The sequence below is a fragment of the Hemibagrus wyckioides genome, linkage group LG24 (genome assembly GCF_019097595.1).
Source record: "Hemibagrus wyckioides isolate EC202008001 linkage group LG24, SWU_Hwy_1.0, whole genome shotgun sequence".
NCBI classification, from domain to species: Eukaryota; Metazoa; Chordata; class Actinopteri; order Siluriformes; family Bagridae; genus Hemibagrus; species Hemibagrus wyckioides.
In genome coordinates, this window is record NC_080733.1 from 5,569,641 (window position 1) to 5,703,549 (window position 133,909).

The 133,909-nt window shown below is 40.7% G+C and overlaps 13 protein-coding genes across 24 annotated transcripts in view; 9 read left to right on the top strand and 4 right to left on the bottom strand.

Annotated features, from left to right (window-relative positions):
* Nucleotides 1–5,582, top strand: part of grapa (GRB2 related adaptor protein a) — a 10,000-nt gene extending 4,418 nt beyond the window's left edge. Inside the window, exons 4-5 of the mRNA XM_058378417.1 lie at nucleotides 4,371–4,539; nucleotides 4,840–5,582. Coding sequence (XP_058234400.1) covers nucleotides 4,371–4,539; nucleotides 4,840–5,019 — 349 coding nt within the window. The 3' untranslated portion in view covers nucleotides 5,020–5,582. The remainder of the gene's footprint in view (nucleotides 1–4,370; nucleotides 4,540–4,839) is intronic.
* An 875-nt stretch (nucleotides 5,583–6,457) lies between these two features.
* fam83ga (family with sequence similarity 83 member Ga) lies at nucleotides 6,458–17,742 on the top strand. The gene is made up of 5 exons (XM_058377758.1): nucleotides 6,458–7,199; nucleotides 8,129–8,296; nucleotides 10,389–10,513; nucleotides 12,160–14,338; nucleotides 14,504–17,742. Exons 1-5 carry the CDS (start codon nucleotides 6,741–6,743, stop codon nucleotides 15,014–15,016), a joined length of 3,444 nt encoding a protein of 1,147 aa, XP_058233741.1. The 5' UTR covers nucleotides 6,458–6,740; the 3' UTR covers nucleotides 15,017–17,742.
* A 448-nt stretch (nucleotides 17,743–18,190) lies between these two features.
* prpsap2 (phosphoribosyl pyrophosphate synthetase-associated protein 2) lies at nucleotides 18,191–28,714 on the bottom strand. Of its 3 annotated transcripts, none has more exons than XM_058377761.1 (11): nucleotides 28,518–28,714; nucleotides 26,366–26,526; nucleotides 23,078–23,130; nucleotides 22,621–22,687; nucleotides 22,235–22,407; nucleotides 21,479–21,594; nucleotides 20,665–20,720; nucleotides 20,416–20,564; nucleotides 20,250–20,320; nucleotides 19,996–20,142; nucleotides 18,191–19,291 (listed from the first exon to the last, which is right to left on the bottom strand). In XM_058377761.1, the coding sequence occupies exons 2-11, from the start codon at nucleotides 26,446–26,448 to the stop codon at nucleotides 19,133–19,135; spliced, it is 1,074 nt and encodes a 357-aa protein (XP_058233744.1). In that variant the 5' UTR covers nucleotides 26,449–26,526; nucleotides 28,518–28,714; the 3' UTR covers nucleotides 18,191–19,132. The 3 variants fall into 3 exon arrangements, with proteins under 3 accessions (XP_058233744.1, XP_058233742.1, XP_058233743.1); XM_058377759.1 differs by having other exon boundaries at nucleotides 26,366–26,595; nucleotides 28,518–28,636; XM_058377760.1 differs by lacking the exon at nucleotides 23,078–23,130 and having other exon boundaries at nucleotides 26,366–26,595; nucleotides 28,518–28,636.
* A 463-nt stretch (nucleotides 28,715–29,177) lies between these two features.
* On the top strand, nucleotides 29,178–41,313 carry atad5a (ATPase family AAA domain containing 5a). Of its 3 annotated transcripts, none has more exons than XM_058378120.1 (23): nucleotides 29,178–29,579; nucleotides 29,765–29,844; nucleotides 29,945–31,683; nucleotides 31,798–31,876; nucleotides 31,977–32,135; nucleotides 32,251–32,374; nucleotides 32,494–32,572; nucleotides 32,679–32,860; nucleotides 32,949–33,097; nucleotides 33,785–33,935; nucleotides 34,099–34,428; nucleotides 34,574–34,670; nucleotides 34,786–34,868; nucleotides 34,957–35,096; nucleotides 35,590–35,761; nucleotides 35,905–36,102; nucleotides 36,229–36,435; nucleotides 36,528–36,592; nucleotides 36,681–36,861; nucleotides 36,940–37,100; nucleotides 37,176–38,020; nucleotides 39,017–39,175; nucleotides 40,112–41,313. In XM_058378120.1, the coding sequence occupies exons 2-23, from the start codon at nucleotides 29,791–29,793 to the stop codon at nucleotides 40,188–40,190; spliced, it is 5,433 nt and encodes a 1,810-aa protein (XP_058234103.1). In that variant the 5' UTR covers nucleotides 29,178–29,579; nucleotides 29,765–29,790; the 3' UTR covers nucleotides 40,191–41,313. The 3 variants fall into 3 exon arrangements, with proteins under 3 accessions (XP_058234103.1, XP_058234101.1, XP_058234102.1); XM_058378118.1 differs by having other exon boundaries at nucleotides 32,251–32,398; nucleotides 40,112–41,312; XM_058378119.1 differs by having other exon boundaries at nucleotides 32,251–32,398; nucleotides 35,926–36,102; nucleotides 40,112–41,309.
* Nucleotides 41,314–42,012: 699 nt separating this feature from the next.
* On the top strand, nucleotides 42,013–49,810 carry adap2 (ArfGAP with dual PH domains 2). The gene is made up of 11 exons (XM_058378439.1): nucleotides 42,013–42,267; nucleotides 42,951–43,081; nucleotides 43,288–43,379; nucleotides 43,833–43,915; nucleotides 44,068–44,177; nucleotides 44,466–44,615; nucleotides 46,200–46,283; nucleotides 46,407–46,469; nucleotides 46,611–46,688; nucleotides 46,773–47,001; nucleotides 47,436–49,810. The coding sequence occupies exons 1-11, from the start codon at nucleotides 42,180–42,182 to the stop codon at nucleotides 47,462–47,464; spliced, it is 1,137 nt and encodes a 378-aa protein (XP_058234422.1). The 5' UTR covers nucleotides 42,013–42,179; the 3' UTR covers nucleotides 47,465–49,810.
* Nucleotides 49,811–52,397: 2,587 nt separating this feature from the next.
* rhot1a (ras homolog family member T1a) lies at nucleotides 52,398–68,726 on the top strand. 3 transcript variants are annotated; one of them, XR_009203442.1, is made up of 21 exons: nucleotides 52,398–52,583; nucleotides 53,337–53,395; nucleotides 53,981–54,062; nucleotides 54,208–54,251; nucleotides 55,154–55,207; nucleotides 55,325–55,377; nucleotides 56,450–56,558; nucleotides 58,069–58,170; nucleotides 58,322–58,420; nucleotides 58,549–58,657; nucleotides 58,792–58,912; nucleotides 59,619–59,703; nucleotides 59,848–59,993; nucleotides 60,097–60,197; nucleotides 60,277–60,407; nucleotides 60,807–60,890; nucleotides 60,983–61,105; nucleotides 61,276–61,478; nucleotides 63,554–63,676; nucleotides 65,765–66,562; nucleotides 67,367–68,726. XR_009203442.1 is itself a non-coding variant. In XM_058377773.1 (20 exons), the coding sequence occupies exons 1-20, from the start codon at nucleotides 52,547–52,549 to the stop codon at nucleotides 67,482–67,484; spliced, it is 1,983 nt and encodes a 660-aa protein (XP_058233756.1). In that variant the 5' UTR covers nucleotides 52,398–52,546; the 3' UTR covers nucleotides 67,485–68,714. The 3 variants fall into 3 exon arrangements, 2 of the variants coding, with proteins under 2 accessions (XP_058233756.1, XP_058233757.1); XM_058377773.1 differs by lacking the exon at nucleotides 65,765–66,562 and having other exon boundaries at nucleotides 67,367–68,714; XM_058377774.1 differs by lacking the exons at nucleotides 63,554–63,676; nucleotides 65,765–66,562 and having other exon boundaries at nucleotides 52,401–52,583; nucleotides 67,367–68,709.
* A 1,913-nt stretch (nucleotides 68,727–70,639) lies between these two features.
* LOC131345089 (uncharacterized) lies at nucleotides 70,640–74,783 on the top strand. Its single transcript, XM_058377776.1, has 6 exons — nucleotides 70,640–70,689; nucleotides 71,431–71,809; nucleotides 71,934–72,038; nucleotides 72,930–73,001; nucleotides 73,990–74,049; nucleotides 74,139–74,783. The coding sequence occupies exons 2-6, from the start codon at nucleotides 71,593–71,595 to the stop codon at nucleotides 74,261–74,263; spliced, it is 579 nt and encodes a 192-aa protein (XP_058233759.1). The 5' UTR covers nucleotides 70,640–70,689; nucleotides 71,431–71,592; the 3' UTR covers nucleotides 74,264–74,783.
* cdca8 (cell division cycle associated 8) lies at nucleotides 74,524–81,168 on the bottom strand. Its single transcript, XM_058377775.1, has 11 exons — nucleotides 81,042–81,168; nucleotides 80,777–80,877; nucleotides 79,679–79,807; nucleotides 79,548–79,585; nucleotides 78,185–78,260; nucleotides 78,012–78,070; nucleotides 77,803–77,885; nucleotides 77,049–77,144; nucleotides 75,404–75,533; nucleotides 75,125–75,211; nucleotides 74,524–75,034 (listed from the first exon to the last, which is right to left on the bottom strand). Exons 2-11 carry the CDS (start codon nucleotides 80,868–80,870, stop codon nucleotides 74,999–75,001), a joined length of 828 nt encoding a protein of 275 aa, XP_058233758.1. The 5' UTR covers nucleotides 80,871–80,877; nucleotides 81,042–81,168; the 3' UTR covers nucleotides 74,524–74,998.
* Nucleotides 81,169–81,578: 410 nt separating this feature from the next.
* Nucleotides 81,579–85,134, top strand: airim (AFG2 interacting ribosome maturation factor). The gene is made up of 4 exons (XM_058377242.1): nucleotides 81,579–82,065; nucleotides 82,907–83,086; nucleotides 84,333–84,451; nucleotides 84,566–85,134. The coding sequence occupies exons 1-4, from the start codon at nucleotides 81,797–81,799 to the stop codon at nucleotides 84,604–84,606; spliced, it is 609 nt and encodes a 202-aa protein (XP_058233225.1). The 5' UTR covers nucleotides 81,579–81,796; the 3' UTR covers nucleotides 84,607–85,134.
* A 58-nt stretch (nucleotides 85,135–85,192) lies between these two features.
* Nucleotides 85,193–86,299, bottom strand: cldn35 (claudin 35). The gene has a single exon (XM_058377243.1). It carries the CDS (start codon nucleotides 86,208–86,210, stop codon nucleotides 85,524–85,526), a length of 687 nt encoding a protein of 228 aa, XP_058233226.1. The 5' UTR covers nucleotides 86,211–86,299; the 3' UTR covers nucleotides 85,193–85,523.
* A 2,057-nt stretch (nucleotides 86,300–88,356) lies between these two features.
* ago4 (argonaute RISC component 4) lies at nucleotides 88,357–104,817 on the bottom strand. 2 transcript variants are annotated; one of them, XM_058377523.1, is made up of 18 exons: nucleotides 104,614–104,817; nucleotides 100,924–101,095; nucleotides 100,697–100,817; nucleotides 99,569–99,750; nucleotides 99,082–99,218; nucleotides 98,813–98,947; nucleotides 98,570–98,657; nucleotides 98,162–98,309; nucleotides 97,732–97,851; nucleotides 96,129–96,257; nucleotides 94,958–95,091; nucleotides 94,188–94,372; nucleotides 93,860–94,019; nucleotides 93,244–93,559; nucleotides 92,438–92,572; nucleotides 92,201–92,302; nucleotides 91,915–92,114; nucleotides 88,357–91,577 (listed from the first exon to the last, which is right to left on the bottom strand). In XM_058377523.1, the coding sequence occupies exons 1-18, from the start codon at nucleotides 104,630–104,632 to the stop codon at nucleotides 91,469–91,471; spliced, it is 2,592 nt and encodes an 863-aa protein (XP_058233506.1). In that variant the 5' UTR covers nucleotides 104,633–104,817; the 3' UTR covers nucleotides 88,357–91,468. The 2 variants fall into 2 exon arrangements, with proteins under 2 accessions (XP_058233506.1, XP_058233505.1); XM_058377522.1 differs by having other exon boundaries at nucleotides 96,096–96,257.
* Nucleotides 104,818–104,880: 63 nt separating this feature from the next.
* LOC131344939 (claspin) lies at nucleotides 104,881–117,585 on the top strand. Of its 4 annotated transcripts, none has more exons than XM_058377520.1 (24): nucleotides 104,881–105,017; nucleotides 106,325–106,430; nucleotides 107,616–107,974; nucleotides 108,089–108,256; nucleotides 108,938–108,994; nucleotides 109,077–109,149; nucleotides 109,244–109,346; nucleotides 109,513–110,021; nucleotides 110,154–110,342; nucleotides 110,772–110,926; nucleotides 111,318–111,517; nucleotides 111,631–111,683; nucleotides 111,823–112,007; nucleotides 112,465–112,957; nucleotides 113,082–113,136; nucleotides 113,243–113,330; nucleotides 113,551–113,651; nucleotides 113,989–114,147; nucleotides 114,415–114,536; nucleotides 115,316–115,440; nucleotides 115,627–115,744; nucleotides 115,828–115,901; nucleotides 116,153–116,314; nucleotides 117,313–117,585. In XM_058377520.1, exons 2-24 carry the CDS (start codon nucleotides 106,379–106,381, stop codon nucleotides 117,427–117,429), a joined length of 3,717 nt encoding a protein of 1,238 aa, XP_058233503.1. In that variant the 5' UTR covers nucleotides 104,881–105,017; nucleotides 106,325–106,378; the 3' UTR covers nucleotides 117,430–117,585. The 4 variants fall into 4 exon arrangements, with proteins under 4 accessions (XP_058233503.1, XP_058233504.1, XP_058233501.1 ...); XM_058377521.1 differs by having other exon boundaries at nucleotides 104,939–104,976; XM_058377518.1 differs by lacking the exon at nucleotides 104,881–105,017 and adding an exon at nucleotides 105,039–105,631.
* Nucleotides 117,586–121,997: 4,412 nt separating this feature from the next.
* On the top strand, nucleotides 121,998–124,567 carry LOC131344800 (UPF0500 protein C1orf216 homolog). Of its 2 annotated transcripts, none has more exons than XM_058377280.1 (2): nucleotides 121,998–122,134; nucleotides 122,928–124,567. In XM_058377280.1, the coding sequence occupies exon 2, from the start codon at nucleotides 122,950–122,952 to the stop codon at nucleotides 123,943–123,945; it is 996 nt and encodes a 331-aa protein (XP_058233263.1). In that variant the 5' UTR covers nucleotides 121,998–122,134; nucleotides 122,928–122,949; the 3' UTR covers nucleotides 123,946–124,567. The 2 variants fall into 2 exon arrangements, with proteins under 2 accessions (XP_058233263.1, XP_058233262.1); XM_058377279.1 differs by lacking the exon at nucleotides 121,998–122,134 and adding an exon at nucleotides 122,145–122,282.
* The last annotated feature ends 9,342 nt before the right edge of the window (nucleotides 124,568–133,909 follow it).

Consider the following 133,909-nt stretch of genomic DNA (forward strand, 5'->3'; position numbering starts at 1 on the left):
GCCAAAGCCCTCTTCAATTCACATGAGTCCAACATGAGTACAACTATCGGAGAAAGTAATCACACATGTCTCTTCACTGGTAGGAGTTTAAAAGAAATTCAAATAGAATTTTGAAAAATATAAGCATTTTTGGCTGCAACAATCGAAAAGAGAATTGAGAGACTGAGAAATGCTAATGCCTTTTATATATTTTCAGCGCAGTATTTTAATGAATAAAATGTATAGCTGTGGCTTTTGTTATTCGGTATTTGCCGACAGTTTTGTTTTTAGATTAAGGGAAGCACTGGTGTTTGCTATCGAAGAATTTATCGGTGTGTTTTATTTATATTTATTTATAAACAGATGTTTCATCTGTTTATCTGGTCCTCCAGTTTAATTCTCAGTCTCTTCTCATAACTAAAAGCCTCAGAAGACTTTCAGGTCAAAAACATAAGCAGTGTCTGTCATATGTATACGTAAGATGCTCTGTTTCACAAGAGAAGGTAGCGACAACTTGCTAGACTGCTACCTAAAGAAAAAATACTGAAGTGAAATCAAATTATTAAACATAGCCTTATTTTTAGTATTTATTGTACAAGATGGCATGGAAGATATTTGAGATTTTCATTCACTAAAATATTAAATTCCCCAAGGGTGATGAATAATACAGACAACTTTCACTGCAACACTTTTTTAATTGCATTTTAGGGAAGGCCGGGTCTCTTATGTAGTCTCTGCTACACTTGCCAATGTTGTCTGCAGTGCATGAGCATAAGTAACACAAAAATAAAAAGAGTGACAACAGAGGTTATAACAGCTATACACTAGTAACAGCTATACAACGAAGCAGGGCAGGGCGTGAAGAAGGAAAAGAGGAAGGCTTTCGAGACAAAAAAAAGTTTCTAATTATACTCTACCCTTGTTTACCATCTCAGTAAAAGCCATTGCAAGTATTTTCCATCTGTTCCTAAAGTGTTCTGTCTAGGTAAATAACTATATTTACCTAGACAGAACACTGTAGGAACAGATGTAAGATTAGATAGAGATCAGTTCTGAGTTCATCACAGTTGTTTACTTGTTAGTGTACCCTGGCACATGTTTCTCAATGTCTGAGGTCATACTCCATTCATTTATATGTTGTCTTTCATCCTATATAAATGATCATTCATTCATACCATAGATCCTTTACTTCTTTACACCACTTCATTTTTACCACTTTTTTAGTACAAGTACATGCATTGCATCCTTGCTCTCAGTTAATCAGCATGGTGTCAAAAAATCAGAAGTGTTTTATTTGTTTGGAAAGTGTAACTAAGATGTCATCAACCAACAAATGACCAAATGGCATACGGGTCAACCACACTTAGATACTACTGCATGTGAGATTTTTCTACTGTGCTGCAGCTAAAACCACAGCAGGTTTAAAGTCAAATAAACTGCATGTGAATATTTTAACACTTAAAAGGTGTTATAGTCACTCCGGTATATAACAACTAGATGAGGAACGTACGTTAGTTGGAAAACGACAAAAACAGGAAACTATATCATAGTTCCACACAATGTTGTGCAATCTGGGAAATCCCAATATTGTATGTGAGTCAGACGTCTAAGAGATCTTCACAAAAACTTTACCATAGCACTTTACACAGTGTTGGATTGTAGGTTTTCTTAGGCTTGTGTGTTAACTCGGTTGAATATTATCATATTTTATATTCATTTCGGTTTTAGGGAATAGTTTATCTTATTGCTTGGTCACCAGGAATCAGAAAAATATATATTTTATAGAAAATTATACAATGGATATAAATAAAAGTTTACAAAAAAAAAAATTAAACCAAATAAATCACGTCACCTCTTTGCACATCTAATGTCAAATACCAACCAGCAGAGTTCAAGTGAAGAACAAACAGAAATGTTTCAAGGAAGTTAAAAACTTACCATAGCCTGCTTGCACGTAATGAATACTTTGTAAAAAGGACCTTTTGCTTGTAATGCAGTTCTTAGTCTTATTGGGTAAGATTCTATCAACCTACCACATCCTGAGCTGGCAATTTTATTACATGCTTTTTTCCAAAGATGCCCCAGATCTATACGATTATGAGAGGATCTCCTGCGAACAGCCTTCTTCCAGTCATCTCATACCTCTTCAGTCATTCAGAAGGTCTTCTGGTCATTATATTGCTAGACGGTGACTGATCTTCATCTTCAGCTATCTGTCAGAGGCCTGTGAGATTTGTGGCACAATAGATTGGTATATAGAGCTAATCATGATCTTGACTGGAGCCCCAGTCCCTGCTGAATAAAAACAGCCCTACTGCATGATGCTGCCACCACCATGCTTCACTGTGATTATTGTGTCCTTTAAGTGACAAGCTGTCTTGTTCTTGCACCTAAGCTATTTTAGAATTATGCCAGATGTAAACACATTTTGGTTAATGAAAACAGGCTTCTGCCTAGACGTCCTGCCCCATAGCATAGACATAGATGTGAGGAAAATAAGATTGATGTCACATGCAGGGATTGGTCAGTTCTTGCCAGATTTTCCTGCAGCTCCTTTAATGTTGCTGTACAGTAGGTCTCTTGGCAGCCTCCCTGATTAGTTTTTTTTTTTATCTTGTCCTTTCATCTATTTTGGAAGGACGTCCTGTTCTCCGTGATGTCACTGTGGTGCCCCATTTTCTCCACTTTTTGATGATGGCCTTCACAGTGATCCACGGTAGTGATCTAATGTTTTGGAAAACCTTTTGTGCTCCTCTCCTGATCAATATATTTTGACAGTGAGATCGCGTACATGCTTTGTAAGCCAGTGCTTCATGGCTTTAGCAGTTGAATGAAAATCCTAAATAAAAAGCTGATCTATATTTGGGGTTAATAATTATTTCTTTAATGACAGGTTTATGATCAATACTTTTGCACACGAGTTTGAATGTAATTGGTTCATTCTGAGCACACTCACATGCCCCGTTATAAGTACACTTATCAGGCATAACATTATGACTGCCTGCCTAATATTGTCGTTCCCCTTTTCGCTGCCAAAACAGCCTTGAGTCATTGAGGCATGGACTCCATTAGATCCCTGAAGATGTGCTGTGGAATCTGGCACCAAGATGTTAGCAGCAAGATCCTTTAAGGGTGGGGCCCACAGGACTTAAAGGAAACTTACAGGACTTAAACGATACTTTTGACAGATACTGACCACTGCAGACCGGGAACACCCCACAAGAGCTGCAGGTTTGGAGATGCTCTGATCCAGTCGTCTAGCCATCACAATTTGGCCCTTTGTCAAACTCGCTCAAATCCTTACGCTTGTCCATTTTTCCTGCTTCTAACACATCAACTTTGAGGACAAAATGTTCACTTGCTGCCTGATATATCCCACCCACTAACAGGTGCCATGATGAGGAGATCATCAGTCTTATTCACGTCACCTGTCACCTGTCACCTGGTCATAATGTTATGCCTGATCGGTGTAGAGTGTGTACACTTATGCTGCGTTGTTATTGTACATTTTCTTTTTCTTTATATTCCCTAAAACATTTTGAATTGCTTTTTAATTGAATTTTGTTGGTTGCTATATCACATTAAATGTGGTAAAATATCCAACATAATTGATCTTGTTTTCGTTCTTTCTTTCTTTCTTTCTTTCTTTCTTTCTTTCTTTTTGCATCACAGAAGCTTGCAGTTTGAACAGGGTTCAATGCCACCATTATAGATAGACAGTTGGTTTAGGGGGAAAACACTGATGGCTTGTGGTCATTGATAAACATCGTGCCCATGTGTAAGCAATCATAATAAAAAAAAAAAAAAACAGGACTGGGTATATTCAAGGCAGGTTTCCAAGCTATACAAAGTAATCTTGTTGAATAAAAATAATAATAATAAGTATCGAACTAATGAACTACAATATAATATTAGGTGAACTGGTATGAATGTGACTAAAGAGCCTCTTATTTATTCAGAAAGAAAGGAAAACATATTTGACCGTCACTACTGCGCAAAGGGGAAGTGACTCATGGTCATACTTTGCCATAAATTATTCTAACTGATTGATTCCTAGTTCTTCATTTGGCCTATTATGTGCCTGAAAAAACACCAAGTAGATATGCTTAGGCTATTTCTTTTATCGTCTGTCTATTTTTCCTGTTTTTCATCTATACACCTCATCATTATTTTCATCATTTGTGTTTGTAGCATTCCTGAGTAGTAGTACTTGCTCAAAACTGTCTTTATCTCTGTGTGTGTGTGTGTGTGTGTGTGTGTGTATTGTTTATTAGAAAAGACTTGATTGTTAATACTCAGATGTAGCACCAAAGTACATTCTGTGACTTTTTATTTAAAGAATGCAAGAAAATCTTCACACTCAACAGCACTTTATTCTTTCCACCTCACAGCTATGGTGATCATGTGCAACACTTCAAGGTTCTGAAGGACAGAGAAGGACAGTACTTTATCTGGGACGAGGTCTTTTCGTCTCTTAACCAGTTGGTGGACTTCTACAAAAGCAACAGCATTGCTAGAGAGAGGGCAGTCTTTCTCCAAGAGGTAGAACGCTCACAAAGGGTAAGCTGAGGGCTTGAGGTTTGAGGTTTTATGATTATTTATATCAAATTCTACATGAACTACACTTATTTCGGATAATCTTATCTAGCCTGAATAGGGTTGATCTCATTTAGTCAAAAATACATTTACCCAGAAAGCTAACAACTGTTTTAGGAAAGATTACACCAATTAGGATGAATTAAAATCAACTCTTATTGGTTACAGATCTCATCTGCTCACATAGTCAAGGGTTAATTATCTTATCAAATCAGGATGACACTCATCAGGTGTATTCACACATATCTTTTTTCTCTTCACCAGCGGCCACATCATGCTCATGCCTTGGTAGACTTTATCCCCAAGCACAACTCACAGCTGCAGTTCCTGCGCGGTGATGTCATCGACCTGCTCGACTGCTCAGACTCGCAGTGCTGGAAGGGACGCTGTAATGGGCGTGTTGGCCTCTTCCCTAAAGAGTACGTCAAGCTCATTTACCACTGACCTCAGCAGAGCCTCATGCAGGACGTCACGTCTGGTCCTTTACGTCCATCGCAGTATGATGTGATACACCTACTTCAACTTATCAGTTATTAAATAGACTTTGAGCCAGGATAGGATTGAAATTCACATGGACTGCTACAGACAGGTGTAATGTTGCGTCTGTGGAAAAAAATACATGTCTTCCCTGATGAGCAGTGAACAGGAAAACAGAAAGAACTGTATTATCCTTTTCATTTAGCCTACAGCTATATACATGTAATGATTATAGACACTAAGAGTCTCTCTTTGGGCTTCTCTAAGAGCATCACTAAACAATGAACAAAAGCAATAGGTTCAAACCTAAACGTATTTAGGGGCAATGCAACATTATTGCTGCACTTTTTGTTCTGTAAACATTTATTTTGCCACAGCTCTTTAATTGCAGATTGTGTGTTTGTGGTATTTTTATATACATATGTGTATATTTGTCTTGTTGTTGTTGTTATTGACATATATCTCATACATGAACTGGATGTGATTATTGCAGTAGCGAATGGGAAAATAAATATGTATTAATGATGATACAGTTGGGTCACTCGTTTGTAGGGTTTACTTTATACAAAATTGTTTATACAAGCCAGGGGGTACAGGCGAACATTGGGCGTCAGTTCTCAATACTATGTAAAAGTGTGTGAGCACATTTTTTTGACAATATAACCTCATGTTTCCGCATACCAGGCCACAGTGATGCTTCTGCAGATTCCTCTGCACAGTGTGAATGTTTACTTGCAAACAGTATTGAGTCACGTGACCGCGCATGCTAGTGGTTACCTGTCCATGTTGCCAGATTAAGCAGAAAATCCTCCCTCCTCACCTTACAACAGCTGTGGATTATACAGAAAATGTTGCTAAATGGGCTCATTTAGTCAGATATATTATTGTGAAATCTATTAAAACGCTCGCCTTAGAGTCTGCATAGAATTACTTCCATTTTCTTCACAATACACATCCAGTCATTTTAAGCCAAGTATTAAAAAGTCATTTCTGTTGAAATTCCAATTGTGGTTGTAAATATTGCATTACATAATATTGTGGATTCAGAAATATAGAATAAATAATAAATATTCTAGATATTAAAGTTTAAATATTCAATACTTATTGCATAAATGACCAAATGTTTGTGGATCATTACACCCACACACACATATTACCACAAAGCTGGAAGCACAGAATTGTATAAAAGAGGCTTAAACCAGTCGTGACAGAGCTCCTGTGCAGTAAGCAAATGATTTGAGAAAGTTGAAATGAAGAACGTGCTCATCCATGGACCTTGGTGTGCGGTCATGTTGGAACAGGAAGGGGTCATCCCCAAACTGTTCCCTCAAAGTTAGGAGCATGAAATTGTCCAAAATGTCTTGGTATGCTGAAGCATTAAGAGTTCCTTTCACTGGAACTAAGGGGCCAGTTCCAACCCCTGAAAAACAACACCTGAATTCAATGATTTGGAGTAGTGTCCCAAAACTTTTGGAAATATAGTGTATGTAAAAACCGTCAGGTCTAACCAATCTGGCAACACTCCGATAACAGTTGGGAATATTCATGTATGGAGTTATGCGTAAGAACGCGTTATACCACTGCTCCAGCAGCAGGTTATTACCACACAACTAGTGTGAGCCGATACACTTAAAAATAATGACTTAAAGCTATTGGAAAACCTTTATAAAATTTTATCATCTTTAATAATGGCTCTGTCTCAGATTGAGTGTCTAAACGAGTACCATGTTAATTTACGCACGAACGAGTCCAAGCCGGAGTTCCTGTACAGCGAGGAGCAGAGGCTGGCACTGGAGAGGCTGCTGGACGAAGGTCCGGACAGCTTCCAGGAGTTCATCAAGACCAACCGGATTCGGCCATTTTTGTCGGACCTGGAGCTCGCTCAGCTGTCCACCTCCGTGGAACCATATTGTCCGGATTTACCTGTTTACTCAGCCGGGTTTGATGGGGACCGTGCAGAGACGCGGTTGTCCCTCCAGTACTGGCCAGAGCGCTCGGATGACTCTCTCCCGCAACTGGAGCTCGGCTGGCCTCAGCGCGCGAGCTACCGTGGAGTGACCCGCGTCACCGTGCACGCGCAGCCGCCCCTAGACGGCGGCGCGCACATTAAAGAGGTCATCAGGAGAACCATAGCACGAGCACAGAAGGTGAGATATTATTCTTATTAGCAATAGCAACAATATGAATAAAATTTACTAAATAAAATACAATAATTGTATTAAATTTTATTAAAAAAAAAATATATATATATATATACATATATAAATATAAATATAAAAAAATAATGAAAAGCTTTATTGTAAAGTAGTTATAATTATAGCATTCATTTATATTAAGTTTTATCTTAAAATATATCATTACTTTCAGTTTGATTATATGTATTTTAGTATTTGCCAGAAATATTTACTGATTAATATTAGGCTTATATATTATGTCATGGGCAATTTAACTTTTCAGCGCATGCGCATTAATTTCCTCCTTCATATAGGAGCCCTAGGGAGTCCAATTATTTACTATTCCTCCTGTACTGACTCAGCTGTTAGTAGTAGCAGAAGTAGAAATAGAAGGAGTAGAATTATTTCATTTTATTTATTTAAATATGAAAAAACAGTCCTAATGTCAATATTCACACAGCATGATTTATATATCATTTATTTGATAGTATTTAGTATTTATTTGAATCAGATATCAGATGTTCATAGTCTTATTTATCATAAGTAAAACTGTATAAAGAGTATAGTAAGAAAACCCAATCTGGAGCTCATTCCCATGTCGGAATGAACCCGAGTTCAGGGAAAATAAAACTAAATTACGTACATGAAAAATTGACAGCATACAAGACAAAGTCCAGTGATCATAGTCAATCACATGCAGTTAGTAAGCCTGAGTTTAGATAAAGGTTACAGTAGATACAGAGTCCAATATTTATCAGTATGACAAAGTGTTACTAACTGCTTCGAAATATGTCTTGTAATCGGAAGTGAGATTTGAAGTGGTTTTGCAGAATAATCTTTTTCTGGTTAAAATGTTGCAATCACCGAATCTTGGCGAATAATAAAATGTAATTCATTTACAGGTTATTGCCGTGGTCATGGATTTGTTTACAGATGTGGACATCTTTAAAGATCTCTTGTATGCCAGTTTCAAGCGTAATGTAGCTGTATACATCATATTGGACGTTACTGGGGTTCCACACTTTCTGAAAATGTGTGAGAGTGCCTCAATGCACACAGGACACCTTAAGGTATGTCCTGTCTTTTTGAGTTTAGAGACGAATGCTGTAATAATCTGTGAATTAAATCACTTTAACAGTATCAGAATCCTGTGCTCTCAGCAGCATGGCTCGGGTTTGATTCTCAGGCAACCCAGTCACTGAGTGTTGTACGAAACGTGCCAGTGCACTCTCAGTGCTGGTCCTACGCCCAGATAGAAATGTAAGGGGTTATGCCAGGAAAGGGAATCTGGTGTAAAAACCTGTGCCAAATCAAATATGTGGATCAGATGGTCCTCTGGGGTGATCCCTAATGGGAGCAGCTGAAAGAAGAAGAGCAACAACTGTAACAGTGTCAGAAAAGTGTGACACAAAAGCTCCTTAGTTGAATCTGGTCTGAGGCAGAGTAGATCTGAGTGTCACTTCATGCTTTCTGTTTGACCTGGGGTTTCAGACAGATTCAAAACACAGATGATCATCAAGGACATTGCAGAAAATCAGATATGAGTTGCTGAGAATGAGATTGGAGGAATTTGCGCGCGTGTTGTACATGCACTAACGAAAATCGTGACCTCAGTAAGATTCTATCTGGTGTTTTGGTGGAAAAATGAGTTAACAACATGCATGTCATCAGTGGAGGATTTTTTTATTTTTCCGCAAAAGCTACAGACTTTAGAAAAGTGAAAAGCTCATATTGTGGCTAGCCTCCAGTAACCTTAGCAATACATTACACTGCATACACTGTGAACTGGGAACTGAAATTTGGCTTGAACCTGTAGACATGCTTGTGGTTGAGGTTGCACAGAAATATGTACTACATGTTTATTTAAATATTGTGAAATATTTCAAGGAAATACGTATTTGATCATAATGTGGTTTTAAAGGGGCTAAGTTGCATCGATACGATCATGTACATTTAAAGTAACCTTAAGAGGTAAGGTTTGTTGAGCTGTAAAGCACTTCTGAGTTATTGCTAGAAATGTTGAACCCTTCATGTACCATATCTCAAAACAGCACTTTATCCAGATAGATCCCTATAATATCTACTGTAAAAAAAAATAAATAAATCTTGCACTAAGACTAAATGCAGCTTCGTATTTTCTGAAGTAGGAAAATAAGGATGCGGGGTGTAATGTGTCTAAAGTATGACCTTAAAATCCCTAAAAATTATACAAGCCGCGGTTGTGTCTGACCACAGTACTTATGTAATACACCTTAATTTGTCATTTTCTCAGAAGTTACAAACGTCACACTGTTAAACGAATGTCATCGTTCAGTAGAACCGTGATAAAATCTGAGCTGTTTAACACTTACACAGTAAGAAAACGCAAGAAAAACGACTGATGAACAAGTGGTTTTATGTTGAAAGCCTTTATAAATAAAAAAGATATTGTATGGACATATGTATTTAAGGCTGTTTAATAAAGCAATTAAAGAAGGGTAACATTATTTAGACACCCTTTTACTGTTGTTGTTGTTTTTTTTCAGAGACACGAAGGACAAAATGCGGAGAGTTATTAAGCTCTGTGTTTGCTACTGTATCCAGAGATCACAAAAGCGAGTCCACATGCCTGCCCCCTGGGGGTACTTGTGCTCAGAATCTCTCATGTGTCTGTCTTGTGCTTGTCAGAAAAATTTCCATTCGTTATTTACATTATTTAGTTACGTTTTCATTATAACATTTTCACCTGTAAGTCGCATAACACATAGGCCTAAACACTATGCAGAAGAGCACTCAGGGTGCGTCTCACACAGCTCCCTAGCTCCCTAGACTGTGAATTAGTATATTGTGTATTTTGTATATTGAGCACTGGTACTGATCAGGACCCAGGCTCACTCCACACTGGGATACCGATGTCTCGATTTCATACAGTAACAAAAACAAGCTGTTAATATTTGTAGACAAAGTTGGCTGAGAGATCATCGACCCTTTTTACAAGCTGAGAGGCTTCAGAAAATATGACATCACTCCCAGTAAAGGAAGAGTTCCAGTGCACTGGAGGATATTGTGATTTAAAGAGAGAGATATTAAAATGGCCGACTCTGTGATCAGCACCCTGGCTTCTGAACTAGGGAGATGATTGAGATGCAACCTAATGTTTTTTTTTTTTCTGGTACTGTTTAGAACTTGAGAGTGCGGAGCATCAGAGGAACCGGCTTTTTCACTCGCTCGTCCAAGAAAGTATGTGGGAGCCAGTGTCAAAGATTCATGTTTGTTGATGGAGACAAAGCCGTTTCAGGATCCTACAGGTCAGACAGTTCACAAACTAGTATTCCTGGTTTATTTTGTTTTGCTTTTTTAATACTGTTTGGACATTTGTTTGGCCTTACAGTGGCTTGCAAAAGTATTGAACCTCCTTCGAATTGATCATATATGTATGAATAACAATAATTACACATATTCACCCTGTTAATAGCTTCGTTGCAAACTCGTGATCTTTTGAAGTCAATGTTCAATCAAGATTAAGTATTGGTCAGCAAGAATTTCAAGGAAAAGCGAAAACTGCTTGCATAAGTATTTAACCCCGATGGATGTGGAAGCTCCAGATGAAAGATATTGTCTTAACGTGGACACAGTTGGCCTGAAACTGTGACTCTGAAGAAAGAAGTAAAAAATGAAGACTACAGAGGATTCAAAGAAGTTATAGTTAACCAGTATAAACAAATGAATTATTTTATGGCTACACACCTGATATAAAATTAGGATGGTTGGAAATACACCTTTAAATTTTAGATGCTTATGAACAAGCACTTGGAGAAGCTCAGAGAGCAGAAATGGGTTTGATATCAACATGTACTTCTTCTTTTTTTTTTTAAAGAAACGGAAATACAGAAATACTACAAGTACAAACTCGTACATGTCTGACTTTTATATAAGGCAGTGACCACCACTGTGGAGGTGGAGTGGGACATGACAAAGGAATTCAAAGCTGAACATGGACATGAAAGGTGGAAATTCCATTTTTGGCCTCTGGGGAAAAAGATTTATGGCAAAAGACTTTTAGAACTTAGAAATAGGCTGGAAATATGAAAGAGGATGGACATCCTAGTAAACACGTTAGATCAAGATTGAGGAAGTGCATGCTGCTTCCTAAGCGATAGCAAGGTCAGGGTCAAGGTCAGGACCTCTCTCAGAACGGGTGACTGGAGGGTGGAGTGAAGACAACTAGTTCTGCATAACAGAGGACTATATGGGAGGGTAAAAGCATGGGCCTGATTCCGTGAAGATGTGGGGTTTTATTTGGTGTGATGAGACCAAGATTCTCAATCAGGAATGGGTGGAGTAAAATACAAAGGGATATTACAAGTATATAGAATCTGTTTCAGTCTGCTAAAGCTTGAGTGAAACTTCACATTTTTGCCGGAAAAGGTCAAAGCCATGCAGTGGTCAAGTCAAAATCCAAACCTGAATCTGTGTCTGTATCTGTGAAACTGTTTGTAAATACAGTCATCCAACCAACCTGAAGGGCCTGGAGGAAATTTGAAGTAATTTGACCAAAAATCATTCCCAAACAGTGTAAGAAGCATACCTTAACAGATGCAAAGCTATTATTGGAGCAAACGCTGGGTCTATCAGGAAGTGGTTGAATACTGGAGTGGTTGAATAATTTTGCTTCTTTTTTTTTTAAGATCTGCTGCCATTTAATGAATTGAATGCAAATGAAATGAAAGCAAATATTTGTTACTACCTTGAACACTTTGTTTAAGGGTCATTCGTAATTCAGACATTTAAGGGGGTTGAGTAATTTTTCAACACACTGAATTTTCTGATCAGTTTAATTTTATTGACTAGTTTGAGCCAATCATAGTATTTATAAATATATGAGTCACTTTATGCTGTGTTTTCATTAAGGGACCACATGTAATCCAGGTGTTGTTGTTTTTATTTATTTCAGTTTCACATGGACTGCCTCGAGATTAGACCGGAGCATCATTACTGTTCTCACAGGCCAGGCTGTGGACTTGTTTGACCAGATGTTCCAAGACTTGTATATAATGTCTAATGCTGTTGACATGAATAAAATAAATCTGGAGAAAGAGCAAAAGCTAGAACCCATCTTTAAAGCAGCACCTCCTCTGCAGCCTTCAACCACCATGGCCCTAAAACTCATCAACCCCAAATATGCTCTAGTCTCTGATGCTGCTAGCAACAATCATATGGTTTCTGAGACGTGTACAGCCAAGAGTAACAGCATTAAACAAATGAAGGAAGTGTCAGTAGGTCCTTACATTCATCCTGGATTGCTCCACTTAGAAAAAGCTAACATGATTGACTACCTGCCAGTTTGGCCTGAGCCAGATCCACCAAGTGATGTCATTGGCTTCATAAATATAAGGGACTGTAATAAACCGCTACTAGCTCACCTTACACGTTCAGAGCTCTTTGAGGTCACGCAAGCTATCCGATTTAAAGACCCGATCCACATACCCCAAGAGTCTCTGTCTGAGAAGCTTTGTCCAAGCCCTACCTCTCAAAATTTTTCTTTAGCCAATGAGCAGCTGACCATGCAACCCCAAAATATACTGGAGGAAAAGAACGAACACTGCAATTATCCACAGCAGATATTTCCACCTCACAGTCTGAAAGATCAGGTTGTGTGTCTGGCCCCTATTCCGGATCCGAATCCAGCTCACAGCAGCAAGAAGGATGAGGTAAACTCACCTGTGGATGATGGTGTGGAAAACCAAACCGATGTCCTATCCAAGCAGAGAGAAAAAGTGGATGCTGAGAATATCTGCACTAGTTTTGAACCATGTAAAGATTCTCGAATATCAGAGAATCCGCTAATTGAGAATATAACACCATCTGACAGTGATGAGTGTAATACAGAAACAACTCATACTCCAGCTGTGCAACCGGAAACTACATCAGACAAACAAAGCTGTGAGAATATCACAGAAACCATCGGTAATAAAGATTTCCAAGACAACCAGTGGAACATACAGAATCTTATAGAACCAGATACACACGAAACAGATCATGTAGACTCTACAGGACAGAATGGAAATAGTATCTATTCTGACTCCAGGTCGTCGTTTTCATCAGAAGAGTATTTTGAGTGCAGAGGGAGTGTGATTGTTGATTCTGAGAGCGTAGGGATGGTTAACGTGACCTCAGCTGTATCCAGGTACCCGGATGAGCCAAACAATGCCACAGAATCCTTGTCTGGCTCATGTAAAAGTGCATCAAGCCATGAGGCTATAAAAGAAACTGAAGAGTCTAAACTCCAATGTGCATCACCAGAAGAGTGTCATGTCCAACACTTAACTGGGGTGACAGCTGATTTGGAGTTGACGTCAGTGATCGGAGTAAAGGGTTTGTCTGAAACTGTTTCTATTGCCAATCTAATACAGGAAACAGATTCTACCTCACAGCAAGGAACAGAGAGTGAACTACTGCACCTAGCGAAGACTGATACACACACAGCAGCTGATGAAAATACAGAATGTGAATCGTATTCAGTAGTAAATCATATGTTTGACGCAAAACCTGTAGAAAGGAACGACAGTCCTGAATCACCGCTATTAGTAAACAAGTCATTACTGCAGGATCACGTGGCTGTCCCTTATGTTGCAGTGCAAAAAACTGCAGAAGCACAGTGCATCGTGTTTTCTGATATGGTCAACAAAGTGCCGCTGTTGAGGTTAAACCCAGAGATGTACTCAGGGTTTAGTTATGCATCTAACCTCAAATCTGTGCCTGTTGACACAGACTTGCCACCCCTGTCAAAATCAGCATCTTTCAACACTTGTTTACAAAAAGAAAATAACCCAAATACTGAAAGTGGTCATAAAGAATTGTCTTATCAAAACAAACCGTTGATTGCAGAGGAGTCAACCAACCAGCAGGCCACAGAGGTCAAAGACATGGACAACTTTAATTCGGAACCAAAGGCAGCAGCCCAAACTGTGGACAAGCGGCTAAACCCAAAGATACTGACCGGCTTTAAGGTTGTAAAGCTCAGTGTTGATATCTATCCTCTGAAAAGGAAGACACTGGAGCATCTGTGTGTGCAGCAAGAGAGCAAGAACCAGCCTGAGGTCAAATCCAAGTTAGAGAGAAATATCCGGAAGGTAAGAATTTACTTCTACACCTGTGTATCTAACAAACCAAATATTACTTTATTATAAATAACAGGGTTGATTTTTTACTAACTAACAAACAGGTAAGTGCACAGTTAACTCTAGTGATGTTCTGTGAAATAACTTGGTGAAATTGAATTATGTTACTGTTTGCAGCTACATCGGGTCTCACCTCAGCCTAAACCTATTCCAACACGTGAAACCAAGCTCATTTCAACCAAAGCATCTGTCACCAAACTCCACAGCAGTAATCATCTTACTACACCTGCTGTATCCACTCCTGGAGTTCAAAATGATCTACCTGCAAGACAGTTGGCCCAAAACAGCGCTTCTAATGATCTTTATGCAACTCCTGCCAAGCTTCCCAGGAGACACACGGTTCCCATTAGATCAAACCAAACTCGGCTCAGAGCCTTGCAGACAGAACTGTCAGCGGACCATCACCATTCTTCTCAGAAACAGCCTCAGGCTCAGCAGGATAGAATGCAGTTCAACCAATTACACCGGTCAAGCTTCAGGCAGCGTTCTGCGTCAACCACAGAAGGAAGGTTTTCTTTTAGAGGAACGTCGTTTCCAAAAACTTCCAAAAGTACCTTGAAAGAGAGAAGTGCTGACTCCACTTCTCAAACGAATCCAAAAAAGAGTATTATGGAGAAAGATAAAAAGTGATAACGTTGCAGGTGCTTTTTAAATGTGTTAGCTTTCAATCTGTCATCTGGAATCTATATGCTGAATGTAGATGTACTGTATAAATACAGAGTACATGTATACACCAGGTGAAGTGGATCTTTAAAATGACACGTGTCAAGGGGATATCTTAGGCAGCAAGTGAACAGTCAGTTCATGAAGTTGATGGTTTTTAAGCAGGAAAAACGGGAAAGCGTAAGAATCAGATGGCTGGACAACTGGGTCAGAACATCTCCATAACAGCAGGTCATGTGGAGTGTTCTGGTATATAATGGTCCAAGGAAGAACAACCACTGAACCGGCAACAGGTTCATGACAGCCCAGTGGCTCACTGGTATACATAGGGTGCGAAGGCTAGTCTGTCTGGTCCCACAGATAAGCTACTGTATTAAAGATTGCTGAAAAATGTTAATGCTAGCTCTGATAGAAAGGTATCAGACACACACACACAGAACCCTTGAGTCCTGACTTTCATATAGAGGTTACTTTGACATGTTCCACCTACCTAAACATTATTACAAAGAAAGTACACCTCTTCATGGATATTCCCTAATGGCAGTGGCTTATTTAGCTGCAGTAGGATAATGCAGAAACTGTTCAGGAACATGACATATATCTCTGACTTGGCCTCCAAATTCCACAGATCTCAGTCTGACCAATCATCTATGGGATGTGCTGGACAAACATGTATGTTCATGGAGGCCTCACCTCGCAGCTTAAAGGATTTGAAGATTTTGCAGCTAACATTTCAGTGCCAGATACCACAAGTCTTGCCGAGTCAGCTCAGATCTGTTTTAGTAACACCTGAATAACATTAGGCAGATGGTTTTAATGTTATGGCTGATCAGTGTATATGTTATTTTAAGGATGTAACATGAGAAAACTAATTATGAAGTTCAGTGCCTCATGCTTGCCTCAGTGAAATAATCGTGGAATCTTTCCCTCCAGCTGTGAAACAGGTTTTCACAGCACATCCAATTATTATGAACACCCTTTGTGCAACACACACACACACACACACACACAAAAGAATGCAAAAGAACAAAAAGAGGCAAAAGAACAAATATTGTAGTACCCTCAAAATACACAGATCAGGCATAACATTATGATCACTGACAGGTGAAATAAATAACATTGATGATCTCCTCATCATGGCACCTGTTAGTGGGTGGGATATATTAGACAGCAAGTGAACATTTTGTCCTCAAAGTTGATGTGTTAGAAGCAGGAAAAATGGGCAGGGGTAAGGATTTGAGCGAGTTTGACCAAGGTCCAAATTGTGATGGCTAGACCACTGGATCAGAGCATCTCCAAAACTGCAGCTCTTGTGGGGTGTTCCCGGTCTGCAGTGGTCAGTATCTATCAAAAGGGGTCCAAGGAAGGAACAGTGGTGAACCGGCGACAGGGTCATGGGCGGTCAAGGCTCATTGATGCATGTGGGGAGAGAAGGCTGGACCGTGTGAATGTGATGAAGATCAGAAGCAACAGGGAAAGATGCTGTTTTTTTTGTTTTTGTTGTTGTTTTTTTTGTTGTTATTGTTGTTGACTACATAAGGAAAGGAGCAGGCAAGTTTAATGGTAAAATATCCCATAGGGTTAAAATGATGCAGTGTAAAATATACAGGAAAAGCATTAACAGTATTTGTTAATAATAGTCTTTTATTTATATTATTTATTTACAAACTTAATATAACACATTTAAGGTTTTTAATGGTCTAGATTTTAAATGAGAAAGCAAAGTAAGAGGTGATGAGCTCAGGAACTCCTAATGAATACCTGTTTATCGCCTGAAAAGCATCTCTTAAAATATAATCAAGTAATCCGCGTATCATATGTTAATGCCTTGAAAAGCCTGTTAATAAACGCAGTATAAGGTACAATAGTTCAAAAATATAACTCAGGCGGTCTTTGTGCTGACCACACACTTCTCCCTGCAGTGGAAAAGTGTAAGAAGGCAGAATTCATGTTTTTATTGAGACATGCCCTTTGTATAGCCTTCACTAGCTGTACGCTTACACAGCAAGCGCATGTCATATCGGTGTCAGGATGCAAACTGTAGCTGTACACCAATTACAGTGGAGTAATGGAGAAAGACAGAAAGTGCATCAAGGGTGAAGGTGTGTGTGTTTCTGAGCACTTACCATTCTGACTGGCCTAACAGGAACTGTACACCAAACAATACACACTGTTAACTGATCAATCTGTCCTAATGATAAGACCGTACCCGTTTTACAACAAAACAACTTTTCTTTTTTTCTCTTCCATCACCTACAGTACATGATTACATACTAGCCAAAGCTGCCAAATAATAAAATGTAAAAAAATATATATATATAATGGGAAGGTTCTCAACGAATAGGAAGACACAGATGTGTCCTTTGTTATCGGGATGTGACCGAGAAGTGTTTTTAAATCTTGCTTATAAAGTGTTTTTAATATATTTTTAGTGAGACAGCCAAAATGTGTTCTTCCCTTTGTTTCTTTCTTTGTGTGGGGAAGAGGAATAAATACCAGAAAGCGTTAGTACTTCCTCATGAAACTGGGTACGAGTGCAGGCCAGGCTGCATGTTCTGTAAGTAGCCTTAACACATATAGGGCTTCAGTGAAAGGGGATTTTTGCCTAACAGCTTAAAAAGAGAAGCTATGATGTTTGTTAATTACAAAAAACCATCAGATGTTTTGTTTTATAAAATATATATTCCTTACACCCTTGCCTAGTTTCTATTGCTGTTGGAAATGTGTGTAAAAAAAAAAAAAAAAAAAAAAAAAAACCCGGTTACACCTTCACCAAAACAACATGGCACAATATGTGGATATGGCACCAGTCCCACAATTCTATCAGCTTCTCTACAGCGCCTGGAAGGATTGAACTACAGAAGAATGAAGGACTCACACCCTTTTCCTGAAAGGGTCTGGTACGCCAACGGTAGCACAAAAAATTCCAGCGAATTCACACAAACAGTACTACAGAGCTGTCGAATGATTTAAAACAGATCTAGTATTCCCTAAACCATTCTAGCAATAATCATAAAAACACACTGTGGGTTCATTTCTATCATGCTCCAGAGCTTACACCATACTGTGAATTGACTGCCCTCTCCTGACTTTTACACAAATATAACACACACACGGAATTAAAGCAAAACAGCGATAGCATTTATATTAATTTATTTATTTATTGTATCTTCATCATCATCGAGTGCTGTGAGGAAATGTGACAGCATGATGGATTAGTACAATAACAAAAGGCCCTGCAAACAGACTGACTGGAAAAGTCAAAAAGTTAAGCAAAAAGATCGCCGTAACTAGTAAAGCAGATGCGCTTTCGTGTGCTGAATTTAAACATCTTAGCATGAAATATATTTCTACTTAATAATCTACTGCTAGGTCAAGCGGATTTTTTGCTCGTTAATTAAAAGGTCTGTTAAGAAATAATTCAATCGGGTGTTAAGAGATTCAAAGAACTTGCCGAATAAATGACACATTTAATTATCCAGTAGCACAGTGATTACACAAGTCATGAGGCGAAGACTGGTACGCTTATATGGCAGAGTGCTAAGAGATGATCGCTGTGTTAATATTTGTCGATACTGTTGGCCATGTGAAAGAATCCGTCCTCCCCGAGAGTGTAAATAAATACAATGGCTGTCGATATTTATCAAAGCACTTGAACCCTGATTAGCCATTTTAATTAGTATCAATTCGATGGTAGCAAACAAAGTACAAATTGGTATTCAATTTAAACATCAACAAACAAACAAAAACAGCCAGTGTTTTTCTCTTTAAATTATTACAAATTAACCAATAACATCAGTGAAGGGTATTTCCCAGAACTCACCCTTTCCCAAACTTCTCTGAAAACCACACTGCAGTGATTAGTAAGTGAACAGAATATGCGCAAAGCAATAAAATTAAATAAAAAAAAAAAGTTTTATAAAGAAAAAAAAAGTGTAATGGCCTTTAAGCACAATTTAACAAATAGAGGGGAAAAAAATGGTTTTGGCCACAAAGTTTGTGTAATGTGAGGGGGGGTGGGGACAACAGACTTTTGTGCACATTACGCAACTGGCAGTGATGAAACAGGAGGTGACAAAGCTGTCAATCATCCATGCCTATGTTGCGAAACAGGTAAGACATCGACTCTCCGTTGTGAATGCGACGGATTGCCTCGGACAGGATCATGCTAATGTCGACCGTCTTGATCTTGGGACACTGCAGCTTCTGGATCTCGTGTGGAATGGTGTTTGTGACGACCACCTACGGAGGGTTCGAGCAGATTATTGAGAAGTAATTACACTTCACCACACGGCACTGTTCACAAACTTGCTCGAGTATCTTATCTACATGAGCAGCATCCACTAGGTGGCATCCTGGAGCCCCTAACATCTCTAATGCGGTTCTCATGAACTGTAACGTTTATGCGATTTTATGCACAGCGATGTTAAACACACCGACAAGCTGTTTTTCTGTTTCTGCAGTCGATGTGCCTCCTCATTATCTGTGTGCCTTCTCATTATCTAATCAACCCTCACTGCACGTTCAGAAACATTGCCTAATCCACCAAACAGCTTCTCAAAACAGAGCTCTCAGTAGGTCAAAGAGGTTAGAATAGTGCACAGGTATGCGATTTGAGACACAGTGTTAGGTTGTTTATTCTGATTGGGATGCTGTCACATGGTGCTACACAATCTCTACACTATTTACACTTGTTTAATGTAACACCAGGGTCCTGGAGAAACATTTCACTGTGTACTGCATCAGCTACATATTGCTGAAATGACAATAAAAGCTTCTTGACTTGACTTGCATTGCCTCATTGCGTTAGTTTCAAAGCGATACGACAAATGATCGCAGAATACGCGTGGCGGTTAATATTAAAGTTAATATCAAGTATAAATTAGTGTTTAGAGGATAGAAAAAAAAAATGTAATTCTTGCGGATAATTATATCTGACTACAGACCTCATCGATGGCAGACTCCTCTATTAGACGTGGTGCGTCAGAGGACAGGATTCCGTGAGTGGCCATGACAAAGATTTTATAAGCTCCTCGCTCCTTCAGCGTGTCAGCAGCTGCCAGGAAACTGTCCACATCATCGATAATGTCATCCTATAAACGACAAGAAACATCAGACCAAACGTTTCAGTCATTAATGGGTCTTAAACGTGGCACCAAAAAAACAAAATCTAATACTTTAGACGATCTTAAAATCTCACCACGATGATGGCGATCCGACCTCCTACGTCTCCCACTACGGTTATAGGAGGCTTTTCTTTTGGAATGAGTACTGTGCGATAAAATAAAAGACCCACATTAATAATCATGAGGTAAATGATGATTAGTACAGATTAGAAATAATAAGTGCTGCACAAAAGTGCTTACAAGGTATCTCCAGGCTGGGATGGATGGCGCCGATGTTTTTGACCGTAGGCGGAGAGTGTCGTCCATCCACAAGATCGGACTCGGCGTCCTGCGCTTCGCCGTGGATCACGGCAATGCCAAGCCGCAGCCTTTCAGCAAACGACTGCGCCCTGCAAAGCACAGGGTGTACACCATTATACAATTATGACATGACTAATTTCTGCACTGGCTTCAAGTCACTTATTCATAGATTTAAAGTTGCTAAACTACCTTTTTGCTGATGCTGGAGATTTGGCCACAATTACTGCGTTTCTATAGTCAGGGATCTGCGTGTTAGACAGAAAGAATCAGAGGGACGAGCAATCTAGCAGTCTAAATAATCAGTGAAGGGGCCATCTGGCATTGAATTTTAGACACAACAAAGAAATAAATAAAAAAAAAAAAAGAAGTGTGTATGTGTCACTATACACTGACCAGGCATAATATTATGACCAGCTGCCTAATATTATGTTGATCCCCCTTTTGCTGCCAAAACAGCCCTGACCCGTCCTGCACTGTGTATTCTGACACCTTTTTATCAGAATCATCAGTAACAACTTCAGCAATTTGAGCAACAGTAGCTCGTCTGTTGGATCGGATCACACGGGTCAGCCTTCACTCCCCACGTGCATCAATGAGCCTTGGCCGTCCATGTCCCTGTCTCCGGTTCACCACTGTTCCTTCCCTGGACCACTTTTGATACATACTGACCACTGCAGACCGGGAACACGCCACAAGAGCTGCAGTTTTGGAGATGCTCTGATTCAGTCGTCTAGCCATCACAATTTGGCCCTTGTCAAACTCGCTCAAATCCTTACACTTTCCCATTTTTCCTGCTTCTAACACATCAACTTTGAGGACAAAATGTTGACTTGCTGCCTAATATATCCCACCCACTAACAGGTTCCATGATGAGATGATCATCAATGTTATTTATTTCACCTGTCACTGCTCATAATGTTATGCCTGATCGGTGCATCTAGTCATCACAGGAGCGAACATCAGCCGCAAGAACAGTGTGTGCTGCTGACGCTCTACTACACACCTCTTCCTGAATGTACTGCAGCAGGAATGGAGATGCTCGCAGGTTGTCTACTGGAATGTTAAAGAAGCCTTGGATTTCCTTCTGGTGCAAATCCATAGTGATGAGATGAGTCAAACCTGGTCCAAAAAAAAAACCCCACAACAACAAGGCTAAATAAATACTACAAAATTACTAACACTGCATTGCGATATGTATAAGCTAAGATACTGGGGATACTGCTTGGTTTGCTCCTGTTTTTATTTTACAAGCTGAGGAATATTGTTAAACTCAGGCAAGGAGTGTCTAGAGCCAAGGTGGAGATGATTACACATGTGTTTATCTCCTCCTGTCTTAAGTCCCTCCTAAGTCAGATGTCTTAGCAGTACAACAACATTTGAATGCATCCAAGTCATCTAGGTCTCATATTACACCAATACTGATGTTTTTATTGGCTAATTAAATTCTGAATCCTGTTTTAGATTCTTATGAATATGTTTGGAGCACTGCATACAATAATATAAAGTAGTCTAAGCTGCTCTGATTATGGATTGCTGCTTGTTTTCCACTCAATAGGAGACTGTGTTTTTGAGATTGTAGCTCCTAAACTTCTCTTCATGGACATAACCTATAAAATGCACCTAAAGACCCACTTTGTCTTTTATGTATCGTATTCTTGTACTACACATCAGTTCCTGAACGCTTTCCTCTGCCATCTGTTCCTGAAAGGTGTTATGTAATTAAATTTTTATTTACTTACGGTAAACCCAGCAGCTTTACCTGCTTTACACATCATGGAGGCCAGCAGTTTGGAGACGATGGAGCCTCTTTTCCTCATTTTGCACTGTTTACTGTAAGGGAAGTAGGGAATGACTCCGATAATGTTCCGCGCACACGAGGTCCTGCAGGCGTACACCATAATGAGCAGCTCCATGATGGTCGTATTAACATCCCTGTCAGGAAAAAGGAGAAAACAATAAGCGCCATAAAAACGGCTGCTGGTTTTCACCCTTTATTATACAATAATAATAATAATCTCATTATTCTGCAGTACAGAAAACCTGCAATTCCACCTCCCTTTAACCGTGCAGCTGAGAATAGGTTTTAATAATCGTGTAAATGAAGCTGAGGCTTTTTGTTCACGTTAAAAGGATAGAATTTCTTACTTGGATACAGTCTGGATGATGAAGACATCTTTACCACGAACAGACTCTTGGATTTGAACCCGTGTCTCTGTGAGGAAACAAAATGAGTTAGTTTTTAAGTTCTGCTGTTTGGTGCTAGACTGTTATACAAGCATTGTTCCCTGAACAGACAAAGAACTTTCCATCCTTGTAATGCGTGTAAAAGTGTATTCACTCCTCGCTTTGTGTCAAAATATAGTGTGCCAGTGTTACAGTATCCTGGCAACCCGTTTTGCTTTCTCTGCACTTCCTAGAAAGGAATGCAAGAAAGGAGCACTTTGTGCAATCAAGCAGACTCTAGAATACTACCAGGTCAAAAAGAAAAAATCCAGGAGTTTACAGGAACAATTTGCTGGCATAAAAGCACATTTCGCTCCTCTGATATGCAGCACGGCTTAATTTAACCTGGTTGTCGTATGGAAACATCCTGTCGTCTCACCTCTGTTTGCCTCCTGATAGACTTGCACCTTGCCAAGCTCCACACCCAACCGTCTGTACAGAAGCAGAGGCGAAAAAGGAAGAATGGAGGGAAAGAGAAGGAAAAAAGAGACACAGAAAGCCAACATCAGTGAAATTGACGGAGGCGCAAAAATATCTTCCATCCGAGTTTCTTTCCATCCATTGTTTGTGAACCCAAATGTAATGCTAGTTACAGTTACACGTGTACCTGAACCCTAGAGAAGCCCGAAGCATAGTGAGAACCACCAGACGCCTCGTTATGTGTACAGAATGCAGGGAAGTCATGAAATGATGCAATATTTGCAATAGTCACCACCATCTTTCCCTGGAACCTTTCTCACAGGATTGAATGATGTTTTTATGACTCCCTCAACTCTCCCATCACCCTCAACCCCACACATATGTACAGTAGCTACCTGGTTGAATATGTTTGGCAAGTGCAATAATGTGTGAGAGACATCAGGGTGTGGTGTCAAGGCTCTGAGTAGATGGTGGTGAAAGAAACCCTGGCATGGCAGGGTGGGTAGAGTGAGAGGTGAATGCAGCTTGTGAGGCAAAAACACAGAGCTAGGATGTAGCATAGTGGTTTGGAAAATGATAGGGAATGAGGTTAGCAAAGCTGGAGAGACCTGTTATGAGAAAAAGAACTACATACATCAGAGGTGACAATATGACAGGAGGCAATCAAGAAGAAACTGAAAAAATGACTGAATGTCAGCTGGAGATCTTGGGAGGTCTCAGAATTCAGGCGATTCTTGACGATCATGGACATAAGGAAGAGTGAAACAGAACCTAATTTCCAATTCACTGACTTTGATTCTCTGATGGAGAAGTGTGTCCGTATATCCCTGCCACACTAAAATACAAACATTATACACATCAATATACACTACATCACCTTACTTTTCTATAGGGATATCACATACATATACACAGTATAAAATGCTGTATACTGTACTGTTTTCATCAAAAGCATTATCTGGATAGATAGATATATATATATATATATATATATATATATATATATATACAGGTTTCTTCAGACAGTTTCATGCAACACATTTAGAAGTATAGCAATCAGTTATTCTGCAGAGATGTGGGAAATAAAAGATTAGTTAATGTTACTGAACACACAGATCAGGCATAACATGATGATCACTGACAGATGAAGTGTATAACACTGATTATCTCCTCATCATGGCACCTGTTAGTGGGTGGGATATATCAGGCAGCAAGTCAACATTTTGTCCTCAAAGTTGATGTGTTAGAAGCAGGAAAAATGGACAAGTGTAAGGATTTGAGCGAGTTTGACAAGGGACAAATTGTGATGGCTAGTCGACTGAATCAGAGCATCTCCAAAACTGCAGCTCTTGTGGGGTGTTCCCGGTCTGCAGTGGGCAGTATCTATCAAAAGTGGTCCAGGGAAGGAACAGTGGTGAACCGGCGACAGGGTCATGGGCGGCCAAGGCTTATTGATGCACGTGGGGAGAGAAGGCTGGCCCGTGTGATCCGATCCAACAGACGAGCTACTGTTGCTCAAGTTGCTGAAGAGGTTAATGCTGGTTCTGATAAAAAGGTGTCAGAATACACAGTGCAGGACGGGTCAGGGCTGTTTTAGCAGCAAAAAAGGGACCAACACAATATTAGGCAGGTGGTCATAATGTTATACCTGATCAGTGTATATATCCACATGCACTGCATTTAAATTAGCATTCAGACCATAAAAAGAAAAAAAGAGTCAACGTTGAATTGTGTGTGTTGTCAGTCAGGCTGTATTCGAGACCAGGACTGACCAAGATCGAGTCCAGACTGAGTCTTAAGCGGTTATACGACATGTGAAGACTGAGCCCGAATAAAAGTGAGTTAAGATAGAGTCTGAGTGAAAATGAGACAAACTCAAGGTTGAGAATTTAAAATCACTTCAATCCTTTTAACCCTTTACTTAAACTTGCTGGATTCATCTTTTAATTTGCGACAGTAATTCGGCCTTTTTTCCCCCTAAACGTAGAGTTACTTCATGTTAAACTTGCAAAAAGAAAAGGCAACACATTTATACACTGAGACCAATGCCAAGGTCAGTGCAAGTCAAAGTGCTGATTAGATTCAGAAAACATCTGGAGACCAGACCCAAGATCTACAGCTCTCACTATCAGTGAATTTAACCATCTGTAATTAATCACTCTCCACACTGCTCTGAGCAGGATTCTGAACTCGCACTAACAGACATGAAATAACATTGTATAAAAATAAATAAAATCGAAGCCCTAGCTGACCGTTAGATTATCAGGATAGCATGATTTAAAGAATCCGTCCAGAACGGTCAAACACTGTGTCCATCATGAAAGGCATATCATCAAAACCAAGCAATGAAAAGAAAGAGAATGTGGTATGAACCTTGCAGCAAGTCTTACGAAACACTTCTAAATCTAAGTAACTAACGTTTTTAAAAAAAAAGTAGAAGGCTCCAAGTTTCTGTGAAGCACAGCGACAGCTTCATCAGCGTTGAGATGCTTTAAAAAAAAAAATCCATTAGAATACTTGAATGCCAGGAAATGAATCACACTGCATCATCTTGAGGGGGGAAAAAATTTTTCAGCATGACAATGATGCAGACACTCAGAGTAGAAGATTATGCTCACACAACAGACTAGATGAGTATGGAAACACACCCAAATTGACACACACCCTCCCTTCTTCTACAGTCAAACAAACTTCAAGTGGATTTGCATACTGCGCACACTGCATACATGCAAGAAACATTTCGAACTCAGACTCCCCATTTGAGTAAAAACAGTTTCACGCTCTGACTATTTGGTTCACTTGAAGTATACACTAATTATTTATACGCCAAGTAACAGATTAAACCAAAGTAAAATAAAAATAGGTAGCGTCTGCACACTCTTTCAGTTCAAAAACTTACAAATTCTTTTCTTCTTTACTTTCTATATTAATACTATTTCACCCCAAGTGTACACACAGCATGACATATAACATTAAAAATCTATTTTTTTTTTTAAATCATTTTGCTTTCACTTTGACATGTAAATGTGGCATGGATTCTCTTCCAAAATCCTAGAGGGTAAAAACAAACATCTGTTATAAATCATTGTGGAGCAGCTGAGGTTTAAACCCCCCAACAGAGATATACAGATTACCCTTTTCAACTATTCAAGCCTGAGAGCTATTACACAATACACAAGCCCAAAGTTAAACCAACAGACATCGCTGCAAAGTCACACGTAACAGAAGACTGCAACAGCAAACCTACTCTGCAATCCTTTTACCCAGCTCTCTGCTGGATGGGTTGGAGTTGGCCGTGAAAATGACCAGGCCTCCCTTTGTGGCGTTCATAGTCACTGGATTCTTGGCGTTGACCCCAAGGGACTCAGACAGTGGCTCCCTGGGCTCCCAGGCACTGCTGAGCCCTTCCTAATAACAGGATCACAGGCAGACCTGTTAGTTTAATATCACACTTATGCAAGTATCTCTGGAAAAGTCCTGTAGGAAGAATAAGAGAAAGACCATACAGTCAGTTGCTGTTTAAATGAAATAATAAAAGATAATAACAAAAATGAACACGAAAATGAATACAACATTCTATTAGGAAAGAATAAGATTATCTAGATTAATTTCCCCCTTCATGGCTTAACAAATATTTAATCCATGTCCAAGAAATCTCATCTATAACGATGACCGCCATGTCAGGTTTTTTAAAATGCACTTTGATGAAATGGAGGCATCTGGATCAGCGCTTCCAGTGAGGAGGGCTTTATTATTTTAGCTTGTGCTGGTGAAAATGCTCCATTCCTCCCAAAATAAAAAAAAATAAAAATAATGGGAGAAATATACAAAAAGCAAAATCTTAATCATGTTAAATAAACAGCAGGTACACGCAAAGTCCTTGACTATGAATACAGCCTGCTTCAGACATTAAAATTTGGACTGGAGAAACTTATAGTAAATCTCAGACTATTATAAATAATTCTACATGAGATGAAGACGTGTAACTTTTTACAGCGTTGATGAGTATGATTATTATACAGTTAATAAACCTGAGCATCATCACATCGTCAGTGGGTGAATGTATTCAAGTCACTTTAAAGTGACGCTTCACTGAGCAATGAGACAAATAGGTTTGTGTTTGAGTCCTCGTGACCTTGTTTCATTTCCTCAATTCTGAATAAAGGAATAAAGTAAAGAAAATAAGGGGACGTAATGAAAGAAATACACTATATTGCCAAAAAGTTATGGGACACCCCACCAAATCACAGAATTCAGGTGCTGGGCTCCAGTGAAAGGAACTCTTAATGTTTCAGCATACCAAGACATTTTGGACAATTTCATTCTCCCAACTTTGTGGGAACAGTTTGGGGATGACCCCTTCCCCTTCCTGTTCCAACATGACTGTACACCAGTGCACAAAGCAAGGTCCAGGTTGGTGTGGAGGAACTTGACTGGCCTGCACAGAGTCCTGACCTCAACACGATACAACATCTTTGGGATGAATTAGAGCAGAGACTGTGAGCCAGGCCAACACTGGGACGTCTGCCTTTACATGCACATGAATGAAATATGGAGTTGTCCCGCCCTTTACAGCTATAACAGCTTCAACTCTTCTGGGAAGGCTTTCCACAAGGTTTAAAAGTGTGCTTATGGGAATTTTTGACCATTCCTCAAGAAGCACATTTGTGAGGTCAGGCACTGATGATGGACGAGAAGGTCTGACTCAGTTTCCGCTCTAATTCATCCCAAAGGTGTTCTATCAGGTTGAGGTCAGGACTCTGTGAAGTTCCTCCACATCAAACTCACTCATCCATGTCTTTATGGACCTTGCTTTGTGCACTGGTGTGCAGTCATGTTGGAACAGGAAGGGGTCATCCCCAAACTGTTCACACAAAGTTGGGAGAATAAAATTGTCCAAAATGTCTTGGTATGCTGAAACATTAAGAGTTCCTTTCACTGGAAATAAGGGACCGAGTCCAACCCCTGAACTGAATGCTTGGGAGGTGTGTCCCAAAACTTTTGACAATGTAAGAAGCAACCACAGTGTAAGAAGCAACCACAGATTTCCTAAAGACATAAAGCGTCAGAAACTTGGACATCTTAAGCTAGTCGCCATTAAACAATTGCCATCAACACTACAAAAATATTTGTAAAATAATATTTATCTGCTACAAAAGGATGTATTTATTGCTAGTATAGGCAGCTAGTACTTTTTTTTAACCAGCTAGTTAACAAGCTAACGACCACTCTATGCAAATACACATGGGCAGACAGATAAGCTATGCTAGCTGACATTAACATCACCTTCTGCCAATGTAAAAAGAACAAACTAAAGAAAAATTTAACGTCACCTTAAACATGGCGCTGGTTGTAAGGTCTACGTATAGATTTCTGATAATTACACCTGCTTCTCTTACCAGTTTTGGCCTTTGTTCCGTCTCGCGCTTGCTGTACTGGATAAATGCAGAGTGGAACCACAAAGTGAAAACAATCAGCAGTAGCGTACAGTAGTAATGGCCGCCAAAAGTGTAGTTTTTCAAAATAAAAGCCTCGATACGTGACACCAGAAGAAAACGTGAAATCGTATATTTTAGTACGATGGCTATAGAGTGTCTGAGTTTCCTGATTTATTGTTATACATGTAAGTTGGATATAATATAATATAATATAATATAATATAATATAATATAATATAATATAATATAATATAATATATTATATTATATTATATTATATTATATTATATTATATTATATTATATTATATTATATTATTTAATATAATAATAATTGAATTGAATGGGGAATTGTAAATTTCCCTTTGGGATGAATAAAGTATCTATCTATATATCTATCTAATAATAATAATTATTATTAGTAGTAGTAGTAGTAGTAGTAGTAGTGGTGGTGGTGGTGGTGGTAGTAGTTGTAGCAGTAGTAGTATTTATTTGTTTGTTTGTTTGTTTGTTTGTTTATGTTGTCATTTTTGTGTTTGTTTTATATACGTGAATGTTTTGTAACGGCTAAAAATATACGCAACTTCCGCTTTGAGGAATATGACGAAACGCGCTGTGATTGGTGGATTTGGCGCGGTGAACGCGGTCCGTGTTGTTTGGCGCCATTTGCGGCGAAAGGAACAAGTTTAGTTTGATATTTTTACAGTAAATGGTTCGGGTCCGATTTAAATCTCTGAATATTTTCCTCACCCATGTTTACACTTCAGTGAGCGTTTGCTTGCGGTTATTTACACGCGTGTCATGTGTGTTTCGCTAACTCTGTAGCATGTAAGTCATTGTTATTGAGGGGTAGTTCGCTAGTCAGTGAGATAACCAGGTTGACTAGTCGCTTGTGTTTAGTTTGGGTCTAGTTATTAGTTATTAGATACCGTTTTGCTGGTTATGGGTCTGTGTTGATTTCATCGGCACTTTCTTGGACGTGGACAATGCATTTTCCTGGCTTTAGAGTGAAGGAAAACCTCTGGTGAGTGTGTTTATCTTTATCTCTAGAGCACTGTACTTTACTGTGAACCAGGTTAGGGTTAACTTTAACTAGCAGCAGTGTTGGGTTCACAAATATATACCTGAACTAGCTAGATTAAGCTATTGTGGTGAATAATGACATCTTATGTGTTTTTCCCCCCTCCCTTTTCATTGTAACCTATTTAGATCTCTAATTTTGAGATACTTCAGAAATGGCTGGACTTGTTGCCATGGCAGCTGGTCTTGAGGATTTTGAGGCTACCCAGGTTCGTCCTCATGATTTCTGAATTATAGTTCTCAAGATGTTCATTTGTATGAGTATGAGGCTTATTTATTTCGCAAACAACCTTTTTTTTTTTACTTTAGCCATGCAAGAAGTCGAGGAAGGATGACGAGCCGCCACCAGCAGCAACGCCAAAGACCATCACAAACTACTTCATGCCTTTACCCAAGCCTGTGGACAAGCCTTTCTCCCCGCCCCGATCAAACAACATCATGGACTACTTTCGGAAACCAGCAGCCTCTCAGGAAAAGACTACCTCTTCCCAAAAGAGCAGTCCGCTTCAGTCCAAAGAGAGTCACTGTGAAGAAGTCTCTCCTAAGGTGAGTAGGGCACCGAGACAAAAACGGACCAGGAAAACCAAGGAAAAACAGAACAAGTTAAAAGAGGAGCATGAGGAGGAGGAAAAGGACGTGCTCGCTGATAACTGTATATTAGAAAGCCCAGATGAATCATTAATAAAAGAAGGAGGCAGCCCGTCTGTGCAGACAAACAATGAAAACGGCGCAGATGAAGAACCTTTAAAAAGCAAGAATGCCACAGATACCAGCACAGATGAGAGAAAAGCAAAGGTGCAAAATCCTAAACGTAAGAATTTAGCTTCCCAGAGTCAGACTGATGATAATTTTGTTAATGATGATGATGATGATGATGATGCGTCGGCTCAAGAAGACAAGTGTAGAGTTAAAAGGTCTGCGGTGAGGAGAAACAGAAAAGCCAACGTCGGACAGAGTGACACGTGCGACACTGAGCAGGATCAGTCTCTGCATGACGCCAGTATGGAGGTCAATGTAGATGAAACGTCCATGTTGAGCTGCAGCACTGTTACCGTGTCCTTTGAAGAATTTGTTCAGAGCCAGATGCAAAACCAGGATGAGGTTGCCGCTGATGCCAAGTCGGAGACTTGTGCCGTGGAAAGCTCCGAAACGAAGCCTTGCACGGATGCAAGTGATCCGGTCATTGTTGCGGTGTCACCAAGAACCCTTACGGTCCAAGCTGAAGTGCATCCGATCTCCCCCAATCATGAGACGGTCAAGGGCCCTCAGTTAAAAGTGGCTTCAATTTTCACTAGGAATAAAAAGGACAGCCAGTTAAAGGATAGCAAACAGCCATCCTCTGATAACCCACAGGTGAGCACAGACATTCTGCCGGGCCTTAAGAGAAAATCTAACGTCGTACTACATGAAGAAGATTTGGAGCTTGCTGTGGTTGAATCCAGCTCCACTCCTAAATGCACCCAAGAAGAACGGAAACAGTTTATGAACGCTTTCAAGCAGCCTGGTCTGGACGGATCTAAAGCTAAACCCAGCAAAGGCCTGAGCAAATCCAAGCCAGCTAAAGAAAACGCCTCTGAGACGCCAGAACCTGAAAAGAAAGCCGATGAGACTGATCCCGACCCGACCGTGTTGGAACAGGATACAGAGCAACAAAAGGCTAAGGCTTTTGGGAAGAAAAGAGGTAGAAAGTCTGTGAAGAAAGACCAGACAGACCAGTCTGAAGAAGTACCGGTTACTCCAATGCAAGAGGAACCTCCTGCATCTGTAGAGGTAGAAAACAAGACCGGTTTGGGTGATGACGGTGACAAGCAGTGTGTCAAAGAGCTTAGGAGGTCTACCAGAGAGCAGACACGCAGACAAGCAGCTCCTGCACCTGAAAGAAATCCGTCTCCTCGCAAGACAAGAAGCCGTGAGAAGGCAGAAACACCTGCAGCTTCCCACCAGGATGACGTAACTCCCGCTTCCACCCCAAAGTCTCACAGGGTCAGAAAGAATGTTTACAAAGCTGAGATGCTTTATCCACTCAACAAACGAGAAAGCCCCATCAGGTACGCTCCACCCGGCTGTGTTAGATGTTTAACATGTTGGACCACTGAATGATTTAATTCCTCATAGTATGAAAGATAACTTACTGTCTGTTTATGTTGTGTTTTATCGATCAGAATGAGGTTCACCAGAGTGTTTCCTTCTTCTGCCACCAAAAATGGAGATTTTGAAATATTGAGTCCTCTTTCAGCACTGGTAACTTTTTTTCTTTTATTTCTTTGAAAATGTGTTGTGATGATTCCATGTTAACATGCTATCAATTACTATCTATCTATCTATTTATTTATTTATTTAGAATCAGGAATCAAACTCGATGAGGAAACAGGCTAAAAAGTTGGTGCAGAAAGCTAAAGCACTGCAGAAAAGTAAACAGTCTGCTGCAGGGGAGAAGCCCGCTGTGCGACGCTCCACGAGGAGCAAAGAGTCGAGCCAGATAAACTACTGTGAGGATGAGGTATGGCATTTCAGCTTACCTTTCTGCTGCTTTGGGTTGTAGAAATTTTAAACCCATTTCATTCTGGTGTCTAAATTTGTTTTAAGTGTCTTCTTTAATGGCGTCTGGTTTTCAGGACTCTGTTGTGTTCCTGGAGGACGTAATAACAAGCAGCCCAGCACCTGCGACTCAAGACGGTGGCAACAGTCAGAAAAAACTTCGCAGTCTAAATGACGTTTTAGGCAAAAACATGCTTCCAAGTAAGGCTTTAAAGAATACTCCAGGTAATGCATTGCTACACTGCAGCCTGTACTGTTTTGCATTCTTTTCATATAAAGTAAATCTTGTTTTTAATTCTGATTTGTTTTTTGCTCTTTAGCTTCTAAACATGGCTCAGTGCTTGTGGAAAGGAAATCTCAGAGACCTTCAGCTATCATCTCGCTACTTGATGACAGCAGGTATTACTGTAGAAATACATCCTTTATCTTTAAATACATTATAGAAATGTTTCCTAGACAACTGTGGTGTTTGGGTTTTTTATCTTTAAACGTTTTATTTGGACAGCCGCGAGGGTTCAGAGAACTCTCAAGATGACGAGCAGTTCCGGGCGAAGAGGGAGTTTCTGAAAAGTGGCCTTCCCGAGTCTTTTAAGAAGCAGATTGCTAAGATGGCCGCTAACAGAGAGGCGTACGCACAAGCCTGTACTTCATTCCAGTCTGTGGTTCACGTGCAGCAGAGACCCATGGGTAAGCTGACGCTCCTGAACACTGTGTCTGTTTATCATCACTGTTCTGCATTAGTTATGTACGTTTGGTTTGTCGTTGTCGTGGACAGATTGCTCTATGTGGACTCTTCCCTGGCCTGAAAATCCGTTCTTGAGTTGTCTGAAGGAGTGTTCTAATACCCCGTCCACTCCGTTTGTGTTATTGGAGGACTGTGCAAGCAACTACACTGTTCCTGCTCAGAGAACCTGCAGAGTAGAGGTTGGCTCTGTGTGTGTGTTTGTGTGTGTGTGTGTGTGTGTGTGTGTGTCCGTGTCCCTGTGCTTATGTGGGTGTCCATGTCTGTGTCTCTGTGGGTGTGTGTCCGTGTCCCTGCTTGTGTGTGTCTCTGTGTCCATGTCTCTGTGTGTGTATGTGTGTGTCCATGTCTGTGTATGTGTGTCTGCTTGTGTGTCCGTGTTTCTGCATGTGAGTGTGGGTGTCTGTGTCCCTGCATGTGTGTTCATGTATGTCCGTGTCCCTGTTTGTGTATGTGGGTGTACGTGTCCCTGCTTGTGTGTGTGTGTGGGGGGGGGTCCTTAAGTGAGTGTGGGTGTCTGTGTCCCTGTTGTGTGTGGGTGTCTGTGTCCCTGTTGTGTGTGTGTGTGTCCCCGTGTCCCTGTTGTGTGTGTGTCCGTCCATCCGTCCATGTCCCTGCTTTGTGTGTCTGTGTGTGTGTCCATGTCCCTGCTTGTGTGTGTGTCTGTGTCTGTGTGCCTGCTTGTGTGTGTCCCTGTGTCCCTGCTTTGTGTGTGTGAGTGTCTGTTTTTGTGCATGGAAATAAAATCAAGAAATATAATTAAATCTGTCGTCTGATGTATGTAGTGTAGATGATGATGGATTTTTAGCTTTGAAATAGTCAGTATAAATCTGCTTGTGGAATAACTTCTCCTGCTGTAATCTCCTCAGGGCTCTGGGAGGCGAGAGAATTTTACGGAGCCTGTTAGAGAGCGATTGCTGGAGGAAATTAGCATATCCAATCCCTCGTTCCCTGTCCAGAGATTTTTTACTCGATTCCTAAAGAGACACCAACAGGAATATGTACAGGCTGCTATTACCGGTAAGAACCATTACCGTATTATTACCGTATTACTGCCTGTCTAGACTTATTCTCTTTTTTATGACTGAAAGGAATTCTTATTTTGTTGCGAATGTTTGCAAATAGAACATTAAAGATAAAAATGTTTATTTCTGATTGTTTCCTTAATGATTAATGTCCTCAGAAGCTGAGGGTGGGTCTAAAGCAGCTCCTACTGAGTCCATTGGAGGAAAGCGTAAGCGTGTAGATGAAGGAGAGAGAGCAGGCAGGCTTGCCAAGAAACAGAAGTCTGTTCATAAGCAGGAGGACACCATAGTTATAGAGGATAGCCCAGGTTCTGCAGACGGAGGAACGCCAGAGGCAACTGACTCCGTGGTTCGTAGCTCAGGCCGGAGGAGACGATCACTGAGAAACAAGCAGGGGACAGAAGATGAGCCCAAACCCAAAGAGGACAAGAAGCAGTGTGACGCTGTCATTATACTTGACTCTCCAACTTCAGAATCATGTGCCAAAGGTTAAGAGACAATATATTAGGTTTCTTGTTTGTTTTCCCATTCATCTATAACTATATTAGCTGAAATGATCAACTAATTATGAACGACTTCCTCCTTTATGAGGCTTAGTATAATTTTGTCATTGTTTATTCATCATTTTCCCAGATTGTGGTACTGAGGATGTGCCTTGGACCGAGAAGTACCAGCCCCAGCAATCTAGTGACATCATTGGAAACACCGCCTCTGTTAGGAAGTTGCACAGGTCTGCACTCTTTACGATGATATATGATTATTTTTCCAGGAATGGAGGGTTAGGAAGTTAAATTAGGAAGTTAAAAAAAACAACATTGATGTTTATTTGTTGTTTTATTATGTAGTTGGTTGAAGGAATGGAAACTCAGGGCCGACCGTGAAGAAAGAACAAGGCAGCAGGAGAAAAAGCACGAGGACGATAGTAATGGTAAATAACGTCGTAGTTCCTGAGGCTCCAGTAAGACTGATGTGTCTGGGCCGGTGTATTCCTGACTCTGCTCTGTGTTCCTGTGTAGACTCCTGGTTAGGAGGTGACGGTAACGAGGGGATGGAGGATGCAGAGGACATGCTTTGTAACACGCTGCTCATCACAGGCCCCACCGGAGTAGGAAAAACCGCTGCCGTTTATGCCTGCGCTCAGGAGCTCGGCTTCAAGGTGCGTGTTCTCCGGGTTTAATGCATTTCTAAGGGTGGCTGGTTTAAACGTACAGCAAATATTATAGAAATTGTTCATGCTCTGATAACCTACTCACAAGAAATCAAGGAGATTTTGTCTATAAAACACATGCAGCAGAGTTGAGTAAAGTAAGATGCAGTAGAGCATTACACAGCCTGTGCTCCCTTGTTGAAGAAACAGATTGTTGTAGTATAATGTACAGGGAGTTTAAAGGCAGGAAGTTGTGAAATCCAACCTATTTTGTAAGCAAGGGATGAGAACCACTGGAGTAAGGAACTTGTTTGGGTAAAAACAAGCAAGCAGTTATACTGTAACAAACAGAAAGGCATTTAAATCTGTATTATGAAGACGTCAACGTTGAGGCAAATGTCCGATCTTACGCTGTGACCATAATTGTTAAACCACAACACTGTAACAGCTCTGATAAAGCTCTGTCTTTAATGTTAGACTCTGATTTGATTTTCTGCCCTAGGTGTTTGAGGTAAATTGTTCCTCTCAGCGAAGTGGCCGTCAGATCTTGTCTCAGTTGAAAGAGGCCACCCAGTCTCATCAAGTGGACATCCACGGGGTCAATGCCCATAAGCCCACTTACTTCAACAGTTACAGCACCGGTAGTCTTTCAACCAAACCTGGATCTTCACCTAGTGAGTAGATGCTACAAACTCCAAACATGCTGCATTCGTCTCATGTGCCCCTGATATTCTGTTTTATTCCTATGTCCTGAATCTTCCTTTGATATTTGATCTCTTTGGTTTTGGTGTTGATTCATAGTCTTTGTTTTACTCAGGTTTATCTTTTCCGCTCACAGGGAAGGTGAACTCTCCTAGACGAGTTGTGTCCTCACCCAGGAAACCACCACAGTCCCCTCGAGGTGCTACGTCGAGGAAAGGAAGCTTGGCACCAAAATCATTGGCTAATTTCTTCAAAATGAGTGGAAGGCCTACAGGCAAAGGTGACACTAGTGAAGATAAAAAGGCTCAAACAAGTAAGTGTCAGATGTACAGTTGAATATAAGAAACAGTGTTTTATGATCAATTCCTGTTACTGATCATGTCAGGGAAACAAATATTTAGAAAAGTCTTGCTTAAAGCCATTCTTCTCTGTTAAAAAGGCTGTCCAAAGTCTGGTAAAGTCACTAAAGCTGATTGTAAGAGTCAAGAGACTAAAGCCTCCTCTGAAGAGCAGAGCAAGAGAACAGCCACGTCTCTCATCCTGTTTGAAGAAGTTGACGTCATATTTGATGACGATTCTGGTTTTCTGGCTGCAGTTAAAACCTTTATGACAACCACCAAAAGACCAGTCATCCTAACAACCAGCGGTGAGTGCCAAAGTAGTGTCTGATTAGTTCATTGTAACATCTTTGACAGAATATAGCAAGTGATCATGTCGATCTTCGTCATTCATCTTCAGATCCTACATTCAGTGCAATGTTTGACGGCTACTTTGATGAAATCCTTTTCAAGGCTCCATCTTTGGTAAGACAGTTTGTTTGGCTCATGATTATCCAGTGTCACTACTGGTGTGCATATCTAGTCTGCGGTTAATGACTCCATCGTGTCTCAGGTGGACATGACGAGTTACCTGCAGCTGCTGTGTCTCGTGGAAAACGTGAGGACAGACATGCAGGACTTGTCGTGTTTGCTGCACTGGAATGGATGTGACGTCCGACAGAGCCTCCTGCACCTGCAGTTCTGGACACGCAGTGGAGGAGGACGCCAGGTTCCACGTCCCTTCTTACAGACAGGTGAGTATGTGTAGGTACAGATATAGGATTAGATGTGACAAGCTTCATCTTCTCAACACCTTATTTCTCTTCGCTCAGGAGCGTCTGAGGGTGAGATCAAGAACGAGGCTGCTAAAGGTGTTGCGAACGGTGATGTGCTACCTCCTGCAACTGTACCACATTGTCATACAGGATGCACAGAGTCTTCATTAGGCCTTCTGAACACCCAGCAAGAAAAAGGAGTAGAAGGCTTGTTAAAGGTTTTTAAATTCTATTGATTTCTTTTTAACTGTTCTCATTTATGCTTCAAGTACTTAATACCTGTTGTGTTTCAGGGTGAACCTTCAGCTGTAGACAGGACGATCTGGTTCAATCTTCTCTCCGAAGCTGAAAGGAGAGGTGTGAATTTGCTGTACTCAAATTTGGAAGTGCTGCTCCCGCTGCCCATTCGTCCTTTACCAGATCCTGTCAACAGACAACGATTGCCATCGAACACAGAGCCGCAAACTGGGCTCATAGCTAGATACAACAACATGGTAGAACAGGAAGAGCATTCTGATGGCTCAAGCCCTCTCAAAGTGTCCTGTAGAATGAGGCGGAAAAAGCAGTTGAACACAGACACTAAAAGTGCTCTTCAGTCAGATTCGGAATCCGAGGATGGCTTTCTGTCCCTGCCTAAGCCTAGTTCTGACACAAAACCAGCACAGGATGAGGCTGCTCAGGATCCACCAGCGTCCAAAGCTGTGAAGGTGAAAGTTGAGTTGTCTGATTCTGAAAAGAAAAAGAGTCAGCCTGTGTCACGGTGCCTGAGCTCTTTAGCTGAGTATTTGGACCACATGTCATTCCTGGACTCGTCTCTGCACCACGAGCCTCCTCAAACAGAAGGAGCGTGCAGACCACAGGACTTCACCGGGGCAGGAGCGGAGGTCAAATGCGGAATGACCGATGAGGTTTGCCTGGAGGGTGGAGGTCATGTGAACGGGTTTGACTCCGAAGAAATTCAAGCTGTGTTAGGGAGTCTGAGTTTTTCTAAGTGTAAGGCGAGAATCTCTGAAGCCTGGAATAAAGTCCAGGAGTTGGACGAGCCGACGAGGAAGGAGACCGTAGAAGAGCTCACCCTTCCTGTTGCGTCACACAGGCAGAGATTCGGGCTCTCTCACAGCAAACTGCTTGAACCCAGGTAAGGATACAACAACTGTGTAGATCCTTCTTCTTTTTGGGCTGGACATGGAACTTAAAAAAAAAAAATCATCATTGACTCAAGGAAGCATGACTGGACAGATTTACAGTGTTTACAGGATTACTTCCTGTTTTAGGTTAAACAATGGTTTAGAAAAGCATGTTGTGGTCTACAGATAAAATAGGATGCATCGAGTAAATAAAGCAAATGACTCCAAATCGAGCTGAAAGGTTTCATCTAAACCGATCACAGTCACACAGGAAGATTATTAGATAAATATTGCATTAAGAAATGTTAGATTTTAACATTTAAACACTACTTATTAGTTCATGGCTATAAATAAGGCAGTTCTTCCTGAAACCGATAGATTTATTGTGCTAAAAGCTTTGAATTGCCATCATGGACTCTGAACAGATGAAGCATGTGTATTGAGCTGGAAGCTAAACCTCAGAGTAGAGAATCTGTTACAGAAGCCACGACAGCCAATGTTTAGAAAACTGGAGTCATTTTTTTTCTGCCACTGTTTGATCCAGTGTAATGCTTTGCTAGTCTACCTCTGAATGTAGTTTGCCAAAATGGTAACCTCTGTTCCAGAGATGTTTAGAGCAACGAGAAAAATGATGATGAAAAGCCTAACAGGGATTTGTTTAGAGGTGGGTGATTAAGGCAGAAATCAGGAGGATGTAAGGAGATGAGAAGTCTGTTTAGTGATGTAATTCTGTTACCTTTTAACCGTCAACATTAAAATGTCTGACACAGACATGGAGCCGCCAGGCAGGAGGAAAAGAGGAAGGCCAAAGAGGAGGTATATGGATGTAATAAATGAGGATATGAAGCTAGTGGGTGCAAGTGTTGAGGATGCAGAAGATAGGGATAGGTGGAGAGAGATGATTCGCTGTGGCGATCCCTGAAGGGAAAAGCAGAAAGAAGACACTATGAGAAGTTAAACTTCTGACCATGTAAGTTCTGACCACTGAACATTATGTTGGATCACAGGGTGATGGATACGAGGAAGGAAGTGATGAATACAGTCCTCACCAGCCGATCATTCAGTACACAGGGGAACAAAGTGGCAACGAGCGTGGACTACCTGCCCTATCTGCGCACCATTTGCAGATCAGAAAGACTAAAGGAGCAGGGCAAGGTCAAACGCAGGTAACATTTTTCATGAGCTCTCACTGTACTCAGATTTACTTTGAGATGAATTTAGTTGAAATGTGAAGAAATTTCATAGATTCAAATGTACTGAATTATAGGATTAAAAGATTAGTTCAAGTTCATTAGGTTAAAGTACAGTGATGGTGGCTGGAAGCTTGAGTTCAAATATGTTGACTGATTTGTTTATCATATTATCATAAAGTAATGTTCTTGGAACAGCCCTCTACTCACTAATCCCTAGTCTTTTACAGTGACGAGCAATTATAGAGACACTAAGCTTATTTATAAATCATGTTAAAGACAGTATTTAGTGACCACTGTGTTACATTTATACACTACCCCTCACACTGCTGTACATCACAGGGTTAAAAGAATACACAGTACTAGTACATACTTTATGGCAAGAATCCCTACTTATGACTTATGACAATTTCTCATATGGTTGTAACTTGTGTGGTTGTATTCACTCACAAATGCACCAGAAGGCACCAGAAGATTTATTGGCTTATGTAAATTATGCTCACTTCAAACATTTACTTTTAATTCTCCTGTTATTCAGCTTATATTCAACACTGGAAAGCCTGCTCTCGAATCAAAACAATATTATACCATAACCCAATATTCAGCTCGCATGTAAACATAAGTATGTGAAATTCTGCCGAGTAGCACCCAAGGACTGCGCATTTTTAGAGATGTTCAAGGACAGGATGTGGGCTTCACAACTCTCGTCTTGAAACACACTTTCATGAGCTGTAGTCACGGACACTTGTGTGGCTATTTTCGGACGTGTCGAACGCCTCGGGTAATGCAACAGGCTGAGTGTGATGAGGGGGAGAGGAGTGTGATGTAGTTTCGAAAACATGGTTTTTGATATCCGAGAATAGCTAGCAGTTTTCATGGTCTTTAATGTATTGTTTTTTTTTTACTTCACAGGTTCATGCACTACCTTGATACCATTCACCTCGAACTACCTAAAAGCACTCTTCTGCACCTGGCCTCAGATTTCCCTTGAGTTGTGTGATGGCTCGGTGCTGAAGCAGCCTGCTTATGGCAGCTGGATTATATGCATTTGTACAGTAACATTATATGCCATGATAGCAGGTGAGGTTTTATGTTGGTTTGATTTTCTTGTGTGTTTTTTTTTTTATTATTATTATTAACCTGAATGTTTGGAGAGCTTAATGTTTTGTACTTTTATCATGTTAGTATCTTTTTATGAAGTAATAAATTTGTACTCGTCAGAAAACACGTTTACACCGGAAAAATGTATATAACACTGAAAAATTGTTCTCGGAGACGTCTCTAGGCTGCTCTGGTAGTTCAGTGCCGCCTTCACTAACTTCACGGTTTAATATCAGGCACTAAAATTCATCTCGCTATTTTCCGATTGTTTTCTATCCGGATTAACATCCCTTGATTAGTATTAATATTTACAACTACGACTTTATTTAATGTCTGAATGAAATCAAAGAATAAATGTGTATATTTTTTACAACCGAACATGTACGTCAAGACCTTTTTTTTTGCCATTTGACTGTTTAAACTCGGTCACAGTTTTAGACAATTTTATTTTAAGGGTTTAACATGTTATTTCATGTCCCTCAAGTGGAGAAAGTAATAAAAAAAATTATATTCTTCCAAAATGGTATCTGCATTTCAATCTGTAATTTTATCTATTATATATTTTAAATGATCACATTTGTATTAAAAGAAGTTAGACATGACCATCACTCTTGTTTGTGGGTCTTCCCATTGTGTATAGAATGTCTCAGTATTGTGTAGTATTGCCATTTCCCTTCACTGGAACTCCTCAAACCCTGTTCCAGCATGACAATGCCCCTGTACACAAATCACAGAGCTCCATGAAGACATGGTGTGAGAAGGTTGGAGTGGAAGAACTGGAGTGTCCTGCACTGAGCCCTGACTCTGACTCAACCCCACTGAACACCTTCAGGATGAACTGGAACACCGACTGAACCCCAGACCTCCGCACTCTTGCAACATCAGTGTCTGATCTCACTAATGCTCTTCTAGCTGAATGATCACTAATCTCCACTAGTGGAAAACCTTCACACAGGTGAAGAGGACATTATATCAGGAAAGGCGGACAGAATTTGGGCTGGGAATTTCAACAAGTACTTGACTATTATGGTCAGGTGTCCACAATGAATATAAAATTTCTCTGGTTAATGTAAAAAAGGAACTTTAATATTTGAGTAGTTGGATTATCATTAGAGGTGGGTCTATGGGATTTATCAGATTTATATTTAAAGAGGCCTCTGGCTGCATTAAAAAAAAAAAAAAACATTCACATCCTCCTGTTGTGTGTGTATGAAGCAGCTTCAGTGTGGTGTGTGTGTTTGTGTGAAGCAGCTTCGGTGAGGTGTGTATGTGTGAAGCAGCTTTGGTGAGGTGTGTGTGTGTGTGAAGCAGTTTCGGTGAGGGGTGTGTGTGTGTGTGTGAGAGAGAGAGGGTTGGATTATCATCAGAGGTGAGTCAATGGGATTTATTATAATTTATTTTTATTATTTATTAAAGAGGCCTCTGGCTGCATTATAAAAATGCTTTGGTGTGTGTGAGTGAAGTAGCTTCAGTAAAATTTGTTGTGTGTGCGTGTTACGCATCTTTGGTGAGGTGTGTGTAGGTGTGTAGCAGCTTCCTGAGGTGTGTGTGTGTGTTGAGCATCTTTGGCGAGGGCTCTGGCTGCATTAAAAAACAAGAGTGACATCCTCCCTGGTGTGTGTGTGTGTGAGAGAGAGAGAGACAAAGAAAGAAAAGCATCTTCGTTGAGGTGTGTGTGTGTCAGTCAAATAAGAGAAGGCGTGGCTTCCTCCTGATTCACTGCTACTCTGCTGGCTGTCTACCGAGCTTTACGCGCGCGCTTACACAGGAGTCCGAGTTTAACAGGAGAGAATGGAAATGTTTGATATGAAAACGACCGCATCCATATCTTAAAGTTTTGTTTTGTTTTTACCTGAAATTCCCTGACCCCTCGTTTCTTATGGCAAATCGTGACAAGAATAAAAAGACTCTTCTGGAACTGGTGAAGCAGCCGGAGAACAGTAGCTGTGCTGACTGCAGCGCCGCAGGTCAGTCAAACTGCTGAAGGGCATTATACATTCACACCACTGCCTCTTTACTGCTGTCTGCTTAGTCAATAACATTTATGTTTTTATACTAAGATTTCAGTTAACATGATCAGATTTTGTTAAAGATTGTAATATAGGCTGTAGAGAGTCGCACCTGTTCAAACAAACGAACTGGGCTGCTGGTCCAGATTTAATAAGGAAGGAAAGGAAGTGCTGTAAAGTTAAAATCTCTTCCAGTAAATGCTGTTAAATATTAATACATATATAAAAAAAAACATATATTATACTATACTATAAAGAACAGTAAAAATTAATAGCACATACAAACAAACAAACAAACATTAAAGTCAGTATTTGCCCCATTGTGTTTTCAGCTTAAAACACCACCTTCTTGTTTGTTTGTTTTGTTATGTAATATGTTACTCTCTGTACTGAAACTTGTACCGACTCAAAAATCAGACGTCCTAATATAAATAACTATAACACTGAAACAAATAAGTTGCGCAAGACTTTTGTACAGCATTATATTAAGGTGCTAAAGACTTTCGCACTATTGCTTTGCATAGCTGATAAAATCCTGTTTCTCTTTCTCAGCTCTCAAGGCAGGAAATAGCAGCTGAATTTGTCTTCATTTCAGTTGTATAGCCCCAGGTCTTAATTTAGTCCTCTTTTGTTCATTGCAGACCCGGACTGGGCTTCATATACCCTTGGCGTATTTGTTTGCCTGAATTGCTCAGGAACTCATCGCAACTTATCAAGTATCAGCCGGATAAAATCCATCCGATTAGACTTCTGGGATGATGAGCTTGTGCAGGTATGAACGTGGTGTCCTTAATTTCCGGTTTATTCTAAGCCCCACTTCACTACTGTCAGTGTAACATTCCAAAATGTATGTCTGTTCAAAGTAAAGTCTACTTTTGCAAAAGGATTACTCTAAGGAATTTCACTGAGCAATAAAGCAAGCATGTGGTTGAGCTGAATTGTGTTGTGTTCTGTGTAACTGCATGGTCTAACGTAAAGTTCATGAAAGCCCATGGAAACCGAGATGCCAAGGATCTCTACGAGAAATCTGTCCCGGTCTTCTATTATCAGCCGCAGCAACATGACTGTGAGTAAGTACTGAAAACCCTGAGGCAATTTACAGGCATTGCAAAAGGGAATTATTTCCAAGCTATTGTTCATGGCAGTTGCTGCTGTAGTTAAAGAAGACTTTGTTGGGGAAGTGGGAGACTGCTGATATGGCAAACTAATTGCTAGGGGTGCATTAAAGCATGCAATAATCTTAGTAACAATAAGGGGAACTAGTAAAGTATTTCTGTTTCAGCCAAGAGGGGCTTGGTGTTAGATGTCAAGCCTTTTGATCTGCTTTCAGTTCTCTATACAAGTGGTTGATTAAAGTGGGTCAAAACTACCCAGAGTTGCCTAAACATACAGCTGTAAGGTTTTGTCTCCACCAAAACATGCTTGGCTGTTCAGTAGCCGCTTTACTGGACTTCAGATTTATTCTGTCTTAAACAACTTCCCATGCTTGAGATGCTTTTTCTTCTTCTTCCTTTATGATATAGTGTCCTAAGGGAGCAGTGGATTAGAGCCAAGTATGAAAGACAGGAGTTTACAGAGCAAAATAAACTTACAGCCTATTCATCAGGTAAATCTGTAGCTTTCTTTTTTTAATCCTTGTGTAGTAAATGATATAAATGTACAAAATCTCAATGCCTTATAATCCTAATAATGGAAGCTAATATGGCCCTTGACTGTTTCTACAATAAGTATGTTTTTTTTTTTTTTTGTTGATTATAGGAGTATATGAAGGAGTGTTGTGGAAGAAGGGAAAGGACAATGGACAGTTTCTCAAGAGGAAGTTTGTTTTAGCAGAGCAAGATTTCACCCTCAAATATTATAAGGAGGATGTGAGTACACAATATGCCTGGTTAAGCAATTTTTCTGAAACTGGTGGAATGCTGCATGTTGTTTTAGAGTTTCCACTAAGATGAATTACACAACCGTGCGCTACACTAAATGTCTCCATTTGTTCATCATCATCTGTAATTCATTACTCTTCCTTTTTGTTAACTGGATCAAACAATAGAGCGTGTTTTTCCTGCAAACATTCTGTACATTCAGGAGTCTGTGACTGCATTATGTAACAGTAAATACCTGAAATAGCTCAGCATATTATACTTACTCTTTCGTTTTAGGAATCAAAAGGGCCAAAGGCTGTTATCTCTGTACAGACTCTGAATGCAACCTTTCAGCCTCAGAAGATTGGACATGCTCACGGGCTTCAGATCACTTATTCAGTTATGGACCACACCCGAAACCTCTTTGTTTACCATGAAAGTGGTCAGGTGAGTCAATTAATTCTTCCATTACACATTTTGGGCCGTTTTTAAATATTTGGTTTTTATAAATATCCGTCTCGGTTCATTCTCAATGAGAGCAGAAACCTCTTTTATAATATATGTGCATTTTTAAACAAAGGAAACCTACTTCCTAATTTTAAACAGCAAAAAAATAGGATCTATTTCCAGTTTAGCTGAAAGGCTTTTTATTTTGTCAGTCTTGTCTTTTCCCAACAGGGAAGTAAAAGCATATTATATTTTAATTTATTTTTTTTATACCATCCAGTGTCAACTTGTACACCGATCAGGCATAACATTATGATCACTTGCTTAATATTGTGTTAGCAGCATTATTAAGATGTTAGCAGCAGATCCTTTACGTCCTGTAAGTTACAAGGTTGGCCGTTTATGGGCCAACTTACGGGACTTAAAAGATACTTACAGGTCTTACTTTTGATAGATACTGACCCCTGCAGACCGGGAACACCCCACAAGAGCTGAAGTTTTGGAGATGCTCTGATCCAGTGGTCTAGTCATCACAGTTTGGCCCTTGTCAAACGCTTGTCCATTTTTCCTGCTTCTAACATCAACTTTGAGGACAAAATGTTCACTTGCTGCCTAATATATCCCACCCACTAACAGGTGCCTTGATGAGGAGATCATCAGTGTTATTCACTTCACCTCTCAGTGATCATAATGTTATGCCCGATCGGTGTACTGAGACACAAGTTTCACAGGTTGCACATTGCAGTTTTGTAGCACTCCTACTAAACACAAGAAGTAATGAGTTGTGTTTGTGCTTACAACTGCCTGGATCTTCCAACAAAGTCACACAGTTGCAGCCATCTTGGAGCTTGGCTGATTGCACATGGGGCACGCCGCTAACCAGTTACTTTGTGACTTTGCCTGAAATTCTCCCTGTATGCACATAAAAAAATGTGTCCGGTTGCTTGAACAGTTGTCTGACAGTCACAGTTATCCAGGATTCACAGAACCACATTTCTAACATAACTGATATTTTGAGGGGCAGAGTGGGTTTAGTGGGTAGTGGTTGCCTCCACTTCTGGGCTTAGGGGAGGTTGATTCCTGCCTCTGCCCTGCGTGTGTGGTATTTGCATGTACTCCCCGTGGTTTGGGGTTTTGGTACAACTGGATTTCCTCCTTCAGTCTCAAGACATGCTGTGTAGGCTGATTGACGTCTCTAAAAATTGTCTGTAGTGTGTGAGTGCATGCGATTGTGTTCTGTGATGGATTGGTACTCTGTCAAGGATGTTCTGTGCCCCGAGTACGCTGGGATAGACTCCTTATGACCTAGTGTAGCATACGTGGTACAGAAAATGTATGGATGCATGGATAGATGGATGGATAGGTTACCGAGCATTTTCATGCATCAGACAAACTACACAGCATGCCTGTAGGTACCCATGCCTAGTCACACTCCTTGACATGTTTTCCAGAACTACAGCCTTAAAAGCAATGCCATAATCTGGATCAAAACATTCTGTATACATATACTGACCACATCTGGACACACATTTAAAGCATCCTGTCAGAAGTCAGAGTGTAACTGAGACATCATTACCCTTTCAGGAAATTGTGAATTGGTACAATGCTATAAGAGCTACACGTTTTGCCTACCTGAAGACAGCATTTCCTACCGCCAGTAATGCTGAGGTAAGCACTTAATTGTTTTGAAGTCAGAATAAATGCATTAAGTCAAGCATTATCTTCTCTTATATGTATTCAGCATGTACCTTCTTATATGTATTCAGCATGTACCATTAAATTTCTCTTAAGCTGCTGCCATGGATTACCAGAAACTACTTAAAAGAGGGTTACATGGAAAAAACTGGACCTTCGGTAAGTGACTCTCTTAATATTAGCAGTGTTTTTTAAAAATTCTCCTTCATATTTAGAGAATGTTTAGTAAATTCAGTGTACAGTAATGTGCACAGTATATTTTTATGTATATTTGAATAACTTTGCTTTTTTACTGACCAGCACCGGGAGCCATTCAAGAAGAGATGGTTCATCTTGGATGGCCTTGAGAGAAAACTACTCTATTTTAAAACAGAGCTGGTAAGTCAAGATCAATTGTCAATTGATCAATATTTTTCTAATTGAAATCGAATCGACACCCAGACTTTACTTATTATTGTCAAGGATGCTGTGGAGCTTGGGGTCATTTTCATTGGGACAGAGAATCATGGCTACTCAGTGAGTGAGTGTATGCCGAAGGGGACCAGAGGAAATAAATGGAAATGTGGGATGGCAGTGGAGACACCGGACCGCCAGTTCATCTTCATGTGTGAGCAGGAGCGAGATAGAAAGGAGTGGATGGACGCCCTGAAATTCATCATCTCCAAGCCTATGCTTCCTCAGGATTACACCAGTAAGCAAATTTACAAGCAATCAAATCTGAGAATTTCTGTCCTTAATGGCGCAATCGAAAAACAAAATATCTGGACATTAAAATCCAGACAATGCATGGCCAGGAAGCCAAGGGATAACATGGCATATTGGTAGGAGAGATGGCATATTCTAACTCCTGTCACTAACCCAATCGTTTGAGATCATGAGTACAGCCGAGAAGAACAGAAAGAGCTTTCCTCCGAGCATGCTAATTAAACATGCTGGCTTCACATGTCATGGAGGAAGCACGTGTTGGTCTTCACCCTCTCTGGGTGGTATATGTTGTATGACAGAGAGAGCTGGCTGTTGGGTGGAAATTGGCAGGTGACCAAATTGTGGAGAAAATAAAGTAGAGTAGTGATTTTATGTAGCTGATACATTACATCTAAAATTATTCAATTTCCTGTTTTTCAGCCGAGGCCAATATTCGCAGACGAAAATGATCATCATCGAGGATAGAAGCGTGTTTGGACTCCCATCACTGTGGATATTTATAATATCAGCTGCACAATGTATGAAATGTTTAACCTGAACCTTTTCAAAGTATACTCTTTAAGTATAAAAAAAAGTGAGTAAAACACTCAAGAGTACTTTGAAGGGTTCATTGGGATTAACTTTCATCATGGAATGGTTTATGTAATGGAACCCATTTGGACAGGGTTTCCTCAGAGAGGACGAGAGTGGAGCTGTTTTCCCATACGCAGTGTTTAGTCCATTTGAATTGAACTCTGGTGTGGATGCAGTTTGTTGATGCAGGTGAGAACAGTCGCAAAATCGCTCTTAGATGTGGGTCAGAACAGTTGATCCGAGATCTGGTCTAATTGAGATTGTCTCCGTCTGGTTCCAAGTGAACTCCTGCCTGGTCTGATTGCAGTGAGATAGAGCTTCTACCCTAAACCGACCCAGCTACAGGAAGTAAACCTCTACAGGCTCCACAGTTTGGATTGCAGGCTACGGTTTTGTAGATGTGAGCTGCTAACTGATCTGCAGGGCTAAAAGGACAGAGCTGTAGCACGGCAGGAAATAGATATTTGGACTGAGAGAAAATAAACAGTGGGTGCTTAACACAAAAATTGGTTATTTCTATAATTATCTAGTAATTTTTTACAGCTCTGGCTTTAAACTCTCTGTACTGAGGTGATTTCTATTTTCAGGTGTACATCACCTTCAGACTTTTTTTTTTTTGGTTTAAATAGCAAAACAAATCAAGTATCAGTTTGTGCTCAAATTTGGAGAATTGAGAAAGTGTCCCAGAAAGCCTCAGTATTTTATTTTTAGTGTTTTACTCCTTCAGCTCAATTCTTCAGTTAATGTTTATGGTTTTAATGAACACCAATAATTACACACATGTGTGAATGTGTGATTTTCTACATGAAGGACCTCTTTCCCAAGTTCTTTTAATAAGACATTTTGTAAAAAAAAAAAAAATAATAATAATAAAATAAAATAAATAAAAAATAATTGTAAATAATTTCAAACACAAGCATGGTGGACTTGCTAGATATTAGATATTATCCACTTCTAGACATTACTGAAAATAGAGAAAAGGAGAAACACTATTAAAGACATCCAAACGTGAACTGTTTTTCAGCTCACTCAGCACTCTTGGCTTCTTTTAGGATCACTTCCATATTCACTCTCAGCTTACTGTTCAAGAGAGAGAGAGAGAGAGAAAGAGAGAGAGAGAGCTCATTAATAGAACAGCCCAAAACTGCTGTCTGTTAATAAGCACATCCTCATGCACCACCCTCGTGTTTCAGAAACCCGCAAAACCACTGCAACCATCTGCTACAGCTCTACATTAAGGTCTGTTTGTACACTATATTGGCAAAAGTTTTGGGACACCCCTCCAAATCATTGAATTCAGGTGTTAGTTTTCAGGGGATGGGCTCTGCCCCTTAGTTCCAGTGAAAGGAACTCTTAATGTTTCAGCATACCAAGACATTTTGGACAATTTCATGCTCCCAACTTTGTGTGAACAGTTTGGGGATGACCCCTTCCTGTTCCAACATGACTGCACACCAGTGCACAAAGCAAGGTCCATAAAGACATGGATGAGTGAGTTTGGTGTGGAGGAACTTCACAGAGTCCTGACCTCAACCTGATAGAACACCTTTGGGATGAATTAGAGCGGAGACTGCAATCCAGGCCAAAACTGGGACGTCTGCCTTTACATGCACATTAATTTAATATGGAGCTGTCCCGCCCTTTGCAGCTATAACAGCTTCAACTCTTCTGGGGAGGCTTTCCACAAGGTTTAGAAGTGTGTGTATTTGTGAGGTCAGGCACTGGTGCTGGACGAGAAGGTCTGGCTCACAGTCTCTGCTCTAAGTCATCCCAAAGGTGTTCTGTCGGATTGAGGTCAGGACTCTGAAGTTCCTCCACACCAAACTCACTCAAAACTTTTGGCAATAGGGTTAATAGAAATATGTGGATTTTATTCTTTTGCTAGTCAAACACATTAAAAAACACCAAACTGACAAAATTTGACAAAACATGTCTTTTTATGATCAAGTTGGATGATTGTCTGCATGTGTTTCTGAAACAAATAGATATATTTTGGGTTCTGACATATTTCCTGATAAAAAAAAATTCAATAGATAAAATTCAGTAGATGTTCATTTTATTTCTACTAAAATGATGTACTTTTTCACCTTCATTGTGACAAACTGGCCTTATCCATTACCTTATTATTCATCTTAACTTTTAAGATGAAACATTTAGACAGAAACACACTCCTGATGGCCTACAGGGGGCGCCACGTGTGTCTTATTTAGGTTTAAAACAAATCCTAACGCTTTCACATTTTTGTCTCTTTTGGTTTTCCGTAGTTACCGGTTACACACCCCTTCCAGCATGTGCCCGAAAAAATGAACCAGGATGTCATGAATTAAAAATGAATGGTCGTGTTTTGCTCTGTAGCCTTAATCTGAATGCAGCACTAACATGAACTGCTCTTAAATGTGTGTTTGTTAATGGACAGTGTGTTTGCACGGCAGTCTTTCATTCTGCACGAGACTCAAACTGACTTATTACGCGAACCTGTCCGTTCCACCTTAAAAAGCTGTTGCAGATGTGTTGTTAGACCTGTAGAGGGCGCTCTTTAGTGTACAGGTTTCATCCGTGTGGAGGGCTTTTGAACTTTCTTAATTATTCCATCTACATGAATGTATAATTACCTTTTATTTATTAACAACAAAAAATGCTACTTGTTCAAACCCCTTTCGAGTAATAAAAAAAATAAATGATTAAACAATAATGTATAATGCATTTTAATTTCTTTCTTGACCAATAGAAGATCTTCTATTTCACTTCAGGGGTCACCACAGCGAATCATCTCTCTCCACCTATCCCTGTCTTCTGCATCCTCAACACTTACACCCACTAGCTTCATATCCTCGTTTATTACATCCATATACCTCCTCTTTGGCCTTCCTCTTTGCCTCCTGTCTGGCAGCTCCATGGCCAACATTCTCCTACCAATATACTCACTCTCCCTCCTCTGGACATGTCCAAACCATCTTAATCTGGACTCCCTAACTTCATCCCCCAAACGTCCAACATGAGCCGTCCCTCTGATGTACTCGTTCCTAATCCTGTCCAACCGTGTCACTCCCAAAGAGAACCTCAACATCTTCAGCTCTGCTACCTCCAGCAATGACCAATAGAAGATGAAATGTGTAATCTAATCCAAACCTGATTTAAGTTCACTTTTTTAAAAGAAAGGTATTATATATTGTATAAAATGCCTATTTATTTGTATAAATCAATGCCACCAAGTCTGTTCATTCTCTTCCTGTACACAGCATCAGTGTGGGTCCTCCAGTCCAGTCTGTCGTTTAAGTGTACAACCAAATACTTGTAGTTGTCAACAATTCCATCCTCCTCGCCCAAGATGGTTATGGGCTCAATCAAAGTTTTAGTCCTACACCATCTCCTTGGTCTTCATCACATTTAGAACCAGGTAATTCCTAGTGTTCCAGTCCACAAAGTCCGCTTTACTCAAACTACTGTCCATCCATAATACACCCCACCACTGCAGTGTCATCAGAAAACTTCTGCAGGTGTCATGATTCAGAGATGTACTGAAAGTCTGAGGTGTACAGAGTGAACAAATATGCAGACAGGACAGTCCCAGGACGTGCTCTTCTGTTATTGACCACTGTGTCAGACAGGGAGGCACACAAACTGGGGCCTGTCTGACCAATAGTCAGCAATCCAGGAGATGGTGAATGAACTGACACTCATTCTAAGCAGCTTCTCACTCAGCAGGAATGGTTGGATAGTGTTGAAGGCACTAGAAAAATTCAATAAAAAAACATGATCCTCACAGTACCACCAACCCATCCAGGTAGGAGTGAGCATGCTGCAGCAGATGGACGACAGCATCGTCGACACCCACATGAGGCTGGTAAGCAAACTGGAGTGGGTCCAGTGCAGGTTTCACCTGTGGGACCAGTTGTGCTTTAGGTAGACATTTAACAATCTATTACACTGTAATTATATGTAACAACCACTGTTTTGTAACTGTACATTATTGTATGTTTACTTTATTACTATATATCTTGTAAAATGTGTAAAGTCTGTGAATTCTGTTGACTTCATCACCAAGATTTTTTTTAAAAGATTTCCTTATAAACACTACAGTTTTTCTAAATAATATATACCGATCAGCCATAACATTATGACCAGGTGAAGTGAAGAATACTGATCTCCTCATCATGGCACCTGTTAGTGGGTGGGATATATTAGGCAGCAAGTGAACATTTTGTCCTCAGAGTTGATGTGTTAGAAGCAGGAAAAATGGGCAAGCCTAAGGATTTGAGCGAGTTTGATGAAGGGCCAAGTCAGGGCTGTTTTGGGACCAGCACAATATTAGGCAGGTGGTCGTAATGTTATGCCTGGTCAGTGTAAATGGTCTGTAATTCACTACACATATTATTATTATTTTATTATTATTTAACTTATACTAAAATGCTGTTTTTTCACTTTTACTGTGACAATTTGGTTTCTTTGTGGATTTCAGACTGAAATATTCAGACAGAAACACTCCGGCTGCCCTACAGGGGTGCTTGGTGTAACTTACTCAAGCAAAAAAATAGTATGTTTATTGTTGTATATCCTTTAAAGTGTGTATATTGTGTGAATTGTGTTGACTTCAGCAAGAAAACAAATTCCTGATATCGTTTCTGGAAAAAAGAAGGTTCAAAACAAAATTGTGTGCAAATGCTATAAGGCACAAATTTATCCAGCTAATTACCGCCATCTACAGGCGATACGTTGTCACTGCAAGCACCATGTTAAGGTGGATTCGGAAATCAGAAGCCAACTTCCGTCCGTTTTGCCCTACAAGAGCGCCAATCGGTCGAATTGCGCATGCGTGGCACCCGTGTCATTAGCTTAGCTTACCTTCCCTTAGCTAGCCTCACAGAAGCACAGTGCCGGGACAGAAGGTGCTGCTAGTTAGCTTACATGCTATTCCAAGGAGCTTCTCGTTTGTTTTAACTGGATCTCCGTCGTTAACCATGAGGAAGGACGTAAGGATATTACTAGTCGGGGAACGTAAGTAATCAGGTTTGGTGCTCTGTACGGAGCTAATGTAGCCACTTAGCTAGCTGCTTCACGCGCCTCCTGCCTGCCCTCAACTTCAGCTCTATTACACACCTTCACTGCAGTCTGAGGTCGATCAGCGGTACTGTTTCGTGCACTTTTAGACGCAGTTTTGGCTTTTTAGAGATCAGGAACATTTATTTTTAGAGATCCACTCCATTTAAAGCAGCCAACACTCATTAGCAACACGAGCACAAGCTCTAAGGGGGGCTGCACAACCTTTTTTCAGACATGTATAGTGAGGATGCTCCTCTTAGATCATGGGAGATGTTCTTTGTTTACAGGACGTGTTGAACGCAGTTAGGATGAAGGAATTGGTCTTTCAGATGGAGCTCAAGTCCATTTACAGTGAAGTGCAAAAGTTTGCACACCCTCAGAAGCAGAAGTGTATCCCGTGGTTTCATAATCCTGCCATCATCCTACACATCCCTGAACATCTCTGTCTAACCCCATCAGATTGCCTGACATGATGTGTCTTTGTTTGTTTGGTTCGTTTTTATGTCTAAACTCTTTCTACATTTTCTATTTTTTTCACGTTCAGCTTAGTAAACTGAGAGGGTCAGGTGAATTTCTTTTAGATTTTGTCTTGGAGGCAGGAGGGAGTGCAAAATTTTGCATGCAGTTGTATATCATATGTGAAGATTCGAGTCGTTTTAAATGCTTTACACCAGAGCACTGATCAAGAAATATTTTTCCCTTCCGCAGCGAAAGTGGGCAAGACGTCACTGATCATGTCACTGGTCAGTGAGGAATTCCCTGATGAGGTAACACTACATCTCTCACAACATTAATGTTTCATTAATGAGTTGTATATACACCGATCAGGCATAACATTGTGTCGGTCCCCCTTTTGCGGCCAAAACAGCCCTGACTCGTCGAGGCATGGACTCTACTAGATCCCTGAAGGTGTGCTGTGGTATCTGGCACCAAGATTTTAGCAGCAGATACTTTAAGTCCTGTAGGTTGCGAGGTGGAGCCTCCATTATGACGTACAGGATGTAAAGAATATTTTTGATAGATACTGACCACTGCAGACCGGGAACACCCCACAAGAGCTGCAGTTTTGGAGATGCTCTGATCCAGTGGTCTAGCCATCACAATTTGGCCCTTGTCAAACTCGCTCAAATCCTTACTCTTGCCCATTTTTCCTGCTTCTAACATCAACTTTGAGGACAAAATGTTCACTTGCTGCCTGATATATCCCACCCACTAACAGGTGCCATGATGAGGAGATCATCAGTGTTATTCACTTTCCCTCTCACTGCTCATAATGTTATGCCTGATCGGTGTACATAATAGTTGAAAACATTAACCAGCATTTAAATGTCTGCTGTTTTGCTACACTTAAGGTACCGTTGCGTGCTGAGGAGATCACCATTCCTGCTGACGTCACCCCTGAGAGAGTGCCCACACACATAGTGGACTACTCTGGTAAGGTCATATGGCGTGCAGCATCATCTCTGATGTTCACTCACTGATTATTATTTATACTCGTACTCTGCTGTGTGTTTTCCAGTGCTCCTTAGCTGATGTTTTCTCTCATTCTATCTGCTGATCTTATTTTCTTAATCTCTAGAAGCAGAGCAGTCAGATGAACAGCTGTTCCAAGAAATATCTAAGGTGAGCCTGATTTCACTGACATGCTTAGAGCTGGGCTGAATTCGGGATATAAGTGGGTCATCAGACTTGGGGCTGGGTGATGAAATTGCATAATGTCAGTATCATGATAAATTTTGTCATAAATAAATTTCTTATTATATATTTCTATACTATATTGTAGAGGAACTTGACTGGCCTGCACAGAGTCCTGACCTCAACCCGATAGAACACCTTTGAGATGAATTAGAGCAGAGACTGCGAGCCAGGCCTTCTCATTCAACATCAATGCCTGACCTCACAAATGCGCTTCTAGAGGAACGGTCGAAGGTTCCCATAAACACACTCCTAAACCGTGTGGAAAGCCTTCCCAGAAGAAGTTGTTATAGCTGTAAAGGGCGGGACAACTCCATATTACATTCATGTGCATGTAAAGGCAGACGTCCCTGTTTTGACCATGGCTCACTGTCCCTGCTCTAATTCATCCCAAAGGTGTTCTATGGGGTTGAGGTCAGGACTCTGTGCAGGCCAGTCAAGTTCCTCCACACCAAACTCACTCATCCATGTCTTTATGGACCTTGCTTTGTGCACTGGTGTGCGGTCATGTTGGAACAGGAAGGGGTCATCCCCAAACTGTTCCCACTAAGTTGGGAGCATGAAATTGTCCAGAATGTCTTGGTATGAAGCTGAAGCATTAAGAGTTCCTTTCACTGGAACTTAGGGGCCGAGCCTAACACCTGAAAACCAACACCTGAATTCAGTGATTTGGAGGGGTGTCCCAAAACATTTGGCAATATAGTGTATGTATGTGCACTATTTATGGTGCTCATAAAGGATTGTATTGTATTCCATGTCTTTTCATATTATTTCTACATTCTATATTCATTTATTATTATTATCGTTATTATTATTATTTTTTCTTACAGGCGAACGTCATATGCATAGTGTACTCCGTAAACAACAAAAAGTCTATTGAGAAGGTAGGTTTGGTCTTTACAGAAATCAGATAATTATGTAATAGTTTTTTTGTTTTGTTTTAGTTAATTGCATATGGTTTATTGGTGTTTCAAACCCCTTTTTTATTTGCTTTTCTTTAGGTAACAAGTCACTGGATTCCCCTCATCAATGACAGAACAGACAAGGACAGCAGGTACGTGTGTCTGTGTCTGCAGTCTGTACACGGCTTTACGGTGCATTGAAACGGTCAGCCTGCTCATATCTGAACACAGGCTCTGAGGACAGAAACACAGATGCAAGGTTTTGAATGGCTATGACAGCCATGTGGTATATGCATGATGCATTTAAAGTACTTTATTTACTTATTTTTATTTATATACCCTCCTAGTGGTCCAGCCACTGGATCCTTCACTCTAACTGTCGTAGCTCGGGTTCGATTCCTAGGCAGGGTGCTAACCCAGCCACTGAAGAGTTAACTCTCAGTGCCGGTCCCAAGCCCGGATAAAATGGGAGGGTTGTGTCAGGACGGGAATCCGGCGTAAATCCTGTGCCAAATCATAACCAAATGATCCGTTGTGGCGATTCTGAACAGGGAGCAGCCGAAAGAACAACAACTTATTTTTATTTATATATTTTTTTTAGATTTTTTTTATGCCTTTTGTATATATTAATTAAAATAGCTAAAGATGAATTGTGATGTAACTTAAGTCAGCTTTTCCATAAGAATCTTCTCTTTTTTTTTCCAGAAAGCTCTGGATATTATACACATGAACAGATTTAGTGTGAGTCTATGACCACACTAGGGAGAGTATTATTTTATTTTTATTTTTTTTGCTAAATTAGGGTTTTGCATATCGTGTAAATCAGGTGAAAGTCGGTAGAATTACGCAGGATTTAATGGCGCTTGAGGCATTATTATTTGGCTGAAGCCAGAAAGCAATTTAGATTATCGAGTGCAGGAGTCATAAATCAGATGATATCAATCTAACTGCACTGTAAGCTCCGAATCAAACCAGACAAGGTCTCTGCTCACTTGGCTGATTAAACCGAATATAATGTAGTGTGTGATTTTGTGCTTGTGTGATTTTGTTAAGATTTTCTTTTTAAGAAAATCAATAGATTTCAGCACAGACCCCTAAACAGTGATATGCCTTGAGAAATGGGAAAACATGCCTCTTTCAGCAGGAGGGAAGGAGTGAATGATGTTCACTGGGCTTGAATTAGCAATGCAATTCTGAATCTATAAACATTGTGACATTTTCCAGAGTGCCCCTGATTCTCGTCGGGAATAAGTCAGACCTGGTGGACCACAGCAGCATGGAGACCATTCTGCCCATCATGAATCAGTACTCAGAAATTGAGACCTGCGTCGAGGTAAGTAGAGCTCTCCTGTTACTTTTTTGTGACTAGTGTTATGTGTGTAGAAAGTCTTTCTGAACCTAAGAGGAGTAAGTTCAGCAAATATTTCAGTCAAAGACGCTGAGCGTGTGCAGGCATGCAGTAGTATCATGGAGGAAACGGGCATCACCTGGTGGCTCATGTGGCATCCAGCCATATCCTAGTGAGATAAGTTTCACACTGCAGTGTCTAAATTAAGAGACTGCTTTTACAAGACTGTATGCACGTAACGCTTGAGTAGAGGAAATCGGATTAATCCTTCTTATTCAGGCTGGGTCATGAGCTCTGACCTTTTTCACAAAAGAAATAAAGTATATCCGTCAGTGGGATTACAGCATGTTGAAGTGTCATGTGATTATTATTACAGCTGTAATAAGTGTATAATTCTGCATTATAGCACAGTTTGGTTGAATTGTTGAAGCTGATTGATCAGGTGTGGGTTCATTATATATATCTATAACCATATGGATTTGACTGTATTTCAGGCGATGACAAATGTTTTCGTTATTATGCTTCACAGGGGTTTGTATGGAAGGCACCCAATATAATTTATATTATAATATAATAACAAGAAAAAGAAAGGCTAGTGAGGGAACAACTGTTTTCTAACTGCTATAGTGTGAGAAGCGATATCTGGAACTAAATTTTTTTATGTACATTACATAACATTGAATGTAACTGTAAACTGTGAAAAAAATATACTGTGGTATAAGCAGAATAACGCTTCAGGTCATGGAGTTATATAAAAATAATCCACTTCGAGGTGGGTTTGTGTCAGGTCATGTTGTTTACCTTTTGATAAAATGGATATTAATCCTGGACAAGGAGGAAAAACATAAAAGCATTTTATAATCTCTGTAAATTAGACCAAAGAACTAGATTAAAAGATCAAACCTTTAAACTCACATATCCCACCAATATACACTGATCCGGCATAACTTTATGACCACCTGCCTAATATTGTGTTGGTCCCCCTTTTGCTGCCAAAATAGCCCTGATCCCTCAAGGCATGGACTCCACTAGATCCCTGAAGGTGTGCTGTGGTATCTGGAACAAAGATGTTAACAGTAAATCCTTTAAGTCCTGTAAGTTATGGGACTTAAACCATACTTACAGAACTTAAAGGACTTACAGGACTTTAGGAATACTTTTGATAGATACTGACCACTGCAGACCGGGAACACCCCACAAGAGCTGCAGTTTTGGAGATACTCTGATCCAGTGGTCTAGCCATCACAATTTGGCCCTTGGTCAAACTCACTCAAATCCTTACGCTTGTCCATTTTTCCTGCTTCTAACACGTCAACTTTGAGGACAGTGTTCACTTTCTGCCTAATATATCCCACCCACTAACAGGTGCCATGAGGAGATCATCAGTGTCATTCACTTCACCTGTCTCTGCTCATCATGTTATGGCTGATCGGTGTTTAGTTGCATGTAATTTTACTTAGTTATCCATTATTCATCTGAACCATTATTCTTTTAGTGTTCTGCAAAAAACCTGAAGAATATCTCCGAGTTGTTCTACTATGCCCAGAAGGCCGTTTTGCACCCTACAGGCCCTCTTTACTGCCCAGAGGAAAAGGAGGTGAGAAATTCTTGCACTGCCTTCATTATTACATTTTCGATTCCCTCCAAAATATCCCGTTCTCCCAGATTTGGAAACCTTACTTAGGTTTGTTGTTTATATATATTTTTTAAATACAGTTTTAATGATAATATCTGTGGTCTGTTTTCAGATGAAGCCTTCTTGCATCAAAGCACTGACTCGCATCTTCAAAATATCTGACCTGGACAACGACGGCATTCTCAATGACCATGAACTCAATTTCTTCCAAGTATGAACCTTGCTCTTAATTTCTTTCACTGAAGGTGTCTGTGCATGATTTTATAGTGAATATTGAAATTGCTCATGCAGGCTTAGTTAGTCTAATACCAGGGTGTTTGGTGTTTTCTTTCTTCCCAGAGAACCTGTTTTAACATGCCGCTTGCTCCTCAAGCCTTGGAGGATGTGAAAAATGTTGTGCGGCGAAACATGACTGACGGCATTAGGGACAACGGTCTCACTCTTAAAGGTCAGCTCTGATGGACATGAACCTCACTGTTTATAGCTCACCTTTTTGTTTACCTTGTGTAAATTGCCTTAGGTAAGAGAGGATTAAATGTAAATATGCTTAGCTAACTCGGTCATGCGCTCTTCTCCTGCCAGGTTTCTTGTTCCTGCACACTCTCTTTATCCAGAGAGGGAGGCATGAGACCACGTGGACTGTGCTCCGAAGGTTTGGCTACGACGATGACCTGGAGCTCACCCAGGAATACCTGTTTCCCCTGTGAGTCACATACAGTGTTGGGCGTAAACCCAAATAAAATCATACAGTGCTGCTGAAACAATAATGCAGTTTCAACAAAACCTTCATAACAACCGGTTACGGTTAGCTCTTGTACACACACTGCAAATTGTTCCTTGGCAAACAAGTTTGGGTCCTTTTGTGTTCAGTATCAGATCTGCAGTGGGTGCCAATAAACCTGGAATAAATTATTTTATTTTAATAGGCTGTTAGACTGAGGCAGTAATGCATTTCTGCTACTCGGTTCCACTGCTGAGTGAAATAACCTGTTTCACTAGAACCGAGCAATTCATTTTCACGCTCTAAAAGCATCAATAGACCTTAAAAAACAAATAATTTCTTGCTTTCGTTAAGGAAAGGTGTAGAGAGATCCCAAACACTTGAAATGCTCTTTTAGGTTATCTCTAGTGATTAAAACTTAAAATGAGCTTAAATGATTAGCAAGGAAAACCCACACAAGGACTTGTTTAAAAAATATTGATCTGGAAAGTTACTTACTTGCAAAACAAGTAAATCAAGCTTGTATGTTTGATTGTTCCATGGTATATTGATGAGGTACGTTGACATGAGATCTGCTGACAGGATTTTAACTATAAAGCGCCACATTAAGGCAGACTCTGTTAGTGCCAGGAACAGCCAGGATTTAATTAAATCTTCTTCTAATCTGGGACCATCCGTGTTTGTGCAGGTTAAAAATACCTCCGAACTGCACCACAGAGCTAAACCACAATGCCTACCTCTTCCTGCAGAGTGTCTTTGACAAGCATGACAAGGTGAGTCCAACAGTTGAGACACTGAGGGACTGGGGGGGATCACTAAGAGGTGCACAGTGCTGGTGCAACACGTACAGACTGGTGAGGAAATAAGTCCAGCTTTTTCCAAAATGAATCCCAGAATAAAGCCAAGCTTTGTTTCAGGACCGAGACTGTGCACTGTCTCCTGATGAGTTGAAAGATCTGTTTAAAGTCTTTCCCTACATGCCCTGGGGCCCTGATGTCAACAATACAGTGTACACCAATGACAAGGGCTGGATCACCTACCAGGGCTACCTGTCCCAGTGGACGTAAGTAACGTTACCGATCTAAAGACACCAGTCTAAACTACTTATTTCACACACTTTAATACTACAGGCAGTTTTCTTACATGATGTCTGATCTAACATTCAGGCTGACAACATACTTGGATGTACAGCGCTGCTTGGAATACCTGGGTTACCTTGGTTACTCTATCATTCATGAACAGGAGTCTCAGGCTGCTGCCATCACAAGTAAGAGACAGAGAGACTAGATGTATACCTTCTTGTGCCTTAACCTATATGTGTATGTTAACTGTGTTGTGTGGTGTAGTCACCAGGAACAAGCACATTGACCTGCAGAAGAAGCAAACCCAGCGCAGTGTGTTCCGGTGTAACGTCCTGGGAGCACGCGGCAGTGGCAAGAGTGGCTTCCTGCAAGCCTTTCTGGGCAGGAACTTAGCTGTGAGTACACTGCACAAAGATGTTATCTGGTAGATGGTAGACTCAGTACATGCTTGCTGTTTAATAGAACTGCTTATCAAAACTTTATGGTCATTAATGTCACACCCATGCAGTTATTTGGAAAAGGGGTGTTTTTCCTTGCTTCAGTGATTTATGTTTTTTAGCCTTAAAACCTCTGTTCTTCAGTTTGTTTATTATAGTGACAAATTATGCCACCTTTAAAGGTTCAGATGTCCCCAGGCCTTTGTTTTGGGCCAAGAGGAATTTCCTTGCTTGCACCAAAGCAGTCTTGCCAGTTGAGAACTGGTTCCATTGCCATGGAAAAGCACCAAGCTTTTCCAGATTAGGTATCTACACCTTCTTGGCATGAAACGCTGATTTTGTGTGTGTGTCTTGTAGAGGCAAAAGCAAATTAGGGAAGACCACAAATCCTACTATGCCATCAGCACCACATATGTTTATGGACAGGAGAAGTACTTGCTTGTAAGTTTACGTATTGCAATAATCAGAATCCATATATATCCAAAGATTTAATGAAGGGCATGAAATTAATGTTGTCTTTGTGTCTTTCTCAGCTACATGAGGTTCTCCCAGACTTTGAGTTCCTCTCTGAAGCTGATCTGGCCTGTGATGTTATCTGTCTAGTGTATGACCTCAGTAATCCACGCTCTTTTGAATACTGCGCAAAGGTTTATAAGGTTTGTCCTACATGTGCACATCTGTGAGATTATATACGCAAATTACGAAGAAGAGAATTGTAACTGTAATCTTATCAGGCTACAAACTACATCAGGTACAAGTATAGGGTTAATTATTATAAAGAACTATTGAACTGTGGATCAGCATGACCTCATTTTTTATTCTACAGAAATACTTTATGGACAGCAAGACTCCGTGTATGATGATCGCTGCCAAGTCAGACTTGCATGAGGTTCGCCAACACTACAGCACATCTCCTCTAGACTTCTGCAGGAGGCACAAGCTGCACCCACCACAGCAGTTCACCTGTAACACAGCTGAAGCTCCCAGCAGAGACATCTACACCAAACTCACCACCATGGCCATGTATCCGTGAGTAAAGCTTTCTCAGCCTATTCTTACCCACCTTTCCACCCTCCTGCATGGCTCTCATGGCTGCCTGTTCTCTTCCCCTGTCTATTTTTTCCTTTGCGTTATTCTTTACGAAACGTTTTTGACTTGGCAAAGAAATCGCGAGATTGTGAGATGTTAATAAACGAAGGGTCGAAACATGTCACGAATCTGGCAGTTCATTACTGGCAGTTTGAGTATCATTTAATAATAACACCATTTTAATATATTCTTTTGCCACTAAGACTTCACTTAATACTCGTGCACTATTACAGAAAAAAATACATCAAAATGACTGTTATAGTAATTTGGATGATGAAGTTTATTATAAGTTGTTAGCTTTGGATCATTTTATGTCGCTTTACATTACGTTGCTGTAATCAATTCTATTTCCTAAATAGATTTGTACAGATTCTTACCAGATTAGTTCTTTTTTTTTTTTTTTCACCCTCGGCTGTCCAGTCCAGCATTTTGTGCTGTATTGACCCGTGCTATCTCTAATTTACATATTTGAAAAGAAAAATTAAAGACTACAGGTAGAGCTACTGTCGCGATTGAGTTGATTAAATCCATACTCCTTTTGATGCTGCTGGAGGAAATATCGATCGTAATTTAACATCCAGAAATCTCTTTAACTGTATTAAAAAAAAAAAAGCTATTCATAATAACGTTGACAAAGAAGCACAATGTCCTTCTGATAAAGTAGGATTTAAGATGGGATTTGGTTACCTTATCCAGTGTACAAGCACAGAAATCCTTCAGGTAAGCCGGACGTTTGTTTAATATGAGATGGATAAAAAGTTTTCTTGAGTATTAAAGCTTTGCTTGCTTGGGTTTTGTCTCTGGTCTTTGTAAACCTTAAGTAATATTGCAATAATAAAATAATGATAAAGCAAAGTCCTTTAATCTTGTACAAAACTGTGGATTTTAGTGCAGTTTCTAGGAGCCTTGGTCAATAGCTAGTAGTGTTAGACAACATTATGTGAGTCGCAGTGCAGAAAAAGCTAAACATACACTATATTCCCAAAAGTTTTGGGACACCCATCCAAAGCATTGACTTCAGGGGTTGGGCTCGGCCCCTGAGTTCCAGTGAAAGGAACTCTTCATGCTTCAGCATACCAAGATATTTTATGCTCCCAACTTAATGGGAACAGTTTGGGGATGACCCCTTCCTGTTCCACCATGACTGCACACCAGTGCACAAAGTAAGGTCCATAAAGACATGGATGAGAGAGTTTGGTGTGCAGTCATGCTCACCTGATAGAACACCTTTGGGATGAATTAGAGCGGAGACTGCGAGTCAGACCTTCTCGTCCAACATCAGTGCCTGACCACACACGTGCGTCTAGAGGAATGGTCAAAAATTCCCATAAACACACTCCTAAACCTTATGGAAAGCCTTCCCAGAAGAGTTGAAGCTGTTATAGCTGTAAAGGATGGGTCAACTCCACATGCATGTAAAGACAGACGTCCCAAAACTTTTGCCAATATAATAATGTGTATATATAACTCTCAGTTAGACGAGACATTTGGGGGGAAAAAAGTCAGCCAACGACAAGTCTCTGAAACCAGACTAAACAGAAGTAAGAATTTTGCTTGGCTGTTTTTTTTGTTTTGTTTTGTTAAATCTACATTGGATACACTCCACAATCATCACAATATAATTACTGTTTTTCACCGGTGTCAGATAAAAATTAACAATGGTTTTAGAAAAATAATTTGCATGTCTACAGAAGATAAAATTATCTGTTAAAGATAAAAACCTGGCAATCCTGGACAAGGTTATAGTCATGCATGCTGCAAAAATATTAAGCAGACAGTTGATCTGGTGAAACATGGTTACGTTATTAAGAGTGTAATTGTGCTTTTGAAATTATGGTTTTGCCTCCTTCAATTTTTCCATTTCTGCTTCCATTTCTTAAGTGGTGATTATAGGATGGCAGGAGCTCCATTTAAAGAGGAAGAGGAAAATTTAGGCATCAGGTCTCATGATCGTGCATCATACATGACTCTGAACTCCTCTTCCTGTTTGTGTGTGTATGTGTGTGTCTCCGCAGCCACGGCAAGCTCCGGTGCATGTGTGGCTGCAACAGGTGCACGTTTTGCATCAGTCAGAACCTGCTGAACAGTGAGCTCCTGCGTTCGGTCAGGGCCAAACTCTACAGTGTCATTGTGAACAGGTGTCTAAGCCCAGCCCTGCCCTCCTCCTGCTCTTTATGGCCACCTTTACCCTCTGTTTCCTAACACGCCTACTCTGTTTTGCGTTGCATATCCACCGCAGATGGTCGGGATATTCTATATGGGTTACCTAGGTCTTTCTAACCCTTTTTACCTACTCCATAGATCCTTGTTGAGAACTATCTGTGGTGGTGGTGGTGTGTGTGTGTGTGGGTTAGGGTTAGTCTGTAGTTGGGTGTCCTCTGTGTCAATAAACTATATAGGGGTATGTCTAATGCTCTCTGCTTAGTCTTTGCATCAATTCTACAGAGGTAGCGCAAACCAGGTATGATTTTTAGGTTTTATTGATGCTTTTCACAGATGCATTGTTTAGGTCCACCCGTTGCTAATGGTCTAATCTAGCTAGTATTAGCCGCCCTAAGAGTCCTTTTTCAGTGGACAGGAATAGTTCATCTAACTCCAGAAACTATCAGACCTATGTCTATTTCCCATCATATTAGAGTTCTCTTTGTGGTACTACTAGGTAGAACCATGAATATGAACAACAGCAGCAGTTGTAGAGGAGCTTCAGATTTCTGATTTGCCCTTTAATCTGTGTTTGGTTGAGCATGAGTGGAAGAGATACAGAGGAATCTGAAGACGGTAGTAAATGTGGAATCAGAATGTTATCAGACACTGCTATTAAAGATTGCTGTGCCAAGCTCTTATCAGTAGCAAAGTGAATATAGTGAGTGTTCTTTCTGATCTGAGTGATGTGACTCATGGCAATTCACTGCTGGTGGCTAGTCAAAGGATTTTAGCTCTAACCATATGTCTCCTTTTGGTGGTCTTGGTATTCTGGCGGGAACAATGGTTGATGTGTGGGTCAATTGGCAGTCAGAAGGCTAACAGAATCTGGCATGAAACATTTGTTTCCTCAGGCTCCCAGTTGGTGGAACAGAAACACATTTGCTGAATATTCAGGAGAGCGCAAAAACCCAATTGCAAATTTCAAAGACTCAGCCATTCATTGCCAGGAGTTAGCAATTTTGGAGGTGTTCACTGGGTGATGGATGTGATACTGGCTGCTAGGTCAATGACAGTGACACTAGCCAATAATGGGGTTCCGTGAGCTTGATGTATTCGGGGGAAAAGGCCATATAGCCATTGGCAGGTGACCAAATTGGGGATGCATTTGTGGTGAAACTCAGTGGGTTTTTGCCACAGTCTGTGCAGTTCTAGTCCATTATTTCAAAAGATTTATTGATGAACTTCAATTTAGTGTTGAAGATTAAAACCAGCGTCAAGCTTTAACTGGTGCTAATGAATGCATGGGGCTTTACTAAACATTGTCGATTTTCTTGTTCTAATAAAACATTAGGTTTTGTTTAAAATTGCATGACTAACATAGATCATGTTTTTTTTTTCCCTTCTACAAGTAACATTATTCCTTAAGGTATTATTTTTAATATTGGTATCGCTCTTAATTCAGGGTGTTGGCTGACAGCGTAATTGAATAATTGATTTCATTAATACAGGTTAGTGTTTAATTACATTTATTTGTTGAAATATTTTTCAGGTGGATATGCAAACAGTAACTGCACTAATTCACTTTTTTTCTCCATCATTGTGCTGGCAGTGCTGTAGCTGCTGGGTGTTATATCCTTTGCGGCTGCAGTTCTCCCTGAATTTATTTATTTATTTATTTATTTATGTTTTGAATACTGACCCCCCTACAACTGGCTCTTTGTTCAACTACAGCATTCTAACAACTTATAAACTAATGTATTTACATCATCTTACTTGAGAATCCTTTCTAGTCTACAAAGAAATTTCTTGCTCTTTAAGTTTAGATCTACAAGAGACTTTTAGATACTTACGTGTAACTGATGTGTGTCTAGTATGAGTCAATGGAAATATCCAAACATGTATCCAAAAATAGACTTGATTATCAGTTGAATTTATTCTTTACCGTGTCTCTTGTTGGTCCTTGTTAACAGAATACCTGAAACTATGACATGTATTTTTGTCACCCTTTCAATTCTCTATTTGATGTCTGTTTCCTTTTGTATTACGCCCTGTGTCGTCATGCTTGTTCTTTCCCTCCGTAGGTGTTCATTCTCGCGTGTTTGGCTGGGCCTGTTCCTTATCATATTGCATCTCTTCACTTCATTCTAACCCTGCTAGCATGTCTTCTTTTATCTCTGTTTCACTACCTGGACTGTAGTAGTATTGCTTAGATCAGGAGTTTGGTCTTAACCTGTTACAGGCAGGGACTGTGAAGAGTATGGAATGTGTGTATGCACTGGGTTAATAGCTAGCTCTTGGCACTTTAATTTGTAGACACTAAACTGTTTCTTGCTTGTAATGTCATTCTGGTTGCTGACTTGGTGTTTTGTATGTGTTTGGTGGCTGATTTATATAAAACTACTGAAGATGGCAACGTTTTTTCAGTGGTACATGTTAAAGGACTGAAAACGTTGGTATTTGGGCATTTAATGATGGTGTGGTTTACTCTGGTGTCTGTGCTGTGCTTGGATACTGGAAGCTGCGGTTCAGTGAGAATGGCTAGATGACACACTCACCTCTCTGACCAGGCATTATCCGAGTCCATAATCGGTCAAAGGTTCTCGCAGCACTGTGAGCTTTGTGGTTTGATTTACTGATCTGTTTATTAACTCAGACTTATTTTTTTTCCCTTTACTGCATTTCTGGGTGGTTGTTTGGAGCATGTAATGGTGGCTGTGCTGTGAATTGTCGTCCTGTACGCATGTGCACAAGGTTGGGGCCCTTTTATTATGGAAAGGATATTTGTTATTTAGCTGATGAGGAGACCAGCCTCATCCATCATTAGGCTCTTTAAAGGATTCGATCAACATGGAGGCGACTGTCGACCCATTGATGTCCAGGTAAACACCGTCCTCACCCGGACCGTTGGGTCATTGTGTGTCCCGCAGCGTTCCTGTGTGTTCAGTTCACTGATGGGTTTCTGACCAAGTTGGTTCACAAAACATTTCTGGCTGTTATTTTGGTGTATTTCATTCTGGTGGTTATCTTGATATTTATGTATTGATTCCTGACACTGAAACTCTGGCTGGTCTACAAAGAAGAGCAGGGTCTGAATGAGCAGGCTGGAGTTGTGTGCGTCTTTGCTTTTCACGTTGGCAATAGAGCAGATGTTTAAAGGAAATGTGCGACACTTTGGATTCGATTCGATTCGGACACTTTTGGATTCGATTTGGACACTTTGGGAACGTGATCTTAATCATTTTATTTTATGTTCTTTAGTGCTTCTTTTGTGTCCCGAGCATCTCAGCAAGGTGTTCATTATCATGTTTATACTTTATTGCCCTTGACGAGTGCCCACTGCCCTTCCTGTGCTTCTGCTAGTACTGTACTGCTCCACCTCCCTGCCTAGCAGCCGTCCCTATCACAGTTCACCTCCGTGCCTCTGCACCTAGCACTGAGTGAATGGGGAATGCCAAATGACAAATAGAAGAACTTTATTTAGGGAGATTCCCTTTGTGATCATTAGAAAGACTTTCATATTGAAGTAATTTTATGTTGCACATTTCTATGTTTTGTTTTTTTTTTTTTTAGACATGCGAAAGGAACTTCATGTTGATTTGTCATTTGTCATTTACCAACAAAATGAATGAATCAAAGGGTGTGTTTTGACTAACTCTCTCTCTCTCTCCTTTTCTCTGATGCAGACACATGACCCAGGCTGACCTGAAGAACTCCACATTCTGGCTGCGGGCCAGCGTCGGAGCCACAGTATTCGCAGTGTTAGGCTTCGCCATGTACAAAGCCCTTCTCAAGCACCGGTGATCAGTTACATGCAGCATGCGACTGCAATCCTTTATCCAGCGGAGAAACTCTTCCTCTCCTTCCCTCCAGCCCAGTCATTCTCCTTTAAGAGAAAACTAGTAGTATCATGATGGATAGCTATATTTTATATATTTGAACCTACACGCAACCATTTTCTTCTCTTTCGGAGTTTTGATTTCAACCTGTGCTCTTATATCAAATGTCTTGTGTGTCAGCCATGGTTGAATGCTACAGGCCGTAGACAGACTGGTTTTAAACGACGTTATTTTTTTTTCTCAGATCAGTATTAGCGGGTGTATCTCTTATCAGACGGCTCAAGCAGAGGCACGAGAGGATGGAACTCTTTGTTTATAAATGTAAATATTGCTTCGGCGGACAAAAGGCAGTAGAGAACTTGTATGCACGCACATAATGGGAGATGCACAGAAACAAAGCCATTTCTCACATGTATAGGTCATTATGCTTTGAGCACGTTTCAGCTGTAATAATTTATTAATGTCATGTTTCAGTCAAAATGTTTTGTTTGACCTTGCATGCAGCAGGCACTATACAAGGGATTTTTTTTTAATGATATGGTTTGTTTTTATATTTATGATTTGTTTCTTTTTGCCCTTGGCCCCCACAGACACACTAATGCAGTGAAAGCTATCTATAAGCTTCACCGCCTTGTTGACAAGATCACAAGAAAGAGCCCAAAGTGTAGATTCTGTGGTCAGGTCAATGGGACATGGTCTCTATGAGAACTCTGTTGATAGGCTCCACATGAAATATTTAATATTATCTATATTAATAAATACTACTACTACTACTACCACCACCACCTCACCTATTTTGTTCAATTAATGGCGCATTGTATTATTCAGTGCAGAAACTCCCTGTTCAACACCATGAAGCTGTTGTACTCATTTCTGATCTTTCAAACATTTACAATAAACGGTGTGATTATAGAGCTGTCTATCATATGTTTGTTCAATATTGCTTCTTTTCAGTAGGAAGACTGAACATTCAGTAGGCAGGACATAGACAGGAATGTACAAGTTAGCACCGTTGCTATGCCATGCATGATCCACGTAAGTCTCTTTACACACATAATTCGACATGACCATCATTAATAATGAAGAAAAATAATCTGTAAGTAAGTACCCTCTTTGTTAGACAGTATCAACTAAAACAATCTCTAAACAGAAACAGAATTGGGAAATAAATTAGAGTTTTATAACCTGAAAGAGGGCCTCTAAAAACGGGAAGTGATTTGGTCATCTCAGCATCAGGTATCGCATTTGCTTCAGACTTTAACAGCAGTTCAGAAGGTGAACATGTCTACAGGAGAAGAGTCAATAATGTGTATGCCAATGTGCCAAGGGTTTCTGAAAAAGAGAAAAGATAAAATGGTAAGTGTTACTTTTAAGCTCATGCTAATTGGCTGGGCCCTTGTATACAGTACAGCATATTTGTAATATATAATATTTTTGGAGATCAGCTTGAACTGATGACATTCTCAGCATTTAAGTCATTTTATACTAACTAAAGAGGTCCGCTTGTTTAATAATGGCATTCGTTTTGCTAAATATTTTAGAGACTCAGGTGGGTAACTTACTGGTTCAAGCTTCACAACGCAACCCTTTTCTTCTACAATAAAGAACATGGAAGCAATGTAAGTATCTGTATTGTATTATAGCTTTTACATGTGTGAATGAATTTGCTGTGGAATCTCAGCTTTGCTGTAGTTGGATTGAGTTTATTTGATTTAATACACATGACTCAGGGACAGTGGAACAGTCTCATGATATCGCATTGGATCTGGGAAAATTGCTCCATTGTGTAGTAACATTTGAAAACCTTTGGTTTCACTTCACCCCCTGTCTTTTTCGGTTCTTCAGATAGTCCGAATACTGATGTTTACAGAATCGTACAGTTTATCTGTGCATTACATTTACCAAAAAATTGTACAATAGAAACGTGCAAAAACTGTATTAAAACTTAGGAGTAGAAATAGGAGGCAAATTCTTATGACATTTATGACTAATTGCAATACGGTATGCTCTTACACTGAAACATGAAGGCACAGTACTTCAATGTGTGAATACACAACGTGGAAAAAATAATCACTTATGCAATACACAACAGGGAACGGTATTGTAAAGTAATAATTCTGCCAAAAAATGTCTGGATCATCACACACCGGCTCTCCGGTGTGAGAGCCTTGCTCAGGTGCCCAGCAGTGGCAGCTTGGTGGACCTGGGATTCAATCTCACAACCTTCCGATCAGTATTCTAACACCTTAACCACATCCCCCTACTCCCTATGAATATATGAGGAAGAAGCCTTGAGGAGAGGAAGACTTGAACGAGATCCATCCTCATCTGGGTGACACCGGCTATATAATTTCCCTTATATAACTGTGTCACAAAAGTGCAATTTTGTACCCATGAAATATATTCTGTTTTTAACATGGGGTATCTTGTTGAAGTCAACATGTACACATTTAATTCAATCCTGATGAAACCATCCATTTTCTATACCCGCTTTATTCCTAATCAGGGTCACAGGGGTCTGCTGGAGCCTATCCCAGCACACATTGGGTGAAAGGCAGGGGTACACCCTGGACAGGTCACCAGTCCATCACAGGGCCACATATATAGACAGACAACCACTCACGGGCAATTTAGAATTACCATTTCATTTAAGCTTGGTGTGTGATTATTTAGACAAGCACTTTATACAGAGTTATACTGATATCTATAAAGTGTAGCTACAGTAAGTTCCATGTAGAGAAAGGGAGTCATTTTTTCCTTTTCATTTCAAGTTGGATGTCAGTTTAAACTTTTAGAACTAAAGGAATAAATACAGATTGTGAAAATGCACTGAAATGTTTTTGGTTTGTTTTTTGACAGTCAGACCTTAGAGGACAGTACTACCTTATTGAGGTGAGCGTGTGATTTCAGCTTCTCCCTCTCACATTGTGTGGTCAGACATTGTGTGGTCAGACCGATCACCCTGGCTTTCAAACACAATCATAATAACCAATATCTCGTAATCTGAGCTGTTCTGCTCACACACCTAAATTATGATATGGCCTTTTGCAACGGTCTCACTATTTTGTGTTGGTGTTTAACAGATCGAGTCTGTACGTGAGGTGATGTGGACTAAAAAAAAGCACTATAGTTTTGAGATCGCTTTGAAAAACGGGAAGAGGAAAGTCCTGGTGAGTTCCCATGCTGCTCTTCTATGCTCACTACTGTGTGGGTTTGAGGATGTGGTCCATCGTCATTTACCAGCTAGTATTAAAAAAAACCAAAACATATTCTCCTGTGTGAGTTCACTGGAAAGTACCTTCACTGACTGTTGTTTTGAACATGGAACAGGGATCGCTTGTGTGTTTTGCTTTATTTCTGGTCATAGTACATATAAGGAGTGTATAAGTAAAATACTGAGGAGCAAAATTGCCTTTACTAAGGAACATTTCTTCACCATGATGATAAATAGTGAGTACTTAAAGGTAAATAAAAATAAAATCAGTAAATGTTTCGGATAATGTTGAAAACACTACATTAATGTAGACTTGTTAAAAAATAAGCTTGAGTCAATGTCCAAATTTTACAAGAAAATCTACATTAAAAAAATAAGTTATGTTAAAATGTATGTTTTTAAATATTTTATTCAATTCAATTCAAAAAACTTTATTTGTCCCCAAGGGGCAATTAAAGGCACGTGAGCGGCATAATAAAAATAATAAAAATACAGTTTAAAAAAAAAAAAAAAAATTATTTTTCCTTTTATCTATCTATCTATCTATCTATCTATCTATCTATCTATCTATCTATCTATCAACAAGAACAGTAATGATGAAGTACAGAATAAACTGCAATAAACAGTGTTATACAGATGTATGCATGCATTCATGGACCAAATATTCAATTAATTCATCTGAATTATTCCCCAACAGGCTGCAGAATCAGCATATCTCAGACAGCAGTGGATGTGCCAGCTTTTGCAAGCAGTAAACCATCGTGTGTGTAACACCTCAGGGCTGACCTCTAACAAGTAACACTAACTCCACACCGCTGTTACACATTCATATCAGTTATAGCCATCAGATGAAAATAAAATGCTTTTTGTGTGTGTTTATGTTTACAGTGAGACTGCCCTAGATAACAAGGGCAGAACTAAATCAAGCCCCTGCAACATGTTCATCACTCAGTCAGAGTTGAGAGGTAGACTGGTCAGGAGACGTCACTCTGCTGAGCTGAATTCCTATCTGTGGTCTACCAGACATCACCCTGCTGTTATACTAACTGCGACCTCACCGATTGACACTGATGTTGGTGTGTTTTACTGAACTGAACTGAACTAAAGGAATTCTGTAAATCACTCTAGTCCATCACTGTAGTTTACAAAGAATACACAGCAGCTGTTGTGAACGTATTTCTATTTCCCTCATGTCCTCAGGTCTGTCTCACGCTGAGAGCAGTCAATGCATAGAGGATGAAACCAACCAGGATGCTGAAGAGACTGAACTCGAGCACGATTATGATGTCCTGCCACCTTGCAAACGTTGGTACATTTGTTCTCTGTTAATGCAGATCAGACAAGATTCCAAGAAATATCAATGAAGCAATATTTTGGTGACATTCTTTACTAGCTAGCAACATTAGCTTTGAAAGCTAGAGCTTATGTGATGGGGGATATCACTTAATGCATATGGCCAAAGGTTTGTGGATACCTGACAATGATGCACGTGTGGAATGTAGTCCTTCCCAAAAGTACAGATGTATTGCAAATGTCAACTCTGTAGCATTACAAAAGCTGACCAGCCCAAACACTATTCTAGCCCCTGTACACAAAACAAAGAGCTCCATGAAGACATGGTTTGAGAAGGTTGAAGTGGAAGAACTGGAGTGTCCTGCACTTGAGCCCTGATTCCACTGAACACCTTTGGGATGAACTGGAACACCGACTGAACCCCAGACCTCCTCACTCTTCCAGCATCAGTGTCTGGTCTCACTCATGCTCTTGTAGCTGAATGGTCACTCATCCCCACAGCCACGCTCCAACATGACAGAAGACAAGAGCACATTATAACAGCAAAAGAGGAAATACATTTTGAAAGGGGTGTTGAAAGTACATATGGGTTTGATGGGTGTGGCATCTACAAACATTTGGCCATAGGATCTTTCAATTCTTACAGCCGTTGGGTGCAGCGCCAGTGCAAAACTAAACTGGAATAAATGAAGAATGAAAAGATTCTGGGTGACAAAAACTTCCATTACAAAGCAGCAAGGTTCCCCTCAAAGCCGAGGATGAAATCTCCACTTAGGCTGATGTTCATTAAAACGATATTTAACAGATATGAATTGACGAACAATAAAACAAACATTTTCTCTCAGTACTTTATTCTGGAAAATGTCATTACTATTGTTTGTAAGCAGTATAATGTATTTGCAGCCTTACATACTAAGGAGGAACCCATTTATGACACACCTCCATCAAACCGGCGACTCAGTGAGCGAGAACCAGGTACGTGTTCACTTCATCTCTCACTCTCCCATCATACACTTATAAACTCACTCACCACTCCCTGCTTCCCTCACTCAACCCCTCCATCATTTACTCCTAAATTCACTCAACCCTTCCCTCATTCACTCTCAAATTCATTCACTCACCCCTCCCTCATTCACTCTCAAATTCAGTCACCCCTCCCTCATTCACTCCCGAATTCATACAGTCAGTCCTCCCTCATTCACCCTCATTCACTCACCCCTCCCTCATTCACTCCCAAATTCATTCAGTCAGTCCTCCCTCATTCACTCTCAAACTAATTTACTCAACCCTTCTTCCGCCCTCCCACTCAGAAATTCATTCACTTACCCCTCCCTCATTCACTCACCTCTCCCTTATTCATTTTCATTCACTCACCCCTCCCTCCCAAATTCATTTACTCAACCCTTCTCCCGCCCTCCCACCCACCAAAATTCATTCACTCTCATTCACTCACCCCTCCCTCCCTCCCAAATTCATTTACTCAACCCTTCTCCTGCCCTCCCACCCACCGAACTTCATTCACTTCCCCCCTCATTCACTTTCATTCACTTACCCCTCCCTCCCTCCCTCCCAAATTCATTTACTCAACCCTTCTCCTTCCCTCCCACCCACCAAAATTGATTCACTTACCCCCCCTCATTCACGTTCATTCACTTACCCCTCCCTCCCTCCCAAATTCATTTACTCAACCCTTCTCCCGCCCTCCCACCCACCGAAATTCATTCACTCACCTTTCCCTGCCTCCCTCAAAAATTCAATCACCCCTCCCTCCCAAATTCAATCACTCACCCATCCCTCATTCACTTCCAAATTCAATCACCCCTCTCTCATTCACTCACCCCTTCCTTTCCTCCCAAATTCATTTACTCACCCCTCCCTCATTCACTCACTCACTTCCTCCTCCCTCACTCAACCGATCTACACGACTCCCTCACAATCCCTAATCACTTTGATCTTGTTTCAGAAACAACCGAAAACATCTACGATGTCCCCAAGCCTGCCCTTAGAAAAAGGTCTGTGAATGGTAAGTAAAATTAGAGTGTGTCCTTTCTGAGTCATTCCGTATCCTGTTGTGTATTTACACGTGATTTGTGATTCTCTTCGGCCCTGCAGAAGCCTCGTGTGCTAAAGAGCTACCCGAGATCACAGGTCTCCTCCATGACATGGTGATATGTTTAGGAGGAACCTCTGCAGACTGGGTCAGAGCGACTGCTTCAGGAACCACCTGTCAACCTTAACACCACTGTATTTATGTATGTATTTATGCCATGCACTTAAATGCGATAGATGTTCGATGTACCTTTTTTAAGTTAAGTTTAAGAGTATTTTACCACAGTGATGGTTTGTTTATCTATTTAGCAAGCGAGATTAAATCCATGTAAAAATCTAAAATTCATATTTAATCTTACAGAGAGGTATTTAGATGCCATGCTTAGAGCTAAGAATGTAACACCAATACCAAAAATGCTATAAAATGCTGTTTTATATGCTGGAATTGCACTTTTATACATACATTACACACATGTTCATGTAGCTGGATGTTCTCCACACAGATACAGGGTTGAAGTGATGATGATAATGCCATTATACACGTTATCCTAGCTTCTGTGACACATCCGGGGTACTTCTGCTCCTCAAGAAAAGTAGCAGAATTACAGATAAATATAATGAAAATGATTTTGACTTAAAAAAAAAAAAAGCTAAAACAGCTCATTTTGGATCATATTTACAAAATGAAACGCATAACTGAATAGACTATGGCTAGATGTACAGTGAGAAAATGCCCATGACAACATACAACAGAAAAAAGAGAGGGAGAGGAATTTTTTCAAAAAAATAAAAAAACCACAGCTAAAAAGAAAGAAAGAAAAATGAAATCCAACAACATTGAGAATTAGAGAAGCAACAGTATAAACAGAAATAAAGCATGAAAATACAGAGTGCTCTGAAAAAGACGATCCGATGCAGTGTCTTCACTCTGAGGTTCCACAGAGAGCCGTGAGTCGGTTCTACAAATAAAATAAGAAAATGTTTACTTTCATATAATGTCTGCTAAGTGGAACTGTGTAATATTATAACCTCACATGATGACGGTATACCTGTAGCTGCCTGATACTGTGGATGGCTCTCTCATCCAGCTGCCGCAGGTCAACAGAATCCATCTCGCTGGCCAGCAGCTGAATGCACTGAAAAAACAAATTGCTGCCATCACCTTTTGGTTTCATTATGGAATAACACCCCCCCCCACACTAATTATGAAACAAAAAGCCTTTATGTTCATTTAACTTCCCTTTCCAGAAAACAATACTTCCTGTTTTATCTCATTGTGGGGTTTTTGCTTTATAGTGGGTGGGGGGAAAAAAAAAAACCCCACAAACCTCTCCGTTGCCCAGAGGGACATTGATGACGATATCCTCCGAGCCTCCAGAGATGGGAGAGCCATTCACAGAGATGCTGTACACCTTCTCTCTGTGACGAGGAACTCGTACTGCTGGGGTCTTGGGCAACCTGGAGAGAGATTAATAATTCAGTCTTAAAATTGTGGTGACATGAAAACGACTAAAATGGAAAATCATAGATATACTGCTTAATTTTATTACACAAACCAATGTACATTACAAACCTCAGATTCATGACTGAATTCTCACATCTGATTGGTCAGGATGTGAGAATCATTTTTACATCACTGCACAGCTCTAGGTGGTGTTTAACTTTCTAGAACAGCCGATCTGACACTAGTTGTGGGTTCAAGGCAAATCACAGGTTTATATTAATCTTGTTCTACCACGCCATCAGCTCTACAGTAACAGCTCAGTCACGGGGACCTGCACTGAGGATGCACCATTTAAATCAACTCCAAAAATAAACATTAAAATATTATTTAAAAGGTGTAATAGTTGATTGTCTTTCTTGTACAAATAATCATTAAAAAATATGCATGACTAAACTTTCCTACATAATCCTACAAACTAATTATGCTAGAGATTCTGTAAGATGAATTTATTCATCATATCAGGAAAAGAGCTTTGCACTTATCCCTTTTGTGTCAAACTCATTTTTGTCTTATTAACATAAAGAGAAAGGGGAAGGGGAAAAAGAGACTGTTAGAATTAATATTTCTAACTGCTATAAAGCAAGATAACAGGAACTAACTTGTACAGTGCGTGTTCCACATCCAAGAATGTAAATATACACAGATCAATATTGCTTAATATTGTGTTGGTCCCCCTTTTGCTGCCAAAACAGCCCTGACCCGTCCTGCACTGTGTATTCTGACACCTTTCTATCAGAACCAGCATTAACTACTTCAGCAATTTGAGCAACAGTAGCTCGTCTGTCGGATCGGATCACACGGGCCAACCTTCACTCCACACGCATCAATGAGCCTTGACTGCCCATGACCCTGTCACCGGTTCACCACTGTTCCTTCCCTGGACCACTTTTGATAGATACTGACCACTGCAGACCGGGAACACCCCACAAGAGCTGCAGTTTTGGAGATGCTCTGATCCAGTCGTCTAGCCATCACAATTTGGGCCTTCGTCAAACTCGCTCAAATCCTTACACTTGTCCATTTTTCCTGCTTCTAACACATCAACTTTGAGGACATAATGTTCACCTGCTGCCTAATATATCCCACCCACTAACAGGTGCCATGATGAGATCATCAGTCTTATTCACTTCACCTGTCAGTGATCATAATGCTATGCCTGATGGATTTTAAAAAGCATAACACTTATCAATTTTAAAAATGGGCAAACTGCTGTGGTATAAACAGAATAAAACATGATGGGAGATGTTATAGGAAAATAATCCACACCAGGGTGCTAACTCCTCACTGAACACACCAATGTGTCCTTGATTATTTAACAGCACACTGCATTATTACTTAAAGAAATAAAAATTCACCACAGTATGTCAGAAGCCCATTTATCCCAGAGTAATAAAAAGCAATTCACATTAAACCTCAAGCAAAGGTCAGGCTCCATCCCGAGGGACAGAGTGTCTAACGTGTGAAATTACCTGGAGTCAAAGCGGGGCGTGACCAATGGAGTTGGGCCTATGATCGAGGAGTCCAAGAAACTTCTGGCTGGGGTGACCAGCTGCTTTCTGGTGGATCTTAACACAAAATAAAAAGATACTTTAGATACACTGACCACTTTATTAGGTACATCTGAACATTCATTCAATTACCCATCTTAAAATCGTAAATAAACTTTCCCCTGTTGTTCCCCATTCTTCCCAGTGTCTGTGAGCCTGTATTTATTGTAGCCTGCGATTTTTGTTCTTGGCTAACAAGAGTGGAACCTGCGTGTAAAATTCTGAGATGCTTTTCCTGACCATCATGGCTGTAAAGGGTTGGTAATTGTGTTAGCATGGCCTTCCAGACAGCCTGAACCAATCTGGCCATTCTCTGACCTCTCTTATCAATAAGGTGTCAAGAATTACTGCTCACTGAATGTACCTTGCTCCACTCTAAGTAAACTCGGACTACTGTGTGGAAAGTAAAACTTCTGAAATACTCCAAGCAAGCCTGTGTGACACCAACAACCATGCAAAGGTGGGTCTCAAGCACTTCTCATTTCTGATATTCACTTAAAATGTAAAGCGCTTGATCTGTTACTACATGATGCTATACACTCTCCTGCAGGCAAATGATTGGCTGACTGGATAATCAAATGAACGGGTTATATTAAAATGTTCCTATTAATGTGACCAGTGAATATGTTTGTACAAACAAGTAAACAAATCAAATACATTAGTGAACAGCACTTACTTTCTAATAGTGCCATTCTGCTTGCTCACAGAGAGAGCTCTGGCCTTCTTGGTAGTTGATGGTGCTTTCTTTGGTCTTCCCTTCTGCAAGTAATAAAATATAAGAAATGTAACTAAATGACTGAGCACTGATCATGTGTACAGAGCCAGCAGTAAGGAAGGAGAACTCTGTAGTGTCTGCAGGTGATGTGTTGCTGTTTCTGCACTGACCTTTTTAGTAGTCTTGGGCACAACATTCTCTTCATCCTCAGAAATTACACTGTTCGAAGCTACAAATATGGACAAAAGAAGCCCAAATATGATTAATATCAGCATACAAACAGTGAGAACAGAAGAGGTAGGAGGAATATTTTAATAAAACTAAATTTTTTTTAAAAACCCACCTTTTTTGGCAGATTTGGGTGGAATTGTATGATCCTGAGCGATGGTGAGCTCCACCTGTGCAGCTTCCTCCTTCTGCTGCAAAAGATTTAGACAGAAAAGAAACAATTCAAAACTGATCATGTTTCTCAAATATTCAGGCCAGTTTTTGACCCCATTTAAAAAATGTAATGTGCAGGTATCTGGGAATAATATAAACATGCATATTAAGGCATACACTACAATATATAGCATTAACACCATTGTATCATTTTAATATCTTGGATTGTTGATTTCCTGTGGGGAAGAGTAACTGAGTAAAGCCATTTCACCACATTACACCGATCAGCCATAACATTATGACCACCTGTGTAATATTGTGTTGGTCCCCCTTTTGCTGCCAAAACAGCCCCAACCCTTCAAGGCATGGACTCCACTAGATCCCTGAAGGTGTGCTGTGGTATCTGGCCCATTGTTGGAGCTTTCTGTGGTGCGCAGGAGCCAGCATAGGCCTCCATGACTGGTCTGTGGCTATGCAGCCTCATATGCAACAAATTGCGATGTACTGTGTATTCTGACACCTTTCTATCAGAACCAGCATTAACTTCTTCAGCAATCTGAGCAACAGTAGCTCGTCTGTTGGATCGGATCACACGGGCCAGCCTTCACTCCCCACGTGCATCAGTGAGCCTTGGCCGCCCATGACCCCGTCACTGGTTCACCATTGTTCCTTCCTTGGACCATTTTTGATAGATACTGACCACTGCAGACCGGGAACACCCCACAAGAGCTGCAGTTTTGGAGATGCTCTGATCCAGTGGTCTAGCCATCACAATTTGTCCCTTGCCCATATACTTGCCCATTTTTCCTGCTTCTAACACATCAACTTTGAGGACAAAATGTTCACTGCCTGTCTAATATATCCCACCCACTAACAGGTGCCATGATGAGGAGATCATCAGTGTTATTCACTTCACCTGTCAGTGATCATAATGTTATGTCTGATCGGTGTATGTAAATATGTATACGACAAATAAAGAACCTTGATCCATACTAGCGTACTAGTGAACACTGCCAGTGAACTGAACACTGCCAGTGTCGGGTATAAAGGCCACTCTGATTAACTTGAGAGCATATTGCATGCCACGTAGCTGTGGTCAGCTGAAAAATGGGCTCAAGACACTCAATAAAATGGATATCAAATTTTATAATAATAATAATAATAATAATAATAATAATAATAATAATAATGTGAGTTTTATTTATCATTACAGAACTCAAACTTAGATCCGTAGATATACATTCTGAATAACAGATTGGTACAAATCTCCTACGAGTCCCCATCCCAGGCCTGCAGGTAGAGAAGCTTAAACATTAAGCACTTACCTTTGATTCATCCACTGGTGTCTGTGGCTTTTCAGAACCTAATAAGCAGATGGAGGAAACACATTCATGTAACAAAGTCAGTGCACTGAATAAACAAGGAGGAAAGAAACAGCAAGACATTAGACACTTACCACAATACTGAACCCAGTTCATCTGTCGCACTGCCATGGGAAGCTTGATGAGGGTCATGTTGTACAGGTTGTCTGCATCTTTTAGAAGGTTGTTGGTCCTTTCATTCAACCTCTTTACAATTGTATTTACTGTGCAGGAGGGGAAATAAAGATGGATTTTGGCACGGATGGAAAACTGTTACAAAAGATTGCTAGTTACACTATATTGGCAAAAGTTTTGGGACACCCCTCCAAATCAAATTGGATTCAGGGGTTGGGCTCGGCCCCTTAGTTCCAGTGAAAGGAACTCTTAATGCTTCAGCATACCAAGACATTTTGGACAATTTCATGCTCCCAACATTGTGTGAACAGTTTGGGGATGACCCCTTCCTGTTCCAACATGACTGCACACCAGTGCACAAAGCAAGGTCCATAAAGACATGGATGAGTGAGTATGGTGTGGAGGAACTTGACCGACCTGCACACAGAGTCCTGACCACAACCCAATAGAAGACCTTTGGGATGAATTAGAGCGGAGACTGCGAGCCAGACCAAAACTGGGACGTCTGCCTTTACATGCACATGAATGTAATATGGAGTTGGCCCACTATTTGCAGCTATAACAGCTTCAACTCTTCTGGGAAGAATTTCTGCAAGGTTTAGGAGAGTGTTATGGATTTTCTGAAATTTCTGACCGTTCCTCTAGAAGCACAGTTGTGAGGTCAGGCACTGATGTTGGACGAGAAGGCCTGGTTCGCAGTCTCCGCTCTAATTCATCCCAGTGGTGTTCTATCAGGTTGAGGTCAGGACTCTGTGAAGTTCCTCCACACCAAACTCTCTCATCCATGTCTTTATGGACCTTGCTTTGTGCACTGGTGTGCAGTCATGTTGGAACAGGAAGGGGTCATCCCCAAACTGTTCCCATAAAGTTGTGAGCATGAAATTGTCCAAAATGTCTTGGTATGCTGAAACATTAAGAGTTCCTTTCACTGGAACTAAGGGGCCGAGCCCAACCGCTGAAAAACAACACCTGAATTCAATGATTTGGAAGGGTGTCCCAAAACTTTTGGCAATATAGTGTCCCTAACGCTTTCCTATGAGGGATGTCAATGAACTCACCTTCATCATCAAAGTCTAGAAGAAAAGCTTCCAGTTTGGGCATCTTGGGGTTCTTTTTGCTCTTAGTATTAGTGGTTCTTTTTCTCGGCGCCATTTTGATCCTGGAAGAGTGAAGATGGTTACAGCCCGTTAGCTCGAGTGTTGTTGTTGCTAGCAAGACAATAAGCTCTACAGATTTCGCCTCAAATCATCCTATTTAGACATGTATAATGTATAAATTAACAATCATCAACATTCTAACACTGTTAATTTTTTCCTCCATTACCTGTTTAAGTTTATTTACTCGTTTTAATCCTGTTCCTGTTGCTTCTCGAGCTATCCCGACAGTACAGCAATTGGCAATAGGCTTTTCAAATTTAATCGCCGGACTATATCAACCAATAAGCGACCAGCTTTTAGTGTTACGTCATTCGTACGGGGCGTTACGTTCGGTCCAAAAAAAGATTCGACTCTTTAAAGAGTCGAGCTAAACGCCAGCTAAACGAACAGATTTGTTTTCGCAAACACACGTTAATTCTTAAAAGCCAATATATATGGAGCGCTCATGTCTGACATCTGTAAAATGTTAGCTATGAGTGAAGTTTGCTCTAAATGAATTGTGTTGAACTGACTCACAAAATTGACTCAATCGTACCCAATTAAAAGAAGAATCGATTGGAACATTTTAGGTGTCGAACAGCCATTTGATTCTGATTCAGACACCGATTCATGAGCGCAACCACAGATTGACCAATCACGGTAGAGCTTATTGCAAGACGCTTCAGATGCTCGTTTTGGATTGGTGGGTTTTGCGGCGTAGGGCGCAATAATAGGAAATACTACATGGGCACACGCGTGCTGATGCGAAGTAAATAGATAAAGGTAGTGAATTATAGATTCTCGCTTATTTATATAATGTAGCTCATTAACGTATACATGAATTAACAGTAATAGCTGTGTTAGTGATGCAGAAATGAAGATCAGGGTTGCAGCTGTTTAATCACTTACTAGTTATTTGTGTGTTTTTGTTGTAAGTGTGTCATGTCTCAGCCAGCGGTATTACAGCTGCGCCAAGAACTTAGAAAATGCTTTCAGAGTTTAAAGGAGAATCAGACTGTTTGGAAAGGAGTGCTTGAAGAATGTACACCTTTAGTGAGTTCCTTGAGGAACCTGGCAGAACAGCTGAGGGCGCTGAAGAGCGTGGAAATAGCAAACACTCCTCTCTGTACTTTCCCAAACCTACCAGAGCGCCTGCAGCACAAACTCCTGAATGCTGTAGACACAGTCCTGGGGGAATTAAGTGAGAAAGTGTGAGTGGTCTTTATCTATCCATCCATCCATCCTTCCATCCTATATTGCCAAAGTTTTGGGACACCCCTCCAAATCATTGAAATTCAGGTGTTGGTTTTCAGGTGTTAGGCTCGGCCCCTTAGTTCCAGTGAAAGGAACTCTTAATGCTTCAGCTTCATACTTCAAGACATTTTGGACAATTTCATGCTGCCAACTTTGTGGGAACAGTTTGGGGATGACCCCTTCCTGTTCCAAACATGACCGCACACCAGTGCACAAAGCAAGGTCCATAAAGACATGGATGAGTGAGTTTGGTGTGGAGGAACTTCACAGAGTCCTGACCTCAACCTGATAGAACACCTTTGGGATGAATTAGAGATTGGAGACTGTGAGCCAGACCTTCTCGTCCATCATCAGTGCCTGACCTCACAACTGCGCTTCTAGAGGAATGGTCAAAAATTCCCATAAACACGCTCCTAAACCTTGTGGAAAGCCTTCCAAGAAGAGCTGAAGCTGTTATAACTGCAAAGGGTGGGACAACTCCATATTAAATTCATGTGCATGTAAAGGCAGACATCCCAGTGTTGGCCTGGCTCGCAGTCTCCACTCTGATTCATCTTGTAAGTGTTCCTTGCTTTGTGCACTGGTGTGCAGTCATGTTGGAACAGGAAGGAGCCATCCCCAAACTGTTCCCACAAAGTTGGGAGCATGAAAATGTCTTGGTATGCTGAAACATTAAGAGTTCCTTTCACTGGAACTAAGGGGCCGAGCCCAACCCCTGAAAAACAACACCTGAATTCAATGATTTGGAGGGGTGTATGTATCTATCTATCTCACCTTGAAACCTTGGTCTTTTGACAGGGATGCTCTTGGCTCAGTACGAGATTCCGTCTCTAAGCAGGTGTCTGCAGTTTTCCAGATGTATGAACAAAACTCAGATTCACTTCCTATCAGCACATGTGTGGCCAGATCTGCTCTCTCACCATCAATCGCTGACATGCTGGAGTGGCTACAGGATGCGGAACGCTTCTATCGGATACAGTATCCCAGAACTGACACTCTTAACTACTTCTATTACCTCAAGCTCTTTACTTTCTACTGAAAAGTCAGTATTAAAAGCACATCATGATTATATAAACATACCGAATTAGCCATTGGTCACGTTTGGTAACTCAATAACAGGCTTATCAATAATAATATAATAGACTTAATATGTTCTGGGAATGGAAAGTTCAAGAATAAATAGCTATATGTACAGATGCCTAGTGTTTCTGGGATTAGGCTTCAGATCCTCTGCAGCCACCAGCAGTTACTGAAGATGAAGGAGGATTTGAATAGTTAATTATGTTCATAAAGTAAATCTGTACTGAGCAATTTATTACAAAGTTCATGGAATAGGGTTCATATCCTGAGCTCAAGTGGATTTTCTCTTTATGTCATCTTTGTTCCTGTCAGTTCTTTCCAGGTTCTCTAGTTTTCTCACACACAAAAAATTAGTGTATGAATGAATGTGTGTCCATGGTGCCCTGGCATCCCATCCAGGCTGTATTTATTTCTGCCTCACACCTACTGGTCCCGGGATAAGCTCTGTATTCACTGACCAGGATAAGAAGAGTGAGTGAGTTAAAGAGATTTCTTGTTGCAAAAAAGTTTGACCCGTAGTTTAATGCATCGACCCAGGTCTCCAAGCCACCTGCCTGTTTATCATATTTGGATTAATATTGCTATGCGGGATCACATATAGCCTCATGGTGGTCCAGCCGGAGGATCCCGTGCTCTCATTGCCGTGACCCGGGTTCGATTCCTGGGCAGAGAGCTGACCCCAGCCACTGAAGAGTTAACTCTCAGTGCCGGTCCCAAGCCCGGATAAAAGGAAGGGCATCTGGCATAAAACCTGTGCCAAACTGAAACGTGGACCAAATGATCTGCTCTGGTGACCCTGAACAGGGAGCAGCTGAAAGAACAACAATTGTTATGCTGGGTCACTATAATCAATACTACATTTGAATTGCACCCATATTTCAAATGTACATGGTGTATAATACTGGATAAATCAGGATTCCTTTGTCAAGAATTACTGTAGAGGATTCAAGCACATACAGAGTAGGTGACTGTGTAGAAATCAGGATTTGCAGATAGGATTGGAGAGTAAAGGAGGCCTCCAGAAGCCACTGTTTAATGTACGGACTGTTGTTTGTAAAGAACTGACAGCATGTTCTGGAAGGTGGAGATGATAAATGTATTAGACATGAAGCCTGGGTGGTGGTCCTTAGCTCCTTCTGTTCAGATACATCCAGAGGAGGAACCTGCTCCAGCAGCTGAAGCCTGATGATCTTGCTCTTATAGAGACTGTAACGAAGACATGGACATCTTTATATTCACACAAAGGAGAGGAACAAATTTCAGGTAATTCATCTGACGATGAAACTGGCTTATTTTCAGTTAAATGTTTACATAGTAATTTACATAATGAATCGTGCTTAATATGCTATTAAACATTTCTCATTATTGTTGATTTAGGTGCACTCCTTCAAGTGTCCTTCTTCATGGAATCTGATTAAGAAGTGCCTCCATCTGGGGATTTCTTCTCATCTTCAGAAGTCACTCTGAGCCGTAATGACCAGAGAGAAACTCTGTAACCCAAAGTTGTGACGTATATCGCCTGGTGCTTATCCTCTCCTATTACAACCGCTGTTGGTAGTTTACAGGAATAATATAGTTTCTTCTTGTGAAAAATTCCCAACAGGAGCCTCACAGCATCCTCGATCTAGTTCTGTTTTTCTGGATGTACACAGAATCACTGACGTTGTTCTTTTTCTTCATGAATTTTTAGTGATTTTAATAAATTATTTGTTTTGATGTCGAGGACCTTTTAATCCCAGCTCATGTCATTAACACACACTTCTCAATATTTTTAATGAATGAAGAATTTTTTTGAAGAGAAAGCAGGGTTATATGATAAATAGTTTGACTGCTTTGCTTGAAAAGCAATGGAATAATAGGACACGTGACAGTGTTTTTTGTTTATCTCATGTACAAGGTGTTGAGGAATGAGAAACAAATCCATTGTGGTTTCAGATCATTTCATTTTATTTCAGAAGCACACATTTCACAAACACTGGAATTATTTCAAAATGCAAAAATGTGCAGAGGCAAAGTGTAGGAATTTTTCCTTCAGAAACATCACCAACAATAATTAATCTAATAAATAAATAAATAACCATCAACAATGAATCTAATAAATTACTCAGGAATACTGTAGTTCAGGTATGACTGTACACCCCCATGAGTAGTGAATAGTAGAAAAACAGTACAAATATTCAAAGCTACAACTCTAAAACACTGCAGGAGAATCATTCAAGCTGTCTCTCCAAACTGAGAGCATCCATTCATGTGTATTTTTTTTTACATAACTCACCCTGGCGCCTCTACAATCTCCGTTTAAGTCTTATACAATTGCTATCGCTCGCCTTCCACCTTAGACGTACTCCTTAAGTGGCACGCTGTTGGTGGTGATGGGTTTCGGGGGATCCAGTGGGGACGGCCTGGAATTAGCAAAGCTGCGGCCCATGTAGCCGCGTCTGTAGTGTCCCTTCTCGATGTAGGAGCAGGTGGTGCTCAGAACGATGCCGCTGATGATGAGAATGACGGCAGCCGCCCAGCCCAGGTAGATGGCTTGGCCCAACTCTCGCTTCTTCTGAACGGGAACGTTGGGGTTATAGAAGTCCTGCACCACTGTGTTGGCTGTCCAGGACACGGGGATGAGTACACATAGGCCTGTTAGGATGAAGAGCACCCCGCCGGACAGCGCTATGCCAGCCTTGGCATGGCGATCATCCCCGGCGCAAGTGGTGCACTTCATTCCGCAACAGGACACCGTGCAGGACAGCCAGCCCAGAAAAATAGCCACGCACATGAGGGCACGGGCCGCCTGGATGTCTGGCGGCAGCGCTAGCAACGAGTCATAAGTCTTGCATTGCATGTGCCCAGTGGTCTGGTAGATGCAGTTCATCCAGATGCCCTGCCACACGATCTCCGAGGTCAGGATGTTAGGCCCGATGAAAGCCGTGACCTTCCACTGGGGCAGCGCGGTCACTGCGATAGCCATCACCCAGCCGGTAACAGCGCAGGTGAAGCTGATCAGCTGCATACCTGTATTCACCATGATGCTGCTGTCTCTGTACCACCCGTCTGGCCACAACCGGGACGACACTTTTTCTCCTGCTGCTGGTCCTGTTAGTGCTACTTGTTCGATTCCTCTTCACTCCTTCCTCCAGGTTACACTTACTCTCTGCCCTGTTCACCCTTCAGGAAGCTCCTTCAGAAGATTTAACACTTATGTCCAAATCCTGTGCAGCAGCTATTCATATGCTCCCTTGCTGGAGTTCTCCTTCAGTTCTTTACCATGCCAACTTTCTCCCTCTTCTTCGATGTAATGAATTATTAAGAATCAGACCAGCGCTATTGTTTGTCACAAGTCAGCTGTGGAGAACTCGCTCACCAAGGTGCCTGGAGAGCCAAAGTCTTTTATCACTGTAAGGACCAAGGATTCTGTTCCCCCTTGCATGTAAAAATGAAGAAGATCCAGCTTGTCACCGGCACAATATTACTCTCCTGGTTTGGTGTTGCCTTACTCAGCTGGGTCAGGTAGAGTCAATTTGATACCACACGGAAGTACGATTGAAGATGGATTTCATCCAAGTGACCATCTAAACCTCCTCAAAAACCCCAGCTTTAAAAATCCAAAAAAATACAAGTCAGTCATAAGTAAATGACACACCAATCAGGCTGAGGCTTTTCCACTGTTAAGTGTCGAAATGGTAGAAAAGATTTCCTGATACAGACTGGAGATGGCTCGGATATGCAGCTGTGGAGAAGTGGACGTCTTTCCAGTCTCCCAGGCTGTTGAGGGGATCCGCTCGTGTGCTGAAGAGTATTGTCTGCTGAAGCAGGAATATGCAGCCAGGACCAGGGCTTCAGGCCACTTGAGGACAGACAAAGACTAGAGGCTACTCCTCTGAACAATAAAATGGCGCCGATCTAAATGTCAGACAGTCAGGCATGTGATCGCCTACTGAACAACCTTAAAGGTGTTCAGGATGCCAGTTGCTGCCATCTCCGAAAAACAAAAAGCACTGGCCAATACCAGGCTGTTCTGGAGAAACAAATGTGCCAGTGAGAGGCAGAGAAACAGGGGAGGGAGCGAGAACGCGTGATCTGTAAATCCATCATTTAGTACAAAAAAAAAAAAAATAAAATCTAAGGGCCATAAAAAGATCAGTTATATTATCTGTTTTGTTTTGAAATAAAATTACAGAATTTTTTTGATGGATTAGGATGTGACCTGAAAAAAATATGAAAAGAAATAAAAGCAATTTTAGGAACATTGTTTTGAGAAAAGGGTTTATTTTCATTTAAACAGAGTATTTATTCTCAAAGATTTAATAATAATAATAATAAATTATAATTATTATTATAAGTTTGAATAAGTTTAAATTATATGTTTGGCCAATATTAATGTTTTACATTTTTTATTGTATATTTAATTTTTCTTTTACATTTTTATTTTTCAAATTCCAGTTAAAATGGTCAATACTTTTATCAGCCATTGTGATCACTTGTTTTAAACAAATCATTACACTTTATAAATATTAATACCTGTTAAAGAATGCATTAATTTCATCAAATCATACATATTTAGTCTCATTTCTGCCCCCATTTTAACTAAAAAGTGTTTGTCTTTTTTCCTCCACAACCCAACTGTACGTTCTCGGTTTTCCCGCATGTAAATATCAGTGTCTCGGTTAATGAATTAAATATCACGGACACAAGATCCCCAGTTCAAGTTTCCTTTTTTCATGCAGACCCTCTCTCCTTGGCAACAGTGGCCATGACAACAGAAGGGGAATTGAAATGAGCGGGGAGGATCAGGTGCAGGTGGGGGAAACGCACAAAAGACGACAAGGACAGAGCGATGGCCGGGACAGCGAGAGATCGTAGATAACAGGCTGCTTTTGAGAATCCATGCGTGAAAAATGGGGTTTGTTTATACAGTTCAATCACCGGCATGAAACAGATGATCAGTCAATCTACAGGTGATGCCACACACATATTTACAGGATTATCTGCCCAGTCCACTACACTAGGGAGGAAGTTTCTGTGCATTTCATCCAAGAGACTTCCTGTCCTCAACAGTCTAGATTAAGCTTCATTTACTCATTTAAAATCCAATGGGTTTTGAATTGATTGTTCCAGAGACTTGGCACTATAGCATTCACACCAATAAGAAATAAGGACAAAGAGACATGATATAGGCGTAAAATACCAATTTATTACTTTGCACAATAACACGAATAGTCCCTGCAGGCTAAAAAAACAAAAAAAAAACAAAACAAAAAAAAGGAAGAGGGGATTTTCTTTTTTTAAATGTCAAATAGCAATACACCAAGTGATGTGGCACCCTAATAGGAGAGGCCAGAGGAAGCCCCAGCAGGTCAACAAGAGCGCCCTCTATTGCTACTAGACAGGTCACACAGCTCAAAACATTAAAATACAGCACAAAAGCTACACGCACAAAAAAAGAAATAAATTACAATACACTTTTGACCAATAACAAATCTTTATATATCAAAGAGGAGATTGTTTAAAAAAATCATGCTCTCTTAAAATCAGGGAAGTAGTGAGAAACCATGGGTCAAAAGGTTAAAAAGAGGTAATTCATGTTTAATCCTGGAGTGTCTGGATGCTGTGAGCGCGAGTGTCATCAACAGAGAGCCACAGGACTACAGAGCACAAGCGGAGCACCTGAGCTGAGCAGACGTGTAGCGTACTGTTGACTATCGAAGAGGATGACATGCCGGTCTTGGTGCTCCCAGATTGGAGAAAAAGAAAACAAAAACAAAAAAGTACCTCGTTTGAGTTGGAGTTTTCGTCAAGACCGGACTTGGCACTCCCTCACAGCATCCGGCTCGACCCGCAGGACTTACTGACGTCTGTGACGTAATTTTCAAATCTTGTCAAAAGAGACTGGTCAATATTGCTACCCTAAAAACAAGCAGTCTCAATTCATACACCTTTACAGAAGTCTTTTTTTTTTCCTTTTTCTGAGACAATAAATATTCTGTAAGAGATTTAGGACAATACTCTGGCATGCAAGCAAGCAAAGTCTAAAATGTATAGCTTTCCGTAGAGCCTAAAGAGCTAGTCCACCAAATGCACATTCCCACTGATTGACACAAGCAAAAAAAATAAAATAAAATAAAACAACAAAAAAAATCCCCACACAAACGCACATGCCTATGGGCAATTATACCAACCGCCACATCAATGAGAAGAATTATAGCTTTATCTTTGTTCATGTTTGAAGTATATTGCTGTGCCATAATATGAAACTGGAATTATTGTCGTCATTTTACCATAAAGAGGCACAAATTGTTCAGCCAAATAAATGATACGCTGTGGGATCAACATTAGAAAATCTGGGTAATAACACGGAATCACCGAACACCATATTCCAGCTTATTGCGAGTGATGCCATTGCCCCATCCTTCTCAAGAGGCCACGAGTCACGTCCTAAACAGGCGAGAGCTCAAACTCATTCATAGCAAACCTGTGGCTTTATAGATGGTTTATTACAAAAGGGTTTTCGATGAGCTGCCCACCTGACAAGACGCACGCGGAGGCCCGACAACACTACAACATGACCCGGGACAAAGGCTTACCATCATTCAACCACATAATGTCAGGTACTGTCAAACTCAAAAGGCAGTGCTTATGCTTGTGTCTCTTAGCAAATAATACAATGCTCGCATTTTTCCATCTCGAAAGAAAAAAAAAAGAAAGAAAAGTATACCTTCAGACTTTATATATAGATATACAAGATCAACTCACACAACAGCAATAAAAAACACAGAAGCAAGTGTAAAATTCAAATAATGGCCAACTATTTAAACAGCTCTAAATATCCCCCTGAGCCCTGATTGTCATTGATCCTTCCTTGTCAAAACAGTTTCCCCAGCACGCCACTGTCTGACACTTGGGGGCAGAAATAAGGTCAAAGCAATGTCTTTGCCATGATAATTCATTACTTCCATTACACAGAAATCATAAATGATATCACCTGAAACCGGAAAAAAAAAGGAACACCAACCAAAGCGCTTTGGGCCCCACAACCATGGACAGAATGCTACAACATGATCAGCTACAAAACCGGATTCACCCAAACACCATCGAAACGACTCCTGGATAAAATTCTTTATGCGACTGAGATTCTGACGGTCTGATATACATAACAGCAACATTACAACAGTAACAATGACATTATACACTAACAGTTAAGATAACCACAAAAAGGTTTTTATATTAAACTCTTACAAATCTGACTTGAGTTATGTAGAAATGCATAAAAGGTAAGGGAGAGTGCTGTTATTTTTGCAAGCTTTGCCCTTTGTTGTCTACGACGCTAACCTGTGATGGGCCAGCTTGACGTCCATGACCATCCCTGCACCTTGTACTTAACCATTCATAAAAGGACGCACGTGTTTCTAACTTGTGCCACAGACACGAAGGAACTTGTAGTAAAGACCTGTGTCCTGGCCTGATACTCCGTCAGTCACACAGCTGAGACCATGGATAAATTCCTGCTACACATAACCCATCAGCTTATGCAATCCTGCAAAAATGTAAATCTAGTGAAATAAGCTTATATATAGATGCGTCTTTTTATATATATTTATGTATGTGAAGCGCTATAAAATAAACTGAGGCATTTACAGCAGTTAACTCCTTGAATTTTCCCTTTACAATTCAGTGGCCTGCCATGAAACATGCACACACACACAGTCACACTCCATACACACAATACAAACACACATTCAAAAAAAATGGGAGAAGAGTAATGGGTATGATACCCAGATCACCTCGCTTGTAAAAGACTGAGCGGAGAGAGTTAAAATACGATCATAAAAAGGACAAGTTTCAGCCAACAGTGGCCTGAGGTAAAAGTAGACAAAGTCCAGCTTAGCTGAGAGAGCCAGAGCTGTCACGACAAAAATGGCGCAGGTTTGCTCACACTCAGTGTATATTACAAATTAAAAAAAAAAATTAAGAAAAAATGACATTCAAAACTGAAAAACTAAACTCTTAAATGGCTCAATTTGATTTACTCTGTGCCTTGGAGACTAGTGGTCTCTCAGTGCAGGATTGCTGGTGGGCAGTTCCACTGAGGGCGGACGCTTGATTCAGACATGTGTCCGACCCTCTGGCTTTGGAACCGCTTTGGTTGTGGATGAAAAAATGAGAGCGAAAGAGAGAGAGAGAGAGACAGAGAGAGGAAGTTCAAAGAAATAGGAAACAGACAGAAAGAAAGAGAAAGAGAGAAGTAAAGAGGGAGCATAGAAGTGCATCTCCTGCTGGTTGAAGCAGTTAGGCGAAGTACATGGTGTGCTGGGTGTCATAGTGAATCTGGACTGCCTTGGCTAGGGCCTGAGGGTCCCGACCATTACTCTGGCCTGATACATGACTGCCCTCCGCACTGCAGAGATATATGGGGGAGAGAGAGAGAGAGAATCAAAATTACAACTGCAGCTGGCTTCTCCTCCATTTTGTTCATTATGGACACAAATAAGTGAAGCTCGACCCCACCCCATGTTCTACTTTATAGCAGATGGATACAATAGACTGCTTTCTGTTTCAAATAATGAAGCAAAAAAAAAAAAAAAAACCCTTCTGGTGAGTAGTCAACATCATTAAATTGCCAGAGGTTTGTTTTTAAATGGAAACTAAATGTCAATGTTTTGTACATGTAAGATAAGTAACATTCAGACTCTAATGCTCTTCTAACTGGCATGACTGTGATACTCATGATGTACCTGTCGTGGTCTTTGTCCACTAAGTGGTAGCGGGCGCGGAAGGCGACGAGTCTGGCGTAGTACGCTGGTGCAGGGATGGACACTGAGCGTGTACAGCGCACATATGTGTGGCACAGCTGGTAGGTGAGCAGCTGAAGCTCATCCGCAGTGAAACAGTTGTCATCCCACAGCACATGGTAGTGCGAGGGACGGCTGGTGCCCTACGAGAAGAAACAGATGGGTTACGACTGACCGGTATGTAAAGAGTGATGTAAGGAGTAGATAACAGGAAGGACGTGAGACTCACTTGAATACCAGCGTGACTGCACAGGTAGAAGTCAAACTCTGAGGGATGTGTGATGGTGCTGTCCACTGTAGTGCCTGCTGGAACATTACCACTCTTCCCAACCTGCAGAGGGTGACATAATTCAGGTTAAGATCCTTACTATACAACAACAACAACAACAACAAAAAAAAAAACATTTGTGACTAAATTCTATTAAAACCAATGTGAGGTTAGCTAAAAACTTCAAGCTTTGCTTACTCTCTCTGCTTTGTCAGAGCAGAAAAGTCGGGTGTGATGGCGTTTTTGCACTACGATGTAGGTGATCCCTGGCCTGTAGTCCTCCTCCAGACTGATGCACGCTTTTCTTATGGCTATCAGCTCAGGCCATGCAACCTAGAGTACACAAAGAGAGGCATCAGGCACCCTCACAATACTGATTCAACACACACAGATTCAACAAACATGGAAAAAAAAAAAAAACCCCAAATGATTCAATTTTATCCAGTTAGCCTCAGATTCTTGATCTAGGCTGACAGGAGTGGAATCAGATGTGGTAGACTATTCGCCTCGATGTTTAATACATTTTTGCCAAGATGCCTACTGCCCTTTCTGAGTTATGACACACTTCCTAGCAGCTTCAACCAATCTGGCAATTTTCCTCTGGATAAATATCGCAGGAGATCAGCAATTTATAAAATACTCAAAGCAGCCCATCAGGTACCAACAACCATACCACTATCCAAGTCCCTGAAAATGACGCAGTTTGATGTGAACATTAACTGATACTCTTGACCTGTATCTGCATGATTGCCACGAGACTGGCCGATTGGATAGCTACATAAACAATCAGGTGCACGAGTGTTCCTATTAAAGTGGATGGAGAGTGTAGATTATATTACATGTGTTGTGTAAGACAAACTGTATATGCAAACCATTGGAGATAATATATTTGAAAGTGCAGTGGAGACTTCCTGTGAAATATCCAAAAACCACTTAACCCCTCCATTGAAAATGTTTTGACCTCCACAAAAACAATATAAAAGGTCATGCCACACTGTACTCACCTGCTTCATCTGCCCCTCCGACACTCCTCCACGATAGTAAATGATGCGTGTGGGCTTGAAGCGGGTGGACTTGTAGAACTGGATGAGCAGCTCACGCACCATGTTGGTGAGATCCTGGATAACTTCTTGGCTGTAGAGCTGCTCCTGGGACAGATCCTGCCGCGAAGTCTGCACCCGCACTGTGGCGCAGTAGCGACTCGGATGGCCGTCCATGCTGCCCACCACTGCTGCAATGGACGGCTTCTTCCCATCACCTGCTGGTGGGTGAGTGACGTCGGCACCCAAGAAGATCACTGGTTGCTGGAATACAGATGGTCTAAGGGAACACAAAAGGAAGTACATGGGATATGGAGGTATAATTATTTTTTGTTCATTTTGTGTTACCTCACAGATAGACAGAAATCATTGAAACTACAAATAACAGTGTAATTTGTTTGCATTCCTGGTAGGAAACCAGTGACAAGTGTCTGAAAAATTAGCAAATAGCATAAGGTACTTTGACACGGCCAATCAAATTTTCATTCACCCCCAGTGTCACTTTCTGTATTGAAATGAATTATTTATATAAAAGAATTAATTACACACAGAAATCAACATTTAGGAATTGGCTGCACACCTCTGATGGGGTACCAGAACATTGTTGATGCCACCCAGTTTAGCATTGATCTTGAGGCAGAGGTTGGAGAGTGTCTGAGGAGAGGTCTTCACTACATTCTTCACCTGGACACACTGGGTTGCCATGCCCAGCAGAGTATCTCCAACACGCTTCACCTCCGCTAAAACACACAGGAAAAAAAAAACCAAAGTCTACTTGAATACTGGTTCAACATTCACAACTCATGCATAAATATATTGAGTCATTAAAAACAAACATGAACAGAAGAGTGGCTAATGAGGTCCAGGGAAATTTTATACTAGAATTTGTCTTGTGCTCATCTTTTTACCATAGACGGGGGTTTTTCCAGGCAGGATGACCACGATGAGTTGCAATCCAACGTAAGACATTTTAAGGTGCTTGAACATGGGCTCGACACTGTCAGCTCCCTGGGCATACTTGCAGAAGCAGGGCTGGCCCTGAATGGGCATGCCTGCATCCTTAGAGATCTTCCTTAGCTGGTCTGTGAAGCTCCTGAATGGAGAGAGGAAAAGGGCTGAAAATTTGGAGCCACATTCCATTTAAGCTTTAGGATTGTATTAAATCCATTACATCTTTATGAAATTTACATCATTACAAAAGACAGAATTCAGAGCTAGTAGAAGAGGAAAAGAATAAATGTAACTAAGCAGACTATGAGGGTGTATACTAAAACTCCAGCGTAGAAGTGACTGATTTTGAGTACCGAGTGTTATTTTAAGCTGGGATTGCTTACACGGAGTTTTCACCTAGACAGCCTGAATGTTTATAAGCCCCTCTCAAGTTCCTTAGCAACACTAGTTAACGGTGCAGTAGAACAAGCATCATGGGTATGCACAGATTGTTTTTATGGGCTTTCCTGAAATTGGCTCATAGAAAATACCAAAGATGGTGCCATACATCAGTAAAGGTAACACTTGTGGTTATTTTAACAATTTTGGCACAATTAGTACATCACGACATTTATTTTATACACAGAGGGCCTTTAGCTGACCTCACTACAGCTTTGGTACTTCACAGACCTTATGTAGCAGCAAAGCAAATATAAAGAGGGAACATAAGGCTTTGGTGGACACTCACTTGAGCAGGTCCTCTCTGCATTGTTTCTGAGGGGCAAAGCAGGCCACGGCCCACACCTTGATTTCGATGCCTGCATAGAACTGCTTCCCCCTCATGTCCCACACGCCCTGGTTGGGCGTAGCCACCGTCTTGTTCTGTGAAAAGAGTCGCTACATTCTTAGTGAAGCCCACAGACTAAACACTAAAAATAAAGACATAAAATCAACAAAACTCCCCAAGGCTCAAGAACTGCATTATGTTTAAACAAGCATAAATCAACTCACTAGGCAAAATTGTCTAAACTTGTGGCTTATGCATGAAACAACCTATCCTTAACACACTTTAACAAAAACACACAACAACGGAGCAACTCCAGTGTTCAGGGAATTCAGTACTCGAGCTACTTATTTCTCTGCTTCAGAAGTCTTAATATAACTGAAAATGGAAAACATCCTTTTGGGATTTAGGCTGTTAGCTTTTAATATGCAGTAACATGAATGGACACTGAAAACTGGAGATGACCACATGTTAGAATAGCAAGTGAATAGCAAAACATTAATAGGTTTGTAATATCTTCTTTAAAATAAGGATGTGTGTTTTACCCAACATTTCACCTTGATTACAAAATCACAGTTGAAAGATTACAACCAACACAGGTAATGAAATGAAACTGTGAAGTTAAACAAAAATGAGAGATTGCTTTTCCATTTACATTTCATGACCATTTTAAACACTGTTGAGAAAAACAACCTGGACCAAATGATGAATAAATTCAAGGTTTTCATATGCAGTAAGTCTCTGGGCAAAAAGAAAAGCAGTCTTTCAAAAGCTCCATACATTCCTGAGGAAGAGGATAAGACTCCATTGGCCAGTAATACAAATGATCAGAGCATCATGTACAGCTAAATCTTTCTAGCACTAATTCATCAATAAAATCAGTGACTCAAATCAGGGATGAAGTGATAACCACATCAGAATTAATATCCATAAAACAAAAACACCTATAAATCAATTAAATAAAATGTTACACAACACTGAGTCTGATCATCCTCCTCTCCATTAGTCCATTCACCCCACCACGAATCACAAACACACACACACTCGCCTGCGTTTATGGCCCCCACCCGTACTCACCCTGCACCCGTGCCCCAGTACTCACCCTGCCACAGTCCCTCCCAGTGTCTGTACTCACCCGGCCCCCATACTGCAGCATGGGCGCTGGGAGGACCCGCCCCGTCACCTCCGTCATGTCATTGTGCACCACGATGCCAAATTCTTTTAGGTAGGGGTCAGGGCCACCCACCATGCTGTTGCTTTTGACCTAAAAGACACGAAACTGCATAAACTCAGAGGTAAAACAAGAAAAAAAACTAGCACATGTTCTGATCTCGGGTACTATTTATGACAGACGGCAGGTACGTCTGTGATGTAGCGTTAGATAAGCTTGGTGTAAAGTGAAATTAACTGCATCTTTCACCTTCCCCTTTTGCTTCCCTGCTGCTTTAGCTGAGAAAACAGAAACGGACAGTTTTCAGCAGGCTACTCTATTGTAGCAAAGGGTTTAAAACCACAACTTGGAGATCACGAGTACATTCAGTCATTATATGCAGCTTCCAGGCATCCAGGACATTTGTGTGTTTGATAATGAGGGAGATTCCAAAGAGACAGCAGCAGTTACTTACAATTCATAACCTCACAGGAAAAACTTTGACCAGGAACAATATGTATATGTTCTAAATACATAGATTACAGTAGCAGATCATTAATGGTAGCTATGTTTACCTAGCAAATGACTGCTTATGTGAATTTTGAATGATTACGACGCATTAGAAGAGCAACAACATAAATCCTGAGCTAAAATAACTGCTATGTAGTATAAAGCTTCAAGAATATTTGCACAGCAAACCCTCCTAAAGGTAAAGAGCAACCTGAAATATCAGCTTGTTAAGAAATCGGCTGCAGCGAGGACTTCTGTTCTTCTGCTGATAACGGCTTAGAAGCCAAAGTAAACACAATCGAGTTGTGAGCGAGATGGCACATGCAGCAATGACTCACATCCCTTTCATTCATATGTTTGTTATGTATGAATGGAAAGTGAATAGTCAGTACATAAGATTAGAACAAATATATTCATTCTCACTACGAGCTGGCATCTGGTCATGTTAAAAATCACAGCTTTCCAACATCGTTTCCCTCTGTTTTTACTCATTGTGTATGCATGTGGTCATGTGATACCATGTCTATAGTCAACGGACAAAGCGAATTAAGGCTGATTTATATACATTTACATTACATCACATTTACATACTATCACTGTGCACTGTGTGTAGGACTTATGTGCGAGATTCTGGGTCCGATGTGCCATCTAGTGGATGTTTCTTTCAATCCTCCTGATGGAACTAAACTCTACAATTGAGTATGTGAGCAATGACGCTTGCGTAAGCAGGTGCCTGTGCACATGTACGTGTGTGAAAGTGAAGTAGATTTGCACCTTAAGAAGGAACAATGGTGCACTCTTATGCAATGGTTGCACGAGTGCAAATGCTGCAGAAGCAATTACATTCTCTAAAGAAACTGCACTGAGAAAACAGCAGACATAACTTAGTAGCTTTAATATGCTGTAAAAAACAAAACAAAACTGTCCTTAACACATTCAACTACATAGTAAAAGCAAGCAGTGTCAGTTCTGTCACAATGTGACTTATATTAAATGTTCTGAAACACTAGAGTATGACTACAGATTTAAAAGAAGAGTACTGTGTAGAAATAACAGGAGGTAAAGCAGTACAGCTCACCAGCCTGCTGATCTCCTCTTGGCGGTCAGGAGCTGAGCGGGCTGTGGCTTTGATCATGGTGGAAGTCTGGTTATCAGTTAACTTCTTTATGCAGCGCTGGCCTGCCACAATATTACAGACCTGGAGCAATGGAAAAAAAAATTCTGAATTTAGTGAAACTTAAATGTGCATGAAAGAATTATGATCATTTCTATGTACCTGTACTTTGCAATGACAATAAAGATCTCTCTCTCTATCTATCTATGTGAATTATTCCACTTCAGCTACTACAACCTACCAAAAAGGATCCACATTTTCAGGAAAAACTTGTAACACCACAAAAATGGAAATGTGGCAGTACGACTGCTTTTGTATACATTTAGCACTTAAGTACGTGGTCCATAATTTTTGACATAATGCAGTCTTAAACTGAATAAATAAGACCGCTCACCTCAAGGGGAAGGTATGTGTGCTTTTGTTCCTGCCCCACCTGAAGGCAGGGCAAATGGGGGTATTTAAGTTGTAGACTGTATTTCTGTTTGAAATATTGGGCTACGGTACATTCCATGGCTTGTCCATTTTCTAGCTGCAAGGGAAAGCTGCCAAAGCAAAAAAGTTGTATTCATTACGAGAGTGAATGTTCTTTAAGGTGTACTGACATGGGGGTCATAATACAAATACACACATTATTTCACAGTAATCACTAACTTAACACCAATTAATAATAAAAGCAAACGTTAATAGCTTAAACAGAAATGCTTGAAGTTTATGCAGAAAGTATTCATTTGAAGAACGAAAGAAAGAAAGAAAAAAAAGGCTTGCACAGGAAGCTTAGCCTCAAAACAGGTTCAAGACCTACGTCTGGTGGCTGGCTGGGCGGCGGGTGACATTGCACACACGGTACTTCCTCTTCATCTGTCCGCAGTGTGTGACCTCCACTTTCAACCCTGTTCACACAAACACAACCATGAGCAAATGCATGTCAACATGCAAACAACCTCAACAAAAATAAACAAAAAAAAAAAGAAACTGAAAACATTTAATATTCAAATGAGTCAATGACAAGCCTGCGTACTGGTCCAGACAGGAACTGTCCACTCACCTCGGATCTCCTTGGTGAACTTGACACGTTGAGAATCTGTAAGGGGCTTGGTCTGCTCATTAATGTTTTGAATGTCTAGAACCTCACACATGAACTCGATCACTGGCTGGGCACGGTAGAATGCAGTGGCTGAAACTATAGGGTTGGGAAACAAAAGAAAGAATGCAATTAATTATAATAATCATCATTTTTACTATAATATGGCAATGTAAGAAGGAGAAGGGGTATAGAAATCAGCATAACCCCAGATCCTGTCAAAGACACCTCACCATCAATGTTGAGCATCATGTTCCACATGGCAGGACGAACAGATTGATGGAACCCAAACCACACCTCTCTTCCTCCACCTAGCGGATGGTAATAGCCTTCTGGTGGAGAGAAGAAAGAACGGCCTACAGGAGTGTACCTGCAACCAAGTAAACAATGTTATCCAGTGCATTTTCACACATCCACCTACACACACACACACCTTGATCATCTTCTTAAACCAAATCGAAGTTTTTGGAATGAAACATTGAAAGTCAAATAAATTCAAGCCCCATCTCCACTGTTAAATCAATGAAATAAATAAATAAATAAATAAATAAATAAATAAATAAATAAATAAATAAAACAAACAGACCCTACAAGAGGATGAGCTGACTGAATTGAACTTCACAAAATATTACCAAAAGTGCTGCAAATTGAACCCCAACACTAAACCCATTGCGTCATAGCGATCAACAATGAACCCTCAGAATCAACATAGCGTCTTGCCTCATGGAAGGAAGATGGCGTGTGATGACATCCAGGGCCTGAACAGAGTCCTCGGGAACCTCGTTTAGGTGACCAGACAGAGCCTCCAGGAGCATCTGCAGACTTACCACAGACACCCACTGGAGAGACACCTTAAAGGTCTGATCCTTCCCTTCACCTGGCAGAGTCACTTCCAGATCCACCTGAAATATACAAAGCAGCAATGTTTGCTAAATATCACCAAATTAATTTGCTCCTGATGTCAGAGAAAAAAACAAGACAGTTCAACTGAAATGCTATGTGGCTACTACATGCTTTTTTGTCCAATCATCAGATAAGGTTCAATACCTTAAAGGTGGAAGTATAATTTCTAGAAAACAAAAGTAGTGAATACAAAGCACCTCTGCTGTAGATGCTGGTGTAGTTAGACCATTAGCCTGACCCAAACACAGCCTTAACAAGTGCCAAAACAAAATCATATTTCTACGTCATTTTAGCAGAAAATTCACCGAAGCTTTTATTTATTAAGACAGCACTCCTATAGCCTCAACAGACAAACACTGGCAGTATCTATCAGCCACAATAAGGAGGCTATTGGATTAACATACAACAGCGCTCAGATTTAGGAACATTTCTACACCATCAATAGTACCAAATCTGCTTGAGACCAATTATAATCTTGAGCAACTGAAGTTTAGGATCTCCAGTCTGCAAATTACTACACTTTATTGCCGAAAGCATGCAGACAAATAGATTTCTGCTAGATGTTGAGCATTAGTGAACACTGGATCAGGCACTGATGTTGGGTGATGAGGCTTCGGTAAAAGCTTGTGCGTGTAAAAAGCAAAAAAAAAAAAAAATTCAGCACAAAAGGCAAGAGAGAGAGACAGAGAAGAGTGTGGTATATTTCACTTTCCCTTGAAAGTGTTAAAGATGCTTTTTCCACAACCACAAGCAAATGTGCAAAGAGCTGACACTGTGTGGTATTTAGACCAGTCACAGAGAGTGGGCGGTTTCAGAACAAAAGGCATGGTGTTTAGGAGTTCTGCTTGGAGGCTCACGCACTGCGTTGAACAAAAGTCATCTTATTGTATTCAAAAAAAATGCCTTTTGATTGAAGAGCGGTGCCAGATTCAAGTGCCAGCTTACCCTGTCTCTCCCGATGGGCAGTGGGTGAGCCGTGTACATGTTCCTCTTTCCATCATATCCAGGCTGCCGGTCCCCAAAGATCTGCATCTTGAAGTGTCTCACCATGGTGTCCACCACCTCTCTGCACACAAAATGAATAAAACACTACTGTCAAAAAGTGATATCTAACCAATCAACATAAGCCTCTTCTTTGCTCTGTCTTCTTCCTTTTGTTTGTCAGATCTCACCGGTTGACACGACGGGGCCGCTTCTCCGGCTTGATTTCGATGTCATAGTGGTAGACATCGATCTTGGGGATCTGCACCTGGAAGTGATTGGCCAGCAGGCGAATCGGCTTCCCCACCGTGCCCAAGCCGGGCCGGCGTGGTGGCTGGAAAAAGGAGGTAGGGGCAGGTGGGCCTACAGAAAACACAAAGAGATAACTTGTTAAAAAATATACTGGACATTATCCTGGATGCTTAATTTTTGTAAAGTGACGGAGGATGGCCAACCAGTATTTGGATAAATCATCAGAACACAAAATTCTCTCTTGCTTTTTCTCTTTTGTGTCGATCATCATAGAACAAAGACACCCAATTACCAACACGCAACACAATTACAATATATAGAAGCCAACGAAACAAAGAGAGTTAGTCAGAGAAAGCAGCAGGGCTGTACGGAATACTATTATGATGTGCTGATCATCAGAAGTGTACTAGATATTTTTGAACATTTAATTTAGATGCTACTTTAGTCCTTCTGTTCATACTTTTCACCTCAAATTTGGATGTAAAAGGTTTTATTGTCTCGTCTTTTAATCTGTTGTGGTGGTATTGTCATGGGCTTGACGCTGTAATGCTTTGACAAATTGCAGAGGTCAAGACCTGTGGAGGTCCCACACGCTCCAATTAGCACATAATCCATAGGGGGTACTGTGGTTCCACTGTGGCCCCTCCGGCTCCTGATCTGGCCTCCTTCTTTTTATTTAGTTTACGACTGTCAAAATCTCCTGTGTGCCTAGTGGCTTTCTAACATTAACATATTCAAACCTGCTGATTATACCTGGCAAACCATTACTTTTTTTGGCATTTACAAAATAAAGCAAGCACACATAGTGTGTAATTGCCTACTAACATTATTTATTTACACATTTCTGAAGCATCCAAAACAAGCTTTGGCCACCAGACATCTGCACTTTACTTACACTTTAATTTAGTAAGATGTTCTTGCTATTAAGTATTCTGACAAATCTAATGTTCCTGGCGTTGAGTACTGGCATAACGGACTGAAGGTGAGAAGCAGATGGATTAAAGTGTTGAGTCAGTAATGACATTGAGCACATGGCGAGCCGTCACTCACTGCCCAATCACCTGGATTACTTTACTCAGCACACTGTACAGCTGAGCAGGAGGATCATCCATGACACCAGGAACACAGGACCTCACCATGCTGAGAGGACAGAGGGAATCCCCACAGCTTTAAGTTACAAAGAAGATGGCAACTAGTCCTAGAGGATGGCACCATGAATGGTTTTGAACGATTTGGTGCTAAGCCAAACTGACACCAGTGGGGAAAGGATGGCTCCATGTTTATCGTTGGTGGTTCTGCAATTCTGTGGATACAAGTCTACCAAGTTCCACATATTATTATGGGTTTTTGTTCATTTTTTTAATAAAGGTGGCGATGGGGTCACAGACATGTCATCACATCATCTACAATCACTGTCTGCTACTTACATGCTGAAAGTAAAGGTGAAGACCTGAATCATTCAGGGGTCCTAGAGCTCAAACACCCTGGGACATGCATGTTAACTGTTGAAGTAGGATGGGGGGCCAGCGTAACGCATATTTCCCCCCTAAGTGGGCCTCATCTATGCTTGTGCATTTCCTAAAACTATGTCAACTGCCCCTACCCCACATCCCCTACCACACCATGTGCCATGGCTAAAGTCTGAAGAAAAGCTCAGCCTATAAAGCGAGCATGTAAACGATTAGGTCAACTTGCTTCATACGACAGTGTGTCTGGATTATTAAACAAAACCCATCATATGCTGAGGTATTCTGAATCATTTGCAACAGATGGCTTTGTTCTGTAATGTGGAAAACCTGACATAAACAAATACCAATTTACTGTGTGCCCTAACGCTAATGGACAGACAGCAGGCTTCAAATTATGTCATTACCATCAACACATCATCAAGTGCCTCTAATTAGTGGGATTTGCAAATACTATAAATGTACCTTATAGTCTGTCAAGGATCTTTCCTTCTGATTTATTATGCATGGATATTTCTGTTGAAACGGTTCGCACGGGGATCAAAAGTCAATAATAAAATCATCGAAGGTGAAAAGTGTGAGCTTATATCCATTTATCGAATTAAATACAGCTGGGGACAAAAGTTCACAGCCCTCAAAGATGTCTAGAGTCCCTGGAAGCTTTGAGAGTAGATCTGAAAAAGGCAAATGTCTGATTTGAAGTCATAAATGAAAATCAAGAGCAGATATGTTTGACGGGAATGAAAGTCAAAAGGGTGGACTATAAAGAATTGTAATCAAATCAAAATGTAAAGCTTTTGAAAGGGTGCTCCCTCCATTATAATATAATACACTCTTTGTTCAGCTTCACGTGAAAACAACCTCTGATAAACGTGCTGTTTTTATTATCTGCAATCAAATGTAAATTGATCATGATCAATTTAAAACCTTTCAAAAGTGATCTAAAATAAGAATATAATCTCAAAACTTGCAACTCGGATTTTTTCCCCCCCTAATGTCTGCCATGCAAACCCATTTTCCATCTGATTCACCCAATTCATTAATACTGGACAGGTCAGTACAGCTGCTGCTGTGAAGTGAAGAGTAAAAACGAGGGAAAAGTCACGGATAAGGAAGTCAAAGGAGATGGGTAAGAATACTGATGAACCATTTTTGCCTGTCTGTGGGCATTAATTCACGTGAAATCGGTGTGTTTTCTGATACAGAGAGGACTATAAACACACACATTCGACTCCTTCCGCTTTTCACAGCCTCAGCGAATGGGAAAGAGGAGTGTTTACTTTCACTCCTTAAACCTGTCTACACGAAGGAATACAAAACCTTCAGTGAAAATTGGGCCTCATACCAAAGCCTGGAAGCTACAGGAATGCCATTTTGTCCGCATGGGGCTTAATGTTGATGTGTTGTAGGGAGGTTTATGGTGGCCCGGAACAGACACGACATTAACACCATGTCCGCGATGTGAAGCCTGGCGGTGTGTGTGTGTGTGTGTGTGTGTGTGTGTGTCTGCTAGCCGTAAGGACAACAGGCAATCCCTATCGTTTTATAAACACCTTCACAACCCCAGTCTCACCATGTGCTCAAACTCGTATAGTAACACGCCGATGTAACAAACGCTGTCTGAGCGCCTCGGGTATTCCAAAAGCTTCCGTATTTTGATAGCCAAACGCTACTTCCTATTACAACTAAATCTTCTAAATAAGTAGGAAACAGCAGAAGGCGAGCAGCTAGCTAAAGGATCTCTCTCTCTTACACACACACAGGTCTGTGTGAACAACACATCAGGAAGCAAGCTCGCTTCTTGATTAAATCCCAATCATCGTCGCCACAATGCCGTGCTGCCTTCCGCACTGCTGTGTGTGTGTGTGTGTGTTACAGTTCACTGCGCTGCTACACAATAAATAACTGTCCCGACGTCACACATACACACAAACACTTGTTGGCCTTCTGTCTAAGTATTCATCTTGGATAACAACTGTATTGATTGAACAAAGAATAACAGAAATTTGACAAAAGAGACACGGCTGCTAGTGTGTTTGTTTTCGTTTTTGTCTCCGAGGCCTACAGCAGACAAGTCAAGCTAAGCCGCGGCCCACAGTGACGCGCTGCGCCGACCTGCGCTCCACTGTCACCGTACACGGGCTCCTCATGTTCACCGCTTACCGGGTCCGAGCGCTTCCATGGCCGAGGGCTCTCTCTCCGTCTCTGTCCCGGCCTGGCGGCTCCGTACCGACACTGAAATTGGGGGCGGTATCTCGAAGCTTAATGTGGCTAATTTAAGAACTGGAAGGATACGTATCCGTTCAAGGATCTGCGCGCTGCGTTGTCTTCGGTGTGATTTAAAGCAGATCCATGGGATTTGTAACTGAGCATGCGTGAGAACGTGCGCAGCGCGAATCGCGCATGCGCAATTGCACAGTACACACAAACAGCTCCCAGGGCCAGGTCTAAGATGGAGATAAATGTGGCATCGGTAGTGAACTAACCCGTTATTAAACCAGCAGTGTAAATATCCAGGAAAAGACGGTTCGTTTTCATTCGTCTTAGATAATCTGATTGTTTAAAAGGTATGGTTGAAATATATGGCTTACGTTTATTTCTAACTAGCCACCGTGGAATCAGTGGTATGCACACCTGCTGAGTGTAAAGTTTATTGAATGTTCCTAAAACGCTGTTGGATTTCCGATTTCCTTTATACTGAGTAGGAAACATTTGAGTAGAAAAATTAAACCTTTTTTTTTTTTTTTTTTTGTTCTGTCAACGTTACAAGTGCGACTTTAATATATTGACCTATAGAAAGCTAGGCGCCGACATGCACAGCCAATCGTAGACAGGAGAATGCAGTCTGCCAACAACTCAGCCAATCAGCGAGCTTGAAAGCGGTGACGCAACGGGGACGTGACGGGCGCCTTCACTCCAGCGCGCGAAGAGTTGAAATATTTTTTTGATTCCCTTTTCCGAGGATCAGGCGGGAGATGTGTTTTTGCCCCTAGCTTCGTCGGAAAAGACACGAAATTCCTCCGGGTTTTACGCTGGCCTTCTCGCACTGTCTGTATGCTCGCGGTTCTCCTGGGTCAGAACCGGGTTTTGTCGTCGCTTTTTTTGGATTTAGTTTTGATGAGGTTTTGCGCCGAATAGAGCTCCAGCGGACAAAAAGATGAGCCTGCTTCTGTCTGAGCGGGTAACGTAGTGCATGATGTTTACTAGTCCACTTAACCTGTACTAACTGATTCACACAGACTATAACATTCTATATAACCATTACTAGTAGTGGAAGTTGGTTTAAAAGAGTTGCGATCGACTTAAATACCAAGTTCATTTAAAAAAAAAAAAAAAGTCATAGCTAGCTTAGCCGTCTTGCTACAAGTAGCACACAATAAATCATCGCCTGGAAGCTGCTGGTTTAACTTGTCTGAGAAATAATGACGAATTAATATTTTAGCTAGGAGTGTGGACTAGTTAACCGTTTATCTTGTCCACCCTTTTGTCCACGTTGATTACAAACTAGATGTCTAGACATGGCTAGCTCGGTGAGAGTGATAGCTAGAAGGTTACTAAGCCCAGGCACTTACTGCATACTAACATGTTAGGAAGCAATCAAATGTTTAATTGATTTTCATTTTTTTATTTTAATATATAATCTTGGTGATACCTAACCTGGTCCTTACATTTGAATCAAGGTCATTACAGGCTGATTTTTCTGGTTAAGTTGATGTTTGGTGATCTGAAGTGGTTTCTCATCATGTATGGTTGTGTATTATTCATAAACTGTCGATTTGTTTACTCCAGAATCAAGCTCAGGTTAATCAGATATCAGTGAGAGTGTTGTACGTGACCGGTGGAGCTGACTGACGCAGGTGTTTTCTCTACACAGCCTGCTGAGATCCCCAAGGCAGAGAGTGATTCAGACAGTGGAGTGGGATCACCCATGGAGGAAGCTGGGACAGATGCGGTCACTGCTGTCGTTCCGGCTGAAGAAGGTAAATAAGGAGATGTGAATGCGTGGAATGCTCACGTCACCTCAACATTTCTTTGGCCCTGTTTGGATTGGATTAGATTTTTTATTTTCAGCGGGACGAATTTTGAACACCAAGTCTGAATAATGTTTACTCCTGTAATCAAGCAGCAATAAAATGACCACAGGAGGAGGGAGTTTCTAGCAGGTTGTATTTCTTCGAACCTGGTCGTTTGCACCATGTGCAGCATGTTGCTTAAATATCTAATGTGAGAAATCAACTGTAAATGAGTTGCATATAAGCAATTAAATCATTCACAGTGGTAATTCATCAGCGTTTAAGGCTAGGTGTTTAAGAAACTAGCAGTGACACAAGTAGTCATTATTTATAGAAGACTAAAAGTTGTTGGTACTTTTTTTTATTATTATTATTATTTCCTTTCTACTTCTGAAAAATGCATTTTCATTGAGAGAGGGTCTAATCAGTGAGTTTTGCTGGCTGGACCAAGTATATGATTGAGCTCCTCTTCTAAAGCATTCATTTATTTGTTTCTATGTGGTTTGGAAAGTGCTTAATATCTGGAAGAAGGATACCGATAATTCAATTCAATTTTATTTGTATGGACATTGTCTCAAATCAGCTTTACAGAACTTAAAAAACATGGTACAAAAGTCCTAGATTAATGTTATACAAAATCATTCCTAGTGAGGAAAAACTCCCGTATATGGTGAGAGGAAGAAACCTTGAGAGGAACCAGACTCAAAAGGGAACCCGTCCTCATTTAGGGGACACCAGAGAGTGTGGTTATAAATGATTATAAACACCAGAGAGTATGATTATGAACAATGCTCTTTCTACAGTCATATACAGTCAGGTGGAGGTGTGTGTTGCAGATACAGCATATGTAGAATGTTGTTGTGTGTATTAGTTAGGAGTTTGTTTTTTTTTCGTCCTGCATAGGGTTGCATAGGGTTGGCATCTTCACTTTGAATACCCAAAATCTGTAAGCATGCTGTGATACAGCAAGTAGGTCTTATATTACCAACAGGCATTAAAAAGTATTTCCTATGTTAAACTGAGTTTACTGATACCTGCTTATACTGTGTTTGCTCATGAAAAACTACAGGATCTCTTACTTTGCATTCAGGTAACATGTATGTATTGACAAGTTCAGTTTTAAACCATAAGACCTTTATCTAAATCTCTCAGCTCAAGATTCAGACGATGATATTGTCGTGAACCGGAAGCCCCGTTCTCGAAAGGTCCTCCAGGACAGTGACAGTGAGCGGGAGGAAGCTGAGGATGGAATGGCCGAGGCTCTGCTGCTGTCTGAATCCAGCGGTGAGGGGACTAACGGTGGTGAAGGCGAGCAGCCTAAAAAGAGCTGGGGAAAGAAGTTATCCCGCATTGCAGTTGCCAGTGATGAGAGTGAGCCAGAGGAAGATGAGTGTCAAGAAAAACCTAAGGAAAAGTCCAAAAAAAGAGGGAAGTCACAACGGCGCAAAGAGAAGGAGATGCGGAGAGGTGCTCTAGTCAAACAGCTGAAAGAGAAGACGAGGACTTCCGAAGTGAGTTTATTGGGGGGTTTTCTGAAAATGAATGAAATGTTAATGAATATAGTCATTACTGACTGCCTCTCTCTCTCTCTCTCTCTCTCTCTCTCTCTCTCTCTCTGTTCTCAGGAGTCCCCTTTGCCCAAGGTTCTCAATGACAGTGGTTGTCTGCTGGGTGATAATGACTTGTTTGATGCTCAGCTGGATGACGACATGACAGAGGAGGTGATGGAGGACGAGGAGGAGGAGTCCCTGGATGCCATTCGAGCTGTTGTGAAAAAGAAAGCCAAGAACAAGGTGAGAGAAAGGCACAAATCAGTAAAGCTACTCAGAGTAGCAGCAGTACACAGGTCACTGGCCCAGACACCTGGACCAAGCACATTAATCGCCCCCTCCCCTGGTCATATACTATATCCTTTAGATCTGTCTGAATAGGTCTGATCTGTCTGATAATTTCTTAATGTAAATGTTCTACAATGTGATTTTTTTTTTAATTTTTGTTCAGTTTGTAAAATTACATACATATCTGTTTTTTTCTATACAGATGTCAGATGTGTTTTAAAAACTTCCTGAATCGCAAACAATACATGAAAGCTTTAGAAAAGACACTCATGCAAAAATTAAATCATTAAAATAGTGAGATTCCACAGGATTTATATTAACACATGCACAATATTGTCAGATTAATTTCTGTAAATAATGACAGGCTGTGTCACTGTAGGGTCCTTATTTATCTAATGGCACAAACACCCGAGATCATGGAAAATACAACCTAATAGCAACTCACTCCTCAACAGTCATTTTATTGCTGTCTGGATGCAAGATATTGTCACAAAGATGTGTAAAATTGTTTATTATAGCTCCCCTCCCTCACCTCCCCAGATAAACTAATTAAATCCGAATAGGCCTTTAATCTGTGTTCGCTTCGCTAGCCGTGTGACAAGCCAAAAATAATGGTTTCGTTTCTCCTGACCGCAGCACCATTTAGATGACTCTGATGAGGATGAAGAGCAGGAAGGCAAACCCCAGCGCAAGGTACAAGTTATTCAATTGCGGGCGTTTTCCTTATATTTATTTGTTTCTATTAATTTGTTTAACCACCTGATTGTGTTCTTAGGAGAGGAAAGCAGCGAGAGCGAGTAAGGAGGCGATGAAACAGCTCCACAGTGACAGCCAGAGGATCGTTAGAGGTTAGTGGATTTTATTGAGTGTAAAATTGAAGAAGATTGAACTTTTTCACTCTTTAAATCTTCTCCTACTCTGTTTTTTTGTTTGTTTTACCAGATTCTACAGTAGGGCTTCCGTACCATATGCCAGAGCCTAAAGGCATAGACCATTTCTTCAAGAGAAGAGTCCGTCCCGATAGACCTGCTATGGCATTACTGAAGTAGGCATATCATGTGTTGTACTTTATGTCAAGGAACGGAAAATTTTTCGTTCAAGTAGTGCTGATATTCGTTCAATGATCTCTCAAAAGATTTTGGTGATTCTTTAGGTGTTTTTACACTGGTACCTCTCGATCATTCATTTAGTGTTTTTTCTCCTCCTTTAAGATCTGCCAAATACCAAGCCTATATTGCAGAAGCCTCTTCAGCATCCTCTACTACACAAAATCAGTCTGAAGCACCAGAACAGAACTCGAACCCACAGGCTGATCTGAACGAATCTGACCCAATCAGCAGTATTCAACAGACCAGTGCTACAAATGAACTGGATACTGCTATTGAAATCACCGAGGACCAGTCAGGGGTCGGAAGTGTTGAACTCCAAAAACCTGAGGTCATGGAGGAAGAGAGTGTTCTTCCTTCTGTGGACATGTCTAAGAGTGCTGAATCTCCTAAAGAGGATCATGAGATGTCAGAGGTTCAGCTGACTAAGACGGGGACAGGGCAGTCAGGACAGGGTGGCTCTGTGCTGGCTGAGATCGGAACAGCAGTGCCTAAACCCAAGAAAGATAAGCTGGCCAGATTGCGTGAGCTGGGTTTGGAGCCTCCCCCTGTTGCAAAGCTGTGTGCAGACGATGGCGCTTTTGTCCAGCTGGAGCCGCAGCAGTCTAACCCTGGTGAGAAAACACACTGTTATAAATTGTGTGAATAGTGCAGCTATCTGTAGTGGCGGTCCTTTGGTTTGTTGTAGCTTGATATTACCTTTTCATCAGGCTCCTAGTGTTGAATGTATGTTGTGTGTTGCTCAGGTCTAGAGGCTTTGAAGAAGCGTTTTCTAAAGCACGTCCAGCCTGCGCCCCGGCCTAATAGAGAACGATCGCTCCATCTGAACGTGGTGAGAAAGGACACCGCTGCATCTGGACAGGAAGAGCTGCATACTGAATCCATCACGGTCACAGTCAATGAGGGGGAAGAGAAGCCTATACACACTAAGCCAGGTATACTGTCTAGAATACATCATTTAGATATTTAGTTGCTGATCTACTTGTTAAATGAAAACGGCAGTGTTTTTCACCTTGATATCTGTTTAAGATCTGTAAAATATGTATATGTAGAGTACAAGAGGCATTGCATTTGTACTAGGAAAAGGCTGAAGACTCGCTTACAGTGGAAATCTATGAGGAGAGTATAAACGTAAAATGTATATTTTTGTCTATTGTTTATGATGGAGTGGAGCTGAATTTGTGTTAAACACTTGTTCACATATTTTAAATATTGACATAGTTGAACCCCCATAATGAGTGCCTTTAGAGAACATTGATTTCTCTGGTATCACACATGCTACAGATAAAATGACAGTTTGGAAGACATGTGAAATCTTCCCACTCATATTTGGAGTATCTTTCTGTTCCCCCGTGCTTGTTCAGGAGAGAAGCTGGTTTTACTGAAGTCTCGTCTGCAGCAGGCCATGGCTATCCGCCGCCAAGAAGAACGAGAGCGTAGAGCTGCCCTTCATCGGCTGGATAATGAGGACTGTGAGGAGGAGGAGGAAGCGGAGATGACTGAGTCTGAGGAGGAAGAGGTATCAGTGGGGGAAAAAATCTTTTCCTGCATTGTATTTTCTTTAGGCAGTGCCTCCAAACTTTAGGATAATCTGCGGAGCATGCAGTCTTGAACATGAGTATAGCTTTCATAGAAATGAATTACATTTGTCTTCAGTAGTAGAAGTTTTAATAGAATAATCCTGTGATTGAAATTCTACCGATTTTAGTAGTTTTCTGCAAACTGCACTTTTCAGAAAAACTGAATTTTGGATTCGACAATCGCAAGTGATTGAGGACTAGAGACCACATTAGAGACCGAAAGGGACTGATTAGATTCTCATTACCAGTCTATTAGTTGAAATAAGTGCTTCCTCTTCATTTTAATAAGAAATTCTCTTCTGTTGCTCTTTTTCAAACGCTGCTTTATAGGGAGTTGAAGATTTGTTGGGTGATGGTGACGATGGAGAGGAAGCCAACGAAGCAGAAAATGAGGAAGAAGAGGCAGAGGAAGCTGAAGGAGGCAATACGTTGAAACAAAATGCCTCTCCTGGTTTTAAAAGCCCATCTCCCACTCCATACACCGACGGCACTCTGATGCTGTTTGCAGGCAGCTCGTGCTCCAGGACAGGGTGAGTGTGTGCTTGTGTGTGTGTGATTTATTTATTTTGTCTTCTGAGAGAGATTGAGAGAGAGATGGAAAATGGGTCTTATTAACACTCTTAATGTCTTAATTTATATTTAGGGATGGTGTTAGGCAGTCTGGACAAGCCAGTCACGAAACTGACAGCAAAATGGGTGAGTTTCTAGTTTTCCACATTAAAACACAGCTGATGGAACACACTCGCTGTCTGACAGCTGTAATGAAACTTATTTACAACTAATGTAATGATTTTCCAAGAAGAATTGTGGCTATTATTGTTCTCTTCTTCCTCAGAAGATGATGATGGCCTGTCCTTGAACAAGGACAACAGCCATAACAGTAGCTTTGAACTGACGAGCTCCACGCTCCCGTCGTACCAGCCAGTGAGCCGCACCACAGGCAAAGGCCTTTCAGCAGCTGTTTTCCGTTCACCCTCGCCCTGCTTCTTCAGACCAAGTTTCCTTGGCTCAGCTTCCAAGGTCAGCACTTTATAGCCAGATAATAGTGTCCTCGTTATTCTTAAAGGCACTTTAAATCACAATTGGTGTTGCAGAGATTCCCTATATTATGAACAACAATATAAGAATCTACAGTGCTGATGGTAGAGCTCATGTACACATAACTAGATCTCTAGTAGTTTAGGGTGTCACCCTTCTAGTAGATGATGGGTATGGGTGAAGGTGGTGGTGAGAGATCCTCCGCAGTTGAAAAACTAGTTTGCTCTTTGATTTGGCATGGGTGTGGTGAATCTCAGACACTAGGCTATTGTGTAACGTGGTCACATGCTTTATAGTTGGCCAACATAGGGATTCAGATCAATCTCTCAAGACAATTTATGCTTAATTTAAATCCTTATACTTGTTTTTTTGAATGCTGGAATTTCTTTCTCCACAAATGCACTAATTGTGCCTTCTACTTTCTTGTCCTGTTCCTCAGAGCTCTGGTAAGCTGTCTGAGCCATCCCTTACCCTCCCTGTGGAGGATTCGCAGGACCTGTACGGTGTTCCCTCTCCTGAAGGTGGCGACTCTCAGTGCCCTTTCTCGCAGGAGGAGGACACGCAGTCACAGCTGTTGGATGCAGATGGCTTTTTGAACGTGGGACCCCGTGGTGGCCAGAGCCGCTCTCATAAACGGCAGCTGCTGTTAGATAGCCTGGATGAAAACGCCATGGACGCCAACATGGGGGAATTACTGGGGTTCTGCTCAGGTGGCTTTGGCTCAAGGGAACACAGTCAGCCAGGAGGTGAGGATGAGCTGCTGGGCCTGTGCTCTGGAGCGTTCTCCACCCAGCCTGGAGAAGCTGGCAGACCCAAAGAGGAAACTGGGGCTGTGGAGACGAAAAGCATAGCCGGGGAGAGTCACGGGAGCTCAGACGCAGACATGGACCAACTGCTTTCTCTCTGCTCTGGAAAGTTCACAGGCAGTCCTGGTGTGTGGGTTTTTTTTGTTTTTTTTTTGTTTAATTGAAGATTATTTCCTCTACTAATGTTATCAGTTGTTGTTTTTTTTTTTTTAACATAATCAAAACATTCTTTCTGTGTTCTTTCTTTCAGCTACATCTCCAATGCAACGAGGTGCAAGCCCTGTTCTTGAAAATGAATCTGACAGGTGATTTTTGCATATTTCGATTTTTTTTGTTGTTAACTATGTTGGCAATGCTGTTTTAATTCATGTGGTGCAAGGCGGTAACTCTTTTTATTTTCTTTTTTAATAGTAAGAGCAAGGTGGAGGAGGAGGAGGAGGTAGAGGAAGACAATTGTGAGTTTCGGCTCATGCCCGACGTCGACAGCAACAGTGAGAAGGTAAGCAAGAATACTGTGTCTGTGATAGTAATGTGTGAGTAAAATGGTGATTAAAGGGGCAAGAGGCAATACAATTTAATGTACAAAAATCTTGTAACTGATTGGTACTGTAGAATTGTACACAATATGACCAGGGATATAAACACAATAAAAGCGTCTGTTTTCACTTGATTGTCTCACCTTTTTCACCTTTTTTTTTCTTTTTTCTTTTCCTTATCAGGAGGAAGGTGAGGAAGACTCAGATGGTGAACGAGAGATAGGCAATGAGGTAGATGATGAGGAGAGGGATGCAGTATTCGGGCGACATAAAGGCAAAAAGATGTAAGTCATGTTAAGGCTTGTGAATTATATGAAATACGGGAAAACGTTCAGAGATGAAAACAGAATAGCCTTCTATTGGTACTTTCCATGTGAATCCTTTAATAAAGTTAAAAGCAAACATTTCCTCCAGTTTTTTTTAATTACAAAGTCTCTTTTCTCTCTTTGGACCTTCTTCTTCTTCTCCTCCTCATTCTTCTCCTCCTCCTCTCCTACTCTTTCTGCTCCTCCTTCTTCTTCTTCTTCCCCCATTCTCCTCCTCCTTCTTCTTCTTCTCCTCTTTCTTCTCCTCCTCCTCCTCCTTTTCCTTCTTCATCTTCTCCTCCTTCTCCTCCTTTAGACGCATGAACTTTGTGGACTCCGAGGCCGAGCTGTCAGGCAGCGATGTAGGCAGTGAGGATGAAGAAGACGAGGATGGTGATGAATACGAAGAAGAGGACATACATGAGGAACTCCCGTCAGACGAGGAACTGATGGACCAAGTCAACAAAATCCACATGTGAGCATAAACATGCCTACAACTCTCTCTTGAGCCATGGTGTGGGGTTAACTGCATGTGGATGTATGTGGAGTTTGTGTTCATTTCTTTTGCACATGCTAGGGGTTTAAAAAAAAATCTAGAAGCTGCTATAACACGGATTTGCCACTAGGAAGCAGTCAGTGTTCAAATAACTCCAAATGTGTGATTTGTCACATCTTGATTATAGTATATGTAACTATCCTTTACTAGCTCTTCTAATCTTTCGAGCTGTGTCTGTGTTTACAGGAAGCATGTTCTAGATGACGATAAACGCAAATTGCGCATCTGTCAGGAGCAGTATCTAGCTGATGGAGATCTGCACTCAGACGGACCTGGTCGAGAGCGCCGCTTCCGCTGGAAGAATATCGGTAAGTTTAGAGTGTGTGTGTGTGTGTGTGTATTATTGTTAACACCTCTTTACACTGCAGCTGGTTGTGATTCACACATAATGCATCAGCTGCTCAACTGTAGTGTGATTTTGATATGATTATATACGCCTGTTTTGTGCGTAAAAGCTTTGCTGGTTGATGAGGGTTTAATTGCATCTGGAAACAGGAAATTGAAGAAATATGTTGAGGGACAATAGCCTGTAGAGTTCAAGATGTGCTACCACTGAACACTGACTTAACTGTGGCTTAGCAACACGTGTAGTTTGTTTATAGATGTGTTCTCGAGAGCATCTGATTGGATGTGGACAAGTGCTCATGACTCACTAGGGAGCGAAGCATTGAAGAGCTACTGTAGCTCACATTGTTGCAGAAAGTTAATGCTAGCTATGATAGAAAGGTGTCAGAACACACAATGCATCACCGCTTGCTAGACAAACAAGTGTGATCCATGGAGGCCCCATCTCATAACTTACAGGGCTTAAAGGTACTGCCGTTAACATCTTGGTGCTTCAGCAAACCTCCAGAGATCTTGTGAAATCTTTGTCTCAGTGAGTTAGAGCTGTTTATGCGACACAAGGGGGACCTCACAATGTTAGGCAGGTGGTTTTAATGTTATGGCTGATGACTTATAGAAAGGTCCTAAAAGAGTATCCTTGCTTTCACTGTTACTTAAAGTGAGACTGAAGATACTAATGCGTGATTTGTTTATTAATTTATCTTTTTTTTTTTTCTTTTTTTTTTTAAAATCTGTCTCCTAGATGATAGCTTTGAGCTCAGGGTTGCTGCTGAGGGGGAAGATGAAGAGGAGGAGGAAGACATGGATCAGAATGAGCTGCAGAGGCAGAAGGAAAGGCTTGAACGAGAGCAGTGGATAAGAGAGCAGGTGTGTATGGACCTGGGTGATAATATCTTCAACAACATCATTGACCTGCATTTCAGAGCCGAGAGATTTATCGCATGAGTTCATGGACATTTTAATAGTTGTCTTCTATATTTACAATTATTTTGATGATTTCAATTCTTTTTTTTTTTCCGTAAGCATGACAGAAATGTTCTCTTCTTCTGATAGTCTGAAACATCTAAGAGAGGAGAAGAAGTGGAAGAGGAGGAGGACAAGATTGGAGAGGAGGACAGTCAGTTTATGAAGCTGGCTAAGAAACTAACGGCTAAGGCACTCCAAAAGAAAGGTGACTGTTGAAGCAAGTCACTTGGTGGTGTGTTTTTGACTCTTACGTATGATAACCAGTCTTAAACCTTTTTCTGGTTGCAGAGACCTCTTCAGTGGCCCTGCAGGAGAAGCCAGTCTCTAAAGCCAACCCTTTTCAGAAGCCCTGTAAGCCTGTGGTAAGTGTTTGAACAAGAGAGAATGCTTTTCACTAGCGGGTTGCAGACGGCATTTGTAGAAATGTTTGATTGATTGATTTATTTATGTATGTATTTTATATCTTGTCCATATAGACCAGTCTTTGTTTACGGTGCAAAAGGGAGTCTTGATTATCAAGTTATGAATAAATTCTGATTTTAAAAATGTGTTCTCCTTATTCATGCATGCCTTAGCCATTTGTTCCAGATCTTAATGTGCGTTTGCCCTTCAGGTGAGGAGAGGATCTTTGCTCAGTCAGCCACGGGCAGTGCTGCAGAAACTCGCCAACATTTCAGAAGGCAACCCTCTAGCTCCTCGGAACTCTCGAGGATTCCTCTTCCAGACTTTGTCTCCAGAAAAGGAGCCACCTACGTCTGCCAGCCCAAAGAAACAGGTAATTTATGTTAAAGCTTTTTATAAGGGTCTGAAAGAGTGGTTCTACTGGTGTACATGAGAATGATTTAGTGTGCAGGGCTGCTGTACACCACTAGGGGGCACCGGTGTGTTTTGTAGCCAGGTTTCACTCAGATGATGTACAATACACCACTAGTGCCTATATATAGGTATAAGCACATCACACAGACTCAGTAAGTGTGTGTGTGAATATAGTTATAGATGAGTTACTTTTAGCAAAAATAACAGCAGGTAATTATAAATGTAGCTTACAGTTTTTCACTGGTATATTTAATTTAGTTCGCATTTAATTGAGCATGTAATGAAATCATCTTTCAGTGGAATTTTTACAAACCATTTTTCCTTCACCGTTGTTAGAACTTTACCTTTGTTTGAGATTTATGCAAAAAAAGACCTTTCACTTCAGGGATAAACCTTTCAGGATTAAACTTTATACAGTACATGACAAAACTGCACTCTTTTTTATATATATATATATATATATATAACAGTGCAGTTTTGTCATGTACTGTATAGAGTGTATATATAATCTTTACCCTATTTTTTCAAACGGATTAATTTTATAATAATTTTTTTAAAATACAAAATTGCAGTATATCACATTGCAAATACATTTTTATGATTTATTAAAGCATGTCATATTTAATGAGATCTTTTTTTGAAGGTTAATATAGTTAAAACCATATAGTATTTGGGTTTTAAAAGGTGTGTGATTTTTTTTTTTTTTATTTATTTATTTTATTATTATTATTATTTTTATTTTTTATTTTTTTTAAAAAAGACTTATTTTCTATCATTAATGACACATTAAATATTTAATTTTTAGTTCAGTTTTCACTCTAAAATACAGTTTTTATACTGAGATACTGTGGCAACATTTTAGACAAGTTTAATATTCGAGAAATGATGGATTTTGTTGTTATTATGATGGAACTTTGTAATCTTGTGTCTCATTCGTATTTTTCCTGACCGTTACAGTTTAAAAAACGAGCTCAGACAGACACTTCGGGACCTGTTGCAAAGCGACAATGTAGAGAAAACTCTGTGAAATCCGTCGGACCTCAAAGAAGTATTTTCAATTATTTTGATAACTGAAGCCGTTTTTGAAGCTTTGTCATGTCCTGACTCCGGTAAATTTGGCATCTTACTTGATATGGTGTGGGTTTTTGTAATCCAACTTGTGCATTTATTTGTTTTAAATGTTTTAACATGTAAATATTGTGTTGTGGAATTCTGTATTTTTTATTTGTAAAATGATAAATTAAAAGTTTATTTTAAACATGCGTTTGTGATGTGGTAAGATATCATATTGTAGATATAGAACACAAATAATATTTAGTATTTTACTGTAAATTAATTGGGCTGTAACTTGCATTATGTACAACTGAATTTGTTTTGTTAAATATAAATTTCTGCACAATGCACCCTCTAATAGGAACACCTCTTCACATTTCTGGCATTTGGCAGACGCCCTTCTCATTTTTTTATACAACTGAGCAACCGAGGGCTAAGGGCATTGCTCAGGGGCCCAGCAGTGGCAGCTTGGTGGACCTGGGATTTGAACTCGCAACCTTCTGATCCAACACCTTAACCACTAAGTTACCACTTCCCATGCCTGCACGCAGTTATCCAATCAGCCAATCGCATGGCAGCAGGAAAGTCATGCAGATACAGCTCAAGAGCTAGAGTTAACATTCACATCAACCATCAGAATGGGAAAGATGTGTGATCTCTGTGATGTTTAATGTGGAGTGGTTGTTAGTGACAGATGGGCTGGTTTGAGTATTTTAAGTGTGGGATTTTTCACACACATGCGCTAGAGTTTACACAGAATGATGCCAAAATAAAAAAGTCAGTGACAGCTGTGTGGGTAGAATTGCTTTGTTGATAAGAGAGATCTGAAGATAATGGCCAGATTGGATAACGGAGTGTAAATGTAACCATGCATGCAATATGGATGAATTGAATATGAGCCTCGGAACTGAAACGTGGCCCATAAACCTTTTTTTTTTTTTTACACGCCAGTCGATTTTTCACCCCTGGTTATTGTGACCCAGCAGAAGAGAAGCTATGGGATTACACTTGACACCAAGCTTCCAGTCCCTCAGGCTCAAGATGCTCTTCTAATGACCTGTTCAGTTTTGAGGCATGGTTGTGTTGTTAGAAGTCTAAGCAAACGGTTGGTTAAATAAGGAGCAGGCTTTGCAGTAGACTCTTAATGATCCCTTTTATCTGGACCTAATTAACTGGGTGCTGATAATAACTTGGTCCAGCGGTCCTGGCAGGGGGACCCTCATTAGCCAGAACTGAACGGTGTTGAAATACAGACAGGTGATAATGTGAAAATTTGCTGTATGATGTGTTTGTAAGGTGTTGGACCACCATGAGCCATCAGAATAGCCTCAGTGCTCTACAAATCTCTGGAGGGAGATGAGCATCGTCCTTGCAGAAGATATTACCTCAGTGTTTTTGCAAATGGTGGCAAACAATGCTCTCCAACACATCACTATGTAAAATCCCTCATAGGTGTTCAAAGGTGTGTAATGGGTTTTCATCCTCAGTGAGCCGTCATGCCCTGTGAATGAGGGCGTTGTCATCCAGGAAGAGACCACGCCCATCAGGATGAGTTTCATAATAGGATAAAAGTGATTCATCAGAACTGATTCGCAGTGAACCTTCATTCTCTAGGACCTGAAAAATACCATAATTCATAGCAGAGCCAGACAGTTTTCCTTTAATTTGTCACCTGCCTGTAGATGGTTTTTCAATACAATGGTGAATCTTTTCCTAACTTTTGACCATCATTTTCTTGAGAATGTAACATCTGTGAGGCAGAGTATGGGATCCTACAAGTTTTCCACGAGCACTGAAGACGGTTTTCAGTCAGAGCTAATCACCAGGTTTGAGCTTTATTGCCGACAAGAGCTCTGCGGCTGAAAGCTCGGCCGGCTGGTTGAATGTGCAGTAACCGTCACTGACAGCAGCGCCGTGGGCTCCTGTGAACTCTGTGACATACAGCTGAACTGATGCTACTGGATCATTAGCTACTGCAGACTGCTAACTACCAAACCAGTGTTTTTATACACTCTGCCAACAGCATATTCCTTCCCACCCTGAGGTTTTATACTGATTCTAAATCTAATGGTCGTTGTGCATAATAATCTTAGAGCCTTGGGTGTGTTTTTAACTGGTGAAGCACAAGCTGTGCTTAAAAGTAATTCATCTTCTGGTCATTTTTTTCCCCCCCAGTCTCCACTCCTCCCTTGCTTGTTTGGTTGATGGAGATGATCCTGCATGTGATGGGGCTGCAGGGCTGCTTCTCCGTTTGATGTATTTTTCATGTGTTAAGGCTACTGTTGAGATTAGGGTTTGGCGGAGACGGCCTGGAGGTGCTGCGCTTGAATGGGGATGTTGTTGGAGCTTGTCATGGGACAGGGAGGCGATGTGCTTACTGAGTCTGTGTGATGTGCAAACAACAAAACACGTCACACATCCAGAAGACACCACAGCAAAGCCCAGATGATCTGCTGTCGTTCTCAGCAGCAGCAAAACGATTCCAGGAGGGTAGTCTGACACTGAGGCCGACTTAAAGGATTGGTTTAGAGAACAATCAAAATGACATAAATGTTCATGTGGTTGAACAGTTTAGTTTTCTTAAATTTGTACTGGGTAAAGTTAACAGGCTAACGAAGCTAACCTACTGGATTATGACCACCAATCAGTGTCATTTAAACAAACTGCAAACTTTTAATTTTCATAGGTTTGTCTTAAACAATATTGTTTAACTTGAACAATGTAATTTGATTACAATTTCATGAAACAGATGTTTTTAAATATTCGTTTCCACATATATTACCATACATTAAGTCTCAAAATGTATGTATAGTATCTAATCATGTTTCTTGGTTTTATAAATGGATGTTAAGTTGGTATTAAATGCTTGAGAATGTTCTAACGTTGCATTAGTTGCACAAGCAACTAAGGTTAGGTGATTAGAACCAGAATGATTCTGAAACAAAGCTTCTCTTAAATGATTTTAATATTTATTATCCATATATGACCAAAGTTATCTGTATACACTAAATGGCCAAAATGATGTGGATGCGCCTGGCCGTCACTCCCACATGTTGGCCTTCCCCTAAATTTTTGGAAGCACATGATTATTAATAATGACTATGTATGCTGTAGGATTCTAATTTCCTCTTTACTGGACTTAAGAGGCTTAAATCTGTACCAGCATGACAATGATCTGTGTGCACAAAACAAGCTTTATGAGGACATGAGATGAGATGCAGTGTACCTTTATTAATCCTCTTTAGGGGAAATTCAAGTTGACACAGTAGCACAAATAACCTAAACATCAAGCAATTGTGCGTTTTCAGGTTTGACATGGAAGAGTCATAAAAAGAGCCCTGACCTCAACCCTACTGAACACCTTTGGGAAAAACTGGCACCTCAGACCTCCTCACCCCACTAGTTGTAAGGTCTGGTGTTATCTTATTGATAAATTATCTTATTGATAAAGGACCCAAATCCACATAGCCACGCTCCAACATCTAGTGGAAAATCTTCTCAGATGAGTGGAGCTTATTATAACAGCAAAGCTGGACCATGACCATATTAATGCCCGTGTTTTGGGAATGGGATGCTCAACAAGCTCAGGTCAGGTGTCCACATTGCCAAAGGTTTTGGGACACCCCTCCAAATCATTGAATTCAGGTGTTGTTTTTCAGGGGTTGGGCTTGGCCCCTTAGTTCCAGTGAAAGAAACTCTTAATGTTTCAGCATACCAAGACATTTTAGACAATTTCATGCTCCCAACTTTGTGAGGACAGTTTGTGGATGATCCCTTCCTGTTCCAACATGACTGCACACCAGTGCACAATGCAAGGTCCATAAAGATGGATGAGTGAGTTTGATGTGGAGGAACTTGACTGGCCTGCACATAGTCCTGTCCTCAACACCTTTGGGATGAATTAGAGTGGAGACTGTGAGCCAGACCTTCTCGTCCATCATCAGTGCCTGACCTCATAAATGCGCTTCTAGAGGAACGGTCAAAAATTCCCATAAACACACTCCTAAACCGTGTGGAAAGCCTTCCCAGAAGAGTTGAAGCTGTTGTAGCTGTAAAGGGCGGGACAACTCCATATTACATTCATGTGCATGTAAAGGCAGATGTCCCAGTTTTGACCATGGCTCAGTCTCCACTCTAATTCATCCCAAAGGTGTTCTGTCAGGTTGAGGCCAGGACTGTGTGAAGTTCCTCTACATCAAACTCTCTCATCCATGTCTTTATGGTTTAACGTTGTTTCATTTCACTATGTACTGCGTCAGCTATATGTGGTTGAAATGACAATAAAGCTTCTTGAATCTTTATGGACCTTGCTTTGTGCACTGGTGTGCAGTCATGTTGGAACAGGAAGGGGTCATCCCCAAACTGTTCCCACAAAGTTGGGAGCATGAAATTGTCCAAAATGTCTTGGTATGCTGAAGCATTAAGAGTTCCTTTCACTGGAACTAAGGGGCCGAGAACGAACCCTGAATTCAATGATTTGGAATCATTGGCAATATAGTGTACTTTTGTCTCTACAGTGTATGTTGTTGGACAATGTTGTTTCCCAATGTACAGTTTGGTCACCGCTGCCCACTTTAGGAAATGAGTCATAGTAGACTAAAGCGGTCTGTCCTTTGAGCCGGAAAAGCACTTTGAGAGAGAGAGAGAGAGAGGGAGAGGAAACAGCACAGACATTGCTGGAAAGGAAAGGACAGGCTGGAGGAGGGCAAAACGCACATAACAGACGGTAAGACACCACCAGTTATTCATCGATTCATAAATATATTCTCCAATCATGGCTTTTAGGAGCAGAATAAATAGACCAGTGTAGTGTAGTGTAGTGATTAGCTGAATTAGTAGATGTTCCTGCTGAAGGACCAGAGCTTTGATATGGGGTGAGATTATACACGTTGCTCTTACGTAACCGGACATCGCATATAACGCTTATTTCTTTAACGTTATAAGTCGTTATAATATAAAATCTGTGCTATTCATGTGATTAATTTGTGTGTTTGAGGCGCGCGAGGGGAAATAGCACGACTCGCCTAGCATCCTCACCGCTCTCGGGTTTCGCTAGTCCTCTCTCCGCTATCATTTCATACCGTAATTAACACGCAGATGTGCTAAATTTACTCAAATTAACGCGGGTTAAATCATATGCTAATGATAGCCGGCTGTCATATTTACTAATCCGTACTTAATTGGCATGTGGATAGCATAGCTGCTTGCGGTGTTTTTCTTTTTTTTTCTTTTTTCTTTTCTTGCCCCAGTCACCTGCACCAGGATCATTAGGATTTGCACCCGAGGCTCTTTAGGATGACAGACGATATCCTGAAGTGATTAGTTCAGTCAGCTCTGCTGCTATAGGACATTAGAATATTTTCCAGAAATTGAGAAGGCATCACAATACTATAGATTTCTAAGGCTAATTATTATTTATTTATTTATTTATTTTGCAAGGTCTAATATTCTTTCTGTCATTCTCGAGCTTGAAATACAACTCGGTTCACTAAATTGTGGATTCTTCTCCTTTCTTACAGAGCAACTCACTCTCAGACAAACATGCTGAAACAAGATCGACTTGTGAATGCTGCTTTTGGAGGTCAGTCTGGTGGTACAAATTCCACCCTGCGTATTCTCAGTAACAGCCAGAGGACGTTCGAGAAGGATGGGAACTTCAACTTTCTGAGTCAAGATGAAAACACGATGACTGCAGACGAGAACCGTAACCAAATGCGTCCTCGAGCTTTAGGCCTGTCAAGCCGCTATCCACCGGCGTCTGCTAACCACTACGTCCCTGGACCCCTGTCTCCCCTGTCTCGCCTTCCCTGCTGGAGCCCCCTGGAACCTCTTCCTGAGATTGACAGCGGAGAAGATACTGGAGGCAGGGTGCCTCCTGATGGAGCAGAAGAAGGCAAAATAGATGAGGAGATGAGGAGAATGAGTGACGACGAGAAGGAGGAAGACCTTATGAAAGGTAAAGCTCAAGAACAGGTGGAGGAAATAGAAGAAGATGGGGCGTTAGACTGGGACGAGAGCGATGAAGACTTCGAGTTCAGTTACAGGTCGGAAAGCTCTTCGCCTCTCACCGTCGAAAGCGGAGATGTGACTGGGGGAGACTCCCTGAATTTAACGTGGGACCGCATCTGTGTGGGAGGTTCAAACTCAGAAAATGGCGATGCAACCACGAACCTGGAGGGAAAACAAAGTGCAGAAGAGGACAAGAAAGCCGAGACGCACCACGATCGCCGGGGAGGTTCCAGCCTAGCCGAAGAAGCGTCCTCCGACTCAGAGAGTGATCCCTGCTCCGAGCTCCCAGAACTCATGGAGGCGGTGTGGACCATGGAAGACCGAGAGCGGTTCAAAGCCCAGGAGATGGAAAAACACCATGTGCAGTTGACCATGTACCGTAGGCTCGCCCTGATCCGCTGGGTGCGCACCCTACAGGAACGTGTCCAAGAACAACAGAACCGACTGCAGTCCAGCTTTGATATCATCCTCACTCACAGGAAAGAGCTGCTTCGCATGGGTTCAGCTGCAGCTGCCGTTAGCCAGTAACAAAAACAGAAGAGAGGATAAGCAAGAGTGAGAGCAGGGGAGAAGAGGGTCCTGGGGGATCATAGCAGAAATAAATGACTAAGAACAGTGACAGAGAAGACTCTTTTAAACTAAATAATATCCTATCTGTCAGTCCTGTCTTGTGCTTCAGATTCTGTTTGTGTCTTTGCTATCATACATTGTCCTTGAAGATCCATCAGTGCTTTGCATGCCTGGTCAAATGTTTCTTAATTAATACGTCCATCCAAACCAGCACGAATATACTGTGTATATATATATATTATGAAATATTTAAAGAAAAATATATAGAGGGAAAGGTTTATAGGAATATCTTTAGAATTTATGAGAGATTTTAAGGTCTGCCTTTTGTGTGTTAATGAATGAATAAATATTAAGAGTTTTATTTTTAGTTGGTGTTCTTTAATGAATACTGTAAGTGCCAAGATTATCAAATTAAACCAGTTAAAAATACAGGTAGAAATAAATACATTTTGCCAAACAATAAATACACATACTAATTGTAATAATTGTATGACTTTAATGTGCAGAAAAATTTCACAGGATGTCAGTGCACATTTTTTGTCTAAGCTTTCTTTCCATTAATAAAACACACATGCAAAGACATGATTTCTGAAATCTTCAATCTGTTGACCATTTTTAATGACTTTCTATTGGTGTAGGGTTTTATTTTCATCCAAAAATGTTATTTTCTGAATGTTCTCTTCGTGTCCATACAGGTTTCCTCCCACCTGCCAAAAACATGCCATTGGGTGGATTGTCTCAGATAAACTACCTGTGTTGGTGAATGTGTGTGTGCATATACACACATATACATCTTCCCATTCAGCATACGTTCCCGTCTCAAACCCAGTGTTCCCAGCATACACTCTGTATCCACCAAAACCCTGACCAGATTTCAACGATGGTGACTAAGTCAGTGATAATTTCCTGTTTCGTGCTGACCACACCCCTCTAGATGGTGTTGCATAAATTACGTCCAGCTAGTTTCATTAGGCGCCTCAACTGGAAGGGTTTAGTAACATTTTGACTTTTTCTTATCAGGAAGGAAAATAAACAGTGCCAAATTAATCCGGTGTCCTAATACAGGCTACCTGAATCACCCTTTCTTAGTATAGTTTATTTATTAAATCCTAATATTTTATCATCTTGTGCCTTATCACATGGGCAAAGCTTCGGGTATGAAGTTTTATTTCATGTGTGTTTGTACAGATACCAGCTAAATCGTAGTTAAGTCCAAAGAGTAAGTATGGCCGGCGGGCGACTGTGGTGCCGACCCGAGTCTCCAGGGGATTTTCCTTGTGTGTGTGTGTGTGTGTGTGTGGTTTCTGCCTCGGGCTCACTTCACCACTTCGGCCCAGTAAACAGCAGGCGTGACCCCCTGGCGAAAATGGGGATTATCCTCGGGTTTGGACACCAAGTTTGTATAGTTTACGCTTATCATCGTTTGTCTAAAAATACACAGCAATTTCATGTAGCTTATAATTAGCAAATGTATTTTCTTTGTCTTTGGCTGAAAGCTGCACAAGCAGCCTAAAGAATTAAGCCCAAACCTACACAAGGGAGCACTGTTTTGTTTACATAGGCATAACTCTGATTTTTCGGGTAATTAATGATGCCTGTGTCATACTAGTTTTTGCAGAGACTGGCTATTTGGATTAACATTCATATTGACTTTCACTTGTTTGGACATCTCGAGCTGTCTGTAGGCTGGAGGCTCAGGTTCTTGTGAGGGAGAGGACATGTAGCACTCAGTGCACTGATTGTCCTTACATGTCACAGGTCTTGAGGAAAAGTGAGGATGATCCTAGCTGGATGTGAAAAAAAAAACAACAACGCATGCACTACGTGGTGGAAAAATGTACAGTAAATTCAACGAGGTTTGTTGTGAAAACATTTCTGTCACAAGTTGCGCTGCAGCGATGACACCCAGGATATGACACACCGATTGTGCTATTGTGTTATAGAATAATTCTATTGTGATATAGAATTGGAACAAAAAATTTGATCCTAAAAATCTTTGAATAGGAAAATGCTTTGCCTAGAAGTTTTTTTGTAATAAAATAGTCAAAACTAATATATTCCATATATTTATAATTATGCACATAAAGGTTAAAAGCAATGAGTTATTTCAGACCATGTACACTCACAACTGCTTTCTCCTGGTCAAGGGTGTGATGAACCCAGAGCCCATCCTGGGAACACTGGGAGTGAGAAGCAGATATGCCCATGATGAGATGACGCTCATTATTCCTAGGAACAATTTAGCTGAACTCTTTTTCCCAGAAGCCAAAATATTGAATTTAAGCCAGTTTTGCTATGCCGATATTCATCATTGAATTTGTTTGTCATGTCAGATTTAGCAGCGGTGGTAATGGTTCAGATGAAAGTAGACGTTGTAGTAGTTTTTCTGTTTTTACCTAGCCTACAAAGAGCAATTATTTAACAGAACACCCCCCCCACAATGCCTTATTTCTGCTCTACAATAAGTGCTTGTTCATAAATTTGAAGGTGTTATCTTCAACCGATAAAATTCTGTCTAAATTTATCCCAACAGAGGAAAAACATCTCACGCTGAAAGACAGCAGTGTCCTGAATTTTATATTAAAATTATTATATATTATTATAAAATAATTGATTGAAAATGTCTGATTAGTCGCTTTCCATTATGAACCCAGCCAGAACATGCACAAAAACATGACTCAAGTTAATCAAACCGTCTTAAAATGATCTTGAAATACAGTAAGTGGAAAGAGCAAGGGATATAATGGATGCATGAATGGATGTACGAAACACACAACTTTGGTTAAACTATACGCTGAATGATTTGCATTACGTGGTGTTTTTATGAAACATTTTAAGAAGCAGGGGAATAGGATATATAGAAATGTCACTTCTATGAGACCTACATCAAATATAGAATGTCACTTCTATGAGACCTACATCTACCAGATTTTTATTTAGTGTACTATGTTCATATTATGTGAGAGATTAATGTTGTTGATTTATAATACTAAAAAAAATACTATTTTTTAATTTCTAATACCAGAAAATAGTAATGATGAATTTCAGGAACATTTTCAGGTCCTGTTATTGAAATTAGATTCACTGATTGCAGGAATATATATGCTATAAATAAGTAAGGATTGATGGATTGAAGTAGAGCCTAAACCAATGAAAACCTGTCTCCCAAATGTCATTAAAAAATATTTTCCTTTACATATAGGTAGTGAACACTTTGACAATATATTTGTTTTATTAATGGCAAGAAACCTGTAGATAGAAATTAAAATGTTGTCCCAATTTAGCTGAATTCACCATGCATTTAAAAAAAAAAAGTAGTTCATTTCCAGTGATACAAAGCTTGTGGTCTTCACCGCATCATGGGAGTGGTTGTACTGCTTTGAATATTCTTTAGGTTTCCTTTAACATAAATGTAAGCTTTGCTTTAAAAACTAATTCCAGATTATCATTTGTGTTGGGAAACATATATGTTATGTGAAACACTCTGGCAACAGAGAAAGACCTATTATTTTTAAGTAAATAATTATTTAGTAAAGAGCCTCTGCCATATTAATTATGCTGGCTCACTCACACAAACACACTTATTACGGAGTGCCAAAACACCCAAATGCCTTACAATTGGCCGGAGGTTTCAAAGATGAAGATGGTGGTTAATTCAAAATGATGGTCAGAAATGGTCTAGAATAAAACGGGAGCTACACAGTTCTTTTATAATCCAACATTTGCATTTGCACACACCAGACTTGTGCAGAAATCCTGCAGAGTGTTTGTAAAAAATGCTAAATAAAACATTTATGTAACACATAGCTTGCTAGATTCTAGGTAGTTATAGTTATACAGTTGTCTCTCATAAATGTATGTAGAGAGAGAGAGAGAGAGAGAGAGAAATAGATCCATATTCACACATTCACAGCAGCAATCCGACAGACCTTAATTAATAGAGCATGTAAGAATATTTAGAAATAATAAAAGTAAACATAAATATAGTATAGTATAGTATATGACAAGTGCTCTGAGTTGTAACAATGCAGTCAGTGTGATATTATGAAGGCACATTCAACATATCTTGACTGCTGCTTTTCTTCTCAACAGCAATTAATGAGCCATGATACCATGATGTAACGTTATTATCTATCATTTTGGTGATGCCTGAATTTAGACAAAAGTAGTCTTTCAGTAGTCTTTCAAGAAGCTGCTGTTAGTCTGGGACATTACCATCAACCAAGAGGATGGGAAATGCACAAAATTATTATGTTTTGTTTTGCTTTTTTAATATATTTATATAGTAGGCTTTTTTTCCGGAATGACCAGGCATCTGCTACATTTCCCAAAATATGTTCATTTACTGTGCAACTGTAAGGGATAAAAGTGAAGAGTGTGCCCAATTAACACGTAATCTATTTTTGGAGAAAAAAAAATAGACAACATCATCATGATTAGCGATGCCAATTGAATCCTGTAGAAGACCACAGGTTCCGTGTTTATTCTGCCCTCTTGAGCTTCCAAATCAGCACAAACAAGTTGATGCTGCTGCTCAGGTCTTGTTCCAGCCTAAATAGACAGATAAGTGTGTGTGTGTCCTCCAGGACAGGATTAGTTGTCACTTTTTTCCAGGCAACTGACACCCAACAGGGGGCAGCACTGAGGATAGTCTGTCTCGCCTCGTGTTTATCTATGGGTTTAGTAGCCCTGTCTCAACACTGGGGGGTAACTTTATTCATATCCCTCATCAAATGTGCATGAACAGGCCACCAAGTAGAAACACTTCTGGGTTGTAAGATTAAAAAATCTTGCTCTCTCTCTCTCTCTCTCTCTCTCTCTCTCTCACACACACACACACATACACACACACACACACACCATCTCCCTCTATTCCTCTATCGCTCTGTGTCTATCCCTACCTCTCTCTACCTATCCCTCTCTCTATATCCCTCTTTCTCTCTACACCCTTCCCTCTGCCTGATGCAGTGTGACAGTGCACTAGCCTCTAGCACTCTGTTGGCGCGGAAACAATCAGCTTTGACAGAAAGGGGGTGGTGGGGGAATGGAGGGATGTATGCAGCCCTGGGGCCAGTGTATGATGAAGTGGATGGGGAGATCTGTCTACAGAGAGAGCGAGATAACACAACAGGCCACATCCAGCCCATTTTGTTCGAAATTTTGGTTTCAAACATGTCGAAAAAAATAGGTTACTTATGGAACCACTTTCTAATAAAGTAGACTCTTTGTTTCCATGTGACTGATTGAACATTCATAACTAGAGATGCACTTTTTACATTTTTTCTTTTATATAATACTGATAACAGAGCTCTGAATGCTCTGTTTTCTTCCTTCCGTTAATCGTAGCTTTTACGCTTATTTGCGTCATATGTTCTGTGTTGAGTCAGTGAATAACACACACATTCACTGCATAAAATCAGATTGGAAAACACAGACAGGTGACTAATGAAAGAAAAAAGCGAAATAAACTGGCAGATTCTGGCCACCACATGCTGCCAAAACAGTGTCAGTGCGCTTGGCATCGATTCTACAAATCTCTGGATGAACACCGTTCTTCCGTAAGACATTACAACGTTTAGTTTTTCATGAAGGAGAGTGCTGTCCAATACGTTTAATTGAAATCTCCCAGAGGTGTTTAATTGTTTTCCGTTCTGGTAACTGGGAAATCCATCACATATGATTTATATTCTTTTCATAGTCATCACTCACACTCATTCAGCAATCTCTCATGCCCTGTGGATGGTGCAGGGTCATCCTGGAAGGGACCACTCTCATCCGAATAGAAATGTTTTAATAGAAAATAAAGGCAGTCAGAGATACTCTGTAGTGATTTATAGAGAAGTAGGGTTACTGTCTCTGGTTCAGTCTTGTGCTTGGGTTACTGTAGGTGATGAGTTTTGATTTCTTCATGTCTGTGTGGGTTTACTCCAGACTGGGATTACTCCACAACCCTAACCTGTATAAAACATTACTAAAGATGGATGAATGGTTGTCTGATTTGCAAGATTCCCTCGTTCTAAGGGGTCAAATAGATAAAACTAGTTCCTAATATAAGTATCAGTCTCAGCACTGGTCCCGATACCAATATTAAATATCCAGTTGGAGCATCCTTAGTGTGTAGAACAACAGTATAGAACCATATACAGTGCTTATTCAGAATATAAACAATAGACATAAATACACAACCTGGTATAGAATAAATCTAATAAATAATACAAAAGAGATCGCTGGCCCTATACAACACACACTAAATAGGTTATATTAATTAGGCTACACAATTTATTATTCATTATGAGTATAATGTAAATATAATCATAGAACAGTTCAGTGTTTTTTAATAGTTCAAAAAGTAGCTCTTCATACATTTTATAACAGTATACTACTGTCGATGCACACTTAAAACGATGGTTTTCTAGTTTGTTTTTGTGTGTAGCTAAGGGTTTTTAGCCTCCTTGGATAGCCGTAGAATTGCATTTGCTTGAGAACAGTTTTTGCCTCTCCATTACATAACTTTATTTTAATACAATAGACTTTAAGATAAATCTGTAATGAATTCAGAATGTACTCTGTAGCTCATACCCACAAGTTGCTTGAAAGATCATCAGTTAACGCCTGTCAACACGATTAGCACTTTTTGACTCAATAGTATAGAGTTACAGAAGAGAAATGATTTATCATATTATTATCCGGTGTCACCCACGTGAGGATGGATCCCTTTCGAGTTTGGTTCCTTTCAAGGTTTCTTCCTGATGTCGTCTCGTGGAGTTTTTCCTTGCCACTGTTGCCTCTGGCTTGCTCATTAGGGATAAATATAAAACATGTGAAATTTGTATATTTCTGTAACGCTGCTTTGTGACAGTGTCCATTGTTGAAAGCGCTGCACAAATAAAATGGAATAAATTTGAATAGAAAGAAATTTCATGTAAAACCATTTTTTCCACTGATGAACCAAAGGAGAACCAGGGGACAATTTTGTTGTTTAAAATATATATATAAAAAGTATAAATATTACACAGAAGCAAGACTGAGCACATTCTCCTCCACATATATTATTTTATGACAGGCTTACACTGGGTTATGAGTTCCTGTTTGTTCAGAAGTGATATCTAACAGAATAGATTGTGCCCATAAGTTACATTTTAAGAAGCTTCAAGAAGTCTAAAAATGCAATATTATGTGTTATGGCATAAAGTCTAGAAAGCCTTTAGCCTCAGGCTGAGAGCTCAACTGTGGATGCAGAGGAGTGGAGCTTTTACATGAACGCGGATGAAGGAGTAAGGTCTGTCGGTCAGCCTTCCTTCAGCTGCCTCGGCCGCTTTAACCAGCTAATAAATATGAAAACAGCGGGTTTAAACTTTCATTCGTTCACTCCTTGACAGGATTATCCCCGTCTATGGAGTCCCATGTAAATCTCGAAACCTCATAATGGCCAATGTTGTCCCATAAAAACGTGTTGAACAATAGGAGATGAATGCAGGCTCTTTCACGCATTAAGGGGGTTTTTTAAACACAGGATCTCATGGGGGTCTCACAAACCCCGCCCCTCGCTTAATCTCTCCGCCGGTGAAGGCGCGCCTCTGAGCGGCAGGTGCGTGTGCCGAGCTCCGGGGGTCACAGCGGCGGCTAAACGCGCTCCGAAAGAGGAGGGCAAGGGAGGGAGGAAAAGAGGGAGGGAGGAAAAGCCGCCTATGTCGAATCCGCACAGCTGCTCCAAGGAATTTTTTCAGAGGCTGTCACTTGCATTTAGCTTGCGCTTTTTGTCCGGATGAAGTGGTCTCTCTCGTGTCCATGCTCTCTCACCGCCCTCTACTACTTAAGGAGGGGGAAAAAATAGAGAGCCGCTAAACGGCGACAGTCGCGAACAAAAGCGGAAGGCACCCGGCCTCGGCGGCGTGAAATCATCGATTAATCGGCCCGGCTGACACCGGCGCTGTTTCCCTTCAAGAATGCAAATGATTAAATTGCTGCGTTAAACACTTAAGCTCGGACTATTCCCCTGATACTGCCACTTTTTGTTCATTTGTAGGCCTAAAGTTTGCAAAGATTAACTGCATGGCAGAGGTGACTGTATTAAATTGAATGTGTCAACCCCTCTCTCTCTCTCAAACACACATACACACACACCTCAAACTCCCAAACTCCTCACAATGATTAATTGTATTTTTTTAAACACCATTTATCAACACCAAGCCACAATCTCCGGATTTGCGTCTCTTTGCAGGCTGTTACACACACACACACACACACACTTGAATTTAACTCATGAATATCATTAATCCAGCCTGTCCCTGGTTTTAATCAGAGCTCAAAACCTGTCTCAGTCCAACAAACTCTACCCTAAGGCTATGTGCCCGTAATCTCTATACTTTTTTCCCTCTGACTGGTCCCATTGGGACGCAGTGTGAAAGTGCTGTGTTAGATTGTTTTATGCTGTTTGTTGTCCTAAAAGTGGTTCGTTTCGACCACTCACAGACCATATTCCCCATTTCAAAGAGAACCCAAAGTAAAAATGGACATTCGATAATAATCTTTCCATTAATCTTTCATTCAGAGTGAATCAGATATTTCAAGGGATCCAATTATAATTGATGTACTTTTGCCAGAACAGTTATAGCTAAGTGTATTTGGCTCAAGGCTGCCAGGGTATGATTATGAGAGCAGAGTGAGTGGGATTTGACCCCACAACACGCTGATGGACAAGAACCAGATACAACATTGAACAGCGTGATAGCTGACTAAATAAGGCACAGAGAGTTGTATAGATTTTCCTAGCAGATAGCAGAGGGAAGTGTTGTGCAAGAGATCTGTGTCACTCCCGCTCTCTCTCTGCCTATGTGTGTTTGTGTGTGTGTGTGTGTTTGTGTGTCTGTGTGTGTCAGTATATTAGCAGTCAGTGCACTGGGGCCCGGAGGCGATTCCTGTGTGTGCTTATGATAAAGGGGAAGAGGGAGGAAGTAAGAGAGTGGTGGGGGGTGATAGTGGGGGAAAGTGAGAGCTGGAGAGAGAAAGAGTTAGAAGAGCAGGATGTAGGGGGTGATAGGTAGAGAGAGAGAAAGTGGATGAGAAGTAGAGGAAAGAAACAAGGCTGAAAACCAGCAGAGCTTGAAGCTTCCATGATGCTGTCAAGATCACATCCCCATCGGGCTCTTTGTGCATATGTGTATGTGTATGTGTGCGTGTGTATGTGTGTGTGTGTGCGTGTCACTTTCTTTCTCTTTCATGAAACAAGGGTAGAGTGCCTTGGCAGGGTAATTAAGAATGGCCTCTAAACACTAAAGTATGGCAGAAACACTCCAGATGAAAGTAAATGATTAAAATAATTACAGGCACTGAGCTGACGAGCTGGAGTGCGGGGTGGCCGCCGGACATTTGTCGGTAATTAGATAATTAATCTGAATGCAAATTATGAGTCCTAACGAAGCAGTCAGGCTAAACCAGTGACAAATGTAGAGAGAGATAGAAAGGCAGGGGGACAGCGAGAAAAAATAAATGAGCATGACACATCCAGCCTTACTTCCACTAGAGTGATAACCTACGTATTGAAAAACAAACTTCAGTCTCATTGACATCATTTATAAAGGACAGGGATGTGGGGTAGAGAAAAAAAAGTATTTGTCTAATAATGTACAAAGTTGTTGCTCTTGCTTTAGGTTCTGATGCATAGAATGATAAATGCTTGAGCTTTTAATTGCTTTTATAGTCTTTTTTAGCAGTATTTTAGCAGATTTTTAGCAGTCTCAAAATTAGAAAATAATTAATGCCTTGTATGCCATTTAAAGCAACATGTAATATGAGGCTTTGGGGATTTGGTGACCCTTCTGATCTCATTAACTTGATAAACATTTTGTAAAATTGAATCCTTCAGCTCTTTTTGTTAACTGTATAGTGCTTTGAATTTGGTTAATAAGCTAGCTCCATTCAT

What these genes read in the sequence shown, in the direction of transcription:
- adap2 (XM_058378439.1), top strand. Translation starts at nt 42,180, where the DNA reads ATGGCAAATCGTGACAAGAATAAAAAGACTCTTCTGGAACTGGTGAAG. An exon ending in GGGATGATGAGCTTGTGCAG is followed by an intron (nt 43,082 to 43,287) that starts GTATGAACGTGG and finishes TCTAACGTAAAG; the next exon opens with TTCATGAAAGCCCATGGAAA. An exon ending in TCTATTTTAAAACAGAGCTG is followed by an intron (nt 46,689 to 46,772) that starts GTAAGTCAAGAT and finishes ATTATTGTCAAG; the next exon opens with GATGCTGTGGAGCTTGGGGT.
- LOC131344800 (XM_058377279.1), top strand. Translation starts at nt 122,248, where the DNA reads ATGTTCCTGCTGAAGGACCAGAGCTTTGATATGGG. An exon ending in GACCAGAGCTTTGATATGGG is followed by an intron (nt 122,283 to 122,927) that starts GTGAGATTATAC and finishes CCTTTCTTACAG; the next exon opens with AGCAACTCACTCTCAGACAA.
- cdca8 (XM_058377775.1), bottom strand. Translation starts at nt 80,870, where the DNA reads ATGGCGCCGAGAAAAAGAACCACTAATACTAAGAGCAAAAAGAACCCC. An exon ending in CACCAGTGGATGAATCAAAG is followed by an intron (nt 78,261 to 79,547) that starts GTAAGTGCTTAA and finishes AATCTTTTGCAG; the next exon opens with CAGAAGGAGGAAGCTGCACA. An exon ending in ACCCAAATCTGCCAAAAAAG is followed by an intron (nt 78,071 to 78,184) that starts GTGGGTTTTTAA and finishes CCATATTTGTAG; the next exon opens with CTTCGAACAGTGTAATTTCT.
- ago4 (XM_058377522.1), bottom strand. An exon ending in CGGCCCCGTCGTGTCAACCG is followed by an intron (nt 100,818 to 100,923) that starts GTGAGATCTGAC and finishes TTTTGTGTGCAG; the next exon opens with AGAGGTGGTGGACACCATGG. An exon ending in CGCCCAGCCAGCCACCAGAC is followed by an intron (nt 98,310 to 98,569) that starts GTAGGTCTTGAA and finishes TTGCTTTGGCAG; the next exon opens with CTTTCCCTTGCAGCTAGAAA.
- LOC131344939 (XM_058377518.1), top strand. Translation starts at nt 105,608, where the DNA reads ATGAGCCTGCTTCTGTCTGAGCGG. An exon ending in TCGACAGCAACAGTGAGAAG is followed by an intron (nt 113,331 to 113,550) that starts GTAAGCAAGAAT and finishes TTTCCTTATCAG; the next exon opens with GAGGAAGGTGAGGAAGACTC. An exon ending in CTTCCGCTGGAAGAATATCG is followed by an intron (nt 114,537 to 115,315) that starts GTAAGTTTAGAG and finishes TCTGTCTCCTAG; the next exon opens with ATGATAGCTTTGAGCTCAGG.
- rhot1a (XM_058377773.1), top strand. Translation starts at nt 52,547, where the DNA reads ATGAGGAAGGACGTAAGGATATTACTAGTCGGGGAAC. An exon ending in TGTTCCAAGAAATATCTAAG is followed by an intron (nt 54,252 to 55,153) that starts GTGAGCCTGATT and finishes TTTTTCTTACAG; the next exon opens with GCGAACGTCATATGCATAGT. An exon ending in GACAGGAGAAGTACTTGCTT is followed by an intron (nt 60,891 to 60,982) that starts GTAAGTTTACGT and finishes TGTCTTTCTCAG; the next exon opens with CTACATGAGGTTCTCCCAGA.
- atad5a (XM_058378118.1), top strand. Translation starts at nt 29,791, where the DNA reads ATGGCTGGACTTGTTGCCATGGCAGCTGGTCTTGAGGATTTTGAGGCT. An exon ending in TCTGTTAGGAAGTTGCACAG is followed by an intron (nt 34,671 to 34,785) that starts GTCTGCACTCTT and finishes TTTATTATGTAG; the next exon opens with TTGGTTGAAGGAATGGAAAC. An exon ending in CAAACCTGGATCTTCACCTA is followed by an intron (nt 35,762 to 35,904) that starts GTGAGTAGATGC and finishes TGTTTTACTCAG; the next exon opens with GTTTATCTTTTCCGCTCACA.
- fam83ga (XM_058377758.1), top strand. Translation starts at nt 6,741, where the DNA reads ATGGCTCTGTCTCAGATTGAGTGTCTAAACGAGTACCATGTTAATTTA. An exon ending in CCATAGCACGAGCACAGAAG is followed by an intron (nt 7,200 to 8,128) that starts GTGAGATATTAT and finishes ATTCATTTACAG; the next exon opens with GTTATTGCCGTGGTCATGGA. An exon ending in TAGAGAGAAATATCCGGAAG is followed by an intron (nt 14,339 to 14,503) that starts GTAAGAATTTAC and finishes TACTGTTTGCAG; the next exon opens with CTACATCGGGTCTCACCTCA.
- airim (XM_058377242.1), top strand. Translation starts at nt 81,797, where the DNA reads ATGTCTCAGCCAGCGGTATTACAGCTGCGCCAAGAACTTAGAAAATGC. An exon ending in GAACGCTTCTATCGGATACA is followed by an intron (nt 83,087 to 84,332) that starts GTATCCCAGAAC and finishes CCTTCTGTTCAG; the next exon opens with ATACATCCAGAGGAGGAACC. An exon ending in AGGAGAGGAACAAATTTCAG is followed by an intron (nt 84,452 to 84,565) that starts GTAATTCATCTG and finishes TTGTTGATTTAG; the next exon opens with GTGCACTCCTTCAAGTGTCC.
- LOC131345089 (XM_058377776.1), top strand. Translation starts at nt 71,593, where the DNA reads ATGCTTTTTGTGTGTGTTTATGTTTACAGTGAGACTGCCCTAGATAAC. An exon ending in ACCGATTGACACTGATGTTG is followed by an intron (nt 71,810 to 71,933) that starts GTGTGTTTTACT and finishes TCATGTCCTCAG; the next exon opens with GTCTGTCTCACGCTGAGAGC. An exon ending in TAGAAAAAGGTCTGTGAATG is followed by an intron (nt 74,050 to 74,138) that starts GTAAGTAAAATT and finishes TCGGCCCTGCAG; the next exon opens with AAGCCTCGTGTGCTAAAGAG.
- prpsap2 (XM_058377761.1), bottom strand. Translation starts at nt 26,448, where the DNA reads ATGAACGCCACAAAGGGAGGCCTGGTCATTTTCACGGCCAACTCCAAC. An exon ending in ATCATCCAGACTGTATCCAA is followed by an intron (nt 22,408 to 22,620) that starts GTAAGAAATTCT and finishes TTTTCCTGACAG; the next exon opens with GGATGTTAATACGACCATCA. An exon ending in TGCAGTACATTCAGGAAGAG is followed by an intron (nt 20,721 to 21,478) that starts GTGTGTAGTAGA and finishes TCTAACACGCAG; the next exon opens with ATCCCTGACTATAGAAACGC.
- cldn35 (XM_058377243.1), bottom strand. Translation starts at nt 86,210, where the DNA reads ATGGTGAATACAGGTATGCAGCTGATCAGCTTCACCTGCGCTGTTACC.